The sequence below is a fragment of the Eschscholzia californica genome, unplaced genomic scaffold, assembly GCF_041429995.1.
Source record: "Eschscholzia californica isolate CP2 unplaced genomic scaffold, dmEscCali1.0.p SCAF_1, whole genome shotgun sequence".
Classification (NCBI taxonomy): domain Eukaryota; kingdom Viridiplantae; phylum Streptophyta; class Magnoliopsida; order Ranunculales; family Papaveraceae; genus Eschscholzia; species Eschscholzia californica.
This window is the reverse complement of record NW_028238198.1, coordinates 74,180,622-74,323,489: the sequence shown is the minus strand read 5'-3', so window position 1 is coordinate 74,323,489 and position 142,868 is coordinate 74,180,622. Positions and strand designations below refer to the sequence as shown.

Below are 142,868 nucleotides of genomic sequence, written 5' to 3'. Positions count from 1 at the left end.
GAAGAGAGATGTCCCTGAGAAGATATGTGTCTGTCGGTAGAAGAGATGCGGCTTTAGGCATAGAAGAGATGTTTCTCTGGGGCCCGGGTGATCTGAGTGGTTGAATCAGAAGGTTGGGATTAGCGCTGATGTGGGACGGAGGGCTGGATTTATCCAGGAGTTTGTCCCAGTCAGCACCCATCCACCTATTTTATTATATAGATTTAATCACTCAACATTCAAGTTTTAGTGGCCCCTAGTAATCCAGCCTAGGGGTGGGAATCGGGACGGGCGGGTCGGGTGCGGGCATAGAAAGAGTCGGGCCGGGCGGGTTCGGGCAACATAAGCTGATGACCACTTTATTTTTCGGGCGGGTCGGGCGGGCAAAATCACTCTCTTAGTCCGCCATTGCCCGCCCGTGCCCGATTAATTAAGCGGGCACATCGGGCAACGGGCGGGCTTAATTCGGGTAGCCCGATGAACCTTTAAAAATAAAAATCATTATTGTCGGGCCTCGGGCGGTTAACAGTGGAAAAGCCCAATTTGAGGAGTGAAACCAGCCCAAGGTTACAAGCCCAAGGCATCATAATGCTTTGAGGAGATTGAAAGTGGTTGAGGGTTTTTATAAGAGTTCATGCTTCTTTAGTTGCTCACAAACTACAATGTGGGACAATATCTTATGAGTTTTCTTTCTTTTGTTTAGTACCACATTGAAGGGTAACAAAATTGGAGAAGGTTTTGAGTGCTATATCTAAGCTTCTCATGAGTGTATCTTCCACCTTGGGTTAATTTTGGACCCCTGTTAGTAACATTATTTGTATTATATGGTTTGGACCAGTTGGATTCATTATATAAAGGAATTATATAAAGGAAATAATTTTAAGCTTTCACGATGTTGTATTACAATCTTCTTGTCACCTTCACGGATTTTATTTATCAGGTGGAGAAGGAAAATTTGTCAATCTATATACAAATCTCTATTTTCACAACAATACATTGGAAAGAAGGATCGTTCAAGTATGATATTGGAACCACAAGCCTCATATACACCAATATGACCTTTTGGGATGTCTATTAATGTTGTCCAATCCAAATGGAGACTTGGAGTTCATGCTTCTTTAGCTCCTTACAAGCCTATAGCAAGTTATGGTGCTTTTATGAGATTGAAAGTGGTTGAGGGTACTTGTAGGACTTCATGCTTCTTTAGTTCCTCACAATCTACAATGTGGGACAATATATTTTTGTAATTGTATGAGTTTTCCTTCTTTTGTTTAGTACCACATTGAAGAGTATAAAATTGGAGAGGGTTTTGAATGCTATATATAAGCTTCCCATGAGTGTATCTTCCTTAGAGCTGTAAGGTAAATCTCGCGGGCCCTAATTAAAGGTTTAAACGGGCCGGGCTCGGGCGGGTAACCGGCGCAAGGTTCCCACCCGTGCCCGCCCGTTGTCCTTAACTCGGGCGGGCGGGCTAAGCCCGATATCGGGCAACGGGCCCCGATATGCATAGCGGGTCTCGGTTACCCGCGGGCGGGTTCGGGCCTGCGGGTTTAATTCCCACCCCTAATCCAGCCCAAACCTAAAATCAACCCACACTTATTCAAAGCCCAACTAGAATTCTTTTTTTTTCCATCCCAAGTTAAATTTGTACCTTCTTAACAAAAAAAAAAAAAGTTAAATTTGTACCTAATTTGAATGGATTTACCTTCTCCTTTTAATTCTAGTTGCAAGTTTCTATTATTTCAAGTTGCAATTTTAACTTTCTTTCTATTCAACAAGTCTACATGAATCGTCTCCTTGAACTGCGAATTGAACCGTATGTGACGGAAATAAGGGGTTCTCTCTCCTTTCACATGTTAAGTCATGTGAAGAGAGAAACCCTTGTTTCTCTCGCACGCGTTTCAATTGACATGTTGAAGAGACGGTTTGAGTAAACTTTTTGTTTTCTATTCGTTAGTTACTATATTAATTCCAATTATAAAGAGAAATCAATTCGAGTCATCCATACTTTGAGCTCTCATTAACTAAAATCGATTGCCTCTCTTTTATCCATCTATCCCCCTCTCAATATCTCTAGCTCTCCCTCTCTATCTATCGTTCTCTCTCTATCTATCTCCTTCTCTGTATCTGTCTTTACCTCACCCCCTCTTTCTCTCTCCCTCTCTTTGTCTCTCTCGTTCTCTCCCCTCTGCGGCTACAAGTTAATTACACAATTTATATATATTTTTGTAAGTAAACATTTGGCTAATATAATAAATGTATTTTGAGTAGGATCAATTCAAACGGCTAGTGGGAGTAGTCGAATTACTAATGACGATCCAAAAGAGGCATCCAGAGCCTTTAAGTTATTAGTCTACCTATTGTTCGACCATCTCCAAACAAAAATTCTGGTTCCGTTCTTGCTCTTAAGTTTATCAGTTTTGAGATCGAGTTTCAGTGAAAGCAGTTTATCACCAAGATTTCTTTTAAATTAACTCAAGGTCTTGTATAGACTTAGCATTTCTCTTAGACTAATAACTTCAACCACATATACATGGCGTTAAACGTTGTCGGGGTGTTTTGTCTGGTAATTGTATATATACATTTTAACGAATTATATATGTAAAAAGTTTACCTCGATTATCCTCAGACACATTTAACAAACATATGAAGTTTATGATCGAAAAGATTTTTTATGGAAATACCCAAACTGGAAGAATGTCACCTTGGTGGCTTAATGGAGAATTTCCTCTCCAATTTCTGAAAGAGGTCTCAATATTTTTAGATTGGGTTAGGTTAATGAAGTTCTTCTGGGTAAACGGGTTTTGGCATTTGGATGGAGAGGACTATTTTTTCCAAAGAAGGTAAAATTGATTTATTTAAGCGCTAAGGTTGTAACTACATATACTAGTTGAATTCATTCTCATTATGGAAGGTGTCAAACCAGCTACCACGCCGATGTTGTCTGGGTCTCACTTAACACGTGAAGGTACTCCTTTCTCCGACCCCACACTATATGCAAGATTGTTGGCTCTTTACAATATCTCACATTGACTCGTCCAGATCTAGCTTTTGTTGTTAATGTTGCATGTCAGTTCATGCATTCTCCTACTACAGATCATTATCAAGCCGTTAAGCGTATTTTACGGTACATTAAGGGCACAATACATATGGGTCTTCAGTTTTATTCGGCTTCTCCTACAAATTCCTTGATTGCGTATTCTGATGTGGACTGGGCTGGTTGCCCCGATACACGACGTTCTACAACTGGTTTCTCCATTTTTCTTGGGTTGAATTTGATAACTTGGAGTGCTCGCAAGCAGCTAACGGTTTCTCGGTCTAGTACTGAAGCAGAGTACCGAGCTCTAGCAACTACTACTGCTGATATTACTTGGATTACCTATATTTTGCAAGAGCTTGGAGTTACTCTTACTTCACCTGTTCGAATTTGTTGTGATAACAAGTGCAATACTTATGACTGCTAATCCGGTATTTCATGGTCGGTCGAAGCATATTGCTCTTGATTATCACTTTGTGCGTGATCGGCTGTTTAGTTTGAGAAGGAAAGAATCTAAAGCTCCTGGAATCCCTGAGGTACACCCATGTCTGACCGAAACTAACCCGAGCTCTATCCGAGCCTTTCAGATTGAGCGGGCCACTGAAAGTTTCTGCTCCATGAAGTACCAGATCATCTGCCTAATACTATGCTGACTTGGTCAAATTGACTATACTCCTAACTTTGACTTGCTCCAATTTGATCTCCTGGACTCCGATTTGACCTCTGTTTCTGCCGTTGGACTCGTCTTGGGCTCTACTTTCATCCGAGCATCAAAAATTGATCACAACTCGCTGAAAATTAAAATGACCAAAATGCCCCTCTTTCATCTATTTTTCGTGCCCAATTCCGTAGAAGATACCTGAGAAAGAAAATCAAACAAATCATCAGAGTAACCGCTCGAATCGGACTAACTGACCCGAGTTAAGAGATTCAGATGGGACATTTTCATGTCTCATCACACATCTTCCAACTTTAAGAAAATCTCAGAGATTTGAAGAAAGAAAATGAGAAGATGCCTGAATTTCTCACCAAAGTGAAGAAAATTTCAGACTCATTGGCTGCAGCTGGAAGTCCAGCATCAAGTGTTGAATTAGTGGTAAGCATCTTGAGAGCTTTACCTTCTGAATATGATTCTTTTTCTGCTGCTGTTAGATTGAGGAAACCTCCTATTTCTGTAACTGAACTTCAAAATCTTCTCATAAGTGAAGAAATTTCACTTTTTGAAAAACAAAACGATTAGCAACCAATATAAATCAAGCTTTGTTTACCAACCCTCAATCCTCTTCGACTTTCAATCGATTTAACCAGTCTAAATCCAACAATTATAATCATAATCGAGCTAATTCAGGAAGAGGTCATGGCAATTCTTTCAATCCAAGAAATTATAACAGCTCATTGAATTTAGGAAGAGGCAATTCTAATTTTAATTCTCAGTCTAAGCCTTCCAATTATCAAGGTTCAAGAAACTCTAATGGAGATAGACCTACTTGTCAAATTTGTAATAAGGTTGGTCACACAGCAATGGAGTGTTATCATAGAATGAATTTCTCCTATCAAGGTCGCAATCTACCTAATAATTTGGCAGCCATGCTTGCTACTGCTAATATTCTAGGAGAAAACCCTTGGTATGCTGACACAAGTGCCTCTCATCACATCACACCAGATGCTTCTGCTATTACTCCTTCTTCTTCAATGGCTTATAAAGGAAAAAAAGTCATTTCTGCTGCTAATGGTCAAGGTATGGCTATAACTAGAACTGGCAATTCATATTTTCGAAACAAACATAATACTTTCTCTCTCAAAAATGTGTTAATTGTTCCTCAAGCCTCACACAATTTACTTTATGTTCACAAATTCACTTCAGATAATCATTGTTCTTTAACATTTAATCATTTTCATTAGAGGGAATGGATGAAAGGTCCAAAACCGGGCCCAAAATAAGAGCCCGGTCCAAACTCGGCCAAAAATGTAAACCCAGTCCAAAGTGTCAGCCACCCACGAGAAATTACCGTGACCCCCTCGATTTTCCATCAAATTTACGAAAGCTGCCATCCAGAAATTTACGGAATTGCCACTCTGAAAATCACGGGATTCTCCACTCCGCATTTTACTTTCTTTCTCTACTGTTTTACTTTCTCTCTCTAATTCTCTTTCCAGATTTATTTCTCTTTATTTATTTAACCAAATCCTAATTTCTCTCCTAATTTAACCAATTTCTAACTAATTTAGATTTTCTCTCTCTCTCTAATTCCTATTCTCTCTCCAATCTCAACAAATTCCTCTCTTTTCAAAATTTTCTCTTCAATCTAAACAAATATTTCCAGATTAGTTCAAAATTCTTACTTTTTTTTCTAGATTTGTTTCTTATCTCAAATTTCGATTTTTTCAAGATTGGTTCAAATTTCGAATTTTTCTCTCTAACTTTCCAGACTTACTAATTTAACCAATTCCTAATTTCTCTCAAATTTTAACCAATTTCTAACTAATTTCGAATTTCTTTCTAACTAATTTCTCTCAATTTTTTTCCAGATTGGTTCTTGTTTACGGAAATTGTTTAATTTACTGGGGATTTCTTGTGTACTAGACACTTTTGTGTTGAAAAATTTTCTGGTTTACCAAAAACTGTTTAATTTACTAGGGATTTTTTGTGTACTAGACACTTTAGTGCTAGGAAATTTTCTGGTTTACCGAAAACTGTTTAATTTACTGGGGATTTTCTTGTCTACTAGACACTTTTGTGTTGGGAAATTTTTTGGTTTACCGGAAACTGTTTTGTTTCCCGGAAATTGTTCTGTTTACTAGTCATTTTTGTACTGGAAATTTTCTTGTTTACTGGAAATTTTTCTGTGTACTAGCCATTTGGTTATATACTACACACTTTTCAAATTTATCTCTAGATTTTTCCTATTTTCCTCTAAATTTTATTCCTTTTTCATATTTTCTCTCCAGAATTTTCTCTCTCCATATTTCCTATTTTTATTCTTTTTATTTCTGTTTAAACATATTTTCTCTCTCCAATCTTACTACTTTCCTTTTCTTAAAAAGATAGAGATGGCAAGAATATAATCGATTTCGAAATATTTATATAGAGGGAAAAAATTTCCAGAAACTTTACATATCTTCTTCCTCTGTTTCTCTCCAAAATTTACAGAATTTTTTTAGAGAGAGATATTAGAAGTTTAGAGAGAGAGGGGAAGAATTTTCAGAAAATTTTTATAGAGAGGAAGATTACTTCAGAGAGATAGAGAGGAAAAAGATAATCGACGTCCATGGTATTCTGAAAGTTTTAGAGAGAGAGAAAAAAAATTTCCAGATTTCGAAATATTTATATGGAAAGGGGAAGAAGATAATCAACATCCATGATCTTCTGAAAGTTTTAGAGAGAGAAAGAAAACGAGAAGAGAGAGTTTGCTCGCGGGATTCCAGAATTTCGTTTGAAAATTTTGAATTTTCAAACCAGGGGCAAGAGGGGGAGAAAAAGAAATAAAAACCAGCCAAAAATGAGCTGTCCTGACATTTTGGACTGGAAGCTCATTTCTGGCCGAAAATGGTGTTCCCGCTCATTTTCCCCCCAAAATTTGGATCCCTCACTCATTTTTTGTTTTCATTACTATGTGAAGGATCTAACTTCGAACCAGACACTTTTCCAAGGGCCAGCTAAAGGAGGACTTTACCCTATTCAACTCAATAAAGATCCTTCATGTACAAAACCACAAATAAAGGCACTCACTGCTCGACCAACATCTGCTGAACTTTGGCACAAGAGGCTAGGTCATCCCTCTTTTCAAACTATGCAGAAGCTTAAACATTTGTTTTCATCTAGCTCAATTAAACCATTCTTCTGTTCAGACTGTCAATTAGGAAGAAGCACAAAACTTTCTTTTCAATCTTCTAGTACAGTAGCTTCTTCTCCTTTAGAATTGTTACATATTGACCTTTGGGGTCCAACACCTGTAGCTTCTATTAGTGGATTTCAATATTATGCTAATGTGATTGATGACTTTTCCAAATTTTGTTGGCTTATTCCTTTACAACACAAGTCTCACTTTGCATCTGCTTTTGCTACATTTATTACCTCTATTGAGAATCATTTAGGACATAAGACTAAATCTATTAGAACTGATGGTGGTGGAGAGTTTATTTCTACTTCTTTCAAGGTTTTCCTTCAAAATAAAGGAATTACACATCAGTTCACTTGTGCACACACACCTGAACAAAATGGGGTAGCTGAGTCTAAACATAGACACTTACTTAATCTCACCAGGACATTTCTTATTCAGTCCTCTCTCTCTAGTAATTATTGGCCTAAAGCTCTTAATTCTGCTAATTACATTGTGAATAGACTACCAACTAGAAGTTTGAACTCTGTCTCACCATCGGAAAAGCTTTTCTATTCCACTCCAGATTATGATTTTCTAAGAACTTTTGGATGTGCCTGCTATCCATGGCTGAGACCTTATGCCACTAATAAGCTTGAGCCTAGGAGTAAACAATGTGTATTCATTAGGTATGCTCAAAATAAAAAAGGTTACAAATGCTTAGACCCCACTACTGGTAGAGTCTATGTCTCTAGACATGTTACTTTCAATGAAGATCATTTTCCATTAAAATCTGCTCGTTTACCTATCCCTTCTGTCTCTTCCAAGACTTCTTACCCAGTACATATTACCCCTATTCAACCATCTTCTACTTTTTCCCATTCTTCTCCTATTTCAGACATTAGCACACCTGATCCTATTCTCACAAATATCACAGAACCCATCATTCCCATTATTCCTAATGCACCTTCTTCCATTGAGACCTTACCAACACCAATCTTTGACCAAATACCTATTTCTATACCTATTCCTCAACCCTTATCAACTCACCCTATGCAAACTAGAGCCAAGTCTGGCATTACCAAACCCAAGACCTACTTAGCTGCTACCAAACATCCTATTTCAGAGGCTTTAAGTGCTATCTCAATTCCTTCTACACCAACCTGCTTCACTCAAGCTAATAAAGATCTAAATTGGAAAACTGCTATGGCTACTGAGTTCAAAACTCTTGAAGATCTTCATACATGATCTCTAGTTCCAGCTTCTCCTGATCAAAATTTAGTTGGGTGTAAATGGATTTATAAGATCAAGCAGAAGTCAGATGGTAGTATTGAAAGATATAAAGCTCGATTAGTTGCAAAGGGATTACATCAAAGAGAGGGTATTGATTATGCAGAGACCTTTAGTCCTGTGGCTAAACCCACAACTATTAGAGTTCTCCTCAGTCTTGATGTTCACTTTGATTGAAACATCAAACAGCTAGATGTAAGTAATGCCTTCCTTCATGGTCATCTTAAAAAGGAAGTGTATATGGCTCAACCTCCTGGATTTCAAGACAAGTCCAGACCTACTCATGTGTGTAAGCTACATAAGTCTATTTATGGCTTGAAACAAGCTCCTAGAGCCTGGTATGAGGAACTAGTGGATTCTTTGCTTGTACTTGGTTTTCAAAAGTCATTATCTGACACTTCCTTATTTGTGTCTTCCCATGATGGAGTTCTTCTTTATGTGCTAGTATATGTACATGTGGATGACATTTTGGTCACTGATAATTCTTCTTCTGCCTGTGATGATCTTATCAAAAATTTAAGTTCTACATTTGCAATGAAAGATTTGGGCAATCTACACTATATCTTGGGTATGGAGGTTCATAGAGATACTTCTGGTTTATTTCTTTCTCAGACTAAGTACACATTGGATCTCCTTAATAAGGCACAAATGCTGGATGCCAAACCTTGTTCCTCCCCATTGGCTCATAGGTTTAAACTCACTCCCACAGAAGGCACTCCTCTTGAAGATCCAACCCACTACAGAAGTTTAGTTGGGGCACTTCAGTACTTAACCTGGACCAGGCCTGATATAAGCTATGCTGTGAATTTGGTGTGTCAATTTATGAGCAAACCCTCTACTTCACACCTTTTGGCTGTCAAAAGAATACTGAGATATCTAAAAGGAACAGTTGATTTTGGAATTCAGTTTACCAAATCTTCCTCTATAGCTCTTCATGGTTTTGCTGATGCTGATTGGGCTGGAAGAATCTCAGATAGCAGATCAACATCTGGTTATGTATTCTATTTAGGAGGGAATCCTATTTCATGGTCGGCTAAAAAGCAACCCACTGTTTCTAGGTCCTCCACAGAGGCAGAGTATAGATCTCTGGCACAATCTGCAGCTGAAACTATTTGGGTGTGTTCTCTTCTTCAAGACCTTCATTATTTTCTTCCTCAACCTCCTCAACTTTGGTGTGACAATGTCTCTGCTCTGGCTTTGGCATCAAACCCAGTGTTTCACTCTAAAATAGGATTCCCTCCAAGTTAAAGCTATATCCTATACCTTTCACTTGAGGGAGGGTAATAGAGTATAAGTATTATACTTGAGGTTGGACCACTCATTACTACGACAGATACACAGGAGTAGACCTCACATGGGTGGTTATGTTAGTTGGTGTCAGACAACTATTTATCCACTTCAAGAACACTGGATCCTAACTACTTTAGGTTGTTATATGTTAGTTGAGAGTTGTTGAGAGTTTGTTGAGTTTTATAAGTTTGTTATATTTTTGTTTCTAATCTCTCTATATAAAGAGATGTAATCCATTCATTTAGGGGTAATGAGAATGAATTCAACTAGTATATGTAGTTACAACCTTAGCGCTTAAATAAATCAATTTTACCTTCTTTGGAAAAAAATAGTCCTCTCCATCCAAATGCCAAAACCCGTTTACCCAGAAGAACTTCATTAACCTAACCCAATCTAAAAATATTGAGACCTCTTTCAGAAATTGGAGAGGAAATTCTCCATTAAGCCACCAAGGTGACATTCTTCCAGTTTGGGTATTTCCATAAAAAATCTTTTCGATCATAAACTTCATATGTTTGTTAAATGTGTCTGAGGATAATCGAGGTAAACTTTTTACATATATAATTCGTTAAAATGTATATATACAATTACCAGACAAAACACCCCGACAACGTTTAACGCCATGTATATGTGGTTGAAGTTATTAGTCTAAGAGAAATGCTAAGTCTATACAAGACCTTGAGTTAATTTAAAAGAAATCTTGGTGATAAACTGCTTTCACTGAAACTCGATCTCAAAACTGATAAACTTAAGAGCAAGAACGGAACCAGAATTTTTGTTTGGAGATGGTCGAACAATAGGTAGACTAATAACTTAAAGGCTCTGGATACCTCTTTTGGATCGTCATTAGTAATTCGACTACTCCCACTAGCCGTTTGAATTGATCCTACTCAAAATACATTTATTATATTAGCCAAATGTTTACTTACAAAAATATATATATATTGTGTAATTAACTTGTAGCCGTAGAGGGGAGAGAACGAGAGAGACAAAGAGAGGGAGAGAGAAAGAGGGGGTGAGGTAAAGACAGATACAGAGAAGGAGATAGATAGAGAGAGAACGATAGATAGAGAGGGAGAGCTAGAGATATTGAGAGGGGGATAGATGGATAAAAGAGAGGCAATCGATTTTAGTTAATGAGAGCTCAAAGTATGGATGACTCGAATTGATTTCTCTTTATAATTGGAATTAATATAGTAATTAACGAATAGAAAACAAAAAGTTTACTCAAACCGTCTCTTCAACCTGTCAATTGAAACGCGTGCGAGAGAAACAAGGGTTTCTCTCTTCACATGACTTAACATGTGAAAGGAGAGAGAACCCCTTATTTCCGTCACATACGGTTCAATTCGCAGTTCAAGGAGACGATTCATGTAGACTTGTTGAATAGAAAGAAAGTTAAAATTGCAACTTGAAATAATAGAAACTTGCAACTAGAATTAAAAGGAGAAGGTAAATCCATTCAAATTAGGTACAAATTTAACTTTTTTTTTTTTTGTTAAGAAGGTACAAATTTAACTTGGGATGGAAAAAAAAAGAATTCTAGTTGGGCTTTGAATAAGTGTGGGTTGATTTTAGGTTTGGGCTGGATTACTAGGGGCCACTAAAACTTGAATGTTGAGTGATTAAATAATTTTATAAAAACAGTGAAGGAAGGTGAAAGGACAGGAGGACCAGGGTTGCTCCGGACCCTTACACGCCTTTGTCCCTGCTTAAGAGGGATATCCTAGCGCTGCACCAGGTGGTGGACAGGACCCACCTATATTTTGTTGGTGTTTTGATGTATTAAATGGGCCTCACCATTAGTGTGTTGGTGTTCTTTGTGAGGACTCACCTATATTTAATTGCATTTTTAAATTATTTATCTATTTAGGATGTGTTAGGACGATGGAAAGTAATTAATATTAAGGGCACTCACTCGGACTTTATGGACTCGGCAACAGTCACACCCGGCCAAGCCAAATCTAGGATTTCATGTACAAGATTAGTTAGGATATTAGATAGAGTTTGTTTACATCATGTATATCTTTAATGTAACCCTAAATGTAATCTCTATATAAACACATATGAAATGAATACAAAACAAACCGAGTAATTCAAACTCTCTGACTCTATCTTCCTCACTCGAATCCGCTCGGTTTTCATACTAATACGAATTGGTTTACAATTCTACAATTAAGGACTTCTTTTAGAAGTAGAATTTGGTAGGAATCTCGACTTGTCCGTTTATTTGGCAACTTCAAATCTACGGATTCTAAATCCTATAGATTTGTGAATCTAAATTTTAACCTACCTCCTAAGATTTTACTAGGATCATCCGATTACGACCGTCAAATCCCAACATTCAGATTTAGATTTAATCTTGTAAGTCTGAATGACTTTGGTATGAAAAAATAAAGGCTCATACACTCCTAGCAACGATATGCACGTGTAAAATGCGCCACTAAAACACCGAATATGCCCACGCTACATGCTTGCACTTGTGCAGTTTGCTTGTTTCACCACACAATGCATTAGATCATTGTTTAATTCATGATGTAGTATGAGGGAGCAAGTTATTGTAATACCACTGTTGTTTATCACTAGAGATGACTTGCTGACTCATAACACTTTTGAATATTCACACTTCGACCACAAAACTAGGGGTCCATATGAGTCTTTTTTTGTTGAAAGCCCTATCACAGTTGTATATATTACGAATGAATACTCAATTGTACTTTTTTTCCTTAACAAAAAAAGAAATTGTGCTATTTTGATAATAATATACAAGAAGTCACATATTTATAAAAAAAAAATTATCATCTTTTATTCACTCTCTCAAATTGTCTCAGACTCTCTCTCTCTCTCTCTCTCATAGTCTCTCTCTCTCCCTCATAGTCTCTCTCTCCCTCATAGTCTCTCTCTCTCTCTCATAGTCTCTCTCTCTCTCTAATATCTTTTGTCTCAAGTACAAACTCCATCTCCTTCTCTGTCTGTATCTCTTACTCAGTTTCTGTCTCTCCCCTTGGTGGTTTCAAATTTTAACATAGTTATGATAGAAAGCAAAAAAAATAACAAGGAGAAGAGCAGATGCTCATTTTTCCAAAAAGAGCATAAAAAATAGCTAAAAACAAAGACTGCATTAAATGAAACACTATCATTACTGTTACCATTCCATTATAAGTAAGAGCAAACACAAACCCTAGAAGAACAGGTGCTCATCCTTTTCTCAAAAAGAGTAAACTATTAGCCGAAAGCAGATTACATGAAATGAAACACACTAGTAGTACTACAACCATTCCATAATAAGAAGAACAACAAACCCTAGTCCCTAGAATGAACACTAAGAAGGAAGACTCACACTTTAAATGGAAACCCTAAAAAATTAAGCACCAAAGACAGAGTCATATGATAAAATGGAAATCAAATCAGATAAATGAGGGGCTTCTGAATAAATAATACATAACAACACCTTACTACTATACTGTTGGTACTCCATTAGAAACAACTAACAAAGTGAAGTGAAATAAACATTGAGTATAATAGTTAGAAAATTAATTGACCATTTGTTCTTCAATAAATTAAATTCAACTCGGGATAGGATATTATTTTAGGCGTCCACTAGAATAAAAAAGATAATCGTCTTACCATACAAAAAAGTGGAAGTGGGGGTCCACCATGTTTCATCTATAAATTGGTTGCTTCAACCATGTAAAACTCACAGCCTCCTTTTTCTTTCTTTCACCTCCCTCTGTCCATCTCTCTCTCTCTCTCTCTAGATTTTTCTCTTGATTAGTTAGTTTGTTTTCTTAGTTTGCTCCAACAATGTTTAACTTTGTGGAGAAGATTTCATTTGTAGTTATGTTTTACTTGTGTGTGATAGATAGTGTGATAGAAGGCAGCCTTTCATGGGGAAACAATGTTGTCCTCCTCACATTTGTCACAATATACTTTGGATTCCAAGCAAAACGACTCATGGAAGTTCATTCTAAGTTCCAAAAAATTCTTCAAGATATTTCTAACCCATCCAATCCACTTGCAAACTTAAAATCATTTTTCTCTGATCAAAGTATCTATCTAGTCCGTTATGAGGAAATCGATTCACTACCGTGTTTAATCCAAACAACGGTTACAACAAACCCCAATGTTGTTACTAGTTGGATTGGTTTTGTTAGAAAAGCTTTTAACCCAACTAAGGTTGGTTTTAAATATTTTCCTTGTGATCCTAGAGGAGATTCCTATTGGATAGGATTTTATGTAACTTCTCACTGTCTTCTTTTCAAGTTAGGAGGACAAATACCGGATAGTTTACATCATTTTTGTTCTCTACAAAGTATTGAGTTCCTGTATTTAAAATGTGATGAGGGATCACCATCAACACATCCCATAAGGCTTAGACTTTCATCAAATTTAGAGTATGCTTACAATGATAAAGTTAGTGGTGATAAATGTTTTCAGAAAGGGGGTCTAGAATATCAGGCCACTGTCCTCTTTGGAATCTTGAAAGGTATCAACCGTACTTTGAAGTATGATTCTAACTGGTTTAGTGGCGATTTAACGGACCACCAAGTTATGGTAGCTACCACCACCTGCTTTATATCTTTGGATCTTGGATTGTGTCTTAAAGAGATGACTCCAGTTTAATGCTCTACATATATGAAGGAAGAGTTGGGCCTGTTCTTTTGTTTGGCAGAAGAAGATGGATGAAGTTGTTTCAATCTTTTTTAGTATATCGTTTAATGTGTATGTCTCTTTAGTCTTTAGTGTTCTTTCTAGCTAGGGTTTCTCTTATTTTAAGTGATCTTCTAGGGTACTTTGGGTCTTTGTTATTTCTTTTTGGAGTCTCTGTAGTGGTATTAACTACTTTTCAGCTTATATTAGTATGCTAAATGAATTTATATTAAATTAAAGTTAGTTGTTTCTAATGGAGTACCAACAGTATACTAGTAAGGTGTTGTTATGTATTATTTATTCAGAAGCCCCTCATTTATCTGATTTGATTTCCATTTTATCATATGACTCTGTCTTTGGTGCTTAATATTTTAGGGTTTCCATTTAAAGTGTGAGTCTTCCTTCTTACTGTTCATTCTAGGGACTACGGTTTGTTGTTCTTCTTATTATGGAATGGTTGTAGTACTACTAGTGTTTCAGTTCATGTAATCTGCTTTCGGCTAATAGTTTACTCTTTTTGAGAAAAGGATGAGCACCTGTTCTTCTAGGGTTTGTGTTAGCTCTTACTTATAATGGAATGGTAACAGTAATGCTAGTGTTTCATTTAATGCAGTCTTTGTTTTTAGCTATTCTTTTATGCTCTTTTTGGAAAAATGACCATCTGCTCTTCTCCTTCTTATTTTTTTTGCTTTCTATCATAACTATGTAACAATTTGAAACCACCAAGGAAGAGACAGAAACTGAGTAAGAGATACAGACAGAGAAGGAGATGGAGTTTGTACTTGACACAGAAGATATTGGAGAGAGAGAGAGAGAGACTATGAGAGAGAGAGACTATGAGAGAGAGAGAGAGAGAGAGAGAGAGAGAGAGAGAGAGTCTGAGACAATTTGAGAGAGTGAATAAAAGATGAACTCTTTTTTCTAAATATCTGACTTCTTGTTTATCATTATCAAAATAGTCAAAATAGTACAATTGCAATATTCACATGATAATACATACAATCCTTATAGGGTTTTCAACCAAAAAAAGGAAACCAAAAAAAATGAAACCTCTTAACAAAAAAAAAAGAAAACCAAAAAAAAAGAAAAGAAAACCCATAAGGTATACTAGCTAGTGTATTGGACATGGCCACATGGGATATTTTTTTGGTCTTCTTTTCATTTTAAAAAGACATACAAAAATATCCATGGTCTTATTTTCCACCTCAATAATGTTAGGAGTACACACCAGGAAAGTACCCAATCATTTTTCTAATACTTATTCAATATGACTAAGATTAAATATTTTAATAGTATTAGCATGTAAAAATAATATATTATTGTTCTGTTATAGTAACAATTATTGATTTAAAGTAAATAACTAGGATTGAACATCGGTTGGATAACCGACTTTTTTGAGTCAATCAAAGTCCAAACCGAAGAGTTCGGTTATTTCAAATCTCGATCAGAACCATTCCGTTCATGGTTTGGTTCGGTTACCGAACCACATGTGACATTTTACTATAAACAAACTTTCACATTTTTGAATTAAAAACCAGTCCCAATTGTACTTATGACATGCTGAAAATTAGTATTTATTCACAAACGATTAAGTCTACAAGTGCATAATTAATCCGACATAGGTTCTCAAACCTCAAGGAAAATAAAACTACGATAAACATAGGTTTTCAAATTGTTGTTTTTGATTTTCTGATTCTACTTAATATGGGACTACTGTGATGTTTTGATGGAACTAACTTAACTATTGAATCTCAGTCATCCATCATTCCCATCATATATATTTATACATATGATATATAAAAATAAGGATAGATGATTTGGTTCGGTTTTTTCGGTTACCCGTCAACCCAATCCATAAATCGATCCAAACCACTCGATTGTGCCCTTTTAGTATCCGAACCAATCCAGATCACCATCGGGTCGGTCCTCGAACCGCTCAAATCCGTTTGGATCGGATTGGATTGATCGGTTTCGGATACTAAATGTACATCTCTTGACTATATACAAATCCTAAATTTAATCAGAAAGGTCTCATCCGTTATAATCTTCACGTGCAACTCCATTTTAGACTTCCACTAGCTAGTTGTTTATTCCTAGTTATTAATAATTGACTCATATTCTGTTTTTGGAATAATAACGGTGTTAATCGGCCTGAAGGACTAATACGTTATATAATGAAGTCAGCGGATGAAAACAACAAACACACCCACGTCAGGGACCAAACCACAAGTTAGGTTCAAACAGAGGGACAGGAAATAGAATTCGCCACATTATGCGCTGAGATAGTGCTTGGCACGTGGGATATAGTTGATGGAGAAGATGTCCACTTGGGCCAACTGCTCCCAAATCTTCTCCGCAGTTGATTGAATTGTCCAGGGGGTGAAAGGGTTGCCGATGGATATGGTTAGTGGTGGGAAAAGACAGGAAGAAACGCTAACCGACCCGTTTGACCGAGACAAAAAGTATCTATAGACAACCGATGGTCATAACTGTTAGTGTCTGACCGATCCGAAAGAATTGACGGACGGCCACAGTAAAAAATTTGTGTCGACGGACCGACCGACCAATATGACCCGTCCAAATACCCGACCGGTACTAGTGATTGAATATATAGCTCGACCTCATTTTCAGAGGTTATAGACTATAAGATTTCATAAACTTTTGATGGTCGGATATAGAAGACAAAACCGACCCCAAAGCTTAAATACCCCCTAAGTAACTATAATTCTCTTTTCCCCTCTTTTCTTCCAAGGTACAAGTAAGTAACCATAAATACCTAACGTAAACAGTTCTCGTGTATAAATCTTCAGACTCTTCATTGTCTCTCTGATCATCTTCTTTCATTTCACTCTCCATTTATATCATTCTCTCTCTGAATCACTCAATCCATTCGAAATTTTACATCGGTCATCATACTACAAAGGTCTGTATAACTTTGTTTATGTTTTTCTTTGAATCTTTAGTGTTTACTGATTCGATTCATACTTATTTACTTATTGGTTTCATTCATACTTCTTGACTCGATTCATATTTGTTGTTTGAGGATTGCTTCACGCAGATTTGTTGTTCTACTAGCACATGTCTTAATTATATCTTGTCAAATGACGATCAAATTTTGTTTTTTATGATTATTTGTGTTTTTTTGGTTAATCTTTTCTATTTGTAACTTGTAAATTGTAATCTTGTTTGTGCGGTGTGAAAATAAAATTATAAGTTTTTATAAATTTTTATTGGAAAGCCCGAACCGAAACCATGCAGTGTCTGACTGACCCAATAAGATAAACGGTCTTTGGACTGTCAATGGACAAACAATTCTTGAAAGTGATCGTTCAAGACCGCCCTAGACCGATTCCCATCCCCATATATGGTTGACGACTTTACGTCAATAAATATGAATCCCTTTCTATATAAAGGCTTCTAAACCCTATAAGGGCAGCCGTTTCGCACCCTAATAACAGAGCTTGCACCTCTTAATCAAGGCTGAGTTAGGGTTTATGATCTTAAAGTCCTTTTATATTACTTCTCCACTTGCATCATTTTTAGAGTTTTTTTTTTTGGAAACAATTACTTCAAAACACCAAAAAATTTGGCGAAGATTCATTTTTAGTGTTTTTTGGAGTAACCGTTGGGATGCTCTTAGCAAAAAAAAGTTTTGAAATTTACTATCTTAACAAAAGCCACCATGAAAAGAAAATTTCCAATAACACACAGTATTAATCGAGCAAATGAATTAGATGTTTGGATTAATAATTGATCATGTGGGTTTGAACCTTTAGTTGCAGTGTCAAATTCATGGCCAAAACCAAAGAGGAGATAGCGATCTGCAGAGATATAAGGGAATGAGGAAGAGGACGAGATCACTTATTTTGGGGCTTTCTGTTGTTTTGTTGTTATAATTTGGACCGTTGAAAAGATCAACAATCCAGATCAGTTATTGGGAAGGATTCCAGTTGAAATATGGGATAACAAGGAACTGAAGTGTGAATATTCAAAGTGTTTTTCAGAATTCACGTGATTCTCTTTCTGTCGCCACGTGTCACTTTCTTACGGAGTCGCTTTTGGGTTGCTAGTCATCTCTCCTGCTAAACAACATAAGTGTTATAATAACTTGCTCCCTTGTACTACATTATGAATTAAAATACAATCCTATGCTTTGCGAGGTCAACCCACACAAACTGTACCCATGCACGCACGTAGCGTGGGTATATTCGGTGCTTCAGTGGCGCATTTTACACGTACATATCGTCGCTAGAAGCGTATGAATCTTTATTTTTGTCATACCGATGGCAATCAAACGTACAAGACTGAATCTAGATCCGAATGTTGAGATTTGACGGTCGTAATTAGATGATGTTTTGTCCTTTGTGATCAACAAAGATGATAACAATCCCCCGCACCAGATTAAACCGTTGGATTGGTACCTCCCTCTTCAAAAATTGTGATTGTTCCTTCCAAACGTGGCTTACTTGCTAACAATCACCTCTCACCTATAATAAATAGGTCATAAAATTAGGTTTAAAATTCACTTCAAATTAACAAAGTTTAAAACATTTTAGAGTTTCTTCAATATTTGAAAGATTTCAAACTGAAGTACCTCCGATCCGAAAAGGTAATTCTTTCTAAAACACATTGCCTATATTGTTGGTACAATAAACATGACGAGTTAATGTCTTAAAGAAATGATCACTCGTCTCGATTCAATCAAATTCTATTCTGGTCTCTACCTTTTAATTATTATTATTCGTATGTGAAATTTAATATGGAATACTCACAATTTAGTTTAAATAGAATATTTTGGATTATAGATACAACATACAAGGGGAGCTCTGGTTAAATTTAGGAAGCAACAACCAAATAGCGAAATCCTAAGGTCACCGTCTGCGAGGGTACACAAAAGAGGGAGATATTGACTTCGTGAGATTGCACAGTAGAAACCCACACAACAGAAAGTACATATGTTTTGGAGGGATATGACATGTCACAAGACCCCACCCACACATTAGAATTTATATGACTAAATAACTTTTTAAAAAAATAACTTTTGGAACTGGAAGGATATGATATGTCACCCGGCCCAACCACACATTAGAATTTATGGAACAAGTTTCTAGTTGATGCGTAACGGTCCGAGAGAGGAGGTGCAACGTCCCCAGACACCTCAAACAACAAGAGATAATCGAAGAATTGAGAATCCCTTAGCTAACTAACTTTTGTATAACTTTCAACAAAAAGAAAAATTGGTATAAGTTTGAAATTCTAAATTATTGGAAAATTTTAGTTTCAGCTTAGTTGATAAACGTCGGAGTAGGTCTGTTCAAGGAACAAACCGGGATCTGTTCAAGGTACTCCGGCGAAGGGTTTCCCTTCGCCAGAGTGTGTAGAAAGAGAGGAGAAATGATAAATTTTTGTATGTTTTTTTAGAGAGAGAGAGAGAGGAGAGAGAAAATAAATTATTATTTTTTTAAAATATTTGGAGGTCGTCGGTCGGAAAATTGGATGGTCGGTGACCTTGCCGGAGAAGACGATAAGGTGATGAGATGGAAGAGAGAGAAATGTTAATTGGTTAATGGTGTTATAACGGTAAGTGAAAAAGGGGGCCATCTGGTATTTTTGACAAAGTAGAGAGCTAGACAAGAAACCGAGCACAAAGTTGGGGACTATTTTGGGAAATAACTCTCATTTGAATTAGGATTATTAGGTTATAAGTAATGTACTTGGGCTTTAGGCCATTGTCTAGTTGGGTTATGGGCCTGGTCTTGTTTGAGTATGAGTGGGCAGTTATCGAGCTTATTACATCTATGATGTATCAATGTCAAATGTAACGACGGACGTAGATCGTAGTCGACTTCCCAAAAAAAAATAATACGTTTTAAGTTTATCTGAATATAAGAAAATTTGGTTTAGTCCAAATTAAACGTGGAAATTTCTGTGTAATACAATATGTATTAAAAAAAAAATTACATCTTATATTGTCGAAAGACTCAAATAAAATTTTGCCCGAGACACGGCTTTTTTAGCCATGCCACTTTTTTTTTTTTTTGTTGAAGTTAGCCATGCCACTTGCCACAGCTAAAACAACACCGGCATCCTAGCATATGTCAAACAAACTGGATGTCTTGTTTTAGGCAGAAGGAGATATCTTCACTTAAATGGTCTAATTATAAACCATCTCTAACAAGCCAGCTTATAAAACAGATGAGGTTTTTGTGTGTGTGTGTGTGTTCTTTTTTTTTTTTTTTTTTTTTTTGATGAAAATAGTCTTTGCCGAACTTTATTAAATCTCCAATCCAACAGGAGTTCTGTAGGCGCCTCATATTAGATGCCAGGTTTCCATATAAATTTGTCAAAAACTTTGCTTTCATTGGGGGCATATGGAGCTTCCCACATATTTTTTTGTTTAAAGATATGGAGCTTCCCACTTAGTATTTATATTTCTCTACTTTCTTTTCTTTATCGACCATTACTGAGATAAATCAAAATATAAGAGTATAATTACAATATGTATTGGAAATAAGTTTAGGGATGGGTTTCCAGAATTTTCTGCCTTGAGTTTTCCTAGTCCATTTGTCTGCTGAGGTGTTTTGAGTTCTTGCAATGTAAGAGAATCGCATACCATAGAATTTCGGAAGGAGGTCTTAGATTAGTTGTATGTGAGTTGCCGATTACCATTGAATTGAGCGCTTTGAAATTTTCAGATGTTGAATGAGACTTAAATTATCGCTTCTGACAATGACGTGCATGTAATTGTGTTCTATCGCCCAATGAATTCTTGTCAATATATTTCAACAAAAAAAAAAAGAATTCTTGTCAATATGACTTTCGCTTCACTTTCCTCGCTCGTACGAGCAAGCATATAGTTCTCGCTTTAGCTTCAATGAATTTAGCCAGTGAATCATGGATGATGAACTAATACGAATACAATTATGTATATCTACAAAGGAGACATCAACATTAATTTTTATGAATGGATATGTCGGCGGGTGTCATGTTTGTGGTGTTTTGTGAGTAGCATTTTTAATTAATCCTTTCATCCGGTGGGTCGATACAAACACATATTTGCCTATAAAGTGGGTTGCCTGGTGGACCATAGACTTAAGTCCTAATGAGGTATCTGATTGATTAATCATAACTATTAGTAGTTGGCTCGACGTGAAAGTCGATGCAAACACAGGTTTGTCAACGTGAAATTAGACTACCTGGTGGACCACAATGATTAACAACTAGTGGTTGGCTCGATGAAAAATTTGATGCAAACACGGGTTAACTAATACACAGTTAGGCAACCTAGTGGACTACAAAATTGGTTGTTATGAAATCATGATAAATCAGAACTTAGAATAGTTGGCTCGACATGTGGATCGATGCAAACACATGTTTGTTGATGTGATATCAGACAACCTAGTGGACCGTGATTCTGAGTTCTGACAATGGATTGAACTGAGGATGGTTGGCTCGACATGTGGGTCGATGCAAACACGAGTTTGTTGTCGTGATAGTGGACAAGCTCGTGGACCATGATCTCTAGTTCTACTAATAGATTGAACCAAGACTGGTTGGCTCGACACGTAGATCGATGCAAACACAGGTATGATGTGATATTAGACAACCTAGTGGACCATGATCTTGAGTTCTACTAATGGATTGAACTAAGACAGATTGACTCGACACGTGGATCGATACAAACACAGGTGTGTAGATGTGATATTAGACAACCTAGTGGACCATGATCTTGAGTTCTAATATGGATGAGGATATTCCATTGCGATTTGGTGGTTGGCTCGACATTGTGATCGATGCAAACACAAGTTCTTTCTTGTGGACCACATACTTCTAGTTTGAGAAGTAATTTACCAATCAGAAGTTGGCGCGCCTCCTGCTCATATGTGAAGTGTTCGTGTTGCATGGATTCCCTTTTGGGGAGGTCTCTTGTCTATTGAGAGGTTTAAGTCGATGCAAACACGAGGGCCAAATCAGGCCGACTAGTGGACTTCGGAAATCGGTTATGACGAGGATACTATATTGCGATTTGGTGGTTGGCTCGACATGCTGATCGATGCAAACACAAATTCATTCTTGTGGACCACATACTTCTAGTTTGAGAAGTTATTTACAACAAGAGGTTGGCTCGCCTCCTGCTCATATTGAAGTGCTCGTGTTGCACTGTGCTCGTATTGCACGGATTTCCCTTTTGGGAGGTATCCTTTGTCTATTGAGAGGTTTAAGTCGATGCAAACACGAGGGTCAAATCAGACCGACTAGTGGACTTCGAAATTGGTTGTAACTCATCGAAAGAGAAATCGAAATGTATGGATCTCTAGAATACCATAATAGATGTGTTTAGGAGACGTTGTTTTGGAAGCTTTGATGTCATATGAGTTTGTTATTGTGTCAAGATATTGTACATCGCTTGTGACTCGCTTGTATCGAGTCTGATCGTGTCTGACTTATGATTTGCTTAGTGAGCTTGTGTATATTGTTGGCTTAAAACTCCGGAGAGTACCTTATGTTGTGTTTTGTTTCTTGTGCTTGTAGCATTTGCTAGTTGATTGCATATTGTTTTGAATTGTGGTACGTTTGATTTCGAGGACGAAATCCTCTTTTAGGGTGGAATATTGTAACACCCCTATTTTTTTTAATATATCAAATTGGGTGGAAATAAGAAAAGTCTAGGTCAGTTTTGTTTAGATAAAATACTAGTGGATTTAAAACCCTATTTTTTTCTCCACTTTTGAAGAAAACTTATAGAAAAGAAAGAGGGTGCAGCCGCTTCTTAGTGAAGAGAGGAGCCATAAAGAAGAAAAGTGATGGAGATAGAGTTCTCTAGTGAGAGAAGAAGGCATGGTTGTGGCCTTAAAGTCATCTAAGGCGAAAAGAGGTAGATTTCCTATCTCCTAATTTTTTTTGTAGGCTCTCTCAATTTATTCCATAATAGGTTTAGAATTGTTAATCACACTAAAGAACGATTAAATGGTTTAGACATTAGTTTTATCTAGAATCCCATAAAACATGTATAGAGGACAGTATTTCGGTCTAGATTAAACTTAAATCTGGTATTGATACATGATGAATCTCGTTGTGATACTTCTATGGTTGGAAAGGTTTGTTCGTCTACTTTCTAGTAGTTCAAACGGTTTATTAATCCGACTTTCGAGTGAGGAGTTATGACTGTTTTCGTACAAGGTGCCAGAACAGTCTCTAGTGTACGTAGGTCTATATTAAAATTGAACCTGGTATTGATATATGATGAATCTCGAAGTGATTCTTATATGGTTGGAAAGATGTATTTGTCTAATTTCTAGTAGTTCAAACGGTTTATTAATCCGAGTTTCGAGTGAGGAGTTATGACTGTTTTCGTACAAGGTGTCAGAACAGTCTCTACTGTACGTAGGTCTATATTAAAATTGAATCTGGTATTGATATATGATGAATCTCATCGTGATTCTTATTTGTTTGGAAAGGTGCCTTTGTCAAATTTCTATTAATTCAAAGGGTTTATTAATCCGATTTTCGAGTGAGGAGTTATGACTGTTTTCGTACAAGGTGTTAGAACAGTCTCTACTGTACGTAGGTCTATATTAAAATCGAATCTGGTGTTGATATATGATGAATCTCGTCGTGATTCTTATATAGTTGGGAAGGTATATTTGTCTACTTTCTAGTAGTTCAAACAGTGCATTAATCAGAGTTCGAAATGGAGAGTTATGATAATTTTGTGTAAGGTGTCAAGACAGTCTTCAATGGACGAATTTATTGAGATAATTCACATGGTTTCTGTTCTTTAGGTAATGTATCTTTTAGGTAGATACCTTCTAGTGGCGAGTCTATGATTTTTAACTATTATTGTTATTTGCTTGTTTGAGGTTGCGATCCACGTGAGGATCTACTATGCGCATCATCCCTTCTAACTTGTCATGTGTTGTTGGCTTCAATTGTTTGGTGAACTTGTTTGTCATTCTTGATAAGGGTTAATGTTTGTTGTGTATTTTTCTGAGATACCTGAACAAGGGCTTGATGATTGTGTCTTTTGACATAATATGTTTGTCGATGTATATGTCAAGTTTGGTGCTATAAAGGTTTACCTTAGTTAAAAGCATGATATTTTATATCTGCTGGAAAAAGGAGGAAAGATTATTGCATTATCAAGGTTAGTATTAGATTAAAATACGAGAACCTGAAAACCTAATAATTAATCAAATGACAGAAATTATTAGTTTCGAGGGAGATTGGATAAATCTGATATATTATGTTAGTATTCGCCGTTAAATTTCAGATAATGCCAATAATGAATATGAATGCAATGCTTCCTTGATTGGGGATTGAGCTTGCCTAAGACTTAGGTTTGAGGAAATCTACTGCAGTTGGGTTTTAACTCAACTATTTTGTTTTTCAGGTATTGATTGTGCAGTCATGATAGGTGTTGCTCGTGGATCCAGTTTGAAGGTCTCAAATCTTCGATTTCAAGGCGGTTAGCTTGAGATTTAGGATTTGGGACGCTACAACTCTTTACATATGTAATCCTTTTACAGGAGAATACACTTTTCTACCACAAATATCAAAAAATAAGTTGGTGTTTGGATTTGGTTATAGTCGTCCGACTAACGAATATAAGATTCTTCGGATCTTATACCGTAAACAGGATAGCTGGTTATGAAATGTTCAATATCTTACCATCACCTCCTTGTTTAAGCCAGGTTAAGGTCTTTAACCGTTGGACACTTCTTGGGTTTGAAGATGGCTTGTGTTTTGTTCATCACAAGGTATACGAATTTCTTCATATATGGTCGTTGAAGAAGAAGAAGAAAAAGGATTACCAATCTTGGAGTTGGAATAAAGACGAGTACGGTTTTGAAAACGAGCGAAGAAGTTTAGATTGTCAAGTAGTAATTATGACAAAAACCAAAGAGTTTTTACTACGCAAGGGATATTTCTATCGTTATGATCCCCAAAACTGCAACTTTGAAAGAACATCCTATGGAGAAGTCAAATGACCACTTTGAATCAATCCAGCAGAGAAACAGTTTTGTGGCAATCCCTCACAGAAACAGTTTTGTGTCATTAAAAGCTCTAGGAGAAAAATGTGAGGTAGCAACAACCACCACATATCAATTAGTCAAAAGAAAACTAACTTCCTCAATATTGTCACCAACATTGTGGCAACAGTTAACCGAAACATCCTTTCAACAAAAAATAAGTTAACCGAAACATCAACTGGTCACATGAAATACGTATAAATACTTTTACCTTTGTCTTTCTTCTTCTTATCTTATTCTTCTCTTTGTCTTTGAACATAACAGTGGTTTCGCAGAGGACCATAAATCCAGAATCGCATCCTCTCTGAAAATGCTCAACGACAAATTTTTGTGGGTCACCACCAACCAAAGCATCAAATTCATAGATCCAAGACGCCCAATTTCGGGCGAGACATCCGGGGTGTTGCTTAAAATCAAATCACATCCATATATCAAAATTAGGTCAACTATCAAAAGGGTGTTGCTTAAGAACAAATTAATATGTCTGAATCTGTTGGTTCCTAATATTGATTCTCTTATTGATGCTACTGTTCCTAAATCTATTCGAATTGATTCAATGAAATTTTCAAAACTTGAAGAGGGTTTAACAGAGAGCCAAATGATTGCTCATATGAAGAACTTAGCTTCTAAAAATCAAAGTTTTGAAGTCATTTATTGGGATGGGTTATTATAATACTTCTGTTCCAGCTGTGATTTTGAAAAATGTAATGAAAGAGGGAAAGATTAAATGAAGTTACTCAAAGAAAAAAAATTAGAGAGAGAGAGAGAGAGTTGTTTGATTGATTTTAGAGAGAGAAACAATTTCGAGAAGATGAAGAAGAGAGAAATAATTTGGGGAAGATGAAAAAGAGAGAGAAACAATTTGATTGATATGAACTAATTAAAATGAGGGTATTTCTAGGAAATCCAAGAAGAAGTTAACAGTCAAATGGACGGTAACAGTCAAAAGAGGTCATCTGGATATTTTTGATAAAGTAGGGGGCTACGCGAGAAGTTGGTCATAAAGTAGGGGGGCCATTTGAGAAATTACCCATATTTTTTTGAAATTTTGAACGTATAGACTAAAAAACGGACCCTAATAACAGTTTTAATCCTCTCTAATCCCATAAAGGGTTTAAAAACCAAAATATTAATTTAAATGGATATCTAGTCTGTTTGTATACATCTAGAGAGAAAATACAAATCCCTAGAATACATAATAAATCTTAATACCTAAACTAACCTTCCATATATATAAAAACAGATTTACCTTCAAAAATCCTAAATATCTATTTCCATTTTTATCTCCCACCTTCTCTCTCCAATCACGTTTCTAATCAAAGTAACCTATATCTTCATTATCTTCAGTAACCGAAACCTGTTTATTTTCTCTCTCTCTAAATCTGAATCATTTGATAATCCTCCATTAAACTCAGAAAGCTTGTTTCATCTTTCATTAGAGCAGCTGTAAACACCTTCATCGTTTATCAGGTTTTACACATCTCGGAAGTCTTTGTTCGTACCATTGAAACAGATTCTGAATCAGATTTAATATTGCTTTTCGGGGTATTGAATCAGATTCTCTCTCTCTAAAGTTAAACATATATGATTTTGATTATGATCTCAAAGATTTGTTTACTATTTCATTAACTTTGAATGTTTGTTGTCTATTTTCTCTCTCTAAGATTTTCATCATTGTTTTTTATCTTAATGTTTAATAGATATTTACTGATTAGTTCAAATCGAGTATGTTTTGTTTTCATCCGATTATCATATCATTTTTCATTAGATTTAGGTTTAAGCTTCTTGATTTTCTGATATTTCTTCACCTGAAATCTGTGATTTCGTACAATTTTATGAACCAGGTGTTATTCCGTACGTTTATCATAACAGAATATACAATATAGGTAATTTACAGTAAATTTTGATACTTTCTAGTAAATTACGCAAACATCTTTTGTACGATGTTTTTGTAAGAGAATGTAAAATACGCGTAATTTGTTATACATTATATATAATTTTCAATAAATTCTAAAACATCGTATAAGTGCACATAAATTATGTATTATTTATTTACCATTACGCGTACTTTTCACCCAAAACAGTAGCCTTGTTAAGCTGGTCAAACTACTCAAAACCTTCAAATATTGTCAAAATTTAACAAACATTATACATAATTTACGGAACTATACATGTAGTTTATAATACAATATATGATTTTTTGTTTAATTTATGTGTGTAGATTTGATATAACAGATGAAATTTCAAACAGAATCATCAAATCAAAGTAAGTCAACGAAACTAAAATCTGATGACTGGGATAAAATATTTACTGAAGTTGGTCAGTTGTATCCTGGTGGTGCAAAAGCATTTGGATATGCTCTTTAACAATATAGTGTAACTGTTGTTTGTCCTACTCAAGACTGCAAATAGAGAGTACATGGATGGGCACCATATCTGAACCAGATAAGATTTTGTACTTTTTTTTTTTGTAACAGAATGTAAACGATGTGTAATTTAATAGAAATCATGTGTAATTTATTGAACATTACGCATATACATTTGATAAATTACGTTGTATACATGACAAATGATGGTTGCTTCGTCATAAATAACACATAATTTACAAACTTGTTTCATAATTTTGTATTCGATGTGTGGTTATGTATGAGTAAAAACGAAAACAAATGCTGCTGTAATGTTCCAAGAAAAATATACTTTTTCCAAATCTGAAAGTTAAGTGAGAGAAAGTGATACATACGTTTTGTATATCAACCCCTAAATCACGCTTAATTGATCCCAGAAAATATTCTCTTTCCAAATCTGAAAGTTAAGTGAGAGAAAATTGATTTGGTTTCCAAATCTGTAAATAGAGACTGGTTTTCAAATCTGTAAAAGGAGAGAACATTGATTTGGTTAGGGTTTTTGTTTTGAATCGATTTGGGAATAGATTTGCTTTCTAAAATGGTTTAGAAGAGAGAGAAAAATCAATTTTGGGTTTATACCGTTAGCTGGTTTAAAACCCTCAAATCACGCCCACATTAGAAACTTTCCAGATTCACCCCGGAAAATTAAAAATCCCGCAATTTTTGTAGGAGGGACGTGAACGGTAGTTATTTCGTAAAGAATGGGTTATTATGTCCATAATGCAAAAAAGACTAAATATTCATATTTTGAGAAGATTGGATCATAAACCTTTTTTTAATATTATTTTGGTCTTTATACCCATGGACCCTATTTTTTTTTAGATTTGGCATACGTGTCCTAAACTCTCCAAACTATTATGTTGAATTTTTTGAGAAATCAGTATACAATCACAAACAATGAAAAAGCTAGAAAATTTAATAATTCTTGTAGAAAGTATATATCACAAGAAGAAGTCATTATTGCTTTTCTTTGAAAATTAATAGAGATTAAACACATATTATGAGGGAATGAGCGTTGGCCCAAAACTGGGCCCAAAATATAAACCCAGTCCATGACCGGGTTTATATGTAAACCCAGTCTTAAGTGTCAGCCACCCACGAGAAATTACCGTGACCCCCTCGATTTTCCATCAAATTTACGGGAGCTGCCATCCAGAAATTTACGGAATTTCCACTCTGAAAAATCACGGGATTCTCCACTCCGCATTTTACTTTCTCTCTCTACTGTTTTACTTTCTCTCTCTAATTCTCTTTCCAAATTTATTTCTCTTTATTTATTTAACCAAATCCTAATTTCTCTCATAATTTAACCAATTTCTAACTAATTTAGATTTTCTCTCTCTCTAATTCCTATTCTCTCTCCAATCTCAACAAATTCCTCTCTTTTCAAAATTTTCTCTTCAATCTAAAAAAATATTTCCAAATTGGTTCAAATTTCTTTCTTTTTTTTTTTCTAGATTTGTTTCTTATCTCAAATTTCGAATTTTTCAAGATTGGTTCAAATTTCGAATTTTTCTCTCTAACTTTTCAGATTTATTAATTTAACCAATTCCTAATTTCTCTCAAATTTTAACCAATTTCTAACTAATTTCGAATTTCTTTCTAACTAATTTCTCTCAATTTTTTTCCCAAATTGGTTCTTGTTTACGGAAATTGTTTAATTTACTGGGGATTTCTTGTGTACTAGACACTTTTGTGTTGGGAAATTTTCTGGTTTACCAGAAACTGTTTAATTTACTGAGGATTTCTTGTGTACTAGACACTTTAGTGTTGGGAAATTTTCTGGTTTACTGGAAACTATTTAATTTACTGGGGATTTCTTGTGTACTAGACACTTTTGTGTTGAGAAATTTTTTGGTTTACCGGAAACTGTTTAATTTACGGAAAATTTTCTTGTGTACTAGACACTTTTGTATTGGAAAGTTTCATGTTTACCGAGAATTGTTTTATTTACTGAGAATTTTCTTGTGTACTAGACACTTTTGTACTCGAAATTGACTTGTTCACCGGGAATTGTTTTATTTACTAGGAATTTTGTTGGGTTATGTAATAGACACCGAATTTCTCTCTAGATTTTTCCTATTTTCCCTCTCTCTAAATTTTATTCCCTTTTCTTATTTTCTCTCCAGATTTTTCTCTTCCCATATTTCTTATTTTTATTCTTTTTATTTCTGTTTAAACATGTTTTCTCTCTCCAATCTTACTACTTTCCTTTTTCTCAAAAAGATAGAGATGATGGCAAGAATATAATCGATTTCGAAATATTTATATATAGATAGAAAATTTACATATCTTCTTCTTCTGTTTCTCTAAAAAATTTAGAGAGAGAAAGAAAAAAAAATATTCCAGATTTCAAAAATCTATCCAAAATCTGGGCGGGGGGCTTAATTACTTTAGATGGAATCTTTCAAGAATCTGGGCGGGGGTTTTAATTTTCGCCAAAACTTAATCCCAAATTTTCAAAATTTGAACGAAATAAGAAAGAATCAGCGTTTTTGAGAAGGTTTTAGAGAGAGAAACCAAAAAAATAGAGTATTTATCGGGATTTAGATATATTTAGAGAGAAAGATGTTGTTTTGCGATAATCTAGAGAGAGAAAGAGTCAGCTAAGAGAAGTTTCGAGATATTTAGGTGAGATTTTGTGGGATTTAGAGAGATGGAATGAGTGTTTAACGTCAAAATCATGTGGGGGTAAAAGAGGAATAAAAAAAAGAACAGAAAATTGTGAGTTGGCCTGACATTTTGGACTGGAAATGTATATTTGGTCGTTTTTGGTCCTCACGCTGGTTTCCCCCCCTTTTTTGGACCTAACGCTCGTTTTTTGTATTATTAGAGCCAAATAAACACATTCATTCACAAAGAAGATTAAGACAACTTCCTGATTTCTTGCATATTAGATCAATAGTACTCCCTCTGTCCCAATTTAAGAGTCCCGTATTCCTTTTTCGTCTGTCCCAAATTAAGAGTCCCATTCCTCTTTTATCAAATAAAATCCATAAATTTTCCAATTATACCCGTGTTGACAATATATAATGTATTTATTACTTAATTAAAACAATTCGTATTTTGGTAAGCTTTTAGCAAGAGATAAGAATAATTTGTGTTTATGGAAACTAATCTTATATATATAGTGCTAAATCTTTTGAATTCCAAAAAACATGTTAAAAATTAATATGGGTAAAAACAGAAAAGTAAAAGTTGTGAAAAAAAGTTACGTTTTTAAAATGGGACTCTTAATTTGGGACGGAGGGAGTACAAAAAACAACAAAAAGAAACTAAACTGAAGTAATATATCTACTTAGTAAGAACACTGTTATTAGTCCATGTGTGTGTCAATTTTGGGGTGAGGGGGGGGGGTGTGTGTGTCTGTCCTACATTTAGTGTTGTTATAAAGGCCAAGCCAGGCCAGCCCGGGTTGGGCCCGGGACTGGCCCGTACGGAAAACGGGCCTAGCCAACCCGGGTTATATTCCGGGTCGGGCTGGGCCTATGGTTTTGGCCGACGGGCCCGGCCCGGCCCGTCAAAACCTGTTTTTTTTTTTTTCATGCCTTATTTTAAAAAGGTCGCGGCTTTGGGGAATAAATAATAATCTCTAGGGAATCCATGTTTTTTTGTACGTTCTCGGGGGAATTTTATTTTTTAATCCAAAAATTAACTTGATCAAACATTGGTCCCTAACTTTCATCTTCTCTATCACCTTCTCCACCACAACTACCACCACCATTTTCATCGTAATCTTCTTCCTCTCTCTCTCTCTCTTCTTTTCACTCTCTAAAAACTAATCTCTTCATGTTAAGAAGACAAAAAAAAATTAATTTGCCCCACAAAGAATCCAAACTACCAGGATATTGAAGTTGAAGAAGAGTTAATAGAGGTTACTAGACGGGTGTAGGTTAGCAGTTTCAGGGTCATTGCTAATGAATTGGTAAGTGCACTTTCACCTCTCTACATTCTCTCTCAACATTTCCTCTCCTTAACTAGCCATTTTGTGTTTAGAAGGTGGAAACAAATTGACTACTAGGTTAAACCTTAGTACCAATTCGTTCTTCAATTTTACCCTAGATTAAACCCTAGTACCATTTCCTTTTTTCATTTCACGCTAGGTTAAACCCTAAAACCAACTACTTCGTCACTTTAATGAAACCGGAGACCGCAGCTTCCAAGTGGAGTCGAATCCAAAGTATACTTCTTCACAGTGGATGTACTGGTCTCCCCTTCTTCACAGAAGATCAGTTTTTAGAGAGAGAAAGAGAGGGAAAAGAAGAGAAACATGGGAGAGAAGTAGTTGAAAATGACGGTCGTGAGGGTGGTCGGAAGTTGTCACGGTGGCTGGAAGTTGTGATGGTCTTAAATTGAGAGGTTGAGGTAAGGTGAATATGGAAATGAAGATTAAGGGTCAATAATCAACTTCATAAATTATTGGGCAAAATCATAAATATGGTCTTTTTAAGTCAATTTCGATTGGCAAAGTCTTTATGCCCCGGAGATTTTTTATTATTCCCCAAAGCCGCGACCTTTTAAAAATTGCATAGAGAATTTGAAAACATTCCTTTTCGAAAAGATTAATCCAACAAAATCGTTCCTAAAAGATTCATTTCCATAAAATATTTTTGAAAAATCTTTCCTAACTTGTTAATTTATCTATTTAAATCATCCTCTATATTATTTCCAAAACGTAATTTCTAAAATCACTTTCACGAAATCTTTTCAAAAATCTTTCTTAAACTTGTTAACCTATTTATGTAAATCATCTTCTATTTATATAAATCATCCTCTACTAATTAGTTTCAAAATATAATTTCTAAAATCATTTCCCAAAAATCTTTTCATAGAATCTTTCCTAAACTTATTAATTTATTTATGTAAGTCACCCTCTATTAATTATTTCCAAAAAGTAATTTCTAAAATCAATTCAAAAAACTCTTTCTAAAAATCTTTTCTATACTTATTTATGAAAATTATATCCTATTAACTAATAACTATTCCTAAAATCTTTCCAAAAGTCATTTCTAAATCATGTCATTATTTATAGAAAATTCTTTCTAAAGTTTTAATTTTTTATATTCAAAATAAACAATAGATTTGTATTTTTTTTAATTTAAATTTTGGTTTTTCAAATTAAAAAAAGATATATATATTATAGAAAATCCGGGTTGGCCCGGCCCGGCCTGGATTCAACCCGGCCCGGCCAGGCCTGGGTCTATACCCAGTCCCGGGCTGGGCCCTTGTATAGCCAACCCGGGTTGAGCCCGGCCCGAGAAACTTTCAACCCGGGTTGGCTAGGCCCGACCCGGTTATTAGCCCGGCCTGGACAGGCCCGGGCCGACCCGACCTTTTAAGCATCACTACCTACATTATATGAGAGGAAACATTTAAGTGTGGCATTCATAACTTGTTCATTTGATAGAACAGTTAAGTCCCAGTTAGAATCAAACCCAACAACAAAAGGAAGTCGGGGAAAATCACCAATCCAACGAGCAGCCATGTACTCTAATGAAGAACCGTACCGAAAGTTTACTTGGACGTTAGATTTGAGCCACGTGTATCTGGACGTTCTGTGCTTTATTTTAGTCAACTGATCTTGACTCAACTTTGACTCGAACTAACTTTCTCATCTGGGTTCTGATTTCACTTCTGTTTTCGCCCACGGGCTCGTCTTGGAGTCTAATTTTATCCGAGCATCAACATTGGCCAACTCACCAGACTACCGTAATCTCAAAATGACCAAAATTCCCTCAGGTGTGTCTTTCTCCCGATTTTGTCCATTTTCGGCTCAACTCTTTGGAAGACACCTGCGTAAGAGAAACAAGCATATCATAGAAATAACACCTCAAAAGAGACTAACTTTCCAAAGTTCAACAAATCAGATGGGACATTTTCATGTCTCATGGACGAACGTAATCCATAGAATCCTGACGTATGCCCGAAAGTGTCTCGGTGATTAAAAACAATGGACTGGTAGGATTATTTCATTTCAATGTGGTCTAACCATCAAACCCAATGTTTAATTTTTGCTTAAACAACCCTCAACTTAATCCCATATTTTTTTTAGTCCCTAGAATTTTAACCAACTTCATAAGAAAACTTCAAACTTGAATATCTTATAATTCGGAATCGGATTTGAATGATTCTTGGATTAAAATTTAAAAGCTCGACGAGACAAGCACAATGACACACTCAGTTTGTTTCACGAGTTGTTCTGAGCCAAAATTGTCTTCGATCTGAACATAATTTTGATCAAACCCATATAAAAAAAACTTAATGAGAAATAATGATAAGAAATTTTGAAATAATTTAACTATAAAAAAAATATTAAAACGTTGATACAAGGCTGACCTTGATTTTTTGGTGGTATGAATCAGACATGGCTCCATCACACACAAGTACATACGGAGGCGGACCCACTTGTGGGCTGGGTTGGTGCTGCTACAATTTGATTCTACAAACTTATATTTTTGTAAAATTTACGCCTTTTATACAACGCTTTTTTCTTGTAGAAGTATTATGTATATGTCAAGGGTTTTGAATCTCATTCTCATAAAAAAAAAGGGTTTTGAATCTCTTTCCCACACTTTTAAATTTTCTCTTCGGATGATTATCTCTTCCAAATGATGACTTTATTACACCTTACTACAACTCTACAAGTAATATCAATTATGTGAAACAATGAGCTAATTTAAATTTAAGCAAAAACGATAGATATAGCCCCAATTGTACAACAATTACAAGGTAAGGACATTCATATTTAAATTACCGCCTTGTAATTTTATGGCTTTCCCCTAATATGCAACTACACCCAAATCATTGTAGTTGTCTGATTCAATCATCGGATGTGTTGGTATGGTTATCTAAGGCGGGTAGTTTTCAACTTTCGGGTTCAGACTATCTGGGGTTGGGCAAGGGCAACTCAGACTTAGGCAACAAAACATATAAATTTGAAGGCACAACTCATTTAAGTGGCCCAAATTGTCGCCCATATGCTGCATAATTTTCCTATGGTGAAATAAGATAAATTTTTGGTCGGTGCTTTGGAGAAATAAATGAATTTTCTAAGGTACAAAATTTCGGGTGGAAACAAATTTTTTTTTTTTCCCTCCAAACACTTATATTTTCAACTACTTCCCGCTTCTTCATCTCCCACCATGAACTCCGACGACCTCACTATAAATTCTGGTGACACTTTCACCATCTCTGGAAATACTTCTGCCTCTCTTCTCTCTATCTCTCTATCTCTCTCTATCTCTCTCCCCCCTCTCTATCTTTGTCTCTCTCTCTCCTCCCTCTCTTCTCTATCTCTCTCTCCTCCCTCTCTCTCCTCCCTCTCTTCTCTCTTCTCTCTTCTCTCTTCCCTCTTTTTATATCTTCGACGAAGGGGTTCCTCCCCTTCGCCAGAGTTAGAGAGAGGAAGATAAGATAGCAAGAAGAAAGAGAGAAGAGAGAAACAAGAGAGAGAGAAGAGACAAGGAGTCGTCGACCGTTGCCGGACAACTCCGACCGGCGACATTTTACCGGCGACTTTAAGGGTGTGTTTGTTTCATGTTTTTTTTGGATTTCCACCTTTTTGTCCAGAAATTATTCTTGTTTCCCCAAATCATCGACTTAAATTTTTGGGTGGAAACAAAATACTTTGGAGATTTTTATTTCTCGCAAACAGTTCTTGCCCAATTTTTTTGAGTTTTTCTTCCACCATCAACTCCGGCGACCTACACCATCAATTCCGACGACTTCCACTATCAACTCTTACGGCATCTTCTTCCTTTACTCTTCTCTCTCTCTAGGGGGGCAATTTGGTCTGAACCGGCGGATTTTCGCCCAAACCCACCGCTAACGGGACGGATTTTACCGACCCTTTTATTTAACGGTTTGGGGTTTGGTATGAAGTTTAAAAAAATCGCCTTCGGGGTGAGTTTGGCATTAGATAGTAAACCCCGACCCGCCCCTAGTATTATGGTTTATATTAAATATATGTCACATTTAAAGTTATGTTTTTAAAACTTTAATCTTATCTTATCAGTTTATTTTTATAATATTTGAGTAGTTATAGTGTTTATGATTGAGGAACTCAAATTCTTATAAAATTTTGTTAACAATAATGTATTACTTCAAACTAAAACATTTTTTTTAAACAAAATAAAAAAAATTGGTTTGGACCCAACCCGACTCCTTTCTTCTTAAACGGAGCAAAGCGGGGTGGAGCGGTAATGATTTAGCAATTTTTAATCGCGGGGGTATGGTAATTGAATAACCACCTAGTTAATTATTGAGACGGTTATGGTAAAATCCGTTTACTAACGAGAAGGAATTGGGAAGGGGATGAACCATCCCAAACCCGCTCCGTTGACATCTCTATCTCTCTCTTCTTCGTTCCATCTTCCTTCGTTGTTCTCTCTCTGCCTCTCTTTCTTCTCGCTATCTAAGTCCCGGCGAAGGGAGAGCCCCTTTGGCGGGACTTTTTCTGGTTCAGACGTGAGACATAGAAGATGAAGGGAGAAGAGAGAAAACACTACCCAATTGCAAGTGTGCTCGAATTTGGTCTTCAAAATTTAAAGCCCTGATGTAGGGCGTATGAAAATCGGAAATCACCCGCCCCCCGAATTAAGGATTCCTCCTTTTAGAGGAATAGCATTTCTCATCGAAACAGGGGCGGAACTAGGGGTGGCCGGGGAGGGCAGTGGCCCTCCCTGGAATTTGACTTCTAATAGTAATTTTGACTCCCACAGAATTTTTATGTATGATCTCTTCTTTTAGATTTCATCTTTGCCCTCCCTCACACTATTTTCTGGTTCCGCCCCTGCATCGAAATGTGATGCCTCCGGATACATTCTTCCATACCAAACAGTATCATGGAATGCAATTCATGATAATTGCATTTCATTCCCTCACATTAAGCATGGCCCGGATGTTTTCTATCGTAAACATAACTTATATGACCTAAGTAACTATAGGTAACAATGTAACATTTGGCAGAGGTAGGAAATTATTAATATATATCGGGAAAGGGTTTTGAGGAAGCCATTACCCGCTCTAGTAGATCCACAACTTCAAACAACTTTATCTCCGTTCATATGTTAATTTCGCTTAAAGCTAGTTTTACAATATCACTGTGTATTCAACAACACCTTGTTTTCTTCATCTTCTTCGTCTTGTTGATAATGAGGGTGGATTAAAAAACTGTTGGAGGTAAGAGAAGTGAAGGAGTGTTTATCATAAATAACGCCTCCAGCAATTTTTGCGATGGGCGCTTCTAGAAATGATCATTTTAGCAGGGAGGGGTGTGCTGTGAGTAAGTAACAATTAGTTTCTGGGGCTCCAATGGTGGGGGCCCAATACAAAACGAGAAGTTTATTGGAACCCCTTCTTATTACAAGAACCCTCCTGGTGTGCCCTTGTGCAAATGAGGTTTTTCATAACAAAAGAAGGGGGCACCGATAATTAAAACTCAGCACCGACGAAGTGTAAGAGAAGTGTAAGTTTTGTGTGATATTCTAGTCTGACCTTGACCAGAGAAGTCGTACATCATTTCCCCTCCTCTCTGAATCTCTTTTAATTCCATCTAACAAACCAACTTTCTCCTCCCCAACCATTTCATTTATTTCAATAATACTATTGTCAAACCAATACCCCTCCTCCTTTCCCCTCTCAAACTACAGCTTTGCCCCTCACATACCCAAACAGGAATATAGGTTTTCTCTAGCATATATCTCAACAAATGGCAAAGTGGTAATTCACTTCAATAACAAGGGTAATCTCACAACTTCCTATTTATATTTGAACCCCCTCGATTATTACTTATCCATCCCACCCCACCTCACCTCACCTCACCTCACCTCACCCACGTAGTTAAATCACGATCAATACTCAACATCAAATTTAGAGAGAGAGAGAGAGAGAGAGAGAGAGAGAGAGAAAGAGAGAGAGTTGTAGAGAGAGAAAGAGAGAGAGAGATGGCTCAAATGATAGAAGAGATGAAATCCAAGGCAGTGATGTACTATGGAGATGAGATAGGGCAAGAAAAATGCAAGTTCTTGTTGACAGAAGTTGGTTTACCAAATGGGTTGCTACCATTAAAGGATATAATAGAGTGTGGTCATGTTGAAGAAACAGGGTTTGTATGGTTGAAACAGAAGAAGAAATGTGAACATAAGTTTGAGTCAATTGGGAGTTTAGTTTCTTATGCACCAATTGTTACTGCCGTTGTTGAGAAGAATAAGATCAGAAAACTGACTGGTGTCAAAGCAAGAGAACTCATGATTTGGGTCACTTTAACTGAAATTTACGTCGACGATCCACCTACCGGAAAAATTACCTTCAAGAGTTTTGCTGGTATTTCAAAATCCCACCCTGTCTCAGCTTTTCAGATTAATTAAGAAAGGACCCTAACAAATGAAAAATCCTAGTTAGTAGTATCTAGTCTGGTCTTGTACTGGAACCCCTTCTAATAAAGAACTTCTTTTTAATGGTTAGTGTATTTTATTTTCGTTTGCTTTTGTTCTGCTTTTGAAGGTTGTAACTCCATCTGATTATCAGTTTTTAGATTGTTCCAAATAAATTTTATAGTATAGTGTAATAAAGTTGGAATTAGCAAAAAAAAAAAAAAAAATCATTTGGACAAGGATGTAAGCGTCACATAATACTATCATCCGTCCCTACACACAAACATTTCTGTCAAATTTTGAAATTGAAAAAAGAAATCACATAATTGAATTTAGATGAAATTTTCTATAAATAAAAAGAGGGATGTTCCAAATAGTCTTATACTCTTATGACAAGATGGGTGATGTTCCCCGTATCCATCCATCTCGGACCTTGGGCTATTTGGAACGCTAGGAATGAGGGAGTGTTCAGAGATAAATCAAGGTCGGCAGAGCATATCTTCTTCGCGGCTAAATGTCTTATTTACCAATGGAGTAGATCATACAAGTGGGCCAAATCGTACACCTTCAATAGTATGGTGGAATCATGGGATGGGTTTTTGGAATTGTTGTAATATGGGCATCCTAGTGACCATCTCTTAGCCAACTCGGGAGTTGGGGTGGATTCTTAGCGACCATGGTGGCCTAGGTTCACCCCACACTTCATCTGTAATGTTCTGTTTCTTTTAATATTAAATCATATTATTCAAAAAAAAAAAAAAAGATGGGTCATGTTCAAATTCACCGGGTTGGTGTGAAGTGTTATGCATTTCAAAGGAACCCTAACCACTTACACATTTTGGTATTAAAACTAGATGTTTTTGAGTTGCTTGACTTTTAAGGGGGGGGTAGTGGATAGGGATTTAGGAGGACATTCGTGGACAAAATGTCTCGTAGACATTTCGAGACATTTTAAGACATTTCGAGACATTTGTCTGTAGACAAAAGGTCTTTATAGACATTTTAAGACATTTGATTCATGGACAAAAAGTCTTTATGGACATTTCAAGACATTTGGTTTATAGACAAAATGTTTTGGAGACATTTCAACATATTGAATCCATGGACAAAATGTGTAGTGGATATTATTATTATTATTATTATTAATATTATTATTATTATTAATATTATTAATATTATTATTATTATTATTATTATTATTATTATTATTATTATTATTATTATTATTATTATTATTATCTCATCATGGATGACAATTGGTAGGCATTTATTATTTTAGTATTATCATTATTGTCTAACCATACAAAATAATATATTTGTACTCATATTTTAAAAATATATTTTTCGAGTTTTGTGGACGTCTGTGGATATCTGAGGACATTTATGGACAATTAGTGGACATTTATTTATTTAATTTTATCATTATCGTTTAATCATATGAAATAAAAATAATTGTACCATTATTTCGAAAATATATTTTTCGACTTTGGTAGCCATCCGTAGATATCTGTGAACATTGATGGACAATTGGTAAATATGTATTATTTTATATAATATACTAATATATATATATATATAATATAATAATAATATAATATAGTAATATGATAATAATATCATTATTACTATAATATAATATAATAATATAATAATATAATAATACAATAATATAGTAACATATAATAAGATAATAATAATATAACATAGTAATATAATAAGATAATATTATAAAATATAATAATAATAATAATAATACAATAATATAATAATAATAATACAATAATATAGTAATATAAGAAATAAAGTATTGTTACTATAATAAAGTATTATAAAATACAATAATATAATAAGATAATATTATAAAATATAATAATAATAATAATAATACAATAAGATAATAATAATATAGTATAATAATATAATAATAAGATAATAATATAATAATAGTATAATATAGTAATGGCAATAATATCATTATTACTATAATAAAGTATTATAATAATTAATATTTTTATATATTATTTATTATAAATTATTTAATCTAATTTGATAATAATAATTATTTTTATATTTCTTAATGAAATGTCCGCAAGTGTCTTCCATATTTTGAAAGACATTTTCTCTCCAAAAGCTCTCTAAATTTACACTAAAATGTCCTCACATGTCTCCAAAACCAATTTGTCTTGAAATGTCCGTAATTTCGTGTCTCTAACGAATACCACAGACATTTCAGGACATTTGAAATGTCTCAAACGAATAACACGGACATTTTGAGACATTTTAAATGTCCCCAACCAATAACACAGACATTTGGGGACATTTAAAATGTCCCCAACCAATAACAAAGGATTTGGAGGGACATGGCAATGTCCCTCCAAATCCCCAACCACTACCCCCCTCTAAGTTTCTATTCTTAACTTGGTTTACTTATTAAACAAGTATGGACTTGTATCTTTTATGGTTCATGTATTATATTCATCTCATAAAGTCTACCTATCAAATCAGCCAACTGTCCCATTTATGTGGTGTCTTTATTTCTTTCATTGTCATTTGAATTATAGATCTGGATTTCAAAATTTTGAAGCATTTAATGGACTTTCCTTCTTTTGTTAGAATATGGTTGTTCTACTATTTAGAGACCAGCGCAACCTCAATATAGATTTGACATCCTAATTCATCTGAAACATGTGGGGAACTAACTTCATTTCTCCCTTATTGAAAATGTTTTCATTCCATCCAGCGATCCAGATTCCAGAGTTGAATCCCTAGTAAGCTGTAAGCCCAAGGGGCTTAATCGGATTTGACATAGGATCGGGACCATGGAAAGGGTTTGAAAACTTGGGGTTGAGGGTTTGAAAACTTGGGGTTGAGGGTTTGAGCACATTTTTTTTAACCCGGACTGAAATTAGGTAGGGACTCCGAAGAATTCTTCATTAGAGACCTTGAGAACAATCGGGGTGAGTGCCTTTGGTCTTTCAAACCCGAACTTCGGTAGGGTTCAGCGCAACCCGTATGGGTTGCATGCTTGCACCTCCTAACTTTGAGTACTCATATAGTAGCTACTCCATGAAGATCAAGTAATCAACATTATAGCTGTACTGTAACTAACTACAGTACTATTAACAAAGATATTTACAACAACCAGTATCACAAAGACGTAAACAAAACCTTCAGGCGTTTTATTTATTCGCTAATACTATAAAAGGTACCTTAACAACTGGTATTTTTTCACTAAATCTCGCCAAAGACTGGACGAAATGCACTATATGATCCATCCAACACAGACGTTAGGTTGACGAATTCTATTAGAGCTAATCCCATCACATAACCTGGAGGTAATAACAATCAAAAAGTTAGTTGTTAGCTAAACAAAAGTATCTTCTATGAACAAAAGGAACAGAATCTTAAGAATCACAAAGGTTAATGATCTTGTTGAAGTTAGTCCCACATTGATTCTGGTGGTGGTCAGTGGTTACTTCACAAGTGTGAGGTAATACTGCCTTACCTCTTGAGCTAACTATTGGGGTGAGAGAAGCCCAAGATCATTTGGGGGTGGGGGGGCAAGAAAGGCCCAAAACCACACTCATGGATCTTTCATAAAGTGCAAATCGGGACAATGACTACGAATTTCTAGTACTGTCTAGAGCCACTTCTAAAGCAATAGGCCCAAGAATATAAAAATTGCACCGTGATAAGAGAAAGTCTGTTCGTACTACCAAGGTTTATAACGGTTTAATGTTAGCTGTTCTAGAATGCACCAACCCAAGCTACCAGCGAGGTCACCAATCTCAACATACTTAACCTGGCGGACACAATTAGGTTGTGTATTTACAACTTTTCAGTCCTAATAATTCACAGACAAACCTTTAACTAGTTGACGGTAATTTATACGATTAAACTTGAAAAATTAAGAACTTTGAAATATCATATCACGATAGAAAGTTTAAATGTAATGCAACATTAAGATATCATAATACCTTAGAAGCTATGACCCATTTGCCATCAACCCAATCCTGATGAGGCCTTAACTGAGAATGGTCATACTCCGCTTCTTCTTTGTTATCCTTGAAGTAGACAACGTATCTTGGACCTCGAAGAACTTTCGATATCACACCACACCACCATCCGTCATTGTATTGAGCATCAACTTCTTGAAGCCGAGTATAACAATCAACTTGGCGAATATCAGGAGGAAATGGCCTGATGTGCTTAATGTTCGCTTCTTCTCTTAAGGGTGCTTCACCATCTTCTGTTCTCAGGTGCTGATACTCTATTATGTATGTTTCGTCATTAAGCTTTTCGCCAACGGTTGCAGCAAACCAAGAACCAGCGAAACCTTCTTCATCGCTAGTAACCTCTACCAGCGTTCCCTCGCTTAACCAATTCGGAAGCAATTCTGATTTACATGATATACTCTGCCCAAGAGTTTAGAAACAAAGTAAGCATTGGAATTTTTCAAGTTTAGTTTGAGAAAAGAAAGAAATGTTTCTAAACAAATACCCAATTGCAAGAAACCAAATAAGAGTTCTAATCATCATCTTCATAGCTAAAGTAACCATTGAAGAACAAAGATAATTAACAAAATTGAAGAAATTGAAAATGGTGTTTAATCTATCTAAATCTAATTTTTTTCTAGTTGAATTGCGTTTAGGTTTAAGTCCTAGATATAAAACCTAATTTATTAAAGACCCAATTCAAGAAACCCTAAAACAATCAATGTACCTTCTGGTTATTATCATCTTCTAAGGGAGGAGGAACCCAAGACCCATCAATCCATTCTTGGTGGCGCCGAAGTTCTGATCCTGAATACTCAATCTGCTCTTTTGAATCTCTGAAATACACAGAATACCTACCATTATCAAGAACATCTGTAATTACCCCTTCCCACCAAGCATCTTTATGAAACGCATCCACCATATCACTCAAATTGAAGCTCCGATCGATATTTTCTTGAGGAGGAGGAGGTCGTACATTGACAATATCGACGAATTCCCTCAATTTCTTAGATGATTTTTCATCTGCTAACAAGTTATGGTACTCGATGAAGATCTTTTTCTTCTTGTTAATGGGTTTTAGAACTGTACCAGAGAACCATGCACCCTTAAAACCCTCTTCTTCTGTGCAAACTTCAACTTCTGATCCTTTCGTGAAGTGGGAGTCCGCCATTTTTCTTCTGTTCCAGAAACTATTTTGACAAGAATTTGACTCTCTTTACTTTCCAACCCTGCCAAACCCAACGAGAGAGAGAGAGAGAGAGACTGATAGAGTCGGTACGAAACAGTCTGTGGGAAAGGGATGCTTTTTCTTTTTTCTGGTTGAAATGAAAACCATGCTAGTATGCGGCATGTTTTTTTTTTTTTTTTTTTTTATGGAAGAGGACTACGATCTACGCACGTCGTGATATTTGACATTTGATACATCATAGATGTGATAAGCTCGATAACTGGCCACTCAAACACATTTTTCTCAACTATCTAGAAAAGAAATATCATAAATGACTCGCTATACAAAATTGGAGCTGACCACAAGGCCTAACGTTGATGTATTTGGTTCTAATTGGTCAAGTCCTCGGAAGAGAGAAATGACATGCCCAATTGGAGCCGACCACAATACCGTTCCCTCAGTAGTTAAGTTTAATTTTGGGTCATTTAACATGACTCTTAGAAAACGTATTTCAGTCTTATTTTATAAGTAATCTTTGATTAATTACTACTAAGTGGTTTGGATGATTCTGAACCATAGAACTGTGAATCATGACAGGCCAAATATGATTTTGTCTAGAATTGTCCTTTTTATTGTTCCACAACATTACTCCCTGAATGATTGGGTGTACTTGACATCATAGATGTCTTGCATCGTCACAACCACCGTCACATTCATTTTTAGTATTATCATTTATTTATTTTTTTTTATTATTTTTTTGTGTTGAACTATTGTTTTGTTAACTATAAATAAAAAAAAACTATACCTTATGCTGATGTGAAAATAAAAAGTTCAAATACCTAGAAATGTGCTAGTAAAAAATAGAGTTAATTCCTACATGGCCCCCTACTTTGTGACCAGCTTCTTTTATGGCCCATTTTTTTCGTAAATTCAAATATGACCCCTTTTTTGAGGTAAATGTCCTGATTACCCTTCTTATTAATATTTTTTCAACATAAAAAAAAAAAAAAACTTGAATTCCACCTCGCTTCCTACTCCCCCACACATATCTCTCCACATCATCTCTCTCTCTACATCTCACCTCTCTCTCCAACTCACCTCTTTCTCTCTCTCCAACTCATCTCTCTCTCTAACTCACCTCTCTCTCTCTCCAAGTCACTCCTTCTTCTCCGACGAAGGTCGCCGGCCGGAAAATTTTCCGGTCGGCGACCTTAAAAAAAAAAAAAAATTTACCCTCATCTCTCTCTCTCTTTAGAAACTCCGGCGAAGGGGTTTCCCCTTCGCCGGAGAACAGATCTGGTCTGTTCTTGAACAGATCTGGTCTGTTCTTGAACAGATCTGGTCTGTTCTTGAACAGACCTTCGCCGGAGTTTCTAGAGAGAGAGAGAATATTAATAAGAAGGGTAATCAGGACATTTACCTCAAAAAAGGGAGCCATATTTGAATTTACGAAAAAAAAAGGGCCATAAAGGAAGCTGGTCACAAAGTAGGGGGCCATATAGGAATTAACTCTAAAAAATAATAAAGCTAGAGAGACCCATTCGACTTTTTAAATCATTATGTCGTCGTATTTATCGTGTTGGTATGGAAAACTGTAGGATGCTTCTAAAGGCACCTGGCCAAAAGGCTGTTAGCATCCAGAAATTGTATTGACTCGGGTCAATGGTCATTGACCCGATTTCTCTATAAGCACCTGTTTTTAATGTGGGTGACGGTCACTTTCGTTTGCTTCTTCCATGTTCTCTCTCGCTTTACCTTTCCATTTCCACTATTTTTAACAGAAACAATCAATGGCGGAACTCAAACTCTCTGAGACTCGAGACTTAACTCGAATAGAACGTATTGGCACTCACTCTCACATCCGAGGACTCGACTTAGATTCAGCCCTAGAACCTCGAGATGATACCATTTAAAACACAAGAAACAAAATAGGATAACAAACTCAAGTTTAAACCAGAAACTTCACAAATACTCCATTTTACAGTCTCTTCTAAAACTCCCCAATAACATAAGAAATACTAATAACACTCAAAACTAGACCAGACCACTTTTATTACATACCTGATGACACCAAACAACCCTAACAAGACTCTACACACAACTATTTTCCACATTTCTTCTATTTTTAACCAGAGATGTCAAAGGATTTGACTTGAGGTTTCTTCTCTTCCACTTTAGGAACAGTCACAGTGAGTACCCCATTCTCCATTGAAGCTTTCACTTCTTCCACTTTTGCATTTTCCAGCAACCTGAACTTACGGAGAAACTTCCCACAGTTGTGTTCAACACGATGTCATTTATCGTTCTTCTCTTCTTTCTCTCTGTTTCTCTCACCACTAATATAAAGAACTCTACCTTCTTCAACTTCAACCTTCAGTTCTTCTTTGTTAACACCCGGAATATAACACTGGTGTTTCTTTCAATCGAATCCGGTATTAGCCAATTGAGATGTGTCTTTTGAAATCTCAGGAACAGAGAGGGTGTTAGAAAAGGGGAAGTGTATGTTACCATAAAATGTCCAACAATAAACAGATGGATGACTTGCAACAAAGAAAAAACACATGGCCGAACAAAAAAAATACAATAAAGTCTGGGGCCATTGTTCAAATTATAAGGAAGGCCCTAATTAAATAAACAAAGCTGTTTTTATGAATGTAAACTGAAACTCCCTCCAACTTTTTTTCCTCCCATAGTCCAATGAGCATATCCTCAAGCCTTTTCCCCCCAAATTGCCAAAGTCATGTTCGTTTTACTTCACTCCTCCACACCATTACAACCTTTCTACCCAAAAAATCAACCACCCCCCAAGCCTTTATCCACCATCAACCACTTAATCTAAATCACCCCATTTTATCTAAACTAGAAAAATGCAAAAACATTTTTCAGTTCAATCAAATTCATGGGTCAATAGTCACTGTGGGTTTATCACGAAATGTATTCGCGATGAGCCGGCTTATTTTCGTAAGTTCTTTTTCATTGAATCCTCCAAACATTCCCTTAGCATGTCAAATATTTTCACAAATTCAAGAGCCAGATGTTTACACTTACAACATTATAATAAAAGCTTATTCAAAAGATCCTAACTCACTTAATTCCTTTACTTTCTACCAAAAAATGCTTCTTCAAGGCCTTCAACCAAATGAATATACATTTTGCTTTCTATTTACCTCATCTGCTAATCTTTTAGCTCTTAAAATGGGTAAACAGATTCATCCTCATTTCATCAAATGTGGGTTCAACAATGGTGTCTTTGGTACTACCTCTCTTTTACATATGTATAGTGAATGTGGTGATCTTAGTAGTGCAATTCAGATGTTCGGAGAAATGCATCAAAGAACTAATGTGTCATGGGGAGCGATGATTGACGCGTATATAAGTCATGGGTATTCGATTAATGGTATAAGATTATTCCTTGAAATGAGGAAAATCAATGTTGAAGCTAGTAATGCCACTTTAGTGAAGGTTTTGTGTGCTTGTGGTAAAGAACAAATTTTAGTTTTAGGTAGGACTATTCATAGTTATATTGTGATTCAAGGATTCGAACTAAATGTAACGCTTGGAACTAGTCTTGTTGATATGTACTCAAAATGTGGGTCAATAGATATAGCAATGTGTGTCTTCTCTAGGATGCTTGTGAAAAGCGTTGAATCATGGAACTGTATGATAAATGGGTTGGCGGTGAATGGGCGAGCCGAAGAAGCCATTAAGTTGTTTGAAGAAATGGTATCTTTAGATGAATCCCCAAATGGTGCAACATTTCTTGGGCTACTGCAATCTTGTACCCATAGAGGACTAGTTAGAGAAGGGCTCAAGTACTTCTCCAAAATGAGTGAAGTATACGGAATCATAGCAAATGTTAAGCATTATGGTTGTGTCGTGGATCTATATGGGCGAGCCGGATTGATCGAGGAAGCCTTAGAAGTGATCCGAAAAATGCATGTTAAGCCCGATATCGTTATATGGGGAGCATTGCTTTGTGCTTGTAAAATGCATGGGTATTCAAGACTAGGAGAGGTTGTGGTTGGACAAGTGATAAAACTAGTGGAACCTGATAGAATTACAATAAGTGGTTTATCAGATATGTATGCCATGTCTGAAAGATGGGAAGATGTTGTTGAGGTAAGGAAGAGAATGAGGGAGAAGTTTAGTTTACAAAGGCTTGGATTTAGCTACATATCTAGTTAACTTCCTACCTTCACAATAAAAGAAATGTTCGTAAAACGATCTATTCATTTATATTGATTTAAAAAGTATCTCCCCAATTTATCTTAATCTTTACTCTTGTATGCGAGTATCCTTTGGCGTCCTCTATTTAGAAAAAGATGAGGAAGAACAAAGTGAGGTTAAGAGGCAAAATTGAAAAAAGATAGGGGTGTTTTTTTAAGTGTGGGTGACTGGGTACCCAATGTTGAGGTTACAATTTTGGACGCGCGGAATATCAAGCAATGTTGAATAAAAAAGTAAAAGAATATGTCTGAGCCCGGGTTCGAACCGGGGACCTCTAGTGTGTGAGACTAGCGTGATAACCGACTACACTACCCAGACTTGATGAAACTTATTCTCAACATAACTATAAGATCAAATTTCTAATAATGCTCCTATATTGAATCAAAACATTGAGCACAATTATATGGTGTATATAGATTGTTTAAACTTAAATAGTAGTTCTGAAGTACTCTCCTTCTTCCCTTAGATTTACTTTATCAAGATAGCTATTTCTAGTTGGGTAGTTTTAATTGTTGAAATGCTAGTTTTAATGTATTTTAGTATATAACAATCTCTTCGAATATTCTTTTTCATCTTTTTGGGGCTTGAGTTATAAGAAATTCTAATGCAACTAAATTATCTAGCTAGGTTTATTGAGATATAGAAGATATATTGGATATGGTGACTACTAATATACAAGATATAGAAGATATTGGAAGATACAAAGTATATGAGACGGATCGAGATGAAGAGATCCGACGATAAAAGAAGAGACCAAGATATATGAAGATCAGAAGATATATTCATATATTCAAGATATCTCTTAATTATATTGTATTCTTTCCTAAGTTTAGTTAGGAAACTTAGGAAACTAGATAACCCGAATCACTCTATAAATATGAGTTGGGTTACAGAGTTTAAATTATCGAGTTATCGAGTTATGTCTGACCAATGTAACCGATCAAACCCACATACAGTTGTATGTGGTGATTATCAATAAACAAGTTATTCTCCGTGGATGTAGGTCATGAGTATTCGACCGGACCACGTTAAATTATCGTGTCTTTTACATTATGTTCATATCTCCGATTACTATACAATCGTGATTTTAACAAGGTTATTAGAGAGAAAAGGGTAGGAACTTAGGCTAGCTAAGAAAATAAAAGGGAAAAACATAAATCATGTATAGATAAGGGTTCACCTCCTTTTGTTGAAAAGATGGATCATGGATTATGTATCTCCACCACCACCACCACCAATATGAAACCAACAATGGAGGACAGCTCTTTCTCAAACTCTCTCATCACCTAACCCAATACTCCTACTATTATGTACTACACTATTATTCATCAACTTATTGAATAGTTCAATTAATCGGTGTCCTCAAATTTGGACCCCACCCTCCACTAAAACATGGATCCCCTCTCTAGTCCTAGTTTTCATTTCTTTTGTTGTATACTTCATCTAATTTCTTTTATTTTACTTGTCTACTTTTCACTGCACAACACTTCCACCGTGTACGTATCAACTACCATTGTCACGGTTCGAGACACACGCTGAACAATTAAAAAAAAATAAATAAAAAATAAACTACCACTACCACCAAAATTAGGAAAAAAAAACTAGCCTAACTAAAATTAAATCAAATAAAATGTGTGCACATATATGTAAAAATTATGTATTTTCAACTATAAAATCATAATCAAGAAGTCAGGAAAAATAAAATCAAATTTTGAAGTTGAGAATTTTCGCGTTGCCAAACTAGCTGTTTTATTATTTCTCTTAAATAAAGACACTTTTTTTTGTCAAACACTAACATTTTGCAAAAAGAAAATTAGTTTTTATTAGATGTGCATAATAAAATAAGATAACAAATAAATGTTCTTTTTGAAAATATATCTATTTCCAGTCTGGAGCCAAGGTTTGAAGCAGAATATTAGTGGGTTCAAACAAACACCTAAAATCTTCCAAAACTTATGCCTTGAAATCATTTCCCCTTTCTGACTTCTTACCTAGCTATATAGTCCAACAAGCAACAACCAGACACTATTAAGTGCTCAAAACCCCCACCCTACAAAAAAAAATCAGAAAGATTGGACCCAACATGCAACTAGAAAGAATATGGGGTCTAGACAAATTACTAACAGACAACAAGAAATGGATCGTTAGGGTTAAATGGTTAATTATGAAATGTTCAAATTTATAGGATACTAATATGTAGATAACTGAGGGGAGATTTCATAAAATTTATCCCTAGCTCACTTTATATTTGTTGCCAGTATATATGAGAGCAAGGTTCAAATTATGATCTTGTAAGATATAAATAAAAAGTGTGACAACTATGCATTTCAAATCTCATTAGGAGATTGATGGTGAATTAATTATTAGATAGCTACTTTAGAAAAAAAAAAAAAAAAAAAAAACTTTTTAAGTTAATTAATTTGACTCAAGGTTTCTTCTCGAGTCAGATTTTTGCTCGTACGTTGTGAGTCCATTTGAATTTGACCATTCAAGCTCTAACGGAACATATTAAGACGATGATCAAAAAGTAAAAAAATATCACCAAGTACAAAATACTTAGTGGAAAGTTATGTGTTAGAGTAATAGAGTGTGATCCGAATCTTAGTTATATATATCTTGTTAGTGCATTTTATCGATTACATATAATTAATTGTAGGCAAGAAATATGATACGCGCGAGTATCTTTTTTAATATAGAAAACTCATTTAGTTATCTCTAAAGAAGAAGATATGCTCAATTAAATGCAAGAAATAATAAAGCACCAAGAATATGGTAGGTTATTTTAGTGAATATATATTTTTTAAATACAAAAAAGGTGTCCTTTTACATATCTCATTCAATATTCAAAACTTCAATACCACCTCCCCCTCCCACACTCACAAACCACAATAAATTGTAGAATTGCCTCTAAGCTAGTCATTGACATATTTTCATGGCTCCTCATAGTTCTATATACCTTTCTCTTTCCTTTCTTCTTTTTCTCTCAATCATCCTCCCTTTCGGCTGTAGTCTCTCATCGAACTCAGAGAGAGAAAGTGATTATCAGAAATGGGTATCGTGGAACGTCGAAAACCATAGGAGAAAGACTACATGGGGAGGAGAAGCCATGGCTGCTCCAGGGCAACCAGTACTGGACCCAAAGTTGAAGAAAGCTGAGTTACATAAAATGATAATCACAGTGAGCCAAGATGGAAGTGGTGATTTTAAATCCATAAGAGAAGCCATTGATAGTATCCCTGTACACAATAAAAGAAGAGTGGTTTTGGATATCAAACCAGGTCTTTATAGGTATGCTAAATACTTAAACTCATAGAACTATAAGTGTATGACAAGTTACTCTATTGGAATGTCATTTTTAGCAACATATTTTAACTTTTTAGTAACACCTTAACAAAAGTGTTGCCTTTTACGAACAAAACTGTCGCTAAAAGTTTCTTTCCCGTTTGCGGTTAGATGTTAAAAATTTTTAGTTATATTAAGAATGAATACTAATTTCATTATATATGTCATACTTAGGGAGAAGATTGTTATCCCTAAGCCAATGCATTTTATCACACTAATAGGGGATTCTCAAAACCCACCAAGGATAACGGGAAGCGACACTGCCTCTGCAGTAGGAATGGATGGCAAGACGCTGAATACGTTTCATAGTGCAACCGTTGCTGTCAACAGTGATTACTTTGTGGCCACCAACATGATATTTGAGGTACATTTTGCGAGTTGCTAAAGTTTATATTTTTGATACATGTTAAATCATACATGCTTCGGCCCTACGAGGGTTTAATGTAAGATTTGGTGGTCGTGTTCAAATGACGTAGAGGAAAAAAGAATTTAGCTTTTAGAACTAATAACATGTCCAACCACTGTCAACACTTAGTTGCCCCACTGGATAACACTGTTGACATTAGGTCCAAAATTTTAGAGGTTCCACGTTCGATTCACAGAAGAAGTGGAATCCATAGTTTATTGAATTTGGTTATTAAAAGTATATTGTTTAGTTGGCATTTAGGCCCTGTCCTGTAAGAGTTTAAAATTCATCACATATTTGGTGTATCAATGCCTTGTGACGACTTCGATAATCAATTTCTCCAACCACTAATTGTAGGCTAATGCCTCACTTTTTTTTTTGAGTATGAACTACGACTTACGTTAGTCATTACATGGCATTGATATATCATCGAGATGTGATAAGTACGATAACCGCCTATAAGTGAAACTATGTCTATGAATGAAAGAGGTCTAAAACCCAACGACATATTAAAGAGACCTAAAGCCCGACAAATTTATTATTTATACCTTTTAATAACCTAAATTCAATAACTATGGATTCCACTTCCTCTGGGAATCGAACTTAGGCCCTCAAAGATTTAGGAGTTTATGTCAACACTTTCAACCACTTTGACTAACATGTGTTGAGGGCCGAGCCCACATCGTGGCACATACTCCCATGACCCAAATGTGGAGTTCCCTTTAAGAGTGCGTTTAAAATCAATACAAGTGAGAATTCGTTATTAATTCATTTATAACCACTTTCTTCACCTTTTAACCCCCAAATCCTATTTCATCAAAAAAAAAAAAAAAACAAATCCATTATCAATTTACTTAAAACCTAGAATAGAAGCACAAAACTTAAAACAAAAAATCATTATAATCACATACGAAGTTTTATAAGAGTTTTTTTCGTCGCATATTATTTCTTGACTATAAATTTCGTAATAACATTCAAATTTGATAAGGAGTTTTTAGTTTATTTCCTCTTCCAACTCTAGTCCATTTGAAAAGAGTTACATTTCTATCTTTGTTATTCGAATGTAAGTTTGCTCTCTCACTGTAATTCATTTGTTGTAATCCAAATAATGTATGCTCGTAAAATTGAGAAACATTACTTTCTAATTTTTCCTTTTTTAATTTAGTATTTGCAAGTAACTTTTGGAATGTCTTTAAAGTTTCTTTATCTATCAAAAATACGTTGAAAATTGCTCATTTAATTAATCAATGATCAAATAAAGTGCACAATATATTAGAACTTACACTAGAATAAATTTATTAAGTAATTGTACTTTATAATACATATTAGATTTTCAAAATTCATAGAGATGTTAAGCAAAATAAAATACGATCAAATCGTAGATGCAATTTGAGAAACCCAACCACCACGGCCATTTTTATTTGGGAAATGCTAAAGCCATAAAAAAAATTTGACAAAAGTTGTTACCGAGCTGATGTGGCGGTTGTTGTTTGAAAGTTTGACTAAATCTAGGCCATTGAGAGGTAAATATCACAACCGCCACATCAGCTGGGTAACTTCTTTTGTCAAAATCTTTTGTGATTCTAGCACTTCCCTTTTTATTTACTAAAATGTGCCCCCCCCCCCCCCCCTGTCATGAAAATTTTCTGGCCTCCTGCCTCGCACTACATGTGTTGATCTCACTTTTTCTATTGAGTGATTACAAGTAATGTATCCATTCTTATTATGTAAACCCCTCACTTTTTTCAAAGGATGGTGAGAAGAAAATTCCCAAAATGAGTTTTTGGGCAACCAAACCAATTGCAACACCCAACACAGCCCCAAACAAGCTTGTATTATTTTATTCTTATGATGATCAACCTCTCTTTTATAAATGTATAAAAAGGTAGATGAGACTTGAGAGGAAGGCGCGTTTATAATGCGAATTTATTCATTAATCACAAGTTATGAATGGCCATTAGACTCCGTTAATCTGTTCACTCGACCATGGGCTAAAAGAAACAAGTGTAATTTGTTTGAGCACTGATGATACAGAACACAGCTGAAGGAGAGCAAGCTGTAGCTCTTCGAATATCGGGCACGAAAGCTGCATTCTACAATTGCAGATTCTATGGAAGTCAAGACACTCTTTATGATCACAGGGGACTTCACTACTTCAAGAATTGCTTCATTCAAGGCTCTGTTGATTTTATTTTTGGCTATGGTAGATCCTTATACGAGGTTAGTAAGTAGTTCATGACTTACTGGGCCTGTCCTTGGGCTTTTGACAACTTTTGTTGCTTGTCATTTATGGGCTAGTTCGATTACTTTTCTGACAGATTCTTATGTTGTATTATTGTAGAATTGCTATTTAAACTCGATAGCGAAAAAGGTAGCATCAGTGACAGCACAAAAGCGAACGAATTCGACAATGTCAAGTGGGTTCTCCTTCAAAGACAGTGTAGTTACTGGGAGCGGGCTCCTATATCTAGGAAGGGCGTGGGGTGATTGTTCTAGGGTTGTTTTCTCCTTCACCTATATGGACAAAGTGGTTGCTTCTCAAGGGTGGAGTGATTGGGGGGACCAAAAGAGAGAAACGTAAGTACATAGTTAACATATCCATGCGAGTTACAAAACAACCGTGCTAACAAATAAAATTTCAGCAATCGGAGAGGAACTAAATTACTACATGCATTAAACACATCGATGCTAACTCTGACGAGTTATCTCTTTCTTTTGTAGGAGTGTATACTATGGAGAGTACAGATGCAGTGGGCCAGGAGCTAACTCGACTGGAAGAGTGACTTGGGCACGACTTCTGAGCGACGAAGAGGCAAAACCCTTCATTGGAACATACTACATAGACGGAGAGACTTGGCTCCCGAATCCCTAATAATATCATATTTAGTTTCTATGTAATCCATTCAAATAACCTCAGAGAGGCAAATAAGTCCCTTTCCTAATAGTTATTTTAAGTACTAAGTTCTATTGCTCAAAGCACATTGATGCCAGATTAGGTGCGAATGTTCATTGGTAATAAGTATTATGAATTTATATAGACGTAAAGAACTCTAGTAAAACTCAATGGATATATTATATGATATTTTTCTAGGATTGAAATTTTTTGCATTGACAAAAAAGCTCATAAATCGTAGTATATTTAAAGCTAACTAAACAGCGTTCTATAGTAATATTGAAATTATATAACAGTTGTTTGTGAAGTGTAGAGCCATTTGTATTTTGCTATTTAAGTTTCATTTGGTGATTGCTTGAGAAAGATAATTGATGAGTATTGAAAGAAACATTTGTATTGCTCTCCATAATACCTTAACTTGGCCTAAGATTTGCAAAAGGTCATAGCTATAAATTTGAATTGTAGTTCTAATTTTCTCTCATGACTGTGACTTGTTTGGAAGCTACGATATGATTTGCTCGTGGAAGGATGAAAAGTGAAATAAAACACACGTGGCGTCTTCTAAGTGGTCAATAAATGAGGCCAAATCAAATAGGCAAGTGGATGAGAGAGAGAGGTTTAACACGTCAATGATCCAACCCAATTGCCGAGTACCACTTCTTATCCATTTTTCTCACTTTTCACATGCGAGCTCACGTGCAATTAAATCCTTTCATTCATCTTGGATAAGTAACCTCTATTCCTAATCCACGTAAATTGCTACTTTTAGGCATTTTTGTTTGATTTTCTTTCTATAAAATCATCTTACTCTACCAATCACACTTATCTTAGATCAAACTAACATCTAAATCTTTTCCTCATCTTCATGTGTGAATCTTCATTTTTAGAGAGGAGAAATTTCCAAGTTAATATTGAATCCTATACATAAAAAACCTGCTTGAACTATCTTTATCTTATAAGTATTTATGTTACTACTAGATAAGAACATTCTCTTTGTGAACCGGAAATGTTCTAGAGTAAATGTGCAACAATTAATTTTCAAAGTAATCTGATGCACAACTGAGTTAAATTTTTATACGTATAATTCTTGTAGTTAAAATTTTATTTTCGTGTTACTCTGATGTTATTGAGTGTATAGTTCGCATCACACAAATCACATGACATAACATTTCGTTCTAATGATTTTTTTGTCGAACCATTTTGTTCTAATGATAGATTCCATGTTTACCATATTCTTAGAACTTTGGTTTAATTTGGTATAGATAATATGTTAGTTCTTCATTGTAGGCATCATTGTTTCAATTTTGGTCACAGGGATATTTATTTAAAACCACTAGATCGTCTCAAGGTTTCTTTTCTCACCCTAATATTTTTTTTTGTAATGCATTTTAGCCACATGTACATGACTAGTTTTTTATCTGTTCCTAACTTTTTTTTGTTTGATCATTTTGACGGTTGAGTTTTTGTTTTCTTTTCTACCTCTTTTTTCAGAGTAATTTCGCTTATATCCTTTTTTCTTCTTTTTCATCCTATCTAAGAAAAATCTATTTTTCTCGCATATGTGTGGGTTTGTTGGCAGATGACCGAGGTTTGGTGGCATATGACCGATACCCCTTCTCCTGTAATATAGCAATCGCATATTTTAATTTCGACTGAGTCATTCTCTTCTAAATTAGAATTACTTTCGTATATTAGAAAACAATGTAATCCTCTCGTGTTACAAGTATATTTTGTACTTTGATACACCTAAAAAATTATTTTTATAATTTGGTACGATATTGCATATCACTTTTAAAATTTCGGATAGAAAATTAAGATATACTTGAGATTCAATTACATGTTTAAATGGGGCTAGGTTTCAAAAAAAAAAAAACTTAAATGGCTTCAAGAGAATAAATTATAGTGTTCATCAAAAAAAAAAGAGAATAAATTATAGACTAAACAGCTAAACTCCTCCACCATATACAAATATACAATACTACATGTTTTATCGGCAGGACCCAATGATGTTGGACTGTTACTTTGTCAAAAAAGTCTTCCAACATCCCTCGATTACCGTGCAGTTATTCTTAACTGACCATCCACCGACCGTTTTTAAGGGTTTTCAGGGGTTACTAATTTACTACCATTTGTTAGCCACATTACCGGTACTGCCCTTACTGCCGCCCACCGACCGTTTCCAGGGATCACTACCAAATTTCAACAAACTAAAAAAAGGTCAGCGCTTTCGGGAAAGCTAAATAGTTTCCGGGGTGTGAAATTTTAAAGGGAATATGTAGAATTTTAGAGATTTTCTGGGGAAATAAATTTTAAGGGGAAATAAAAAGAACACTCCACCTCACCTCAATCTATCTCCACCTCACCTCACTCTCTCTCCACCTCACCTCACTTTATCTCCACCTCACCTCACCTCTTTGTCTTCTCCGATTTGGTCGCCGGCCGGAAAATTTTCCGGCCGGCGACCATGAAGAAAAAAAAAATTCACTCTCTCTCTCTCTAGAAACTCCGGCGAAGGGAAACCTCTTCGCCGGAGTTTCTAGAGAGAGAGTGTGTGAAATTTTTTTTTTTTAATGGTTGCCGGTCGGAAAATTTTCCGGCCGGCGACTTAATCGGAGAAGATAGAGGTAAGGTGGAGAGAGAGTGAGGTGAGGTGGAGAAGTATTTTGCTTTCCTCCTAAATAAAATTGTCAAACAAAATTGACCAATTTTTTTACCAAGTCTTCACATCCCGAAAATTATTTAGCTTTCCCCAAAGCGCTGGCCCTAAAAAAAAATAGGAAAAGGGATTACTACCGAGAGTACTCAATCGTAGAAATCCCTTTTCAATATGACCAACATAATTTTTTCAAGAAAAAGAAATAAACTAAATACATAATTTTAGACAAAAAAATGAGTGTTGTGTTTGGTTTTTATTTTTCTCAACATGATCTAGGTGAATTTAAATTGATTGAGTTGTTCTAGAAGTGAGAATGTTAGTTTTTTAATTAAAATTAAAGGGTGGTGAAGGTTGATTTTGAATCTTATACCATTTCACTTATAAGCGAGTGATCTCATATTTTTCTATTAGACCCTACTTTCCACAAACCAACGACAAAAGATCATTGCTTTCGTTTCTTATTCTTCCTCCATCGTAGTTCTCACTGGTGAAATCTGACGAGTTCGGACAGTTTTGATGGAGCTAAGATTTTGATGCTAGGAAAGTGTTTGCCTTCTAGGTTCACACCCTTTATGTAAGTGTTTGTATCTAAATTCTAGGATTTATGCTAGAGATTTTTGCTGAGAGAACGACATTATTCAGATGTATACCTACTAAAGTTCTACTATTCCCAATCATCATGCAGAGAGACACCAATTGTTCTTCCTTTTCTTTCTTTTTTCTATTTGGTTCCACCAACATCGCCATCTGACAGAGCCTTGTGCTTCAGACAGAAGATTCTAAGAGTCATGACATGCATTACATTACATTGATTGATACATTTAAAAAAAACAACATTGACTGAATAATCACATTAACCGCTATAACTGTTGATATTAAAATTCGACCTTTATTTAGTGTCTACTGAGACTGACATCATCTAAAAACTCAAAATGTATTTTTCATTGGAGAAAACTTTTACAAAAAATCCAAAAAAATTTGAGAGAATTTTTCAGTTTGAATCTTGAATTGGAGATACTCTTAGGGCTCAAGATGTCTTTTAGATGACATATTTTTTTTTTTTTGAAATGCGCTCAGATAGTCATTACATGACATGACTTTGATATATCATTAAACACCAACTAAAGAGTCTAAAGGCAACATACCAAAACCCTAAAATCCAACTAACTTATTTTATTTATACTTTTAATAACTCAAATTTAATAACTATATATTCCACCTCTTCTCATAATCGAATATAAGACCTCCAAGATTTTAAAGTAAGATGACAGTTATTGAGATTATTCAATTAATGACGTAATATATTCGGGATGTATGGTTTGTAATTTAAAGAAAAAAAGAAGGTGTAATGATGTGTATATAAAAAACGGAAGTGCTAGAATCACAAAAGATTTTGACAAAAGAAATTACCCAGCTGATGTGGCGGTTGTGATATTCATCTTTCAACCGCCTAGATTTAGTCAAAATTTCAAACCACAACCGCCACATCAGCTGGATAATTTCTTTTTGTCAATTTTTTTTTGTGGTTTTAGCATTTCTCAACAAATAAAAATAAAAAAAATAGATCAAGGGTAGTTCAGTCACTTCTACATCTTTATCTATACGATTTTGAGGTGAATTTTGTTTCACGGAAACTTCCACATCGTCCAACTTAACTATAAGAACTCCCTCCCTCTAAATCTGGTTGTTATTACTTATCAAATCAAATTTACGCCACCAAAGACTTTTATACGTTCTCTTTCTGAACTTTCCTTCCGTAGAACAGATCAAGATATTTTTTTCAGGAATGCTACTTTCACGGAGAAGATTGACGAAATGGGATTCCGAAATGACGTGGCAATCTAGTTTTGAAAAGTTGACCGAATCTGGGCCGTTCATAGATAAACGGCCCAGATTTAGGTCTCTCTACATACCGCCGTCATCTTCTCGAATTTTGAGAGAGTACGGGAAACCATTGTCTGTTAACAGTCATGCGATTGAAACTAGCTTGACCTTCAACCTTCTTAAGAGCAAGTCCAGCCCCAGCCGGCTGAGGCTATAATTTTGAAATTATGGCCTCAGCCACCCGCTCCAAGCCCAGCCGCTTGGAGCGGAGGCTGGGGCTCTTCCTTCAGTCTCCCCTAATGTTAGGGGCGACTGAAGGGGTCCCCATGTGACCGTTGGGGATAGATCTGGCCGTTGGTTTATCCAACGGCCAGATCTGTTTGTTTTTTTATTTTTATTTTTAAAAATATTAAACAATTAAAAAATTATAAATAACTTAAAAATCAAAATACATTTTTTGTAATTCTAATTAGTTTTAATTTTTTTTTAAAATTCTAGAAAAACATAAATATTAGTAATTAAAATACATCCCACCAAATGTCGGTCTCCGAATATATTTTTCTTCGAAAAATAGTTCAAACACGTATTTTATATATACATAAAATCACACACGTTTTTCGCACACCAACTAAAAGTGCACACACGCGTTTCCCACATGAACAAATCTTCGGCCTCAAGAGAGGCTGGGGCTGGAGCTGAATTTTAGAGGCTGAGCTGAGGCCATTAATTTTATGTGAAAAAGTGGTTTTTTAGGCCTAAGACAGGCTGGGATTGTACTTGCTGTAAGGGGTTGGATAAGCTCACGGACAAACCCTTCCTTGTCACATATGATTTCTTATTCTTGACCAAATACTTGTCAAAAAACCAACTGTAGATCAAAATGTATAGGGTTTTGTTAGGTGTTGACTGAATCATCCCAGAGCTTTTGCATAGTTGCTGGGTAAGTAAAGTGACCTAAAGAGAACCATTTGAAAAATGATAGGTTTGGCCTGTGCAAAGGGTAATTTGATCATAGGTTCAAGAGAGATTGGGCAAATGAGAGATCCCAATCCGATCAAATGAAGAAGAAGAGGAAAAAGGTAAGGGAGAAAATTTACTTTATTTCTCCACTTTTAGATCGAATAAAGAAATAACTAATGAGAAGAAGGTTTAACGCATTCTACTTCTGATCCACGAACTTTTTTCTCCCGCCGGTACTTTCTCTCTCTTTCTCGAAGAAGTGGGGTGGGGATGATGACGGTGGTGTGTAAAGAGATTTGAATCTGGGCCGTTTATCTATTAACGGCCCAGATTTAGTCAACTTTTCAAAACTAGATTGCCAAGTCATTTCGGGATCCTAGTTCGTCAATCTTCTCCGTGAACCTAGCATTCCCGATTTTTTTTTTCTCTATAAAATTATTAGATACTTTCAATTTTTCGTACTAGATTTTTCATTCAACCATCTTTCTTTCATCAAAAAAAAAAAAAGAAACCATCTTTCTTCATTGTTTCTATAATTTTATCATTAGATTAGATATTTCTCTCTGTTTTCAGTTTTTAATATCAAAACAGAGAGTTATAGTAGTACTTAATTAAACACCCAAAATAGATGATTTTGATTTCTCAAAATAAATCTGCAATTAACAGTAATTTGTTATGAATTCGGTTGTTTCTATGGGAATTTCAACTATGAAACCTTGTTGTAGAATCCTAATGAGTTCTCAAACTTCATCTTTCTTTGGATTTTCAATTCCAAGATGTTGCCAACATTTGGGTATTCAAAATTCATCTGTTTCTCGTCGATTCAACCTTTATCGAGGTCAGATTTTATGTTCAATTAAACCAAATCAGAAACCTTTATGTTTAGGTAATTTGAACTGGGGACAATCTAGGGTTTTCTCAGGTTGTTGTAATGTTGGTAGTAGGTATAGGGGTTTTTCCGTGATTTCTAATGTTGCTTCTGATATTCGGCATCAATCAACTTCAGTTGAAGGTCATGTCAATGAGAAGGGTTTTGAGAGGATTTATATTCAGGGTGGGATTAATGTGAAGCCTTTGGTGGTTGATACGATTGAAGAAGGTGTTGATTTGAGGGAGACGATACAAGAAGCAGAAAAAGTAAAAGAAAAAAGAAACCCTAGTTTAGAAGTTCATAGTTCAAGTGTAAATATTGAAAGCCCTAAGGTTTTGAATGAAACTGAGGAAAATGTTTATTCATCAATTGAGAAAGAGGCATGGAGGTTGCTAAGTGATTCAGTTGTTACTTATTGTGGAAGTCCAGTGGGGACTGTTGCGGCAAACGATCCTGGTGATAAACAACCGCTTAATTACGATCAAGTCTTCATTCGTGATTTCGTACCATCAGCCCTAGCTTTCTTGCTCAAGGGGGAAGGGGAGATTGTGAGGAATTTTCTCCTTCATACTTTGCAATTGCAGGTGATTTACCACATTCAAATAATTTTGATTACTATTCAATTTCATGATATATGCTTTAGATATGTTTATGAATTTATTATTTTCTCTTTCATTTTTATGTTGTCAACCAAAAAACACTTGGGAAAGTGACTGGAAAAGTAGTATTATGATGGTTTTATCATATGGTTTTTGACTTTGAGAATTTGAAGGCTACTTGATGGTGTGTGCCGTATCAAAAACCGTACACACCGTGAGACTCGGAACTGTCTATTTTCCTGCGGCATATTTACAAGACATGGTAAAGGGGTTCATGGAGTCCGTATTCATACGTAGAATATGTTGTTGTTTATTGTATTAGCTAATTTCGAAATATGCTCAATTGAGGTCTGGGTGGGTGGTCATGGTCCGAATGAACTGTGATGAGGATTATTTTTGGCTTTTGATTCCTTGTCGCTTCTTATAATGGAGAAACTTTGCATGTTATCATTCTTGAACGTTGTTATGTTTATTGCTCAGAGTTGGGAGAAAACAGTGGATTGCTACAGCCCTGGGCAAGGGTTGATGCCAGCAAGTTTTAAAGTTAGAACGGTTCCTCTTGATGGAAGTAACGGGGCATTTGAGGAGGTTTTAGATCCAGATTTCGGCGAATCTGCTATCGGGCGTGTTGCTCCTGTTGATTCTGGTTAGTAAAATAAAGTACTTGACAGAATAATAAGAAACGTAAGAAGCTATTTGGGATTTACAGTTCCGCTCACTAATAATTGCGCAGGGAATAGTAGATTTATGAATACTTATTAGTTTATTTATCTTAACCGAGGGTACAATTTAAACCCGTTAAATAAATAACGATACTGACATTATGTATTTTGACTAATTCGGCAGGATTGTGGTGGATTATTCTATTGAGAGCTTATGGAAAGATTACTGGTGACTACTCATTGCAAGAAAGGGTGGACATTCAGACTGGCATAAAGCTTATCCTAAATTTGTGTCTAGCTGATGGGTTCGACATGTTTCCTACTCTCTTAGTTACTGATGGTTCGTGCATGATAGACAGGAGAATGGGAATCCATGGCCATCCTCTTGAGATCCAAGTAAGTTTATATATGCTGCTGCTCCCATATTGGAGCTCATTCCATATTGCTTAATCTTATGATGTGAACTTTGAAGCAATGTTATTTTGCTTTAAATATGGCGATGCCCGATGATATAAAATGATCTCCACAGTCCACATATAGGGGGTTCATTGGTTTTATTGATGTTGTAGATTAATAGATTGAGCTATTCTGAATGAGAGTTGTGTTAGGGTGGTACTAGTAAGATGCAAGCCCTTAGGCAATATAGTTGGATACTTAGATCTAGAAGTTGAGGTAAAAATTTATTTTGGCAACCCTGGAAAGGCATGCTGCATGTCCGTCTCGGTAGTGGTGAGTATGCTTTTCCCAAGCTTGCAAAATGATTAGAAAAAGAAATATATGGTGGTCTTAAGAAATTAGAAACGATCATAAGTTTTGTAAGAATAAAAAAACTTTAGGAACATTTTTGTCTAATTTTGACGTGTTGTTTATGAACTTACTAAGGTACTGGAAGGAAAGGTAACATGAAGTGATCGATTTATAGCTAACTAGAAAACTGTGTTATAGCTTTCGCGAGCCAGATAGACTCTCTTAACAATAAGAACCTGAAAACCAATTCCTTTGATCGGTAATAGAATAAGATTTCTTTTCTTGAAAACAAATCATTCTCCACCATAAGCCTGAAAACCATTAACTCGCTTGATAGGATGGGAACAAAGAAGCTACTAAAAGCATTTGCCTTTTTCTGCTCATTTGAGATGCTTATACCTTTGTTCAATTTACAGAAATTTCTAACTCAAATTTGGCATTGGAATTGATGGTTCTAGTTTGTCTCTTTCGTGCTATGATCTTGTATCCCCTTTTTGTTGTAGTTATCTTCTAATTACTTGAGTATGATTTCCCAGGCATTATTCTATTCAGCGCTAAGGAGTTCCCGCGAGATGCTTACTGCTGATGATGGCTCCAAGAATCTAATAAGGGCCGTCAACAACAGACTCAGTGCATTGTCCTTCCATATCAGGGAGTACTATTGGGTGGACCTGAAGAAGATTAATGAGATATATCGCTATAAGACTGAGGAATACTCCACTGATGCAATCAATAAGTTCAATATCTATCCCGATCAGATTCCTAGTTGGCTTGTTGATTGGGTCCCAGATAAAGGTGGGTATCTAATTGGCAATCTTCAGCCAGCTCACATGGATTTTAGGTTCTTCACGTTGGGTAACCTCTGGTCGATTGTTTCATCTCTGGGTACTCCACGACAGAACCAAGGTATTCTGAATCTGATTGAAGCCAAATGGGATGATCTTGTGGGCCATATGCCTCTCAAGATATGTTACCCTGCTTTGGAATATGATGAGTGGCGTATAATCACTGGGAGTGACCCGAAAAATACGTGAGTGTTTTCTTTAACGTGTAGATATAGTTTCTGCTACATCTTCCTCCTCTTTTGGCTTCCAAAGAGCTTAAGCATGACTAAATTTCTTTCTTTTTTGAATATTGCAGCCCTTGGTCATATCATAATGGTGGATCTTGGCCGACACTCTCGTGGCAGGTATGGTGAATTTTTTTTTTCCAGTAAAAGTTTGCTGTATATTGTTTGTGCTTTTGTCTTGTTATGATGAGGGCAGTGGTATGTTATTTTTGTCCCCTAACTTCCTATTTTTCTTTCGTTCTTCAGTTCACATTAGCTTGTATTAAGATGGGTAGGCCACAGTTAGCTGAAAAGGCGATCGCTTTAGCTGAAAAGAGGCTCTCGGAAGATGGATGGCCTGAATATTATGACACTCGAAATGGCAGGTTCATCGGTAAGCAATCTAGGCTCTACCAAACATGGACAGTCGCTGGGTATTTGACCTCCAAGATGCTCTTAAAGAATCCAGAAATGGCATCCTTGCTCTCCTGGGACGAAGATCTAGAGCTTCTTGAGACCTGTATCTGTGCGCTGAGCAAAACCCCGAGGAAGAAGTGTTCTCGTCGCGCTGCTAAATCACAGATTCTAGTTTGATAACATTACTCATCCGGTAATCTTCTACTACACTGTATATAGTTCACAAGATAATGGAGATCCAAAATAACCAGATAGGAAACATTCCAAGCTTGGAAATGCAGAGACGAAGGGGTTTCATTTTAATACCCTCTAGTATCTTACGATTGAAAAATATTATTTACTCTGTATCTTTCATCTATGTCGTTTTATAGAAACAGGATGGTAGATACAGAAAGATGATCTGATGCCTAAATTTTAATGGGGCATCCATGAAGTACTTGCCTGTTGTTTATTGTACTTTAGACCTAAACCTTTTCAATGTATGATTGGTAACAGATCATTTAAATTTATTAGCATAAATATGCAGATTATTCATCTTTTTATACCTTACTCGTATTTCTAGCTTTGTTGGTGCATTGTGGAAGTACATGTATTATTTTTCCTACTTTTACATGATCTAAATGTTTATTATTTAGGTTCTTTATTTTCTTCCCGAAAATCCAGTTTATGCGCGCCAACTGAATTCCGGGGCCATGACAAAGACATGGATAACCAATACTGACAGGATACCATTAGGGGTGTTCGTTGGTTCAATATCCGCTTCGAGCCATCCACTAACTAATTCAGGGTGGTTTGGTTTGTGATTTCGTAAAGCATAGCAAATCTTTCGTGGTTTGGTTGTCATTCAACCCACCAATAAGCAGTTTGGATACCACTGAATACCGAACCAATCAAGATAACAATTGCTCTCCACTAAAAGCAACGCGTCGATCTATTTCTTTTTATATAATCAACTTTGTTATCCTTGATAACCTGTAGCATGTTCAAAACTGGATTAAAAGTGGATGTCGTGAGACAGAACAAAGATAAATGAAGAAAATGAGAGTAGTGTTTGGTGCAATGATGCGGGTTGAAAAACAGATTTTGGTGTTCACGACTTTAGTTCCAGTGGATTGGCTTGGTCTATTTTTGCACATATCATCTTGTTATGCGTCGTACTCTCTGCTCCCGTCAGGCCGTCCCGTGAAAGATCATCTTTCCTAAGGTTATAAAATTGATAATTTCGAGTGAAATAAAAGGGAAATGGGTCAAAGGAACCTTGGCTACAATTAAATGACTTCATGGGTTCACCTTATAAGGATTATAAAATTGATAATATTTCATGGGTCATGACTTGTTTTTATGGTTCACCTTGTAAGGATACTGACTTCCAATCTTGGCTACCATTAAATGGACTTCATGGGTTCTTAATCCTTATATGATAATCTGCGTTATCTGCCCTTGTTCACTATTGGAGATTTTGACATGGTCTTTCATCAACATGAAAAGATTGGTGGTCTCTCTAATTACAACATTTTCTTTTGTTGAAAGATCTAATTACAACATGGTTATACCCATATGAAACATAACTTGTATTTGGGTATACAAGAAATATTTGATAGTGATATACAAGTAAGGCTACTGAGATTGCCTTCGACATCAGCAATAGAACCACTATGTTGGTAAAATTAGAAAACTTTTGCAATGTAAACGAAAAATATCAGTGAGCAAAATCTAAAGAGCAATCTATATCATTGGGTATCTTAACAAAAAAAAAAATCTATATCATTGGGTGACCATAACACAAACTTTTTTTCAAGGGTTAATTCTATTTGGGAAGTTTTATAAGGCCTCCCCAATTTTGTTAAAAGGCCTCCCCATGAACCATTTTACTTGCTAAATTATCACTGAGGGGAGGCCTTTTAACAAAAATGAGGGGGCCCTATAAAATTTCCCATTCTATTTTGGCCCCTTAAAGATGACCAACTCGCCAAAAGAGCCCCCAAAAGATGACCAACTTTCAAAAAAACCCCCTAAATCACTTTTCTGTCTACTTTACTGTCAGATATTAATTTTTGTTTTTCTCATTACCAATTCTACCATGGTGACTTTACTTCTACAATATTTATGGCCCCACGAACATTGATTATTAAGTTTAATCAATTTATTACTAAAGTTCTTAGAACTATTAAAAACAACCACTTATTAATTCCAAACCAGTTTCTTTTTCTCTCCCTATTATCTTCAACATCTCTTACTTAGATCTTCATCCTCAACATTTACTCATCAAGCTACTAAACTCTTTTTCAAAATCAAACCGTTCCATTAAAACCAACAGTCAAAAGTAAATGGGTACTTCAAAAACCCCTAATGTAGAGAGAGAAAGTATAGTGAATTAAAAAAAATCAACTAATCGACAAATTGAAATAAGGAATGAAGCTAATAATTTCTATAATAGCAAACCTAGGATCAATAAAAATCAATAGCTGAACCATTATCTTCCTCATTGTTATGCCCAATCGGGGTTAATATGAACAATACGAGTAATCCAAGACAAGCAATAGGAATAGTAAAGAACAATCAAGAACAGAACACAGAGATTTACGTGGTTCGGTTGGTGAGACCTACTCCACGGTGACAACGGCGCGATGATTTTCACTATGATTAGCAAACAAGTTTACACAAAAGATTCGTGAGATTGTGCTACTGATATCTCCTTAGGGTTTAGTTTATATAGTCACTAAACCCTAATCCCACCGCCTCACCGACTCTCTACAACCGACTCTCTCTTTACGACCGACTCTCTCTCTACAACCGACATTATACACAGATAACACTAATCACCGACATAAGCTTAGCTTCAGCATCACAGCTCTGTCTTGGAGTCCAGCTCTGCCTCACACCCCTGCTTCGCATACCAGCTCTGTCTCAGTAATCAGCTCTGCTAACGGGTCCAAAATTCACTTGTAGGCGGGTTGGCGGGTCGTAAACCAGGTTCGATACCAATCCATGTTCGAGTCACTTCTAACACTCATCTTTAAAGGGTAATTAGATGGAAATTTGTAGTGATATAATGTACCCCCAATGATTTCCACAACAACTAACCATTCCCATCATAGCAAACCCTTTTAAAACACATTAACAAAATGTAGAATGATGATGATGGTGGTGATGATGATGATGATGATGATGAAGGTGACGGAGAAAAGAGATTATGAAGATGATGATGATGATGACGATGATGATGATGATGATAATAATAAAAGGAGATTTTTAAGATAATGAAGATAAAAATAAATTTTTAAGATGATGATGGTGATGAAGGTGGAATTGAGAAGATGTAAAGATAACAGAGGAGATGAAAAAATTAATTAGGGAAAAAAAATCAATTGTTGAGAGAAAATAAGAATTTATTGATGAATGACATGACTAGTTGATTAATGATCTTGAAACTATAAATATTGGGAGCAATGTCAGAAGAGTAAAATCGGTAAGAAAAAAGAAAAACTTAATATTTAACGGTAATTAAACGGAAAAGTGATTTAAGGGGTCATTTTGCGAGTTGGTCATCTTTAGAGGGTCATTTTGGTGGGTTGGTCATCAATAGGGGGTCAAATTAGAATTAACCGTTTTTTTAATACCTTAGATTAAGTCAAAATAGGGAAACCAATATAAAATCTCTCAAATCTCTTATAACTGATCAATATAATGCCTTGCTTACCGAAATTCCCATCATCAGTGTGGTGGCAGAGGATTTGGAAGTCCAGTGTAAAATTTTAATCGAGGTCCTTTATATCGCAATAGGCAAAAATAAAGGCATACATTCCAAACAATTATTCGAGATAAATATTCAAAATAAATATGACATATTTATCGTAAATAATGAATATAAAAATATCACAATTTCATAATACGAACTATTATAGTATCCCAGGGGCGTGTTTGAGGGGGTGCGATCGGTGCCGTCGCACCGGGCCCCCCTCAAACGACATAATTTTCTTATAGAGATAGGGGCCCCTAAATTCCGATTAGTTATATTAATTTAGCAGTACACAATGAAACAAGATGGTGATGTAGCTGAATTGGTAAACCTCTTGAGTGTTAACAAAGAGGTCTCAAGTTCAATCCACCCAACAGTCACTTTTTTGTTTATTTTATGAACTCGTTATTATCTCCAACTGTTTCTAACAACAACTATTTTCTTCACAAAAAAATAACAACTATTAGTTATGGTATTAAGTTATGGATAAAGTGATAAACTATTAGTTTAGTTTGTATGTTTATGAAGTCGAATACTTATTGTTCTATCTTTTCGTGGAAGGAGTGTTGTCAAATGTGTATGGTTTTTGCATAGAAGTATTTGGGATGAAAAAAATACACAACTTAGAATAAGTATTCAACTTCACGGAAGGAGTTAAACTTTTTTTCTTATCGAACTTAGTTTCTTAAGAGATAATTACTAAACGTATAATGTGTGAAAAGAGTTTACGTTTTGATATCAGTGGAGAAAGGGCCCCAAATATTTTTTTCGCACCAGACCCCCAAATTCTCGGCCACGCCACTGTAGTATCCACACAACAAACTACACATATTACAGAATCTATAACAACAAATATTAATTATTTTAGCTTAAAAATCAATTGAAAAATAGAAAAAAAATACTAATTTGATTAAGAAAAGAAAATCAAACCTATAAATTTTTTTTTTCAAGATTATCAAACCCATTAAATTAAAAAAGTGAAATAGAAAGAGAAAGAAAGATAAGAGAATAGACCGTACGAAAAATTGAAACGTCAAATGCTTAATTTTGTTATTTTTATATTTGACTTTGTATTGGCATCTAACTCTTTCAAATAAACTTGTATACTGATTTTTTTTTGAAATATTCTTTAATGGACTTATGAAATAAAAATAACAGCTCATCGAGTGTCATGGTGGAAATAACATCTGACCATCAACAATTTAACCTAAGTCATGGTGGAAAAAACATTGGACCTTCAACAATTTAGCCTAAATCAGGTCCGTCCACAAAAAAAACAAACATTGGGCTTAAACTATTATAGCCCAAATCCGGTCTCCAGCACCAAAAAAACCAAAAGTATAAAAATTGGACGTATAGGGTTTGATCCTGCGTGGTTTGAGATCCTGAGTCAGATAGCACTCCAGCGGAGCTACCTTCTACGTAAGTTTTAGTGTGGGTTTCTAGTTATAAGTATAATGCTTTGTATACATTTTTCAGAGAAGAGGCCCTTTGGGAGAGGGAGGCCCGGTACAATCGCACCGCTCGCACCCCTTCACCCACGCTCCTACCCATCAATGAAAAAAATTAAGTCAGTTGTTATGCACTCGAGGACGGAAAAGTCACCAAGACCGTTTTCAGTCACTTTCTCTCAAAACACTTAGGATATAGTTGTTTGGTTTTCCTCCTAGTGGGGAAACCTAGTTGGGTTTGGATTAGGAAACCAAATCCGGGCCCAAGTCGAGCTTCTTTTGGTCGGTGACTTAGGTCGGTTACTTAGGTCGATGAATTAGGGTTAAGGGAAGTCTATAAATACTTCCTTAGTCTTAATTAGAAGCAAGTTGCACAATTAGAAATACACAAGAGAAGGAGAGAGAAGAAGGTTGTTGAGAAGAGCGGGGCTGATCTATTTCAACACGCACAGCCTTCGTCGTTCGGAAAATCCGACGGTGAGTTCTTCTCCGATTAAGCTGAAATTTGGGAGAAGTGTTCTTAACCTGTTCATCTAGTATTTGTACGGTGGGATCGTTGATTGGTGACTGGAATCCTAGTGAATTTAGGGTCGTTTTAGACTGAATATTTATGGACTGTTTTGTTCTTGCTTGTGAGGTTTTCTTCGTGTTTGAGATTGATTCTTTTGGCAAGGGTCTGAGTCTCTGGTGGACGCAGTCTGTAACTACTTTGCTTATTATAGTTGATTTGGTTGGAGAACGAGTCCCGTGGTTTTTACTTCTCACATTGGGGAGGTTTTCCACGTTAAAAATCGTTGTCTTATTTACTTTCAAATTTTGTTTATTTCTCCTACATATTCTTCATATTATCCTCCTAACTAACAAAAAGGGAAAAAAATTCTTGTTTCCGTTGCGCCTAAGTGCCCGTTTCTCCCAACAATAGTAGCCTCTGATATTATTGTCATGGTCCACCATTTTTTTTTAGAAATGGGTCCATGCTCTCTTGCATAATCAAATAATTTACAAGACCAAACCACTCCAGATGACTTCTCAATCCAGACCCATTAGTCTGTGCAATACCTCTTATGATATTGTCTCTAAAATTGATCTAATAGATCGATTACCATTGCTTGATGCTTTTATATCCCTTGTCAACTTGTTTTTGTGCGAAGGAGGCAAATTACAGACAATGTGATTTTAGTCCATGAAATTGTTCAAGGAATTAAAGAAATAAATGCTTTTATATCTCGTCGCATCAATAAAGATATTGGGGGGGGGGGGGGGGGGGGGGGGGGGGGCTACTTCTACTTCAAAAAAGTTGTACCTAAAAGCCAACTCCAGTTTAACAAATCCAAGGCCAAGGGAGGATTGATGTCGAGAAATACAGTGACTTATAATAATGGCTTGTTAGGTAAATTGGTCTAGAGGGCTAATCAAATGCTTCCCGCCCAAGATCACATTCTCTCAAATTTAAAAATCGTCGTGATAGATAGTTTCTAAAATCTTATTTTAAGTTAAACCTGAATTTTCATTCATACGTAGGAATTTAATCCTATACATTACGTGATTTTGAGAATTTTGACTCTTTTGAGTACAACGTGGATTTATTAAAGTAAATTACAACATGAAACCTACAAAAGTAAAGACAACATGAAGTGAAAGGAGTATAATATTGCAAATATAAAATAAAAAGACCCTAAAGGTCACAAATGAAACTTACAAAAGTAAAGACAACATGAAGTGAAAGGAGTACAATATTGCAAATATAAAATAAAAGACCCTAAAGGTCACAAATAAAAAGATCTTAAAGATCACGAATGAGAAACCCCTAAACATCGTGAAGTTATTATACTTAATGAAGAAGGAACGAATGACGGTTGCATCAAGAACACCGCCAAGTTTCTCGGAGGAGAATTATGAATGTCACGGGAGACATTGACATTTGACTTTAAAGATGAAGATTGAGTTATTTCATAACTTTAAATTCTTGAGCGAAGATAAATCAGTCTTTTCTTTTCCTTTCATCTTCTCGATGTCTGTCGTGACGTCAGGTCCTTAATACGCAATATGAATGATGTCCTTTCTCCACACCACCACCACTGAAAACACCACCCACCCGACCACCACCACCACATAACCACCACCTGACCCGACCACCACCACCACATAACCACCACCAGATCCAACCACCATCACCACAAAACACACCACCACCACCACTGAAATCACCACCACAGAACACATCATCTCCGCTGAAAACACCACCAGACCCGACCACCACCACCACTTAAAGCACCACCGCCTTTAAAAAACCACCTGAGAACACACCACCATCACTGAAAACTCTACCAGACCCGACCACCACTGAAAACACCACCAGACCCGACCACCACCACCACAAACAAAAATTAGATCGCGCCACCAAAAACCAGATCGCATCACCACAAACGAAACCCTCTAACAAATCGCACCGCCACAAACGAATCTTCGCTTAAAAATCAAATCAAAGTTGTTGTATGATGCCCATCTATCTTTCATTTCTGTAAGACATCTTCAATTTGGTAAAATGGAAGAAGAAGAACCCCATGAGGATCGAAGAACCGCCATTATACCAACTTCATCTTTTCTCTCATTCATCACTAAAAGACGAAGAAAGATATAAAAAACAAAAGAAAAACTAAAATAGGAGAACTCTCCTTCAATTGTGTAAGAGATTCCGGCGAAGGGACCCCTCTGCTGAAAATCGATGATCTCGTTTGGTACTCTTTGCAAAAATAGTTTTTAGAGAGAGCTCTGAGAAGTACTGTGTTTGATATTCCATGATAAAGAGTTAAACCAAGGACTCCATGGGTCTTGAATTTTTTACATCAAGAGAATCCTGTTTATCGACCCTCTAACAAAATGGTAAGTAGGAAGTGGGATTAAGATTAATGTTTGGTTGCATAAATGAATTCGTGGAAAGCCTCTTTCTTTAGTGGTACAGGGAAATCAAAACGGTTAAAAACTTGTCATTTGATAAACGTTAATAATAGTTGGAATACTGATTTGATTACCTAATTGTTTGATCGGGCCGTTGGAGCTAAATCCGACACCCCAAAAAGCAAAATGAATTTAAAAAAAATAAATTTAAAAAAAAAACTAAAAGAGTCACGTGTTTCACACAGACACAAGATCACATACGTTTTTCTCACACCCACAAAAACTCCACACGTGTTTCACACATGCACAAAGTTTAAGCCTAAGCCCCTCTTGAGTTGAAGTAGTGGCCCTTGATTTAATTATAATAAAGAAAAAGTGGTTTTTACGTCTAAGCCCCTCTTAGATTGAAGTTGCTCTAAGTATTTGAGTAACTTGTTGTAGGATGTTATGTTGTTCATATCCTGAAGAGATTGAGACAATAATCCTTGAGATGTAGGCCAGTTTGATACGTGTGAAATATTTGGTGTGATAACCACTTTTTTCCTGATAGAAAAAAAACTAAATTTTTCTTATAAAGAAAAAGTGGTTTTTACGTCTAAGCCCCTCTTGGATTGGAGTTGCTCTAAGTATCTAAGTAACTTGTTGTAGGACGTTATGTTGTTCATATTCCGAAGAGAATGAGACAATAATCATTGAGATGTAGGCTAGTTTGATAAGTGTGAAGGGAAATGATAAAGTTACAAAAGATTTTGACAAAAAAAGGTTCCCAGCTGATGTGGCGAGTGTGGTTTCAAACTTTGACCAAATCTAGGCCGTTGAGAGATGAAAATCACAACCGCCACATCAGCTGGGAACTTTTTTTTGTCAAAATCTTTTGTGATTCTAGCATCTCTCTAAGTGTGAAATATTTGGTGTGATAACCACTTTTTTCCTGATAGAAAAAAAAACTAAAATTTTCTTACAAAAATTTACTTTTTTGTGTCAGTTAGACTAAAAAAATATTTGAGAGAAATTTTTAAGGGCGCCGGAAGTTAAATGTTGGGCCCTATTTTAGGCGAAATGGGTGTTATTTGCAAGAAGGGGCGCCTTCATACGTTCCCAATTCTATCTTTGCTTCACTGATCGGCAACAACCTTAATTCAACCTCAACCCTAATCGATTCCCATGAAGAATCACAACAAAAAAGACAATCGATCGATAGGGACAAACATTTATACGTATGTCTCTGATATATTCAAAATAGAGACCATTTTCTAATATCTGTCCCTGCTAAGATTACAACTGGGACAAATAAATTGTTATAAGGACCCTGATAAACTCGGCGCGAAAAATGGGCAAAATTCGGCAAAAAAAATGGCGCAAACAGATACTCTCGTTTCCTTTTTTTTTTCTCTCCTATTTTTCCCAAGAATAAATAACATCAACCTTAATTCCCATGAAGAAATCCGCCGAAACCCTAATTGCTTCCCTTATAAGTAATCAACATCAAGCCTATTTGATTCCCATGAAGAAATCAATAGAAATCCTAATTGTTCTCAAGAAGAAATCAACATATCCAATAATTGATTCCCATAAAGAAATCGACAGAAACCTAATTCATTCTCTGAAGAAAATAACAGAAACCAATAATCAACATCAACCCTAATAGAGTCCCATGAAGAAATCAACAAAAACTCTAATCATTTTCCATGAAAAAGTCAACAGAAACCCTAATTGTTTCACATGAAGAAATCAACAACAACCCTAATTGATTCTCATGAAGAAATTAACTTCCAGAAATCAACAACAACGCTTTCCATGAAGAAATCTACAACAACCTTAAACTGAGAGAGATGATAAATCGAGAGTGAGGAGAGATGAGGTTTTGCTTGAATTGATGAGAGAGAGTTCAAGACGGAGAGATGTTGTGAGAGTGAGAGTCATAGCTCAAGATAAAAAAAAAGGAAAATTTGGCTAAAACTCCCTGAAAAATTTGGACCTTGGTTAAACAAGATCAGACATTTTTTTTTAGTCTTCAGCTCCCTGAGTAATTTTTTAAGTTGCAACACCTTGCGACAGTTTTGCAACGCCTTGCGACATCTTTGCAACGCTTTGCGACAGTTTTGCAACATCTTTACAACGCCTTGCGATAGCTTTGCAACACCTTGCGACAACTTTACAATTGCTTTGCAACAGTTTTGGAGCGCCTTGCAACTGCTTTGCAACGCCTTGCTACACCTTACAACAGCTTTGCAACACCTTACAACAGTTCTGCAGTGCCTTGCAACACCTTTGTAAAAAAAAAATTTGGTTTTTAACCAAATGGGTACAAATATTTGGGGTTTAAAAAAAATATACAAAATTTGGGTTTTTTAGCAAAAAAATATATAACTTGTCATTTTACCAAAAAGAAGTTTAAAATTGGGTCTTCCGCCCAATTTCCTGAAAAGAAAATAAGAGGTTGGAAAACCAATTTCCCATGTTTTTGGTGGTAAAATTTATTAGAATTTTTTCCCACGAGAAATCGACTTTCACATTGTGAAAAATTGTTTTTCATACGAAAATCAAATTCCCAGCCTACTTTCCAGTGTATCAAACGAACCCTAAGTAATTTTCATGTATTCTGATGCAGAGAGATTGTAAGAAATTTTTTAACGATACTTATAGTTATATAATCAATTTTTTCGGGAAACTTGCTAGACTGGGTAGATTAATCATTCTATATGAAGAGATATCTTTACAATTTAGACTGTTCGTTTATCAATAAAATTGTAGTAGTTTTCTCTTTTTATGAGCTCTTGATTTTTGTAAAATTTGGACATAAATATAAACATTTCCGGAGTTTTCCGAGTTTTCAATATTTGGAAAAAAAAAAAATCAGATATCATGGTGTTCAATCCGTTTGATAAGACGTAAGTCTGAAAACGAAACCGTCTGCTTTATATGAGTTATAAAAGGCATACTCATAACTAAAGAAAAAAAAAATAATACACACAACCAAACAAACCTCACATTCTAGATGTAAAAAATTACTCATATATGCTAGTAAAAAAGAATTCAACTAACAACTAAGACTTTATTTTGCATAGATAAGGAATCTTACATGTTTGGAAAAGAATTCTATATATTTGTGCAATCCTGCAATATATATATGAAAAACTACTCATATATGCTAGTAAAAGAGAATTCAATAAGGTAAATGCATAACAACTAAGACGTTACTTAGAGTCTTTTTGTGCATTGATAAGGAATCAGCTTTTACATGTTTGGAAAAGAATTTTATATATTTGTGCAACCTACAATATATTTTCCTCTTATATAAAATCTTCATATATACAAATTTGCTCGGTTAAAAGTGGGATTCCTTTTTAAAGATAACATATATACCATTTTGCATAAATGAAATATATATATAGAGAGGAAGTAATTGTGCAAAATAATCGATAAATATGTGATTATATGGGTTATAGAGGAAGACAAAGAATGAAATTGGTCTACTTAAAGAGATAGACAGTGAAAACAAAAGTGGATTTATCAAGATAATGGGTGCAAGTAGACATAGGAATGGCCCAACTTTTGGGTTGATAATCGCTTATTTGATGGCATTTGCAATACTAGCGAAAGAGTGTTCAACGCAGAATATATGGGTCCCCGCCCGTGTATCTATTTTGAACGAAATGAGGTATGCAGAGTTAATTATCCATTGCAAATCTAAAGACGATGATTTTGGAGAAAAACGACTTGCTTATAATGTCTATTCTGAGTGGAAGTTCAGGACAAGCTTTTTTGGGGGGACGCTGTATTGGTGCTCAATGAATTGGTATAATATCAAAACAAAAAAATGGGTCACGGCGTCACACGAAGTGTTCAACCAAAACACCTACTCTAATATTTGTGACGATTGTCAATGGTATGTCCGTGAAGATGGTATTTATCGGTTAAATTCAAATAGTAATGTCACTGAGTTTATTTATAATTGGGATTAAGAGATAGATGGCCTGTGGCCCTATCCAATTGACTACCTTTATTTAAGTAAAGTAATATATTTTAATAGCACTCCTTTTTGGGACAACAAATTTTTCATTTTAGCAATTTTGATCTCTGTTATTTCTAGCTCCTACCATAAGAAATTTTATTTGCTTTGTGGTTAAATTCTATTTTGTTCCTAATTTGTGACCAATAATTGGTTGTATGCGTCACTACAAAAATGAAGAGTATTTCCACGGTGCGAAATCGTTGAGAAAAAACAAATTTATCCGAAAAGCCTTTTCCGATGGTACAAAAATCGACAAGAATGCATTTATCTCGGTCGGACTACTTTATTGTTTATGCCGTCGGAACTATCCCCACTAGGAAAATTTTCAATTCTGGAATCTAATTTCTGGCCGTTGAAAATAAGGTTTTTTTTCCTACTGATTTCAATGCTGTCGGAAATAAATATTTCTTGGGAACACATAATTAACCACTTTCTCGGCAACTCAAGGAGGAGGCGCTACTACATAATAATTTTCGACGGAATGTGAGAATTCCGTCGAAAATAGTGCTTTTCCCGACGACATTCATGTATGCCGTCGAAAATATTCTGTCACAAAAAGTCTGCGCTTTAGTATACACACTTTGAGCGGGCTTTCAATTTTTGTCAACTTTTTTTATTTTTATGTGTGGCATTTTTGTGTAATTATAACTTTTTTATTTGTCCACTTTATATCTCTTTCGTTCTTCCTCTTCACTTTCTGGCTCCTCAACTTTATTTTTCCCTCACTTTCACTATATCTTTTTCAAACTCAGAAGGTTATCGACAAAAGATCGTTAACCAACGACTATCTGCAGATTATTCTGAAATTTAGAATTTTTTAAGTGTTATTTTATTTCTTTCACCGCCAATGCCTTTTTTCAATCTATTCCAGCAAAAGGGATGACCCCCCTCCCCCGGCAGATTAGACACAGGGTGGGAGAGAAAGAGTGAGAGAGAGAGTAGGGTTGATGTCGAAGGTGGTGGTGGAAGAAAAAGGAAAACGAAGAGTTTTGAAAAATATCTAAATTTCTAGGTCTTAGCAGAAAGTCGCTGCCTGACGACCTTCTTAGGTTCGAGAAGAACAAGAAGATGGTTTTGAACTAGATCAATCAACAAAACCTACTTTATCTTTGGCTCTTAAAACCATTCATGGTTCGGGACCATGAAGCATAGTTGTCTCTAGTCTCTAGAAAGGAGAGGAGCGAATTGTTGGTGAACTCGAAAGATGAACATCGAAGGAAGGAGAAGTTTGCGTAGACAAGGTGGGAGTTGTTTCAGAAGAGATATCAACGGGTTGAAAGGCCCCACCCTTTACAAAGAATCACTCAGACTAATGTAAAACTAAAGAATAAAAAACAATAAATGGAACAAGGACACAACTTAAACACATACTATCATGATGAACAATTATGTCGTACTCTAACAAAACCCTGTTTGTCCTCTCTAACTATTTTTTCTAGTTCAACCGACAAAGTATTGGGCAGCAGTTTCACAAATCCCGCCATCGGTTTCATTTTTGAAAGAAAATCGGCTGCTTGGTTATTTTCACATTAGACATGTATGATAGAACATTCATCCAGACTTCTCCATAGTGCACATATTTCTTTGACCAAACCAGTAATATGCAAAGGGGGGTTCCTCTCGCTTTCTGTTAAAAATAGGGTTATTTCCCTAATAACCCCCAACTTTGTGACCAGCTTCCCGCCTAGCCCCCTAAATTAGCAAAAATACCCATATGACCCCCTATTTCAGTTATCTTTAACTTCCGTTACTCTCTCTCCTCCATCTCTTTTTCTCTCTCTGCCAAGTCACGCCACATCATCTATCACGCCACATCATCATCTTCTCCGGCATAAGTCGCCGGCCGGCCAAATTTCCGGCCGACGCCCTTAAATTTTTTTTTATTCTCTCTCTCAAAAAAAAAAAAAAATTTTTTCTCTCACTTCTCTCTCTCTCTAAACTCCGGCGAAGGGGTTTCCCTTCGCCGGAGTTTAGAGAGAGAGAGATGTAAGAGAAAAAAAGTTTATTTTTTTTTGGAGAGAGAATAAAAAAAAAAAAAAATATTTAAGGTCGCCGGCCGAAAATTTGGCCGGCCGGCGACTTATGCCGGAGAAGATGATGATGTGGCGTGATAGATGATGTGGCGTGACTTGGCAGAGAGAGAAAAATAGATGGAGGAGAGAGAGTAACGGAAGTTAAAGATAACTGAAATAGGGGGTCATATGGGTATTTTTGCTAATTTAGGGGGCTAGGCGGGAAGCTGGTCACAAAGTTGGGGGCTATTAGGGAAATAACCCTTAAAAATAAGACTGCGAGGGAGGAATTAGTCATGATCTTAACTCGTCTATTGCTAAATTTAATAGCTAGTTGTAGACCCAGCCTAATATCCTGCATTTCATGTGCAATCATTGAGATCCTCGTTTCTCGTGTTGCTGCTGCAACTATAGTGTCACCGTGACCGTTCCTTAAAATCGCACCAAACCCGACTAAATTGTCATCAAACGCCTCGTCCGTATTTATATTTGGTTTGCTCACTGCAATGCTTTTCATGGAAGAAATTAAAGTAAGAAATCTCTTTTCTCTTTTTATATTTTTTTTGAGGTCGTAAAATTAGACTTTAGGGCAAGGTGGTGTTTGTTTTTGTCATGTGTCTGAATCTAAATTGGTTGAATTTGGAAATCTGATTTATTTTAGGGTTATTTCCCTAATGGCCCCCTACTTTGTGACCAGCTTCCTGCCTAGCCCCCTACTTTACAAGAAATGCCCATATGACCCCCTCCCGTTATAACACCGTTACTCTCTCTCTTCCATTTCTTTTCTCTCTCCTCCAACATGTTTTCTCTCTCTGCCACCTCGTTAAAACCTGCCAACTCATCATCTTCTCCGGGAAGGTCGCCGGCCGACCAATTTCCGGCCGGCGACCTTTAAACCTAAAAAAAAAAAAAAATTTTTTTTTTTTTTCATCTCTCCTCTCTCTCTCTCTCTAAAAAAAAAAAAAAAAAAAATTTTTTTTTCACCTCCCTCTCTCTCTCTAAACTCCGGCGAAGGGGGTTACCCTTCGGCGGAGGACCTTTAAGGTCTGCCCGAGCAGACCTTCCAGATCTGCCGGAACAGACCTTCATGGTCTGTTCCGGCAGACCTTAAAGGTCCTCCGGCGAAGGGTAACCCCCTTCGCCGGAGTTTAGAGAGAGAGAGGGAGGTGAAATTTTTTTTTTTTTTTTTTTAAGGTTTAAAGGTCGCCGGCCGGAAATTGGTCGGCCGGCGACCTTCCCGGAGAAGATGATGAGTTGGCAGGTTTTAACGAGGTGGCAGAGAGAGAAAACATGTTGGAGGAGAGAGAAAAGAAATGGAAGAGAGAGAGAGTAACGGTGTTATAACGGGAGGGGGCCATATGGGCATTTCTTGTAAAGTAGGGGGCTAGGCAGGAAGCTGGTCACAAAGTAGGGGGCCATTAGGGAAATAACCCTTTATTTTACAAGGTTAGATGTTTGTTTTCTACTTAGTTGAAAACACATTATAGTGGAGAAGAAAACTTGTTTCAAGATTTAACTCAATTAGTGGTGTAATAGCATGTGAAACATCTTATTAGCACATAAATTTTGTTCAATTCCAATTCAAATAGGTCAAAAACAGGTACATAGTTACTTTGCTATCAATCTTATAGTCATTAGTTAAATATAGTTCGATTTCGAAAAGTTTATGCTTCTTCCTATAATCAACTTAGGGTTGTTAGTAGATTAAATGCAAAATTCTTGATGACGAAGACATTCTTGATGCAAAATGCTTCCTATAATATTCACCACCTCTGTCTGATCTGATGATTTTCACCTTTTTATCTAATTGTCTTTCAACCTCAGTGATAAAAATCTCAACTTACTGCCTGAGATTTATCATGTAACAAATAGATATAACCATAACGTGAAAAATCATCTATAAATGTGATGACTGTATGCCGTCTGGTGGATTATGACCCAAAATTCCACCCCTGGGCCAGCGGAAAAGGTTGTGTACTTTCTAAATAGGGGGTGCCTATAGAATCATGCTTAAGTTTTGTTGTACTGAAACATTTCTTTGGACTATGAAGTTGCAAGTTCTGTACGCCCCCTTTATTGTTGTTTTTTTTTTAGAAATCGACTACGATCTACGTTAGTCGTTACAAAGCATTGATATATCATTAAGATGTGGTGCGAAAGCCTCGTACTCTTATCTCAAAATTCTCCAAAATATTTGGCACTTGCCTAAATTGAAAAGCAGGTGCTAGTAAAATAACGAGTTTTACATAGGGGACACACCACTTTTCTTTCTTTTGGGAGTCTTTCCCTCATTGTACCCCCAACCCCTCCCAAAGTAAAAATATAGTGTCTATAGAACTTTGAAATTGTGCATCACCTGGCAAGACTCACTCAAACATGGTTGGCTTTTTTTTTCGCCAGATTAAATTTTTGTTGCCCTAATTTATTTTGTATGGCAACTAAGTTTTCATCTATATCACTATTTTATGTGTCAACTTCGATGACTTTATGGCAACTAAGTTCTCATCTATATATCTATTTTATGTCAAGTTCGATGAATTGAACTTTTCCTCACGGATAATAATGATCGAGCCAAAGCTACAAATAACTTACTAAATTTCAGTATGTTTAACACCATCTATTTCTAGGATAACTTTGAACACTGTTTTTGTAAACTCTAAAGTAATATATTATTGTAGATATACCGGAATGTAGCAACAACAACTTCATTTCTATGTAAATATGGGTTTATTGATAATTTTTCGTGTCAATAAGAAAAGTTAAAAAGAGTTAGGCGTGTAGATGTCTTTGATACTGTTCAATACGTCCCGGTTTTAAATATAGATAATTTTATTGGTTAATATAACTTAGATAAAGCAAACACTACGTCCCCATTTCAACTGAATACAATTTCTTTTTTTGTTTTATGCAGCACAACATCACATACATAGAGAGGGAAAGGAAGAGGTTATCCAGGTGCATGCATATTGGTATCAAAATTCCCAAATTATTAACAATATCACATAATGCCATTGACTTCTGTTGATTTATATTTTATTCATAAATATAAATTACCAATCCCCACACCATTCCTACTTGCTTCTTGAGAATCATACTCATTTAACAACTTATGTGTGCTACAATTAACAAAAAAAAAAAAAAAAAAAAATCATGTGTTGTATATTTGAATAAATGAAATTTGAGGTTTACTTTTTACTATGTTCGAAATAGTAATCTTTTAGACTTTGGTCTATCAAGCCAGTTTTTTTTTTTGAGACAAAGTAACATCTATTGAAGTTGAGTTAAACCATAGTTATAGATATTACAGTAGAAGATGAGCAAGAAGGAAAGCAAGTCAAGATACAAGTCTTACTCTTCCTTGAGTTTACAGCTAAGTTACGAGCTAAGCTGTTAAACTGTCTATTAACAAACAAAAAACAAACATGACCAAAAGAAGAAGCTATGCTCTTAGCTTCTTTCAAAACATGCCGAGAAGTCAAGTGAATTGAGCTTTTTCGACCATTCAAAAAGTTAGTGACATTCATCGAATCTCCTTCCAGAATAACTCGTTTAATATTATGATTTTTTGCCCATTTAATTCCATAAAGGCATGCCTTACTTCATACTATCATCCGACTAAAGTGTTGATCACAAGCCAAAAGTTCTTTACTACAAAACAATGTTTTTCATCTTTTATGTTATATTAAGAAAACTAAAGGATTACAGGGAAACATATGTAATTATAATATTAGTCATGTTGAGTAAAAGTTAAAGTCTTTTATGAGTAAGAGAAAAACATGGTCTACAAAGTTTGACTAACTAGTCGTCTTTTCGTGTCCTACATCGGTCTAATTAGACACAACATTTGGTCTGGTCGTCCAAGTGGTCATTATTGTTAACATAAACTCTAAAATTCTTGAAGTCCCATGTTCGAATCTCAGAAGAATCACTTCATGATTTATTGAACTTGAATTATTAAAAATAAAAATATGTAGTTAGTCTGTTAGGTTTTATGTTAATTTGTTTCAAGATTTAATTCGGCCACAGTAATCACTTTGGTAGTCACATTGTGAAGAGAAAAATGCTAAATACTATATATATATATAAGACAGCTAGTTATTATGGACTCACAGTAAACACCCGTATTGCTTCTCTCCCTCTTTCAAATACCTATACCTTCTTTAACAAAAAAAAAATACCTATACCTTAAGAAAGCCAGAAAAAAAACCCATTATTCTCTTGTTTTCATCTAACTTGAGCTGGTATCTTGTGTTCTTGAGATTCACTTGTTTGAATCCAATGGTTCTATTTTTCTTTCCTTCCCATTTTGTTTTTTGAAGTATTTGTTCTGTATAAAGCTTTGACAGTGAAGTCCTGATTCCTTTTTTACACACAATGGTTCTCTGAATCAAATCTTTCTACCCTCTCATCATTTTCACTCCCTTTTGGAGCCCTATATATTTGGAGCTACCTCAATTACTTCCTATTGTCTTTCTCTCTTTCTCTCTAACATTCTTTCTGTCTCATAACAATGTCTGTTGAAAGTGCTCCAAATTGCAAGTAAAAAATCTTGGCTTTGTATTTTGTTTTGAGTCAGCAGCATAAATCTTCAACTTGGTTTCATATTATTACTTGTGAACTTTCATGTTTTGTTGTGATTTTGAGGGAAAATCCTATTTTTGTAGTCTGGGTATCTCCCCTTCTTTTGAATCTTCTTGATTTAGATAGAGACCTTTGATTTTGTTTCATTGGGTTTCTTTAAAATTCAAACAATCATGTAAATCATCTGAATATCTAAAATTTTCATTTCTTTCATTTCAAACACCTAGAATTAAATCAGAATACCCATTTGTCTAATTATACCCAAAAAAAAACCCCATGGAGGAGACTTTTGTACCTTTTCAAGGAATCAAGAATGACATTAGAGGAAGGCTCAAGTGCTATAAGCAGGATTGGACTAGTGGTTTCAGTTCAGGTTTAAGGTCTGTAATTTTATCTCTTTAACATAAAGACTTCATATTAAAAACACCACATTATCTTACCCTTTTCCACTTGCCAATCTCTGCTGATAAAAAATTTGGATTACTTTGATTTATGCATCTCTTTGTTAATCAATTTTCTTATCCTTAATTGTTTCCAGGATTTTGGCTCCTACCACATACATATTTTTTGCTTCAGCCATACCAGTTATCTCCTTTGGTGAACAATTGGACAGGAGTACTGGTAAATTTAGATCACATTATGATGACTTTTATTTAGAGTAACTTTTTAAGTTTTGGTTGCTCTCTTTCTTTGCGAATAACGCTCCATTTTGTATGTTTAGTTTGACGGAAGGAACATATAGACGTGGAATTGGTAACGTTTAGCCTGTTATAAATTATGAATGCTATGACGAAAATACCTTCTTACCTTGACTACTGACAGATGGTGTTCTAACCGCTGTTCAAACGTTAGCATCTACTGCACTTTGTGGGATCATACATTCAATAATAGGGGGTCAGCCATTGTTGGTTCTTGGAGTTGCAGAGCCCACTGTAATTATGTACACTTTCATGTTTAACTTTGTCAAAGATAAACCTGAATTGGGACCAAAGCTGTTTCTTGCTTGGTGTGGATGGTAAGCTTCTATTTCCTCTTGTTTTTGGATTTTATGTTTATAGATTTATCGTCTACTATATTTTGCTAGTTTAAGTGCCTCATAGAAGTGATATCTTTTTCGACAATTTCGTTTTGTTAAACTCGGGTAGTTCTTTGAATGGCCAGGGTATGTATGTGGACTGCAGCTTTGTTGTTCCTACTGGCTATATTGGGTGCTTGCTCGATTATCAATAGGTTTACTCGAGTAGCAGGAGAACTGTTTGGTTTGCTCATTGCAATGCTTTTCATGCAGGAAGCAATTAAAGTAAGAAATCTCTTTTCTCAAAGGTCTTTGTAATCCTACAAGTTTTTAGTGAATCCCGCTTAAAACATTTCTCTTATTATACCAACTCTTCTACAGTACAATACAAAAAAAACTCTTCCACAGTAATCTTACATGATAGTGTTTCGACCCTGGAGAGGACTTTGGTGAAGTGGGTCCAAATAATTCGATAACTTGATTTATTCTTTACTTGTGACAGATGAATTTGGTTTTGTAGGGACTTGTGGATGAATTTCGTATTCCCAGAAGAGAAAATCCAAAGCTAACAGAGTTTATACCTTCATGGAGGTTTGCAAATGGGATGTTTGCATTGGTTTTGTCGTTTGGTCTTCTTCTCACTGCACTAAGAAGTCGGAAAGCACGATCTTGGAGATATGGATCTGGTAGTTATTAGAACATTAACTCAGACTCTTGATTATTAGAGAGACTAAGAAACACTATATATACATATGCTCGAGTTTAGATCTGAACTTGGGTATTCTCACAGGATGGGTTCGAGGCATCATTGCCGACTACGGTGTGCCTTTGATGGTTCTTGTGTGGACAGCTATTTCCTATATACCATCCAGTAACGTTCCTCATGGTATCCCCAGGCACCTCTTCAGCCCAAATCCTTGGTCACCTGGTGCCTACGCAAACTGGACAGTAGTTAAGGTATATATGCTACTGATTTCAATTTACTCTTTCCAAAAGTTCAAGAATGCATTAATCACGTTTTCTGTTACTTCTGCTTGTTTTTGTGCATGTTTGATCATTTTGTTTAGTATTCAAGAATCAGAGTTGATGAATTTTTCCTTCAATTGACAGGACATGCTAAATGTACCTATCCTTTATATATTCGGAGCTTTTATCCCAGCAACGATGATTGCTGTGCTTTACTATTTTGATCACAGTGTGGCATCTCAACTTGCACAACAGAAGGAGTTTAATTTGAGAAAACCAGCTTCGTTTCATTATGATTTGCTCCTTTTAGGGTTCTTGGTATATTTCTTCTTTACTATTTCTTGCATAACAACTCAATCTTTTTTGCATCTCTCAATTGGAAGTTGATTTGCAACTAATTTAATAAAACTATTTGGTTTTCTAGACGATATTATGTGGTCTTCTTGGAATCCCTCCGTCAAACGGTGTTATTCCTCAATCTCCTATGCATACAAAAAGTCTAGCTACTCTCAAACATCAGGTAATTAATTCAAATCTCCCTTGTGATTCCATACAACATTAAGAAATAGTTATTCATTTAGCTCTCTCTAGGGGTGGGATAACGATCTGAAAGCTTGAACCAAAGCCTGAAGTCCTAAACCACCTAGTGTAGAGGTGGCCCATGGGTTCTTGAAGCCTAAAATGGGCGTAAGAGCTCCGCTCCTGGGTTCTCAGTGGAAGATCCGATTAGATTTGACATCTAATATTATCCATGAGCTAAACAGGGCTAAACAGGGTGATATTGTGATTTATATGCTTCGTGATTAAACTTTCTAATCAGATCTCAAGTGAATGACTTCCCTCAAGTCTTACTTACTGTAATTCTGCTCGAAATACAGTTGCTTCGTGACAGGCTTGTCGACACGGCAAAGGAAAGTATGGGGAAGAATGCAAGCTTAGGGGAAGTGTATGGAGATATGCAAGAAGTTTATCAACAAATGCAGACCCCATTAATCTACCAAGAGCCATCAGCCAGAGTAAACATCCTGGTTTTCATTTCCATTAAAATACCTTGCCTAATTGAACTTCTAAATGTTCATTTCCGGGTCGGGAGTCTCAATCTTGCTTTAAAATGTGGTTTTCTTGAGCAGGGACTAAAAGAACTAAAAGAGTCAACTATTCAATTGGCTTCAAGCATGGGAAATATTGATGCTCCCGTTGATGAGACAGTGTTTGATGTCGAGAAAGAGATCGATGATTTGTTACCTGTTGAGGTCAAAGAGCAGAGGGTTAGTAATTTGCTTCAATCAACAATGGTGGGAAGTTGTGTTGCAGCTATGCCTGTCCTTAAAATGATTCCAACCTCTGTACTCTGGGGATACTTCGCTTTTATGGCCATAGAAAGCTTACCGGGAAACCAGTTCTGGGAGAGGATCTTGTTACTCTTCACAGCTCCAAGTCGAAGATACAAGTAAAGTTTCTTAAACCGTTTTCTTCATCTTCTCCATGGATGCTCATTTTTAACTTGTGTCTTGATTTCTAACAGAAAAAAATTATTTTATTGTCACAGGGTGCTCGAGGAGTACCATGCCACTTTTGTAGAAACAGTTCCATTCAAAACAATTTTGACTTTTACATTATTTCAGACATTCTATTTACTTATTTGTTTCGGTATAACATGGATTCCGGTAGCGGGACTTTTGTTCCCTTTGATGATTATGCTATTAGTTCCTGTAAGACAATACCTTCTGCCGAAAATTTTCAAAGGTACACACCTTCAAGATCTCGATGCAGCAGAGTATGAAGAAGCACCCTCTTTACCGTTCAACCTTTCATGTGTAAGATTCATAGCCGACTCTCTTCGCGTTTTTCCTATTTCCTTCTATTACTGAAAATACATTTGCACTGAAAATTGAATGAATGTGTTAATAACAGGACAGAGAAAACGGTTCTAGAGCTTCTCTTGCGGAAGGTGCAGAGATTCTGGACGAGATAATTACTCGGAGCCGTGGTGAGTTTCGTCGGACAACTAGTTCTAAGGTAACAAGTTCCACCACAACCCCAGCAAGAGACACGAAAAACCTTCAAAGCCCAAGCTTTTCCGTCGGAAACCCAGGTAGTCCTCGCATAACTGAATTAAGAGGAGTGAGTCCTCGACTTGGTGGACGAGGACCATTTAGTCCAAGAAGTGGAGACATTAAACCATCAAAATTGGGACAAACTACTCAGAGCCCAGCTGGGAAGTAGCATGAATTGATTTTCACCAAGTTATTCAGTATGCTAGTATGGTTGGTCGTATTGTCACCTTGTAAGAGTTTCTTCCTTGTATGGTTTTGTGTTGTTAGGGCTTCTCTGCCATTGTTGTAAAATATTCCACTTTTCCTCTTCTAAGAAGAGAAGATTGTAAACCATATAAATTATTGTAATGAAATGTGTTTGTTGTCCAACAAGTTGTGTTTTTTGCTTTCCTTCTGCTGTTCTCATTATTAGCATCATAGGGAAGGTAACTTTTAAGCTGTTAAGTGATTAAAGAGCTTAGTCGACTATGGCCTAGTAAATCTTGAGTCTTGATCACTCATAAGATTTTGAAGTACACCCCAATAATTTACAACATATTCTACCTCAACAAAGTCCATTGAGACACTCTCGTGGACCCGAGCCACGGGCAAAGTCTCCCCACGTCCCAAGGTCTTTCTTTTATTACCTTGCCCTGCTGACAAATGACACATGTCCAAACATGATCCCCCGCTTGACTCCACATTTCGCCAGATAATGTGTTTTCTAACAATTGCCAAGTGCAATAGGTATCTGGTATACATGTATATAGTAGTCCTCGGAATGATACGATATCAAAACTTCTACGGAATCAAATAGTTTAGAAACGTAATGTTGTTGTAATGTGTATTGTCGTAATATGTAATAGTTGGTATTAGAGTATACTTATGATAGTATGAGTTTATCTTGATGGTATTTTCATCATCTGGTCAGCATTTTAGAGCATTATTGCTAGTAATCATGTGATCTAATAAGAAAAGAAAAAAAAAAGGCAAAACCCAATGATTTCTTGAAACCATTGGAGGAGAAGTCCTTCATCTTTTTAGACTTTCAGGCTAGTTATAGATTACCTTTAATGAGATAATTGAGAATCTTGTTAGTGATGATGATCCACTAACCGGAACCGACGAAATCGCCGACAGTCAAGGATATGATGTTTGAAGTGAAAATTTACATCAAAACAAAGTATAGATAGCATTTTGAATGAGTTGAAAAGAATGTTGTTTTATGGAAGAAAGTTATGGGTGTGGTTTATGATGAGAGTGTGAGAAGACATTGAAAAGTGGCCAAATATTCTCAATTACAGAAAATTCTAGGGTTGGTATTGTTGTTTTCATAGCCATTGACCTGTTTGAGTTGATCTCTTCTTTTTATTGACAGAACTTCACAGCCATGGAAACTTATGAAGGAATAGGTAAACGAACATCACTTCACTATATGTAGAGACTAAATTTTGATTGATAAGATTTGAGATAAAAGCATTATACTTTTTGTAATGCTCAAAAGTAAAATCCCTCTTTATTAATCCTGTGGTGAATAAACAGAACTCCGAGAAAAGAGGAAAAAACAGTAAATAGAAGTGCAAGAAAGCGTATTGTATCAAGCGCTGCTGCTGAATTTGCGTCCGGACATCTTCTCCGACTCCAAAAGCATATGGTTTATAAGTCCTCTTGCAGCGCTGCAAAAAGAAAACAACATAATCAGATAAAAGTTTCTTCTTTAACAAAAAATTTGAAATAGTAAACAAGGTTAATTGGAACTGACTCTTCCTTCATCTTATGAATCTTTTCTGGATCTTTTTCGTGCATGTTTTTCTTGAACTGCTGTCTCACCATATCGACCACAAGCTCAGTATTATTTTGCTGCAAAATGTTTGAGAAGATTTAAGTCATTATATATGTTTGCATATCTTTCTAAATCGACAAAAAAATAAATAAATACTTGTGAATAACCGAGTTAAACTATTAAAGGTACCTTCTAAGGTACACGAAGAATTAAACAAGTTTGTTAGGTTGTCGGTTTGAGTCACCCAAGATGTAAAAGCTAGTGCTTCTCTAACGAGTAAAAATGTGTTCGCACAATCACATAGATATTGCTTTGGGTTGTTTAAATAAATAAAATACGAAATATTTCATTTCGAGTCATTACAAAGTAAAACAAGTTTCATTTGAACTTTTGTAATTCAACCAACATTTTGAACTCCAAGATTAGGAGAGGGTAGAGGACCTTACCTCTCATCGACAAACTACCACCAACTTCCTCACATTAAGTTTGTGAAAATCCAACTCACCGACAATTGGCAATGAATGTCAAGAAATTATATTCTTACTCTGAGAGTACCCTAATTTAGGATATTCTCACACGCCTCACGTGTGGCTTTTTTTGAGCCTACTGAAAACCAGAAGTTCTCCCTTGATTTGTATCTTAATCTGGAAGTACCCTAATGTGAGATAGTCTTATACGCCTCATGTGTGGCGCGCTCTTTAAGCTTACTGAAAACAGAGAGCTCTCTCTTCATTTGTTTCTTCAAGGGAGTCGTATATTGATTTTAGTTTTAATCGGATTTACATTGAGTATGACTATAGAAGATACCTTGGGATATGATATGATAGTCATCAGAAATCCGAAAATACAACTATTCAAAGTTGATTTTACGTAGACTTGGTCATCAATTGAAGATGTTCATCTCTATTACCTAAAACATGTTTTTTGTTGAGAGACGCACGTGTGCCCGTCAGGTCTATCATGAGCAGGACTAAATCTGATACCATATTAAGTTTGTATACATCCAACACAAAACCAATTGGAAATGAGCAGAAAACTCTACATATCACATTATTAGTTATGAGAGTGCACTATGTCCATCTAGGACTATTCTAACACCTGGTGGATAGAGAATCCCAAAAATAAACATAATAAAACTGAAATAGAGTGAGTAATTAACATATTCATATGGCATCCACAACTTGCATATAGAGAAGCTAGGCAGTTCGATTCTACTTCAATTAAAAACAGCAATATAGTTCCTAATTATGTGCTTTTGCCCCTAAATAGTAAGTAATCAACCCTATAAATGAAGAAGATAGTATACAGAGAGGAAAAACAGGTCGATCAAACATCTTTATATTCCAACAACATTACATTTGAGCTTTCAGTCCATCTCCTTAGTCGAAAAACAAATAACTTCATGGTAACAACTAACAAATAATCGACATACAGAAAATAAATCAAGTAATAAAATAAGATCAAGTGATTAGAATAGAAATGCTTACGCGATGACCTATAAACCGAGCTCTTCTTAGGCATTCACGATAAAGCTGAAACAAACAAGTACGAGTAAATTTAAGAAAATTGTTTAGAGGTTTACATGATACTCTTAATTGAAAAAGAAAACTTGTTGAAAGAGAAAGAGTTACTAACTCTTAGGGCATTGTTAGCAAGTTCAGGTGGCAAAGCAGTTTGTAGAGCAGGCATTTCTTTTCTTTCTCTTTGAATTCAAACTGCACATAAACTACCACAAATCAACTTACCCATCAGGCCATCAAACCAAATCATAGAAATTTTATTCAATAATTATATATAAGTATGGATATAAGAAACCCAAAATCTAATCAGAGATTATTGTCTCAAGGAAGAAAGAACAAACCATCAATACAAAATTGGGAGCCTTACCCAGGTTAGATTTTCAAGTCATACACTGTTTTAAGTTCTCAAATTACAAAAATTCAAGACCCCTTGACATTAGAGAAGATGAAAAGAACTTAGAGTTTTATTGCTCATTACAATAATATTCAAGCCCTAAAAGTTACAGCTATAGTTATCATGATATGAAAAATAAAAGACCTAGGAAATTCGACAATTAGATGCAAATGAGATTATTGAAACGTGACTGACTGGCGGAACCAGGATTTTAGGTCCGGGAGGGCAGACCCCTTAAGGAGCCCTAGAAACTAGTTTAACTTGCCACACCAAGCCTAGCTTGCCACTGCAATCTTCAAACCCAAGTGAAGCATCACTATTGAAGCTTATACAACAGAGACAACAAAATTTAAGTTTGTATCAAGTAGTCATTCAAATCATATATATATATATATATATATATATTCATTAATTATATTGCATCTTCAGAATGAATTAGAAAGTAACCAACATTCCCAAATCAACCTACACTCTCTAATCAAAACTTTAAAGTATGGCAACAGGTATGTTGATGATAATCTCATTAAAAGGAAGAGACAATTTTGCTGGATGATTATAATGTTAAAGATTATAACCTAATTTCTTAATAACAGACAATCCAGTAGAAAAGTTGCTATGAACTTAAAACCTGTTGAAAAACAAACTATGGTTTAGATCAATGAAAACTAGGTTTTATTTACAACAAAATCACTAACCTTGAATTGGATTGATCCTTGAAGGGTAAGAGTAGAGAAATCGGTTGTTCCTAGTTAGGGTTTCCTTGAATTTCTTCCTTGGTTCGTGCGATTCCTCCTCTCCTTCGGTCGTCCAATTCTCTCAGACCTAAAACTACCAGAGAAACCCTCACTCACCCCTACAAAATTTTATGACAAGGAATTACACATTTGCCGTTGCATTTGTTCAGAAATTACGAGATCCAGACCGGGCACAACCATTTTTCACAAATGGCACACTACCCCACCTTGACTTGGTCCAAACCTTTGGACCAAACTTTGCTTAAGCCCACACCAAACCGGTGAACATTCACCGGAGGGAAAGGGAGATCCGATACTGTTCCCTTTCTCTGGCTAACTGCAGGGCCGTGTGGTGGGGGGTGCGGGCAGGGCGCCCGCACTGGCCCCCCCACCACCAAAGGACCCACTTTTAAAAAGTCTCTAGCCAAATTATATTATATTATATTAATAGACAACTCTCTTAGCACAAAACGTCTATCAGCTTAGTTGGTAAGTTCAGTGAGGGCCCACTTTTTCGTAACTATTGTATTATCTAATGTGATTTTAAGCAATAAAAATCTTAAATTTTAAAAAAATTCCAGCCATAGGTAAATATAAATATATATGTTATGATCCAACATTTTATAAAAATTTATCAATTTTATTGTATTAAATGTAGTTATAAGTATAATTTCTGATAGAATAAAAAGTATCTTTCGTTCCCAAATCTCTTATAAAAATGATATCAAAAGATAGATTTTTTTTTTTTCTTACTACTATTTTCTTCAAAATTCAATTGGATTCATCAACAGTTTTTATCTATTTATTGGTATACGTTCTATAATGAAATTTGGATTCATCTATAGTTTTCTTCAAAAAATTATCTTGCATTTTGTTTGATTTTTATTTGTACTTTTTTGTTGTTCGAAAGGCCTAAAATCAAATTTCGCACGGGGCCCCGAAATTCTCAGGCACGGCCCTGGCTAACTGTATCTCTCTCTTTTGTTTTCTAACAATTTACCCATGTGGGGGTTTTGGTCGGCGATGAGCCGATGAAGATTCCACTAACAGCTGCTTGATAGCACCGGTATAACACTTATAGACAAAAGCAACACTACCTACAGACAAGTAGTTATCGTCCCCACTACAAGTGTCAACATATGATTACGTACTGACAAGTAATCATTGTCCCCACTACAAGTATCAATATACTAGATATAACCCGTGCCTTCGGCACGGAGAAATTCATTCAATGAGTTATGCTAGTGATGAACTAATAAAAGAAATGAATATGAGTGAACCATATAAATTTCTATCAAAACAATAATATACAACAAAAGTAATTCTAGAGCCATATAAATCTACAAAAAAAAAACCCTAATTAGACATGATATATGATTACAAAAAAAAATAACTCCACCAAATGAATTTTCGAGCCATATCAATCTACAAAAGTAAAATCAAACATGAACCAGAGAATTGAGACTAAATAAACTAAAATAAGAAAGTTGGAAAGAAAGAAATACAGAAAGGGGAGTTGCACAACTTAGTGCCTATTAGTGAAAAGTGAAATAATGGGACAAAGCCGTTAAGAGAGAATGCTGAGGGCTTGATACACAATAGTTAGTTATTCTTGGAAAGCTTGTTTACCTAAGAATTAGTGGAAAAGGACACAGTAACTGTAGATACAAAAGTTGTGAGGGAGAGAAAGTTGGGGAAGTAAATTGTAAGTTCATAATGAATTCTCAATTTCGTGTTTATGTAGCTTTGGTACGATAGAGGTTGAATGATAAACTAAACCTAAAGTGATTTTAAATTGTCTTAAAACCTAGTGAGAGCAAACAAAACCTACCATGAACAGCAAATGCCCAATGGCCCATGAGACAAAAATAGAAGACCAGGATTTCATCAACAATTATTTTTTTGTAATTAACTAAAAATATGTGTTGTTCATCGAAATAATAATAATTTAGTTACATTTACAGAATAGAGATGGAAGTATATGTTACAAACTCGACCGCTGCAACTAACCTAAACCTTTGTGATTGTAAAATCTTTTGTGCTTATTCTCGAATTTGAATAATTAAATGGTAATTGAAAATTACAAAATTGAGTGATCTTAGAGAAGTACCAAAGCTGAGGGCGACATGAAGTTGTTGAGATGTTAGCTTTATATAAGCCCCTTCGGCCTACAAACTCTTTGGCATTGATGAGACCAATTTGCTTGCCTGCAATCCAGAACAACTAACAATACAAAAGCTCGTCCAAGTGGAAGAAAACGACAAATTCATCACCACTGCTAGAACAGAAAATTCACATTGTACCCAACTCTCGTTCTATTTAGAAAAATAACGTAGTATGTAGAAAAAGTTTCAGATATCTTCTCTTTAAGAAATCATTCACAAGAGTAGCAAGAAATTCAAAACCGAAAAATGTAATGTAAAACCATAGCGACCTCCTAACTATTATGCTCAAAATCTCGTCCAATGCAGAAGCACTTGTATTTTCAAATCGGAAAGAAATATTGTTCCTAGACAAATATATACAAGGCGAGAAAGCAGACTCATCAGGTTGTGTAGCATTTAATCTGTAGATGATGAAGAATGAAATTGAGTGCACTGATGAACACAAGATTTAACATAATATCAACTCATATAAGTGCTCAACTAACTAACAGGCCTTACAGTAGATCTTCATCATCTAGGATATTCTTAGAAGGGGAGATACATACAAATAATTGTAATGAAAAATACTTAATTACAGAAAAATCGAAGGAATTGAACCCGATGAAGAGAATGGTCGAAGTTCAGAGTTAGTTAAAGAATATTTGCTTCAAGGAATGAAGACCCTAAGTATCTTTATCTTGAAAAACTTTGTCGCCTCCTCGAATGCTGGAAAGGCCCTCTTTGAACCACTCGAAGTTGTCGAAAAGCAAAATCTGCTAACGGAAGAGGATATTTCAATGCGATTAAAATTTTTGCTGTAAAGATCACTGTTATATATTGTTTGATCTATATCAATGAGATTGTGCATTCAATAGTATACCAATGTCTGTTTCTTAATTGCATTCTGGAAAATAATTCGAGCAAATTCCTTAATAAACTGAGTAACTAACAGAAGTTTGTCGAGCAATACAAACTTTAATATTTCAAGCTCGGTGAAAATTTACACTTTCCAATAAACCAAAACCAAGAAGAGCATAACCAATTATTCAAATAGGTGGCAACCAAAAATAAAAGAAAATCAAAATATTAATCAACTATAGGGTTGGAGGGTTGAATATTAGATGATATATAATGAGGGTTGAAGAGATTGGATCTAGGCTTCAAGTAATAATCAAGAGAATGAAATATTTGGAAAAATTATTACCAACATAAAGCAAATGAGATTTTTTTTTTTTTTGATAATCAAATGTTAAAAATAAGTAAAGAACACTGAGTTGTATTTATTGCAAATCATCTGTCTCTATTCCTATGTGCAACTTAATTCATAATACACCTCTATTCCCGAAACCAAATCGAGGAGTCGGAATTACGGCAAACAAAAATAATAAACCCATCGCCGGCAAACAAAAAATAAACCCATCGCCGGCAAACAAAAAATAAACCTCCGTTGAAATTGCTCACCAGAAATCCGATGAACTAAACCTTTCTTACCAAATACATAGGCACATCGATTTATATGGAGGTCAAAACAAACTTATTACACATCAACTTTAGTATTCAACACTGTTCGACGAGATAAACCAAACATAAGTTGTTCATGTTTACAGGTTTCTTTAGTTACGTGTAAGGCTTAGTGAAGAAAAACACCGTAAAAGTAACTGATGGGGGTCTAAGCAAACAACAATTTCCATTCGAAGGATATTACCATATAAATTTTTCTTTTTATTTCAGTTTCAAACAAACCATAAATTCTTCTTTCCTTACCTATAACTGGGAAATTATACCAAAGTTGCCGCAAATGATGAATTGTGCTTTAAACTCATGAGAAAGTAGAGATAAATAAAGAAAAAAGTGAAAGTGGAAATAAATAAAGAAAATAGTAACTTAATGAAATTACCCATTCAGAAGAATCTCTTAAAAAGTGGTCCAAGGGATATCTTCTTTAATTTCTTTCTCATGATACCTTAGTGTTCAACATTTGCATACTGCAAACATGAACCACCAGAAAAAAAAAGATTAATTAAAATCTAATTCATGCCTAAAGCAGACGATTATATAATCAAAGTTAAAATGATTCAGAAATGCTTAGGGATGAGTAAATAACCTCACCTAGGTCTATGTATATGTAATGTATTAGTATAGTCCTGACAAAGGGCGTGCAGACACCTATTTTAATGTACATATGAGTTGCATCCTACGTACATGAATATCAGATATACCTTTAAAATATAAAAATGAAATTGCTTCAATGAACAACGCCAGTAGTAGCTCTCCTTTCGAGTTTTTAGTAGATTAGTAGCCTACCATACATTTAATTTGAATGAAACTGATGTCGACCACAAAAAGATGGAGCAACATACTCGTAACATGATGTCAACTCATACGTTACAAGCACTCAGACATAACCAAGCAGCATAAAATGCTAGATTGCTTTACGCTTCTTCAACCCACACATTCTACAGCAATAAAAAAATATCTAAGTAGTAATTCGTACCAAAAAATTTCAAGTCATTTTCTTCAATCTAATGAACACAATTTTGAGTTTATCAATACTAATATGATTGGGAAAGAGAAAAATTATAATACAAGCATGTATGCCACAATCCCATTTTGAATGGAAAAGAATAAAGAACACCCAAACCTGAACACAATTCTAACATGTAAATATGAATCAGATTACATCAAGTCTTTGCAAATTAGAGAACAAAAGGGAAGAGTTGAGAGATTGAAGAAGTTGATTAGTTGAACCTACCAAAGCTTAGCCACCAAAAGATCTAACAAACAAAATCGTAAATTCGTAATTGTGATGAAATAACATATCAACGCCGTAATGAGTTCATTTAGGAGATTTGTCGAACACTTAGTGTGTGTCAATGGTAAACATTGTAGGTCTCAATTTATCTAAGCACAATTAAAAAGAGAACAAAGAAGAAAAATCTAAATCATATTAGAGTTATCAGTCAGCAATATCAAAGTTCTCCTCCATGAATCAGAATAAATAAACCTTAAAAAATTTACATAGAAAGAGAGAGTGTGTATACTTGTACAGAATGAAACAGTAAAACACTTAGAGATAAAAGATAATTAGAGAGATGAAAAGGTCTTACCATATTCCAGGAACATCCAGTGAATCTATTCTTAATCGGGAAAAATCTTATAGACCTGTAAAGATTGAAACAAAGAAATACGGAGTATGATACTGTAAAGATTGAAACAATAAAACCATAATCTAAAGAAAGAGAGAGAGAGATGGAGAGAAAAAATGAAATCTAAGTAATATCAGAAAGGGAAGATAGACCTAGTGAGCAACTGTTGGAACATGGATTTGGGAGGTTTGTTTTGTTCGATCTGGGGAGATGGTAAGTTCGTAACGGAAGGACATTAATTTATGAAGAAGACTGAAATTCTGCAAAGAAGGGAAATTGTAACGCGCCAAAGGATGCAACGCGCGAATGGAGTTGACGGTGGAGATGATGACATCGGACATACCAGATTTAGGTGTTTATTTACTTTCCCTTATTTAGTGGGTGATTAAACTTCTAAAAATTAGAGTGGGTAATAGATCAAAGGGTGTGCATGCAATCGAAAATACAACGGACGACCGGATTTGTCTTTCGACTTGTCCCAGTTAGCACAAAACATTGTGTTTTGTTATATAGATGATTAGGTATTGACAAGTAGTCATCTCCGACCAAAACCCCCATACATGTAGACGATTAGAGAGAAAAGGTGATGGCCAACAAGATTTTAGGAAAGAAGACGATGTATGAATGTTATGTGTACAAAATATCTTGACTTAACGACTCAAAAGGGTAAAAGAATGGTCTAGATCGTAGTCAAACTTTAAATTTATTTGTTTTTTAGTGAAAGTGAGTCATTAAATTACAAATTAAGTCAAAACTTTTTACCATTGTAGCACTCCGCGTACTGCTATCTACGTGCCTTCTGTAAGTTAGTGATTTTGGTGTGCACAATGTAGACAATTATAGGTTTGTGTGTCATTAGTAAAAATGGATGCTCCTAACACTTCCCAATTTCAAATGGAAAGTTTTGAAGGCGCCTCCCGTACTTGTGATTGGGGGCACCTGGTTATTGGCACTGCCAGATCCTAGAAGATGATTAAATTTTTTTTTTTTTTGAATCCAAGCGAAACATTTCATTTCATAAGTGATAAAAATCACAATTTACAAGGATGATAATTCTTATTTGTCTCCTCTGAAAACTTCATGAGAGTTACATACCTTTAAATGCAAAGTACCTCATGAAGAGAAAGAAATTGGACTAGACACCGACTCGATAAAAAGACCCTAAAGGTCGAGAATGAAAAGACCCTAAAAGTCGTGAATGAGAAGACCCTAAAGGTCGCGAATTAAAAGATCCTAAAGGTCAACAAAATGTTTAATAATACAAAATACATAAAATAATACTCCCTCAGTCCCAAAAAGAATGACCTAATTTCTATTTTGGATTGTCCCATTTTAGTGTCCTATTTCTAAAAATAAAGAATGAAACTTTTCGCTCTTTCCAACAATACCCACTACTATAAATTTAATGACAACTTTATTTAAAGGTAAGTTCAACTTTTTCATTGTAAATTATAATAGTTAACGAGGATACAACTGGAAAAACCATGTTATTTTTGAAAGTCAAACACCAATTAATGATGTTCCCTTAATAAGTTGGGTTTTCAAAATAGGTCATTCTTTTTGGGACGGAGGGAGTAATTTAAATCCCCGTCGCTTCCGTCGGAAAACCGTCATTGTCGCCGGAAAACCGCCGTCATCACCGGAAAACCGCCACCACCATAGAAGAAACCGCCATCACCACCACCATGAATCACTCCCCTCTTCTCCACCACCACACCACCACCACCATCATCATAAGCACATCCATCTTCTTCATAACTCCACGGCAGCGCCACCAAACAACCACTCAATCACAGAACCTATCTTCACCACCACCCCGCCGCCGCCACCACCACTTACCCCCCCCCCCCCCCCCCCACTTGATTCGATCACCAACATCTTCCCTGTACCACCACCAGATCCGAACCCCTAACTACCATTAATAACATCTTCACTACTAGATTCAAGCTTTTCTGATTTAGAATTATTAGGATAACTCAACAAAAAGTCAAACTTTACTGGTCATTCTCGAAATCAATCCACACAGTTTTTGATTTCCACTCTTGAGATCAACTATTTGTGATTGAAGATCTACAATTCGAATAGAACTTAGATTATCAATATCTAAACCAACATGATTATCATTCGGAACATGAAATTGCGAATCCAAATGGGTATCGAATCTCTCCACCACCAGAACCGTACTCTACCACCACCACTAAAACCACCGCCACGACCAGATGGATCACCACCAACATCACATACACCACCACAAACTAATCCACTTAAACAGAAAGAGAAGGAGAGAAGGAGAAAGAAACATTGGAACAAGAAATAGGGAAAGAGGAGCCCTCGCCAGATCCGGCGAGGGTTCCATACTACTTCTCAGAACTGAAACCGCGAAAGAGATAATGGATCTGTAAAGAGGGGAGAGAGAGAGGAGAAAGAACAAAAACTTCCCCGAAAATAAAAAACCACCGCCCAAAGTGGTGGCGCCGGCGAGAAACTAACTTTTCACCGCTGCAAACAAGTTTGTTAGGCGGTTTAACTCTACAAAAGAAGTATTGAAAGCTACAAAAGAAGTATTTGAAAGCTGATGATTAAATTTAAAAACACGTTCTTTCAAAATATGTAGTCCCACTAATATTTTTTTAAGTTCAATCGGTAGAGTCGAGCCGAGTTAGTTACAAAATTGGCTCACACCGATTTCAAAGACCTCGAGAACTATTGAATAAAACTCAAACCGGCAGACTCAGACCAAAAATATGTTACAAATTTCACAACTCCAAATTCAAGTTAAAAACATTGATGTTCAGTTCTGTACACGTTGAGAAAAATTTCATAACAAAACTCAGTCTGAGTCCACCGATTTCAACTCAAAACATGAGTTATGTTCAGTAGATATCGAACTCAATTTTGTAACAAAATTAACCCGAAACTACTGGTTTGGAGGCCCGTAAAACGAAATACAATCAAACTAGATTTACCAATTCAAATGAGGTGTGGGGATGCCACTTATGGGTGGCCCCTTCTAAACTTCCTATTTCAAATAGATGGCTTTTTATTGTCAAGCTCTTTAAAGGCACGACCAGTATTGCTAAATCCAACCACCAACAAAAATTAGCTGGTAAATTCTATTAGCATCCTAACCTACCAAATAAATAAAAAACTAGTATCACTTGAAAAAAAACTAATTTCATTAATCTTTTTTGTACAAGTTCATTACTCAAAATATTTACTCATGAAGACAACCACCAACAAAAATTAGCTGGTAAATTCTATTAGCATCCTAACCTACCAAATAAAAAAAAACTAGTATCACTTGAAAAAAAATTAATTTCATTAATCTTTTTTGTACAAGTTCATTACTCAAAATATTTACTCATGAAGACATCAACTTTGATCAACTCTGTGCTGTGGTTCCAGTATTCCTCATAACACTATTTCAGTAAAGGGTGGTGAGTTCAATTCAAAGTAAAACTAAGGTGGGTTAGACTTCTCAAAAACAAAAAAGAGAAAAACTAAGGTGGGTTGAACTAGGAAGAATCAAATTTCTAGACCTAGAGCTCTTATTCATTAACTCCATACTGTCTTTTTTTTTTAAGTCATAAATTAATACATAAAAGAGCTACTACAATATTTATGACTAATTACGGAAGGAATAACAGTCCAAATAGAATTACTAATATAAATCCTTGTCCATTTCGCGAGAATTCCTTTGTGAGGGATACGAGAGAAAATGATTCTTTGAAATTATGGAAGAAGTTTCTTTATCGATGTAGCGTGGACCTTAGATTGCATGTTTATCGATTTGCTCGAGTGGTTGAGATGATTAATGATCGCAATATTATCACTTTCCACATGGAAGAATTTGATTTTTAGGTTAGCGGTCCAACTGATTCCCAAGAGAATAGATATGATTTCACATTCTTCAGCATTCCTACGGTGATCGTAGAAGTCTTTGCATTTATAAATTGGACTCTATGATACACTAATTCCTGCAAGTTTGTTGATATTTATAAACGAAGCATCAGTATTAATTTTTACATACGGATTCGTAGGCAGACCAACTGATACTTGATATCTTTCAAGATAGATCGTCAGGGTATACTAATGTTTTAAAATGTGGGAAGGGTACGATTTGATTAATCACTTGAAAAAACGTTAATAATTGTTGCTGAAAACATCGGTCACACTAGAATTAGAGGGTTCCACTTTTGGGCAATTTCCATGGACCTCACCATTCCCAATTTCTCATATCTCAATCACGTTTTTCTTTCGCTAATTACAAGCCACCACAAGTTTGATGGGTATATGACCTACGGTGGCGCATCAGATGGTTCTAGGGAGACCTACCACTCAATCTCATTTTCAACATCTTCGGGATGAAAAAATGAATGTAGATATCTCACCAATTAGAAAATAATTACATTCTTTTTAAATAAAATAATCAAACTAAAACTAGGGTCTACATAGTACACATCTTCGGTCAAATGTGGCTTGGATCCGGACAATGAGAAAAACAAACAGTATTTAACTCATGATACAGAAATTGTTTAAGAAAGATAAAGAAAAAAAACTGCAGTAGTTAATCATTTTATATCGAATGTAGTGTTTAATTTCTTCAAAAATTGAGTTTTAATCTGAATTTTGTTTATGTGTGCTTTAGTTGCAAATTTGAAAATTTATATGCATCTAAATTTAGTGAAAATCAATCTTATGACATCTGAATTTTTTGAAATGAGTATCTAGTTAATGCGCCGAGAAATAGTAGACGCTACTGAAATGCTTTTGATGTTTACAAAATCCAAAGAATAGAAAGAAACCAGATGTTGATTTATTTTCAAACATACCCTCGTGAGTCATACCTACTGCCTTTAAGAGGAGAATTCTCGTCTAGCTTTCTAAATAACATGTAATTCACTTTGTAATTATGTCAGCACTACGGTGATTAACACATAATGAAGAAACTTAACAGGGACACAACAAGTCTAATTTTGTACCGCCATCAACTGATAGGTCAGTTGGTAAGACATGTGCTCCTGGATCCTAGAGATCTCTAAGTTTGATTCCAACCATATCAATGTTTTTGTAATGACTTAATTTTGAATTCAATAAAGAACAATTAAAATCTGAGAAACATTAATTAATTAGGCTTTAAAGGGTAAGCTTCAAATTTAAGCTAATATCTTCTTCTTCATTATCATCATCCTGTTTCTTCTTGGATCCTTCCTCAGAGTTAGAAATACCAGATAGTATTAATGATGATGAAAATTGAAGAGGAGGATGGGGAGGATTTTGGAATTCAATCTTTACATTAAAATCCTCAGGAGTAAATGAAGGGATCCAGAGGGGCCTCTCATGAATTTCTTCTTTTTTCGCGTGATATTGTTTCATCTTCTTTGCTATCTGTCCACCCTTTACTTCTTCTTGCTGCTGCTTCCGATGAGGCCGATGATCGGAATTGCCCATTCTTCCACGACAACCATTAACACCAGTACCATAACTATCACGAAAACTTTTAATCAATTCATAGAATTTCTTAATCTTTGCATCTTCATCTTCTTCTTCTTCTTCTTCTTGGTTTTGTTTTTCAATTTCTACTTGTTTACCAGAAACTGGTATTATCTCTTGTGATTCAATCTCTTTCTTCATCTTAAATTCTTTCTTGCTCTTTCTTCAAGACTATTTTGAAATCCTTACGTTTTCTGGACATTCATCTGCTATTGGGGTAATTATATAAAGTTTTAGTCGTATACAAATAGTATATTGTGAAAATGACAAACTTATCCTCCACAAAATGCTGATAAAGTATTTTGACATCACTCTGATGACGTCATTCAAATATCTTAAAAAAGTAGTAGACAATAAAGTACTCCCTCCGTCCCAAATTAAGAGTCCCATATTGGTAATCCAACTTATTTTCATATTTTTTCTTTTTCCAGATTTACCCTTATTTATTTGTAGCTGGTGAGTCAATCAGATTTGACCATAATAAGTAAAAGTAACTAGATTAATAAAAAAGAATGGATTTGTTTATTGGAAAACCCAGTTTTTGTATTGGAAAGTGTCAAATGTCTTAATTAGTTAAATTTATACACTACATATTACAATATTTAAGTAAGGGTATTCATGGAAAATTAAAGGATTTTATATGATATATTAGGAATGAGACTCTTAATTTGGGACATCTAAAAAAGGAATAGTGGACTCTTAATTTGGGACGGAGGGAGTATTTTATTAGGCCAAAAACGGCTTGGCTAGTGACCAGTTAGTTGGTCATACATTTTCTGTAAGATTATTTCTCAAATAACCCCCAATTTTGTAACCAGTTTCCTACCTAGCCCCTTATTTTATCAAAAATATTCAGATGATTCTCTTTTTTGAGTTACTGTTGTAACACCGTTAAACAGTCATCACCTCTCTCTTCTCCATCTCATCACCTCTCTCTGCCACTTCATCTTCTTGCCACATCATCGTCTTTTCACCGCGCGACCGCCAATATTTTTTTTTTTCGACCGCCAGCCTTCAAATTTCAAATTTTTTTTTCTCTCTCCTATCTCTCTCTAAAAAAAATATATTTTTTTGACTTCTTTCCTCTCTCTCTAAACACATCGGCGAAGGGGTTTCCTTTGCCCGAGGTTCAAGGTCTGTTCTTGAACAGACCTAACCCCGGCGAAGGGGTTTCCTTTGCCCGAGGTTCAAGATCTGTTCTTGAACAGACCTAATCCCGACGAAGGGAAAGAACAGACCCGATATGTTCTTGAACAAACCTAACTCCGGCGAAGGGTTTCCCTTCGCCAGAGTTTTTAAAAAGAGAGAGAAAAAAAAATTGAAGTTTGGTGGTCGCCGACCAGAAATTTGACCGGTCGGCGACCTTCGCCGGTGAAGACGGTGATGAGGTGGCAAAGAGAAGTGATGAGATGAAGGAGAGAGAGGTGATGACTGGTTAAGGTGTTATAACGGTAACTGAAAAAGGGAACCATCTGAGTATTTTTGATAAAGTAGGGAACTAGGCAGGAAGCTGGCCACAAAGTTGGGAGCTATTTGACAAATAACCCTTTTCTGTATCATCTAGAGACTTCTGGTAAAGGTTGTAAATAAAGTAAGGTGCTGTTTGTTTTTTTACTTTTTCAGATCTGAAATCTGAATTGGAGTCCAATTCAGATTTCAGATGTTTGTTTTCAAATTTAAGGAAATCTGAAAATTAGGCTGAATTTGGCTGAGGTCTGAAATGGCTGAAAAAGAGTCCACATTTTTCAGACTTGAAAACAAGTCTGAAAACTAAGTTCAATTGCTGAAATTCGATAAATGACGTTTATGCCCTTGTATTTTAGATTTTTTTGTTGAAATCCTTGTATTTTAGAAATTAATGTCCCAACAGTAAGCACCACCATCGCCGACAAAACCGTCACCACCACCACCACCGGCAAAACCATCACCACCACCACCGGCAAAACCGTCACCACCACCATCGGCAAAACTGTCCCCACCACCGCCGGAAAAACCGTCACAACCCACACCACGATGGTACACTGCGGCTATCACCACCACACCACACATAGGAAATAACCCTAATTACCAAACACATACCTGAACCTCAAATCTCTACAGGAGAGAGAGAGAGAGAGAGAGGGTAAATAGGAGGAGGCTCAGATCTTCTTTCTATAACATGAATGAACCTCTTCATGTAATGGCTGCAACAACAGTTGCCTGTGTGAAGTGGGTACAAAAATGTAAACCTTTCTCACAGACCCTCAGAGTCACCCCGCCATCATTAATGGAGATTGGTTCATCCTTCATCAATTTGTCTGAAACCCTAGAAATTCTTGAGAGATCATCATTGCCCTCGTTAGAAATGGCATAGATTTTTTTTTTTGTTGAAAGAAGAGAAGGCATATATTGATGGATAGATAGATAACTTGAGAAAGAGAGAGGGTTGTTTAGATTATGGGTATCGAGCTTGGAAGAGATATTTCCGGCGACAGGTTCCATCGATAGATTAGAGAGAGAGGAGGCTGATACCACTTTTTGAGAGGAGAAAGATAGGGGAAAGATATAAAGGTTAGGGTTTCTAACATTTTATTTTAGACCAGGGTAGGGTCTGTTTGGTGAAATATATGAATAGGGGTATTACAGTCAAAATAGTAATTCAGATTTAATCATTCAGATTTAAAAAACAAACACCTCACTTTTAGATTAAGTCAGATTTTTCAGATTCAGCTAATTCAGTTCAGACATTTCAAATTCAGCTAATTCAGATTCAGATGTTTACTAAAAAACAAACACAACCTAAGTGTAAGAACGTTATTCAGATGGTGTTAAAGATCTCTATATGATTTTAGGGTCTACAATTTCTTCGGGTGATGATAGGCACCGGACTTATTCAATTTATATATTTATTTCATTCATCATGTAAACTGCATCAAATTATTTTATATAAATAAAGTAGTATTGGTGTTAGTTCAACAAAAGAGAAAGTAGAACTGATGTTAACTTTTTGCCACACAAAACGTGAAGCTATACCCTACCCAACCCAACCTCAAATAAGTTTTTTTTTTTGTTATGTAGCCCCAAATAAGTTATTTCTTTTTATGAGATTAACCCCAAATAAGTTGATGGACATAATTTAAAAATGAAAAGTAACAGAATCTTTTTTCTTTTGATGGAGGTGAAGTATTTTTCTTGTACGAGTTTCACGTGGCTGGAATTATATCTTAAAATAAATAACTTATTAGTAGGTATCATTGGTGTTAGTCATCCATTTTTTGTGTATTTCTTTTTTTGGGATAATAATTAACTTTACAAGACTAAGAGCATTAACAACAAATAAAGTACTACCAATGAATAATTTTGTTTTTAATGTAAAATTAGTTAATAGACTTACGAATTACTTATGTCAAAGTCATTACAAAAGGCATTGACGACATCAATGATATGTGATGAACACGATAATCGTCAAATTTAAATTCTTACCGGAACGGGCTTACAGTCCAATTAACTTACAGCCTAAAGCCAACTGAAATACGAGCCTATAATGGAACTAAACTAGATTCTACCTCTTCCAGGAATCGAACCTGAGACTTCAAAAGTTTCGGAGTTTATGTCAACACTATTGATAACATTATTTCACGTGATACTATTTAACAAGAAATAACAAATTGTGAACGTCTTGCGTTACATTCACAGTTTGTAAAAATTGAATATCTTGTAGTGACAAACAGTTAGTTACGCCGTTTGTAACATAATATGTAAATTTCACATTGAACAAAAGATGTTTCCATCTTAAGTGACAGCAAAAATAAAAATTCATATCCAACATGCACAAATTGAAAAATAATGAATTATTTTGTTTAGTCAGCTTAACCTGAGTTAGGTTGAAAATTTAGAGCATCTAAAGTGACGTACTAATGTTTCAACAGAAAGAAGTGACATACAAATGAAAAACACTAATCAATTAGTTTGAGAAAAGTAAAAAAGAGGAGTTGGGAGTCCACAAAAGGAAAATGTTGTTTAAGAAGGATGTAGTCAAGCATGTGTTACCAACCAAAAGTTCTATTCAATGACGCATTGCCTGTGACGTACTCCCATCCTGCCTAGTGATGATATGGACAAGTACACCATAAGAGTGCCTAGAGCCCTATCCTTCTGCTCTCAGCTCACCCTTATCCTACCACTCTTTGTGGGTGTCAGAATGATGGGGAAGTCCGTCTGAATTCGTATTGTTCAAGTCCATTACAGATTAGGCCAGTCCCGCTGGACTGCCTCAACCACGGGCAACAATAAGACCGAGGGAAGTCCAAGTGTAAAAGATGGACATCTATAGTTGTACCGACAAAAGAATAAAAAAAACAATTTGACATGTTGTGTTGGAGCTGATACCCCTATTTGTTTTTATTTTTGACATTAAATACAACACATTGAGACATTACGAAGAGATAACAGAAAGATATATCAACATTAATGAATTGTATAAGCATTATAACAACCTGATTTAAGACATGGTGAAATTTTAAAAGTCATTAATCAACTTTTAAAGACCCATCCTTATAGGTCTAAGTCTATCTACTCTACCTTTTATACAAACCCAAGTTCAATAAATCTTAAAATTTTAATTTCATTGCATCGAAACTGGAGCCTCCGTTGCCTGAGTAGGTGTCAACCACTGGACCAGGAGGCGGTTGACATAAACACTACTTATTAGCTATTTCTACCATTATGTAGCCATCAAATAAATTATAGAATTTTACTCAAATGCCTCATTTTTCATACCACAAGTTTTTATGGTCTATGTACTTAAATTGAAGAAATGATGTAAGATCAAAATGTAACTAGTTTCGTCAAAATATTGAGTACAATAATGAGTCAAATCAACTTAGACCCTTAATTTTAAGCCATCAGGAATTTTAAAATACAACTGACAAATATATATAGTCAAGAAAATGCCACAACAACCGTAGGGTCAAACTCTGAGTAGGATTCGACATTTGCAATGAATGTCACAAACGTGAATATTTTCTTTTTAAGAAGGAAAAAGTACGCGGTCCGAACTTTCAGTGATATTGCTCGACACATGAATAAAACATAAGACCAAAGGCCGTTTGTGTATATAGTCTTGTACCCCCTTACATTATTTATCGATCTTAAAAAGAAACAAGTACATCGGTTACAAGTATACAACACTTGCAACTCCATACTTGTGCATATACACAAGAGAATGAGAGGCCTGAAGAGGACTAACCTAGTCTCGTTCTCTTTATGAACCATATCTACAAAACATACATACAGGACTTAGGGCTGAGGGTTACAGGGATGATAGTTATTTTACCTTAGATTCACGGATTTGATTGTTATCAAACAGTGGAAAGTCGGCCGAGCTAGTCATCGGCCCATCGGACCCCGTGTTTTGCTGCAAGATAGTAGGCTCCAACAGGGCCTCTGCCCCCAAACTCATAGAGCTCAGGGGCGATCCTTTTTGCGTCTATCTCGTTTAAGACTAGAGTAAGAATATCCCATGCAGCTGCCAGTGCATCGCTTCTCATAAACAAATGGTGATCTCCATCAATAACATCCAGAAGAAGATGCTCATATGAATCTGGAACTTCAACATTATACCTGTAATGCCAACAAAATTTGAACGTTATCGTAAGAGTGGTCATCCATCATGACTTACAAAGAAAAACTCATAAAGGTAAACGTCGTTTATCGTTAAGTACTTACTTGTCCTTGTAGAGCAAATTCAATTCTGAAGCGTCTAATTGTAACCCTAAACCGGGTATTTTGTTGTTGATTTTCACAAGAATTGCTTCATCAGGTACGCCTCGGAGAATCAGTTCATTAGTGGCAAGGTCAATGCTTTGACCTATACGTTCACGGTAGAGGTTGCCAGGAACATTATGGAACTGTATACGTATCTCCATTCTGCATATGAGCCAGTATCATTAGATGATTGTAATATCCTACAAATAAATCATGGAATGATGCCACATTGGTTGCAGAAGGTGTAGGTTTTCACTCTGGCACGTCAATTCTTATATACATTATTGGGCTGAGACTTGTTATTTCCTAGGCGTAAATACCAGTTTTGGTTGATCTTGGGCCTCTATCACCCAAAAGCTAGAGTAAGAGGTGTGGCTTCCCTATTTATGACCTGACCACCTGACGCTTTCGGGGATTATCCCAACAGCAAATATAAAAGAATAAAACCAACATATGCATGAGTTGTCACGTAAAAAACAACAATCAATCATATAATTACAGTTGATAGCGCAGAGACTTGCCTGTGTTTAATGAGCCCTGTACCAGCTTTGATCAGAAAGGGCACACCATCCCAACGTGCATTATCGATATATAAAGCAGCAGCGAAAAATGTTGGTGTCAACGTGTCCAAATAAATGTCGACCTTATCTTCTGAGCTAGATTTATATTGGCCAAGAATTATATCACTAAGCTCCAACTTCCGTATTGATCTCAGAACTTTGACCTGAATAGTGAATACAAGACTTCAACTTATAATGGTATTTGGAATATTATAATGGCGAATTAAGCAGTTCTTAGAAAAATTACATACCTTTTCATTTCGAACATCTTCATCATCGAGAGTAATGGGGGGTTCCATAGCAAACAGCGCAATAGTTTGAAGTATATGACTGTGGACTATGTCTTGGATGATCCCGTAATCATTAACATCCCTGTAAGCACAAGCTATTCATCAATACATTTTTTTCTATAGAGGGGGAACTTTTTTGGACACAAACAAGCCAGACTACCTTCCACTTGTGCCCGTATCCCCGTCTTCTGATATAATGATCTACAATTCAACAATGTATTAAAGATTTTGAGATATTTTACAAAGCTCCACCTTCAGCAAATTCAAGATTAAGAAGTCAACCTGAACATTGCGTATATAAGCTCGGCTCCACAGTGGTTCAAAGACCAGATTTGAGAATCTTAGTACAGTAAGATTTTCAATCAGGTTTCTTCCTAGACGGTGATCTATCCTGAAAGAAAAAATTGATAACATGAGAGGTTGATATATAATTTTTTTAAGTTCTAACTGAACATAATACTATATTGGATACCATAAGAAGAAGAATACCGAAGAACCACCCAAAGTAGTACATATGAAACCTCAAAGCATGAAAGCAAGTAACTCGAAGCGTCTCCTACCAACAAGAATAGTAGCGCAAAGAGAGGATTTCCTTGTCTAAAGCCTCTAGAGCACCAGAGTATCGCGGTCGATGACATATTAATGCCTTCTGAAGTAACGGATCCAAACCATCCATTTATAATCCAACCCCAAGGTACAAAAGCTTCTTGGCATGACGCAATGATACAATTAATTACTTGTGCTAATTTTGTTGCTAGAACTTTAGAAGGATCTTATATACGACTCTAAGAAGACTAATTGGATTTTAGTCCTTGCTTTTATGTATTTAGATTATAAGAATCAGAGTAAATAAAGGTTGACTTAAAGTTTTTACTCTTCGAACTTCAAGATGCATCAACTTATTAGCAAAATGAAAAATTAAATCAAGAATACATCAATCTAAGTAGGCAAAGAGATGATGAAAATTTATGCTAACCTGTAAAGTTGTTTCTCTTCGAATTTCATGAGTAAAGACCGTGTCAATTGATTTGAAGACGTTGCATCATAACCAAATGGCTTCTCAATTATTATTCTGTTCCATCCTCTCTTGCTTTGGGCATTCGCAGCGACAGAGGATGCAACATCAAGAAGTGCTTCTTGTGGCACCGAAAGGTAAAATATCCTGTTTGCTTCAGATCCATCCTAAGTAAATCGCCACAGAATGATTTAATACAGCAGCTAGCGAAAAATAAACCTCACAAGGATACTTAATCAGAACTCTATTGAGTTTCATTAACTATACCTCACTCTCTTCCATTTTAGCATTTAGCTTTGCCATCCCTTCTCTGTTGTCATATCCTCCATTGATGTAGTACGTTCTACTTAGAAAAGCATCCATTTTCTTTTCGCAGTTTTGTCTGTAGTGTAAACACTTGTTTTGGTTATCTGACTCTTGCATGTTCGATAGGATATCAACAGGAAATACATAGATTTTAGCTTAACCAGCTATAGATTTTGATTGAAATAAAATTGAAAAGTTTCTGTGGAAGAATATATTCTAGTTGTGGAAAAACGTAGTTATTGTATCTGGCATGTAAGAAACCGTACTGATGATCAATGCGGCAAGTCAATGTCGAGGCAATCTTAGCTCTCAAATCTTCATCATTTATATTCTTCCTCGAGTACCCAAAGATTCCAACATTCTGCAATAATGATAGCACATTAGATACGATAAAATCTAAAATACTTAAGTTAAGCACTGAAAATGGATAATTTTGTCAACATGTCTAAGCACAACTACGATTGAGGCTTGTCCACTTCCGAGTTCGCAAAATTTCTCTTACAAAAAGATATAGAATCACCATGTTGCCAAAGTAACTTATCATACTTCCACCAACAAACCGAAGAATATGTATGTCAAGTTGGATGACCAAATGTGGAAGGGAAAGCCCAAAGGAATATAGTCTCCATTAGGAAGTGACGCAGTAGGATTTCTCATGCCAAGTATGTAAGAAGTTTACAACATGACCAATCTTTGGTAAGAGAAGATAACAATCAAATCTGAACACCAAATCAGACTAGAGTACTAAACTTCTACACAATGAAGTGGTTATACTCTACTTATTTCAGTGGCAATAGAATTTTTTGACGGAGATGCTCCTTAAAGCATCGAAAAAATGCAAACAGAAAATGGTTCAAATTGATATATACTGGATGAATTGACAAAGAGCTATAGTTAAAAACATGAAGGTCGTTAACATTGAGCAATCAAACTAAATATGAGGTCAAGATAAAATCGCAATTAAGTACATGAAAGTAATTATAGGTGAATGAAAAGACACATTTCAAGCCCTATGATCAGGAGATAAGATAAAGCCAGTGACCTCAGGTAGAAATCCACTGTAATATAGAGCAAACAATGCTGGAAAAATCTTTGTTCTTGCTAACTCTCCAGTAGCCCCTATGACAGCAATCGAAAGCGAAGGTTCTCCGGGACTCTGACTATCAAAACCATAAGACTTTGCTATCACAGACAAAGGAGATCGAGTTGCAACAGTGGAAACAATTGGTTGACGATTAACAAAAGAGCTTCCGTGAAACCGACTAATTGGGGACTTTGTTTGTTCAACTGATTCTGCATATTCAATTGGTTCAAAATGCAGATAAGAATATATAAATCCAAAACACAAGAAAAAAATAACTTCTCAATAATCAAACACCCAATATGGTAGGTTCTCACTTCTTACTATCTAAGAACTTTGATCTTAAACAGAAATGGAGCTCTGATCTTTACCTTGAACTTTAACCCTCTTGGAACTGGAATCTCTTCCCAGCTCACAATTCCCATTTGGGTTTTCAAGATCGAGCTTATCCAATACCCAATACTTAAACCCACAAAATTTCTGACTGAAATTGGCAAAACCACCATAAAGCATAATAGGATAGCCAAATGGTGAAGGAAAACATTTCCTTCCAACCTACAAAAATCATGGCAAAGAAAACTATAACCTTGAGAAAACAAAAGAAAAAAATTGTGAAGAAATTTGAGGATTGATCAGTATAAATAAATGGAAGAATTCACAAATTAGAAACTTACAGAAAAATTATATGAAGAAGTAGATAGATGGAAGCTGTTCCGATCATTTGAAGAAAGAAAAAACCTATTCTGTATTGAATTGTCTTGTAAAGATTTGGCGAGAGCAGAGTAAGATAGAGCCATTTCTTTGAAATTCTAGGAGTAATTGATAAATTCCATTTTCTAGGGTTTTGAGCTTCTGGGTATTATCCCAAGTAGAGAGAGAGAGAGAGAGAGAGAGAGAGACAAAAAGAGAGAGAGGTTATCGTTGCTGTGGCAAGCTCCTGTTGTCGCGTCGAAAGTTGCAGGTTTCAATAGGAAGATTTCCGCGGGATGAATATTGTGCATAACTTCTAAAGGCGCGTTTCGTCTTACTATAAGCGCTCCTCCTCAAATAAGTTCGGGTTACTTGTCCATTAGGAGAGGGGCGCTTACAGAATTTCCATTGGTTCAAAATGTTGTACACATTTACCAATTCTACCTAGGACTCTCACATCTCCTTTGATTTTAACAAAAAATACCTCACATGTGAGTGTATATGACAAAAATGGTGAGTGCATTTAAAATTTTCCTAGTTCAATTCTTACTATAAGGTGAAAATTCTATAAACACCTTCATATCATGTATGATGACCATAACTCTACTACTATGATAACTTTTGTACTTTGAGATGTGAAATTTGTAATCATTCAATTCAAAATTTGTTGGTTGTTGAAATAACACATGATATTATTGGTTATGAAATATTTCTTTTTTCATGTGGGGTTACTCTCAGTTTGGCTTAGTTTTTTTTTTTTTTTTTTTGAAGTAGTAGATATCATTAACTTAAACCAAAAAGTTATTACAATAATTATCAGCAAGCATAAAAGGAACGGTATTCCACACTTTACAAGAATTCTTCTTTCGCGCCCATTTAGCTAGGGTGTCAGCACTGGAGTTGAGCTTCCTCTTCGTGTAATGAAATGTCACCTCTTCAAAGTCACTACTTAACTTCTTGATTCTTCTGACATGAATGAGAGATTGCCAGTGTATCGAGTGTCTTTTATTCTTGAGATGTTTAACGAGATTTATGTTGTCGCTTTCAAGGATTATCTTCTTGTGGTTGTTAGCTTTAGCCCATTCCAAACCAAATAAAATTGCCATAGCTTCTCCTTCTTCACTGTTTCTAGCCCTGGTTGATTTGACATTAGCTGCTATGAATCTCGAGTCTGCATTGTGTGCGATGAAACTGATACCCGCATTGGATGATAGACTAATAAATGATGCATCAACATTCATTTAGTACATGCCAGTGGTCTGCATGGTCTAATCTATCCAACTTGTCTGAATGACCTTCTCGTCCCAATTTTGAGTCTATATATTTAAGAATTTGTTATTTGAAATGTCTTTAAATCAATACGGTATCCCATGACAGATATAAGCTAGTTTCAGACGAGTCATGTCTACATGAGAAAAATTAAGTTAAAAAACAAAGACAACCTTAGCTACGATTAATTTTGGCTCGTGATCTATGCCTTCATACATATTTGGTTAAAAACGAGAGGTTTTCATCACATAAGTCAAAATAATATTGAAAATAAGTAGAAAAACACAAATCATTTGATAAAATTATTCAGGTTAAAAAACATACAAAGTCTAAAATAACCTTTTGTTATTTTGTATAACTAATTTTTTTATTTATTTTTTCTTTGAACTTTAAATTTATATAATTTTTTTTTGAGATGTCAGATTTTTATGAAACTTATATATTTATAAATAGTTTTTCAATAGCTTTCAAACAAGATCCATATTCAATACTATGAAACTTATATATTTATAAAGGATTGTTCATAGAGTTTATTGATGTAGGTGTAAAAATTACTGCTAGGTCTCACTCTCACTGTCCACAAACAACTCGTTTGTAAAAAAAGTATAAGAAATTTCAAGTTTACAGCGTTACTGATATGACATCTTCGAAGGCGACAAAAAGTCAAAAGTGTAATTGTGGAATCAAATATTTAGGTGTTGGTACTACAAATTTCACTATGAATTTGATCAGACGATGAATTGAAAACTGAAATTTCCAAAACAGATTCACCAGATTCAAGGTCTTTTATAGCTGAGAGCAAAAACTTGTTTGATATCGAGAATTCCAGGAGGTTCTTCTAGCTTAGTAATCCCTTTTTTCGATCAAACAAAATGACTTCCTGCTCGAATCTTCACATAGGGACCTCCATTGACAGAAATTCTTTGAGTTTAAACGATTCGAATAAAGGGAAACTGCACCTGGATCCATGAAATCGAAAATCGTTCATGGTTAAATCGACTGAGATTAACATTCAACGAGTAATTCTCACCCTACTTTTCCCGAAACCCTGATTGTTTCACTAGTTCTTCTCGGTTAATCATTTACTATACAATTACTTTTTCATTTCTTTCATGGTTTCTTTCGAACAAGGTGAAACAAAAGAAGATTTGAGATTGAGAAGACAACGAAATAGAAGATTAAAGAAGAAGAGGAAGAAAAATTGAGAAGAAGAAGAAAAAACCCTAAAACTTTCTTGAGATTTTTGAGAGAGAGAATGATTTCTAATATGCAAGGGTATTTTGGGAACCAAACAATTATAAAATGACATGAATAATTATTATACATATTATTTTAAACTTGACCAATTATAACCCATAATATTTTAGTAACTTCTACTTAATACAAAAGTATTTAGGTCTTTTTGGTTATTATGATAATTTTTTTGTCCCCAACAACTATTTTCTCTAAAAGCTACGCCCGCTCCACAGTATCTTAAAAAGAGTTCCATCATCCACTGTAAAAAAAAAAAAAAAGCTGACTGAGTAAAACATAACCACATTCAACTACCACCCTAAGATTACAGTTATTAAATAATAAGTATTAAACAATAAAGAATAATAATCAAAGGTGATTTCATTGGTAGAATTGAGTACATATTTATAGAGTGTACAATAGGGTTGGTAGAGAAATTGTAAATAAGGAAACTATACAAAGAGGAAACAATAAATTACAATTGCTATATTTTGTATTTCTTTCTATCTTGGGGAGATATCTTCTGGATATCTTCCTTGTCTTCAATACCCCCCCACCGCAAGTTGGAGCAGGGGAAGGAATCTGAATCAAGCCCAACTTGGAGAGTAGCCGATGAAATGGATCAGAACCAAGTGGGTTCGTAAAGATGTCAGCTATCTAATCGGTGGAGCGAAGGTGAGTCGTCTTAATAAGACCAGATTCAATTTTCCCACGAACGAAATGACAATCAATTTCGATATGCATGGTTCGTTTGTGGAAGACAGGATTGGCGGCAATATGCATAGCCGCCATATTGTCACAGAAGACCTGAAAGGGTTCTGGAATCGGGACACAGAGGTCTTGAAACAAATATTGCAGTTTCGCAGTGAGTGTAGCAAGAGCTCGATATTCTGCCTCAGTCGAGCATCGGGAAATAGTCGGTTGTTTCTAGGACTTCCAAGACAACAGGCTCGAACCAAGCATGGTGAAGTAACCGATGGTCGAGCGACGGGTGATAGGGCAACTGGCCCAATCAGAATCGATAAAGCCGAAAATGGTCAGAGTGCTGGACGAAGAAAGAAGGAGGCCATGATTCTTGGTGCCTTTCAAATAGAGAAGAACCCGAGAAGCCGCACCCATATGGTTGAAGTGGGGATTCTGCATGAATTGACTAAAGTAATTCACGAAAAAGGAAATGTCAGGACGAGTCACTGTGACATAGAAAAGGCGACCAATAAGACGTCGCGTATAATGGTGTACCATCAATAAGTAATAACTTTAAATGTTGTTCCATAGGAAAAAGACTTGGTTTAGCTCCGAGGAGACCCAAGTCGCGAAGAATGTCCAACGTATATTTGCGTTGACAAAGAAAAATGCCTTTCGAGGAACGAGATACCTCGATTCCAAGAAAGTATTGAAGTCGTCCAAGGTTTTTAAGAGAAAAACGTTTCTCAAGACGTAGTTGAAGAGATGAAATTTCCGAGGCATTATTGCCGGTGATGATGATGTCATCCACATAGACTAAGACGTAAATGGCAGTCGGACCATCAAAAAAACAAAACAAGGAATGATCAAAAGATGACTGTTTAAAACCTTCAGCCTGTAAGCCGGTAGAAAATTTAGCAAACCACTGTTGAGAAGCTTGTTTTAATTCGTAAAGGGATTTGTGCAGATGACATACTTTGTGGTCACCAGTCCTGGAAAAACCAGGCGGACTAGTCATGTAGACTTCCTCATCCAAGTCACCTTGGAGAAAAGCATTATTCACATCCAACTGATGGAGGGGCCAAGCAGCAACAGAAAAAAGTGCACGAATGGTGACCAATTTGGCGACTGGGGCGAAAGTATCATGATAATCAACGCCTTCAACTTGGGGTATAACCCTCAGCAACGAGTCGCGCTTTATGACGTTCAATTGATCCGTCTGAGCGGTATTTGATTTTGTACACCCATTTACAACCAATTGGTTTCTTACCTGGGGTAAGGGGGTTAATGACCAAGTACGATTTTGTTCAAGAGCTTGAATTTCCTTATCCATTGTAGCACGCCATTCTGAAAAAACTTTGGCGGTGGAATAAGATGTGGGTTCTTCCGTGTTGACAACAGAAGTAAGAAATGCCCGATGGAAAGGTGTAAATTATCAAAACTGACATAGTCAGTTAAGGGATATTTGGTGGAAGTCGTGGGTGCAATAGTACAAGAACAAAGATAGTCAGCCAGATGGGCAGGACGTCTCGTTGTACGGACCGGTTGAGAAGAGGGTAAAAGTTCTTCGGGAGAAGTAACTGAAATCGGGGTGGTGTCAGAGTTCGAAAGTGAAGGGTCCTTCAGAGGAGAATCATCTTGCAGAGGAAAAATACCATGCAAGGGAATAACAGTGTCAGAAGGAAGCTCGTGAGATTCCTTCGATGGAGAAGCAGCGGAAGATGAAGTGTCTAGCACAATAGGTGGGAGGGTCGTCGCGTCAGTAGAAGAGTGAGAATGTTCATCGACCAAAGACGGGAGAGTATTCAAGTTCGGATGAGGCGAGTGAGTATCGTCGATTGGACTGAAGTAATAGGCGTCCAATGTAAGCAGAGTGAACGAGGTAGGTTCAGAGAATGTCGATTGACGTTTAGTGAAAGGAAACTTGTCCTAAAAAAACGCACATTCCGGGAATCATAGAGACCGTGCGTCTCTAAGTCGTAAATGGTGTATCCTTTCTTCCCAGGCGGATAACCAACAAATATTCCAGGTTTAGCTTGATGATCAAACTTATTTAGGATGTTTGTATTAGTTGCGAAACATAAACAACCGAAAATTCGGAGAGCTAAGTAGTCCAGTGGAGAATCGTATAACACTTCATAAGGAGATTTGTATGAAAGTATTGGGGTTGGCATTCTATTGATTAAATAGGTTACCGTTTTTAAACATTCCCCCCAAAATTTTAAAGGGAGATGTGCTTGAAAACGCAAGGTGCGAGCAACGCCGAGTAAATGACGATGTTTGCGTTCGACTACACCATTTTGTTCGGGTGTGGAGACGCAACTTAGATGATGAATAATTCTATGAGAATGGAACCAAGTTTGGAGATCATTGGATAAGAACTCGGCTCCATTATCAGAACGGAAAGTCTCAATCGGGTTTGAAAAAGTATTTTCAAGACTTGAGGATATAGATTTAATCTTCTTATGATATTGTTTAGACATAAACTGAAAAAAGAAGTTTAAATGTGTCTTAGTCTCATACTTGGTTTGCATAAGAAATGTCCAAGTAAATCTGGAGAAGTCATCAACAAGTGTCAGGAAATAACACTTGTTGGTTAAAGATAGAACCGGAAAGGGTCCCCAAATATCAGCATGAATAAGTTGAAAAGCAAAAGTACTAGAACTACTACTTTTATTAAAAACCAACTTAGATTGTTTTGTCATAGGGCATACAACGCACTCATGCGACTTATTAAAGGAAATAAATGGGAAATGTTGTGCTAAAGAACGTAAGCGGCCTAAATTAGGATGTCCAAATCGACGGTGCCAAACGTTGAGTGACTTATTCAAAGCAAGTGCAGTAAAAGTCCTACGGAGAATGTAGAGTCCATCAATAGCATCATCATGACCAATCTCCTGATGATTTGAGATCGTCTGAAAAAGACAATGAGTGGAATCAAAATAAACACCAGATTTCAAAGATTTACAAGTTTGATTCACAGACACAAAATTAAATTTGAAATTAGGGATGTAATAAACTTTGTCAATAGAGAGAGAGTCGGAAAAAACGGCTCTGCCAATGTATTTAACTAAGTAAGTCGTGCCATCAAGAATTTGAACATAAGAAGATGGTGGTGCTAAAGCATAAGAGCTAAAAGCATCTAGGAAAAACAAACATGGTTTGAAGCACCACTATCAACAATCCAAACATAAGGATGAGAAAGGGAAATACCTGACATTATAGCAGAACTGGAAGGAGTCTATGCATTGATAATTGCCATAATGCGGTTATAGTCTCCTCTGGTAAGGATCAGAGCTGGAGAAGAGTTGGAACCCTGGAAACTGCTACGGGCACCACCTTGACGAGGGGGCGACCATGTAGGATATAACATCGACCAACAGAATGACCGAGACATTTGCAATGAGTGCACATGACATCTTTGTTACAAGTGTCAACAGAGTGTCCATGAAGGTTGCACTTGGTACAATAAGGTTGAAATCACTTATTTTTTGGTCAAGGTAAATTACTTTCTTTCAACTTGTTAGCCGCCGTGATCTTGGCGTTGAAAGCGTGAAAGTCAAATGGAACATTGACCTTATTTGTCTGCTCTTCTTGAATGACCAAATTATATACCTTGGCCAGTGAAGGTAGTGGTTCCATGAGAAGGATGTTATTGCTTGTGGCAGAATAACGCTCAAGAAGACCCATGAGAAACTCAGTCGTACGCGAGGTAAGATGATATTCGATGGTTGTTTTGCCAACACGGAAAGCACATGAAGTGGGTGGAATGATAGCATCTAATTGTCCCAATAAGACTTCAGTTGAGAGTAATAAACAGAAATTGTCAGGTGCTCCTGAGTAAGGGCAGAGATCTTTTTCTTCAGTTGATAAATGTAGGCAACGTTAGACGTAGCAAAACGCTCCTTCAAATTCTTCCAAAGATCAAAAGCAAAAGCCGAACGTCTCGTGCTACGTCAGATTTCCTCGCTGAAAGAATTGGATATCCAAGCAGCCACCATGGTGTCACAACGGGTCCATGCATGAAGTTGCGCAGGATACGTTGGTTTAGGGAGCGACCCATTGATAAAACCTTGCTTATTTTTTATGATAAGAGCATCTTGCATGCCGAGAGCCCAATCAGCATAGTCTGGCCCGGTATGAATATGTTAACACCAACAGAAGTTGCATTGTCCGAAGGATGCACATAATAAGCCTCACATATTGGTTGGATAGGAGGAGAAATGTCTGTCATCGGTGGAGTGTCCTCGGAATCCGAGTTCAGATCACTCACGTTGGCAGATTGTCTAGAATTCATAATATTCTGTAAAAATAGAAGAAATTAATCTAATTTTGTAAAAAAAAAACAGCGTCACAAAACATATAAGTGACGGTCTAGAAGTCACAACTAATAGAAGAGTTGGGAAAAAGTAGGGACAGTAGATACTGTTGCGAAAGAATATTCTTGACAGTGGTGAACTATGGTTAAACAGAAAGTCGACACAAATGTGGGATGTCACAAACGAGTATAGTGTGGTGCTGTCACAAAAAGAGGACGTGGTCAAAGTCAGAAGACTTGGTCAAGGTCAGAGCAGTTGGTCAAAGTCAAAGGCCTGGTCAAAGTCAAAGGACTTGGTCAAAGTCGTCAAAGCAACAGGAATGGAGTCAATCTAAGTTGACTCAGTTACCTGTTGTGGGAGGGTAGCCGCCGGCCAGTTGGCGAGCAGATTAGGGTTTCTTTGAAACCAATAGTTTTGGTGTAATCAACCTAGGGAAAAACAAATCGTAGACACAGGGTTCTAATCGAGCTATTTCGGTCAAGAACAAAAGTTGAATATTAGTGGATTTTTAGAGAGAGAAAAACCTTAAAGAGCAATCGAACCCTAAAAAACAACCAAAGCAACAATCGATAATGTAAGAAGAGTTTAGTATTGGTCAAAACTAACCAGAGTAGGTCTGTTCGGCCGAAAAACCAGTCGATCCGGCGAGAAATTTGAACCCTAGAGGTTCAGTCGCGGGAGAAGGTGACGGAAAAATCGGGAACCAAAAACGAAAATTTGGTTCCGAGTCTGTGACGGGTTGAGTGTGAGTCAATTCCGGTCAAGTTTGTGTCGGTTCTAGTCTAAGCTGTTCCGGTCTTTGTCTGTTCTAGGCTATTCTATTCCAATTTAGTTAGTTCCTGTGGGACAGATTACCGGATTATGTTTATTGTGGTTCGTGAATTAGAACCAGAACGAAACAGTATTGGTGACTAACCTAAAAAATTAGAAAAAAATCGAAAAATTTGGAAAAAAAATCAGAAAAAATTAATTGATAACTGACATTTGAAGATGGATACGTTATTGTAATACGAATATAAGAATCTAAGTTACGAAAAGCGAAATAAATTGATAATGAAGACCAAAATAATCGATAATGAAGATGAAAATAATCCTTAAGCTCGTGATACCATTTTAAATAGTAATAAGTGTTGAACAATAAAGAATAATAATCAAAGGTGATTCCATTCGTAGAATTGAATGCATATTTATAGAGTGTACAATACGGTTTGTAGAGAAATTGTAAATAAGGAAACAATACAAAGTGGAAACAATAAATTACAATCACTATATTTTATATTCGTTTCTATCTTGAGAAAAATCTTCTGGATATCTTCTTTGTTTTCAATATTACTTCAATAACAGTTTCATCTGTTAGCATGAGAAAGCAATTCATGGGATCAAACAAAAGAATCACCAATTACTCTTTCTTTTTTAAAGGTAAATCCCTTTTTTTGGTACCAACACTGATTTCTAAACTTTTGTGATCCAATTTTGATTCCCTTCCTCACTTCGTTTTTCCTACTTCAATAATTTATAAAGTTTCAATAACTTTTTGCCTTGTTTCTCTCTCTCTCTCAAATTCATCCTTTTCTTTCATATTATGTCAGTATAGAAACTTTTCTACTGGTTGAGAATCTCTTTTTATGGATATTCTTTTGTTTGGTGGCTTTGTGCAACCTTTAAAATACCCAACTTCACCCAGACATTCCTCTATTTTTGTGCCAGTAGGAAGTTATTCAAACCTCTCCTTTATAAAGTTCACACAAAAGCACAACCTAACAAAAACTCCCTCCTTGTTTTATATAAAAAAGAATATGACAACTCCCTTTCTTCTTTCTATTATAAACTAAATATCATCATAAAAATGTAAATAGTGGAGTACAAACTATAGACTTTAGTATCCACAAAAATTTGTATTCGAATCAATTGATGAGATATCTAAGGTTATTTATTTTGCAGTTCTCCTACGGACATTATACTATTGTATGTAATTGCTAGAAGTTCTTTTTCTAATCGCCACATATAGACAGGAAAAAGAAAAAAAACGTATGATTTTGCTTCAATATTAGTTAAAAAAATATAGTATTATTTTAGAATTACAATTTACATGTCTGATGAGCTGACCTATTTCTGACCTTAAGACTCTTGCCGCACTACTATTCCTTCGGAATGTGTACCAACAAAATAATAATTGCTACCTACATGGTTTTGGACCTTGAAGCATAGGACCCAAATATAATAGAATAGTTGATTTGTTAAAGTTTCCAAAGGTGAATAGCTCTCCCACACTCTTACTAGGGTCAATCAAAGACTAATTTGATCTTCCAAAATAAGCCAAAATAAGTACAGAATAAGAAATCGCTTCTTTCAAAAGAAAAGAAACAGCTCCAAGGACAATAATAGTGTTAAATGAATAAGACGAATAGACCCAAAAGCAAAACAGTAGCAAGAGCAAAAAGCATAAACTCATTTTGAATGACATTATTTATTACTAAGAGAAAATAATAGGTTAAACTAATAAACTATTAAATAAATTAATTATTAATATGCTCTAATTTTAGGATAAGCAATATCCAACATTATTGATCTTTCGACTAACTATGCAACTCAATACAGTGATCTGATTTTCTTACTCGCTGTTTATTGAATTTAAATTTTACAATGCATCTATTACCTTAGTAGATAGAGTACATGAATCGATTCAAACGGGTAAATTATGTTAGTCTTAGCTGCTAGTTACACCAGGTAACAAAAACAAATTGTCAAACTAAAAATTTAGTTTATATTAATCCACCAAGTTATTTCAACAAAAAACAAAAAAAAAAACTTAAACCCAAACCCTAAGAGGGATACTTTGATTTTTTTTTTTCTGACACTTATATGTAAGTGATAATGACTTAGTTAGTCGGTAAGTTATAGAATCTAGAATAAGCCATTCACAAGAATCCTGGCGCTGGGCCAAGAGGGAGAGAGAAGGTGAGTTTGGGTGTTGGAGTTTAGTCGAGTCTACCCGCTTATAAATCTCTTCCAAAGCACGTAAGTTAAGCCTACTACTCTCTATGTTCCATAATTGAGCAGGTAGCCGATTTTGCGCATGCGTGGTTCAACCAAAAAAACAGAGAGATAGAGATGTAGATAGCGAGAGAAAGAGAAAGTTAGAGAGAGAGAGTAGGATCATATTAAGCATGAAAAGCTAACTGATTAACCAAACCGACTACCAACTTCTTTCATTCCGGTCAACAATTGGTTGGCCAATTGGTTGATAGTGCTGACATATATTTCAGAATTCTGGAAGTCTTAAGTTCGTTTTTCACAGGAAGTACATGATTATTGAATTTGGGTAATAAAAAGTATAAATAATGTGATAACTTTGTCGGTCTTTAGGTTTCTTTCATGTTATTGAACTTTAAACATCTTTCATTATTGGTTTAACTTACGCAGTTATCATGGATATCATGTTTTCATGATATATCAATGTCTTGTAACGATTAACGTAGATCATTGTTGATTTCTCAAAAAAAAAAAAAAAAAAAAATTCTTTCATCCCACTCACTGCTATAATTACTTTATGTATCTATATTACTTATCATACACCACTACCATAAAAACATGTCAATGTAATAAAATACCCTACTGTATAGTGGGTATGTAGATGTAGGGTTATCAATAGTCTAAGCCAAGAGGTCACATTCCTCCTTAGAGCACGAGAATTCCGAATATATTCCATAATTCCCAATGGGTCCTACCACCTTTCCCTCCTTTAGACTTTACACCTAATATTTTATGAAGATTATTAATTAAGCCCTAAAAAGGAATTCTCCTTCTAGTTTGAAGTTTTTGAGCCACCACCTTTTATGTTAAGTCTTGATTAAGACATTAATTTGATGTTTAAGATTTCATTGTTTGTAGTCTTTTGCTAAAAACAATTATACATCATACAAACTAGAGAGAGAAGGAACATGACATTTGGAACATTTTACCCATGTTAACATACATAGAAGGGTAACTAGAGTGTAATAATAAAGTAGGGTGATACTATCAAACATAAAGGAAACATAATTTAATGTGAAGGAATATATATATCACAAATATACTATCATATATTTTTATATCTTACAAACCACTCTAGAATTTCTCACTTATTCATCAACTTCTAAAACTACACACAAGAGGCATTCTTTTTTTTTTGATGAAAACAAGAGATATTCTTAAAATCTATATAAAATGTTCATTTACATACATTTTAGCAATCTAAATCTACTTAGCTTTTCATTAACTAACAGAGATCGAAATCGTTTTCTTCTATTGATCTAGGTACACCTTCCATTAAGCAAGAAAGTGGTGGAATTGTAAGTGTTTGTGAAGCTCCATAAGCATTCCAACAAAATGGGTCTTCTAAGATGTAACCTTGTGCAGGAAGAAGTTCAATATCAGATAATGTAAGATTAGTACAAGGAACCGAATCACTACAACCGAAACGCATTGGTGGGGTTCGTGAATCATATGTTCCTTTTATATTTGTATACGTTATATCGGAGACGAAAACTGCTGATGTTTGATTCATACAAGCACTGGAGAGGCAGTAGTATTGGTCAATCAGTATCGGGTTTCTAACCGTGTCCATATGAACGTTTTCAAAAGTTACTTGTGATACTGAGCCTGATCCACCTTGCCATGTCTTGATTCTTACTCCATTATCTGAGTATTTGATTACTGAATCTCTTACTGTGATATTCGATACACAAGATCGAGAATTATGGTAGCCTAGACTTCCAATGCTGATCAAAACAATCAATTTAAACACAAAATGAAGTATACCCAAGTTAGAATTTTTAGTTTAAATGATCTAAAGTTCTTTAAAAACACAAAATATACTCAAGAGTACTAGTAGTACCTGATTCCATGACTGGGTCCACATGTAACATTCTTTATGTCAACATTATAAGAACCTGATCCAATTGATACACAATCATCTCCTGCAGTAAAGACCACACATCATATACTCTTTGTCAATGTGGGACTATTCTCTCACACGCATATAGACACTCGCTCGCACAAATACATATACACACATACACATAAATAAATATATAAGAGGATGATGCACCATTAATGGGAGATTAGATCAAAAAGAGAGAAGCCAAACAAAAATTTTGAGCTTACTTACCATTTGAAATGAGAGTGTTATATATGCCGACGTTTTGGGTGTTCTCTACATGAATCCCATCTGTGTTTGGACTATTACTAGGTGCTCTTATCTTTAGAGATTCAACATGAACATCGCGACAATTATCGAATCTAAAGTTGAACTTGGGACTGTTTTCAATTTTAAGTTCTTTTACTGTCAAATTTGAGCTCATGAAGAATCTTAAAGCCTGCAAGAAAACATGTAACCAATTAAAACAATAACTTCCAAAAATGGAATTACAGAAGTTTTAGTCAGGTTCTTTTGAAGCTTACTGTAGGACTATCACAAGGTCCCGACAATGTCGTTCCGTTTATTCCCTGTTCAATTTGTACAAGTAGTAAGCATCAATGAACACAAAAATAAGGATCAAAACTTTAACAAATTTAGTGATTTAATTTCCTTCATGAATTTGGTATTACCTTGTGAGGTTTGCAAGGAAGGTCCCACCATTTTTCGCCTCGTCCATCGATTAGACCGCCTCCTTGAAACTTAAACCCATTAAGTCTATAAAAGACTAACCATTGAAGCTTACTGTTACTTTCCAACCAGGCTTCAGGCCCATCAGGTGCTATAATTGTACCATCAACCTACAATGCACAAATTCAAATTTCATTAGCTCCAATGGCATTTTACGGGTTTGTTTTATCGTAAAAACACGACTAAAAAGAAAATTGATTTTTTTTTTTGATAAAGTGCATTACCTGAAACACAACAATGTTTTTACAAGGACCAGTGAAAATAGTAGATTGAATCATGAAAGTATAACCTCTAGGAACCAAAAGGGTAGATGAAGGTTGTGATCGAAATCCACAAACTGTATCCCAAGTTGACTTGAAAGCAAGTGTTTCGTCCGCTAAACCGTCCCCAATAGCCCCAAAAGAACGAACATCGAAAACATTATTGGGTGAAGGTGAAGATGAAGTTGAAGGTGGAGATGAAGGTGAAGGAGAAGGAGGTGTTGAAATATGGGTTTTTATGGGATGATGAATGTGGGTATGTTTTGTATGGTTATGAAGTCTACTTTGGACAGATACTAAGAAAAGACTGGCAAAAATGAAGAAAGTTAGAAAGAACAACTTGAGGATATTCATAGTTTTTAGTGCTTGTTAAATGAGTATAGATAGAGAAGCAAAGCAAATTTTAGATACTTATATAGAACCAAAAAAACAACTTTTTTCACTATTCCTATACCTATTATAGATAGCTAGATGAGGGTTTCTCTCTATGGGTATTGAGTCAAGATCAAGTTTCAAAATTCAAACAAATCAACTAGGATTTTGACAGGTTTTGCACTCACTCTTAGTAAACTTGTGTGAGAGAGAGAGAATAAAGGAACACCCAAGTTTGGGGAAGTCTGATATTAAACATAGACTTCTAGCTCTTAAAGTGACCACCCACAATGAGCACTACTACTAGTACTACCACCACCAAAGAGGCCAAGTTGCAAGAGAAGAATGAAGAAGCAAAGAGAATTAGTCAGTCAGTCAGTTTAGAAAGAGATTCCATTGAAGTTGCAAGAGGGGTTGAAGTGAGTTTTATACTAGGAATTTGGTGTTAGTGGGGTGCTCTACTTTTTCGGGTTCAACTTCTTTTTAGATCTTTTTTATGTGTATAATTGAAGGGAACCGACCAATTCCATTAGGGCAAATGTCTTTTTTGGAGACTGGTGGAGTTTGCATTTGACATTTCATGGAAAAAAAAAGTATAGCAAGGAGGAGCAATGATACACCAATCCAAAATCCCTACATATTTGGGAAGAAACCCAAATTAACGGTTGAGATTTTCTCGCAATTTGAGAGATAAAGCCAGAGAATTGACCCATCAATCTGGACTGTTGATTTGGATATCTCTCTCATGTAGGCATTGACTTTTTAGTTGCTAGTTCACTTTGGAATAGGAAGCATAAGGGATGAGAGATAAATATATGATATGTAGTTGGGTGATAGTAGTAATAGTTGTTGTAGCTCTAGATGTGGGCCGTGGGGCGGGGGGATCATGAACTCCACCACCACCACCACCCATGTTCTTCCCCATAACTAAAAAACTTTATCCTTTTTGGTCCCAAAGTATAGATTTCACCATGCAGTTTTAATTGACTCTAAAACAAACACTATCTAATTTAGAGAGAACAATTGTTATTAGAATGATCGCTTTTCAGATTCAGATTGATTCTTACCTTTTTCTAGGTGAATTCACTATTGCAATTGAATGACAAAACATGACATAAGAATCATACCCTACTTATGTGAAACTAACGTATTTATATTTATTTAATTAAAATCAAATCATCTAACAATGCTAATTAAGTAGTACAAATTAGACAACAATCATCCATATTTTTGTTCTCTCATGCCCTATTTTAATGTTTTTGTATCCTCATTTTTCGATAAAATTCATTCAATTTTCCAATCAAAGAAATGAGACATTGACTTCATTACATACTCCGAAGCCTTTCTAACATCTTGAAAAACAAAAAGGAAAACTTCTAACTCGTCTTAAAGAAAAAGCTATTAGACTGTCTTGCCTTCTTCTAGTGATCGATACTTCGATTGATTGATTGATCCGTTGTGTCAAAATATTCTTTGGCTGCCTTCTTATGGGTGTAATTAAGGTGACTTATGTCTTAAATAAAACGCTAATAGACTGTCTTGCCTTCCTCTAGTGACCGATACTTCGATTGATTGATTGATCCCTTGTGTCAAAATATTCTTTGGCGCCCTATCTTATGGGTGTAATTAAGGTGTCATAAGTCATGTGAGCGGGGTCTTCTAAGTTTTTATTATATAACCAACTCATCACCAACCCACTTCGAGATTCTCCTAGACAGATATGTTTAAATCGGCAATAACGTCAAGGGTATATTTTCGTTGACTTAGAAAAATTCCTTGAGAGGAGAGTGAAACTTCAATACCCACTAAAAAAAATTGCCTATTAGGGACAGCTCAAAACCGTTCCAAAAAAATCTAAAAACCGTCCATGTTAAGTATTACTGACAGTTTAGGGTGTGTCACAGCTACTGCGTCACAAATATTATCAGGGACGAATTGAGGGACGGTTTCCGTACGTCACAGTTATTTACTGGGACAGTGTTTATCCGTCCCCATTAGTGATTAGGGACAACAAGTAGTCTCAGCTAACACTGTCAATAATTGTATTTGTGGATAGAACTCAACAGTCCCTGTAAGTAATCTGAGACGTTTCTAGGGACGACATACAAACCGTCGCTAATTACATTTTTTAAATTTGAAAATTTATTTTGCATTTTTTATTGATCAGCCAGATGCCTATTGATATTCCCTGCCAGATATATTTCATCTATTTCACACAATTCCAAAAGCAATATAAAATCTGCATTTTACTGAAATGAAACTTAATGAGACAATCAACAATGTTTGAACTAAAACTTAACTTGATATATGAACTAAAACTTAACTTGATATATATAAATCCTATATAATAAAACAACTCAGTAGTTATTCATGGTATAGTCTGGTCGTTCATTCTTTGTGTAGTTTTTGTATCCGGCGGACGAAGATATCCCAAAATCTACACGGTTTAAATCTTTGAGTAATTAGAAACCGTAATATAGGTTATTTTAGTCATTTACCAACCAGTATGTTTTTTTCCTCCCACGTTCTCCCTTTCTTCCTCCCTGGCTCTAAGCTCTAATCGATCATCTACTTCCTTTCTCTCCCTAAAAAAATCATCTCTCTCAAATTTCAGTTTCCTACTTTTTGGTTCAGTTTTTATTTCCCCCCTCTCTCTATCTCTTTCTTTCTCTCTGTTACCAAGAGTGAAGCTACTGTGTTTGATTTTCAAACCTTCACTGTGAAATGTCTCCAGGTTAGTCATTCTATCCATAGATAGATTTTCAAATATTCACTTTTACAATTTGTTTAGTTTTAAATTTTGTAGTTTCAACGTATGCAAATAAGGTGTTCAACGAAATGTCTGTGAGGGAAATTTTGTTTTGTTAGACTAATTTGTTTAATTTCTCTATGGATTCAGGTAAATTTTGTTTAACTTCTCTTTGGTTTATCAAAAATTTATCAAGTATTGAGGTTTACATCTCTTTTATGTTTTAGGAGTTAGTTACTTTGAATGGTGTTTTGCCTGACAGTGCAGAAGAAGGTTGATAATCTATACAAATACTTGAATTCAGATTTCAAAAAAGGGGATGGTCACCAGAAGAAGATATGCTTTTATGTGAGGTAATTGATTCTATAAGAACTTTTGCATGTGGCATGAACTATTCAATATGGTTTTCATTTTGTAAGAACTTTTGGGTCTAACAACATATATTTGTGCAGACTCAAAAGTTATTCGGCAATCCATGGACTGAAATTGCTAAGGTCTGAACTTGGTGAATCTTCTAATGCAGAATGGATTCATCACAGACACGGCTACTGAATCAATTATGAATGAAAACTAACATGATTATGATTATTCAAACTGTAACTAATCGCGACGTAGGACCCATATCTCGGATGTCTTAGAAAAGTGCAACCAAAATGATAGATTATTTACAGAATGCGGAACGAGACGGCAACCCCACCAGAATGTCTTTTAATGATGGTAAAGCACCTCTTCCATGTGATTACGATTGAACAAGAAAACTAATAACATAAGAGATGACATCCTCTTTCTTACCCTAATCAACGTCGGAAGTGGATTTCTGAGCAGACCAATGCTCAGAAACATCGTCGTGCTGATGATGTCGCAAGAGGGGTGAAATCTCTCTTTCTCTCTCTCCCTTTTTCTCCTTTCATTGCCTTTTTCTTTACTAACTCATGTTCATTTCTCTTCAGTTTGCTCAAGAGCAAACTTTATTAAGACAGACAACTCTCATATCCAAAAAAGAGAAGGAGAAGGTAACACAAAGAACAATAGAGGTCTTTACTTTTACACACTTCAATGGTTCAATTCTACTTTGACGCAAATCGTTTTAAATTGTATCGAAGCCAATTGATGTATTACGCGTGATTGTATATTATAATCATGTTGTTTAGAAAAAAAAAAAGTGTGCTTTGATATTTTGTAGGTGGAGACAATGAAAGCCATAAGCTTTATGTACGCTTGGCTACCGGGTTATAATCCGGAGAGTGCCAAAGGTCTGAGCATGAGGATGAGAGGAAAAGGCTTGGACTGAACAATCCTCCTGTGGATTCCAGTGCAATGTATTGTGCCCTTTCTATTACTAAAATTTCAATTTGTTCTTATTTTAGTCCTTTAATTTTGTAAGATTTCATAGTGGTTATTTTGTTTGTTGCATCTTAGTAATTGTTGATGACATTTCGTTCAGTTTTAGGCCATGAGAACCATCTATGTCGGGTGAGGGGAATTTTGTTTTGTTAGTTTTAACTAATGTTGTTAGTTTCAAACTAATTTTGTTTAATTTCTCTTTGGGTTCAGGTAAATTTTGTTTAATTTCTCTCTGGATTCCAGGTAAATTTGTCTAACCATCTATTTTCCAATTTTTTTCTGTTAACTTCTACTTTTCTTAATGATTTCTGCATCTTATTTTTAATTAAACCAAATTTGGTTGTGATTTAATCCTTCTTAAAAGTAATTTAATCCTTTTTGTTGTATAATATTGGGGACTAACATTCACAAAAGTCCTTATTGTTGGTTATTAGGGACCAACGAAACAAATGAGTGTCCCTAATAAGCCTATTTTTTGTAGTCCTAAAAATATTGTAGGCTACCTAGATATTTGAGATAGACTGTCTTATGAAGAAAAGACTTTAATCTGGAAATAGCTGAATCATCAGTACCGGTGATGACTATGTCGTCAATATACACAAGAATATAGAGAGGCATATTTGTAGATGTATAGGTGAATAAAGAATAATCGGCAAGGGGTACTGGATGAATCCATGTTATATTAGTGTGGAAGAAAATTTCGTGAACCACTGAGGGAGGCTTGCTTTAGACCATAAAGGGATTTGCTTAACCAACAAACAAGTTGCTCCCCCTTTCGCGAAAATCCCGGAGGAGGTTTCTTAAAAACATCCAATTGATGAAGAGACCATCCCTTAATGTAGGCAAGAGAGAGAAGAACACAGACAGTAACCAATTTTTCGACCAGAGCAAATGTGTCATGATAATCAAGTCCCTCGATCCGTCTGGCAACGAGGCAGACTTTATAACGTTCGACAGATCCGTCTGAACGATACTTAATCTTATACACCCATTTGGAGTCAATGGCGCGTTTGCCTTATGGTAAGGGAACAAGAGACCAGATATTATTTGATTCCAGAGCCTTGATTCCAGCTGCCATGGCGTCACACTAATTGGGAGATTCTATAGCCTCGGCGAAGGAGGAGGGTTCAGTATGAGAAAGAACTGAACCAATGAAAGACCTATGAGTCGGAGAGAGACGATCTAGAGAAATGTAATCACAGAGGGGAACCAGATTGTGGACTCAGTCGAAGAGGTGCAAATATAATCCGAAAGGTGTTTCGGAGGAAGGCGAATTTCGGGTTGGGCAACCACAGATGGATGTTGTGAAGAAGCGGGGCTGGCCGTAGAAGATCCTGAACAAGTGGTGTTGTTGGGCTCATTAGGGGCACCTACGGACGAATGTTGGGGCTGGGAAGAGCAACATCGGCGAGGGAAGTCAACTGATCAGTCGTGTTGGCGGAAGGAGGGGACTCTCCCGGCGGGACAACGTTGGCGGGACGGTGAACGACGACATCGTCAGGACGCCAGAAGGTGAAAGAGCCGTCATCCGAGATTGAAACAAATGGAGAAGGAGTACGAATGGTTGGTGAAGAAGAAGGAATATCGTCCATTAGAAAAGTGTCCTCCTTGAAAACAACATCACGAGAAGTGATGATACGATTGGTGGAAAGGTTAAGAACCGGAGTAGGAAGTTTATTGATAAGATAAACGGCGGTGAGGATACATTCTCTCCAAAAAGAGAGAGGAAGATGTGTTTGAAGGCGAAGAGAACGAGCCACTTCAAGAATGTGACGATGTTTCCTCTCAACAACACCATTTTGTTGAGGGGTATGGGTACAACTTCTTTGATGAAGGATCCCATTATTAGAAAAAAGTAGTGAATTTGAAGTTGAGAAACTCCGTACCATTGTCAGAACGAAAAATCTGAATGGAAGTCCGAAATTGTGTTTTAACCTAGTTAAGAAATTTTGAAACAAAAGAGAATACATCAGATTTGGCTGACATTAGAAACAACCATCTACACCGACTAAAGTCGTCAACCAAAGTGAGAAAATAACGACTTCCAAGAGGGGAAAAGGTCCCCATAAGTCAGCGTGAACTAATTCAAAAGGTTGAGAAGTAGTTGAACTACTAATCGGAAAAGGTAAACGAGAAGCTTTAGAAAGCGGACAAATAGTGCACGGAACTTTATTAATATTATTAATAAAAAAAATTCATACAAGGTAAACGACTAGCAAAATACTTAAAACGGGAAGGAGATGGGTGGCCTAGACGCCAATGCCATATACTAAAAAAAGAAAAATTATCAAAAGGTAACGAAGACGCCAAAATACGAGGTTATGTGCGTAAAAAATATAATCTATCGTATTGATCACCAAATCGAATCGTCCTTGTCGTTTGCTTGGTCCTGAAAGACACAAGACATAGAATCAAAATTAACATTACAAAAATAAGAGATGGAGACCGGTTTATAGAAAGCGGTTGAGACCAGTTGGTGAACTCCCTCATGGTCGGTGCATGGAAGTGGACGTGTGCGTGGCCGGACCCTAACGAGTCGGGTCCAATACGTCTATAGAGCGCTTTGTTGGTCTGGTTGTGAGTTTTGTGAATAATCGAGTAGTGGGTTGAGAATCAAATTAATTGATTGTTGTTTAATATAGCCCTCCATTCAATGGTGTTGTTGGTAAAATCATGTAGCTTCATCATTCTATGTTGATGACGTTCTCTCTTTCATTTTCTTTACTTTCTTTCTCTTTTCATCTTTTTTCTTTTCTCTATCTAGAATATGATATTTCATGATTAGATGCATTCTAGGTCTATGCTATCCTTGTCCTCACTAGTAACTTTGATAATAATACCTATAACCTTATTAAATCCATCCCCATCGATGAAACGGGGGTGGATCAAAGAATTTGGACGCTTACTAAATCGGGTAAGTTTACAGTTAAATCCATGTATAACTACCTTTGCACTAGTATGAATTCTCCCCCTCCACTTAACCCTAACTGGAAATTTATTTGGTCTCTCCCTACTATACCCAGAATACAAAATTTCATTTGGAAAATATGTACTAAATCCCTTCCAGTGAGGAAAAGAATTGGTAAATATATTAACAATAACCTGGTTTGCCCTAACTGTAATGAAATTGAATCTATTGAGCATGCGCTCCTTCACTGTCCTCTTGCTAGAAATATCTGGTTCTATTTCAATATCATATCAGAGAATATTATGAATGTTATAGAATGGATTTTTTCATGGGAGCACACACCTCCTTTCAATGAACCTTCATACCAGAATCTGTTAGCCACTATCCTGTGGATCATTTGGAAAATCAGATGTGATCACTGTTTTCAATATGAAATTAATTCTCTATCTCAGATTATTAATATGATTCAGGCTTTTCCAAAAAATATTATCACTCTTCCTAGCACGAATACACAATTGCAAGGAAAATGGAACCCTCCAGAACCAAATTGGCTGAAAATTAATGTTGATGCTTCTTTTATCAATGTGCATGAAATTACAGGAATTAGCCTAATTATCCATGATTCAGAATCTAAATTCATAGAAGCTCATACGAGTATTACAAGAGGCAGAAATAGTGAAGAAGGAGAGGCAATTGCAATTCTCGAGGGCCTGGTATGGGCGGTAGAACATGACTATAATAATATTATTATTGAAAGTGATAATATAAATATCATACATAACATTCAGAATACTAAGCATGAAGTTCAATGGCAGTCTAGAATCCATCTTCGTAAAATTCAGGAGGTAAAACGCAAGATTCAGATGGTGAAATTCAGTTACACTAATCATAGATTCAACTCTCCGGCGGACAAGCTTGCTAAATGGGCCAGAAAGAATAATAAATCGCAGACTTGGAGCAGAATTCCTTATTTTATGATTTCTTTCTATTGTAATGACACTTTATTAGCTTAATAATATTTATATCCCTTAACAAAAAAAAAAAAAATCTCTTGATCTTGCTTTTCCCATCTTTGGGATTGGGAGTAATCTAATTACATGAATTTTAGAGAGAGAAAGGAAGAAAGACAGAGAGAGTGAAAAGTAAAGGTAGGACTTACAAAAACCTCTTGAAAATTAAGGGTGTGTTGGATATCTCCTATTTCTATAGAAATAAAAAAATTTAAATGGAATTGGGTATTTCCATCGTTTGATACGAATTATAATTCCATGGCTTTAATCCTTAAGGAATCTATTTCCAAGAAATAACCTACTTTTAATTCCTTCCTCCACCCTAGGAATTGGTTTCCGTGGAAAGTCAAAAATCAAAATAAAAATATTTTAATATATTCGGATACTTGAAACCTAATATTTATCTTCATATAAGTTCTAAATGACATTTTTCCCGTATAGCAAAATAAACTTTTACTTATCCATTGGGCAAATGACATTTTTGCCCTTCTTACCAAATGACGTGTTTACAACGTTGTTAAAATGACATTTTGGCTTTTGTTTTATATAACAAAAACTACATTTTTACCCTTTTATAATATCAAATTGACATCGTACCCTTATGTTGTCAAAATGACATTTTTACCGTCGTATAAATCAAACTATTAAAGTGACATTTTTACCCTTATGCTGTCTGAATGACATTCTTACCTTTATCTTGTAAAAATGACATGTCTACACTTTTACATTGAAATGACACAAGGTTAAATAATTTTACAATATAAGAGTAAAAATATAATTTTGAAAACATAATGGTAAAAATGTAATTTTAACTATATAAGGACGAAAATGAAATTTTAGTAACATAAAAGAAAAATGTTATTTTGACTACATAAGGAGTAAATAAAAACTCTTATTAATTGAATATTATATTCGTGGAAGTTAGTTGTCAACCAAATAACAGAGTTCGTAATTCCACGGAATAATAAAAGACTATCAAACGAAAGAACTCTTATTTCCACGGAATAAATCCGTGGAAGACTTTCCATGGAACTTTTTTATTTCCATGAAATTATTTTCCTGATATCAAACGCAACCTAAGGTTAATTAATAATACCAAAAGAATAGGAAAATTGTTATAGGATGGTGCGGACCAGCCTTCCGGGCTGCTAGTGATACTGTCTGCTTTGGCACACTTGGGCCTCACGGTCTTAAAAGGCCTCACGGTCTTAAAAGGCCTCACTAGGGAAAGGTGCTTAACCTCTTAGGAGGAGCACCACACTCCTGTCTCCCACCAATGTGAGATAGCTTTAAAACACACCCTCCCAAGACCACATCACAGTAGAGCGAATCGTACTGATAACGTGTTATATAGGATGGTGCGGACCATCCTTCCAGGCTGCTAGTGATACTGTCCGCTTTGGCACACCAGGACCTCACGGTTTTAAAAGGTCTCACTAGGGAAGGGTGCTTAACCTCTTAAGAGGAGCACCACACTCCTGTCTCCACCAATGTGTGATTGCTTTACAACAAATATGAGTCATTGTGGTATTTAATTTGAAGGGGTTGATATGAGTGACATGACAACCTTGAAAATGAGGATTTTTAATGGAATTAGGGAGCTTATAAAAAGGGGGTTAATTTAGAATTTAGAAAAAATATGTACTAAAAAAGGAAACTGGTCACGAATTAAGGGGCCAAAAAGAAAAAGCTCAAGTCTTTATTAATAATTAGGTGGATTAAATCTACTCTTCTGGGTCATTTTTTTGGACTACAAACCTAAAATTAAATTTTTTAAATTTTTCTGGAAAATTAAAAGCTTTTGTGTGAAAAACGAGAAAAAGAGTTCTTGTTATAGTCCATAATACTAATATTTCAACCTGTTGTAGTTGCTAAATCGAATAATCAAATTCACCCCTAATTGTATAATAAGTTCAATGATAAGTTGATTTGATCTTCACTTTCTATTTTAATATTTAGAAGCTTTGAAGGGCTTATAAAATGTGGGTCAAAGATGAATTGATTTGATTCTCATTTTCTGTTTTAATATTTTGAGTCTTTGAAGGGAGGTATAAAATTTGGGCTTATGGATCTATCGAAAAAGAGAAATTTAGATCTCGTCGTGCGTTCATCTTGTTCTTGATCATAAATATGAATTTTAGTGTTGATGGTACACAAAGAAGCCGAAAAAAACGAGAAAACGGAGAGAAATACCGTGAGGCCGAGGGAAAGAACGATAGATATAACTGGTAATCTAGTAATTAAGAAAATATTTGTATCTTGGTTTAACTTACTCCTTAAATCAGAGAGGACCTATTTGTTAAATTAAATTATGGTGTGATCTTGCAAAATATGAATGAAACTATTAACGTTAGAGGGTTTAGGATGGATAAATAAAAAATGAAGCCATTTGCCTATTATTATACACATTCTACCAATTTCGTTTTTTTGTTGGAAGTCATTCTACCTATGTTAATATACATACAAGGAAAGAGTCCACCACCCTTTGGTGTAACGGATGGACACCCCTCTTAAGACCATGAGGTCGTGGGATCGAGTCTCGGTGGAAGCAGTTGCCATCAAGATTTATCCTATGTAATTTAGGCTATGAATAATGTAATAATTTGTCGGGCTTTAGGCCTCTTCGTTGTCGGGCTTTAGGCCTCTTTCATTCTCAGTTTAAAGTAGGCGGTTATCGTGCTCATTACATCTCCATGATGCATCAATGCCTTGTAACGACTAACGTACACCGTAGTCGAATTCTCAAAAAAAAAAAAAAAAAAAAAAAAATACATACAAGGATAACTAGAGTGTGTTGGAATCGGAGCCGATTTTGGCTCGACCCGACTCGTCAAACTTAGAAAGGGAACGCACCATTGCGTTCGCCTCGTCGGGCTCTTCAATTTAGAGTCAAGAATCACTCAAATCCGATTCCGGATGAATGAGAAATTCAAGGTTAAAGTTTGGACGAAGATCGGTTGAAATATGGACTAAATCGTCAAAGAGGGCAAGTCAGATTGGGGACAGTTTGAGCGAAGCACGCACGTCCAAATCTGGACGGCTGGCCTTCGGTCCGCGAGAATTCGCGAGATCTGACGGCCACGCGTTATGAGTAGCGGGACCGTGTCGGGATCACGCTAGGCGTGTTGGATCAGCGAGATCCAACGGTCTGCGCTTACTCCGTGTTGGGACAGAGTCGGGATTTCGCAAGATCCTTCATCTGACGGCCATCTAGCTTGCGCAGTGGGCACATTTCGGGATTGATCCAACGAATCATGTTCTGGCCGAGTTTTGTAGCTAAATCTGATGGCCCAGAACTCAGCCGAAAATTCCAGTTAATTAAGCAACTTATTTCTAAGAGTTGTGTCCCAAAAACTAAGGGATTTGTCCTCAAACATCAAGAGATGTGTCCCAAAATTAAGTGCCTACTCGATTCCTAAATAAACCTCCTAAACCCACTTCATTTCACACATCAAATTCATTCTCTTCCTCCCTTCTCTTCTAACAATTAAAGGTTCTGGTTTGCCTAGAATATCTGATTGAAAAGTAATTCTAGAGGTTCTGGTTTGCGTAGAATATCTAGAAGAAAAAGGAAGAAAGAAGTGTCGAGTGAATTTTTAAAGCGTCTAGAAGATCAATCGCATAAGTCCAAGAGCTCATAATACTTACGAAGGTTCGTCCACTTTCAGAATATAGAAGTACCATCTTAAAATTCTGAAAGGAAAGTCGTTGTATCCTGAAGGCAAACACCCTAACGTTTGGTACTGTTACGGGGGTGTAAAATGTCTGAAGGAAAGAGAATTTATTCTCGCCTCGACTACATTAACGTTTGTCTAACTTGGTTAATCCGAAAGAAGGAATACTGATAAATCATTATTCTCTTACAGTCTATCTCTCTACAAATTAGAGAAATGAAACTTTGTCTTAACCAAGACAAGACAGAGATAAATCAACTTATCAACTGATAACCAGAGGAACAACTGAGTGTAATAATAAAGTAGGGTGATACTATCAAACATAAGGGAAACATAATGACATATATCACAATATACTATCATATATATTTGCATCTTACAAACCTCTCCTGACTTTCTATTATAATCTACTAGGTCCCCACCGCGCCCTACGGGCGCGGTAGATCCCTTTTGGCTAACGCCGTCGAGATAGAATGTGGTGAGACAATTTATTTATCGAGTCGACTACATCTAAGCGGTGCACGTATATCGGGTCAATGCATATACCAAAATGTCCATACATCACAAAATTTATTTTCACGCCATATACCATCATACAGAGACCTTTAATTCGCATATTCTATGCAAATTACAGGTCTCTTTGTGATCCTAGATGTCCTAAAAATGAATTTTATGATGTATGGACATTTTGGTATATGCATTGACCCGATATACGTGCACCGCTTAGATGTAGTCGACTCGATAAATAAATTGTCTCACCACATTCTATCTCGACGGCGTTAGCCAAAAGGGATCTACCGCGCCCGTAGGGCGCGGGGGAACCTAGTTAATTATACATTGGTGTCGTCAGTTTGATTTGGTTTGTGTTAATCTGACCAATACGACGGGGTTTTACTTTTTTACATTCTAAATGCAAGGGAATTGTTTTTAGGTTTGTCTAAAATTTGAAAGATTGATGAGAAACTGGAAAAAAAAAACACCTAAAGAGAGAAAGAAAAAATTATAAACCATGGAACTTTTTTTTTTGAAAGAACCATAGAACTTAATATGATTAAACTCTTCAACATTAACACACACAAATACATTATTGCCATAGAAAAAACAAATACATTATTGCCATAGAAAAAATAAATACATTAAACTCATAACATTTATGCAGAAAAGAATTAGTAACTACTAAACAGAAAGAAAAAGTACAATAAACCACCGTACTTCATATGATTAAACTCTTCAACATATAACACAAACAATATTTTTTTTTGCCATAAAAAAACAAATACATTAAACTCATCAACATCATTTTATATATTAGTAAACCAAAACGTGCTTTTACAACCTCAAGATTTACAACCACAAATTTTCTTTTACAATCAAAGACGTCTATCTTTTCTCCCTCGTTCCTTCTTATCTTTCTCACTACCAATTTCAGTGTTTCTCCTGTCCACTTTTTCAAAAAAAAAAAATCAAATTAATATTCTTCAATCTGGAATTTGTTTAAAGGAATCAATTTAAATTTGAGGTAGACACTAATCAAATCTACAAAGATAAGTAAGATAAGAAAATAAAAAAACAACAGGGACAATACAAATCAACATGGACACATCTGCTATAAGTAAAATGAAAATGTACTTACATCCATATGGTTGATGAAAACCTGCAAACAAATAAAAGAAAAAAAAAATTATAGTTAATTCTTCAAAGATAATCAACTTTTGAAGAGAAAAACTTAAACTTATCATGTCAAATGAGACTTTTGGGGTAAAAAAAAGGTAAAAAACTTAAACTTACCAATAGAAAAATAGAACTTAAAATCAGAAATTAGAAACAGAAAAGGTAAAGAAGTTGACATTAGGAATCACATTTTGCAAGAACACAAACTTCAAACAATAGAAAATTAGGAATCACATTAAGTTTGCCACAACACAAATTTCAAACAATAAAAAAAATTACATAACTAAGATCTTGAGTTGGTGGAGACTTTTGGATATTATTGTGTTTACTTGAGAGTGAAAGAGGAGTTGAGAAGACTAATTTATGAGGAAAAGTACGTGGGTGTAATGGGGATGCTAGTGGGAGGAGAGATAGAGAGATTTTAGTGGGTAGTTTTTAACTAACAATCAAGGAACACAACCATCCCACGATTTCCTCACATAACAATCGAGGAATTACATAACAATTGTAAATCGTGGAAGAAATGAGAGATGATGGGAGATAAAATAGGAGTAGTTCGGTAAATGACTAAATTAACCTCTAATAGGGTTCTTAATTACTCAAACATTTAAACCGTATATATTTCGGGATATCTTCGTCCGTCAGATGCAAAAACCACGCAAAGAATGAACGGTCAGACTTATCTCCTGAGTAACTAACTGAGCTGTTTTAATATAATAGATATGTAAATGTTACACTTTAGCAATCTAAATCTACTTAACTTTTGTGAAGAGGGATGAACCTCTTGATAGGAGAGAGAGAGAGCGAGAGAATAATTAATTTCTCTCTAATTGTAAAGTGCATAGGTTTCTATATACAGGGATACATAGGTGAATCAGGGACGGGTCCACTCGGTTGGCCGAGTGGTGTTGGGCCGGTGGATCTTAATAACTTTTCATTAACTAGCCGAGCTTGATATCATTTTCTTGTTTTGAACTTCGGTAGGCCTTCCATTAAGCAAGAAATTGGTGGAACTGTAAGTGTTTGTGAAGCTCCATAAGCATTCCAACAAAGAGGGTCTGCTAAGTTATGACCTTGGGCAGGAAGAAGCTCAATATCTGATAATGTAAGATTTGTACAAGGAACCGAATCACTACAAGCGAAATGCACCGGTGGTCTTCTAGAGTCATATGTTCCTTTTATATTTGTATATGTTATGTCGGAAACAAAAACTGCTGATGTTTGATTCACACAAGCATTAGAAAGGCAGTAATATTGGTCTATTAGTATCGGGTTTCTAACCGTCTCCATAAGAATGTTTTCGAAAATTACGCGTGATACAAAGCCTGACCCACCTTGCCATGTCTTGATTCTTACTCCATTATCTGAGTATTTGATTACTGAATCTCTTACTGTGATATTCGAAACAGAAGATCGAGAATTTCGGCAGCCTAGACTTCCAATACTGATCAAAACAATCAATTTAAACACAAAATGAAGAACACCCAAGTTAAATATTTAGTATAAATGATCTGAAGTTCTTTTAATTAAACCACAAAAATAAGAACAAAATGTACTTTAGATTAGAACCTGATTCCATGACTGGGTCCACATGTAATATTCTTTATGTCAACATTATAAGAACCTGATCCAATTGATACACAATCATCTCCTGCAGTAAAGACCACACATCTTTGTCAATGTGGGACTATTCTCTCACACCCATACAGACACTCGCTCGCACAAATACACACACACACACACACACACACACACACACACACACACACATATATATATATATATATGCGGAGGGGTGATGGACCAGTGGGAGATTAGATCGAAAAGAGAGACGAGAAAACAAGAACTTTGACTTTGAGCTTACTAACCAATTGAAATGACCGAGTTATATATGCCGACATTTTGGGTGTTTTGTACATGAATTCCGTCTGTATTTGGACTGTTACTAGGTGCTTTAATCTTAAGAGATTCAACATGAACATCACGACATTTATCGAATCTACAGGTGAACTTGGGACTGTTTTGAATTTTAAGTCCTTGTACTGTCAAATTGGAGCTCCTCAAGAATCTTAAAGCCTGCAAGAAAACATGCAACCAATTAGAACAAATACCCTTAAAAAATGGAATGAGGGAAATGTTAGTCAAGTTCTTTTGAAGCTTACTGCAGGACTATCACAAGGTCCCGGCAGTGTCGTTCCGTTTATTCCCTATTCGATTTGTACATGCCAGTAAACACAAAAATAAGAATCAAAAGTTCAAGAAATTAAGTGATTTTTTTCATGACTTTAGTATTACCTTGTGAGGTTTGCAGGGAAGGTCCCACCATTTTTGGCCTCGTCCATCGATTAGGCCACCTCCTTGAAACTTAAACCCATTAAGTCTATAAAAGACTAACCATTTACGCTTACTGTTACTATTCAACCAGGCTTCAGGCCCATCAGGTGCTATAATTGTACCATCAACCTACAATGTTAAATCAAAATACACCACAAATTCAAATTCCCAGCGACACTTTATAGGGTTTATGTATCGTAAAAACACGACTACCTGAAAGACAACAATGCTTTTACAAGGACCAGTGAATATGGTAGATTGAATCATGAAAGTATAACCTCGAGGAACCAAAAGTATAGATGAAAGTTGTGATTCAAATCCACAAACTGTATCCCAAGTTGACTTGAAAGCAAGTGTTTCGTCGGTTAAACCATCACCAACAGCCCCAAAAGTACGGACATCAAATACGTTACTGGGTGAAGGTGAAGATGAAGTTGAAGGTGAAGGTGGAGATGAAGGAGAAGGAGGTATTGAAATGTGGGATAATATGGGCTGATGAATGTTGGTATGATTTGTATGGTTATTAAGTCTACTTTGGATAGATACTAAGACAATACTGGCAAAAATGAAGAAAGTTAGAAAGCACAACTTGGAGATATTCATAGTTTTTAGTGCTTGTTAAATGAGTATAGAAAAGCAAAGCAAAATTTAGATACTCATATAGAGCCAAAAAAACAATTTTTCCACTAGTCCTAGACCTACTATAGGTAGTTAGATGATTGGTTTCTCTCTGTGGGTATTAAGTCAACGTTTCACAATTAGAACAAATCAACTAGGAGTTTTGACAGGTTCTATGCTCACTCTTAGCACTAGAAGTTTTCATAAATATATATTTAAAAATATTTATTTTTTAAATATTTTTGTTTTGAAATTAGGAAGGGTAGTTATGACATTTACTTGAAAATAGAGGGTCAAATTTGAATTTATGAAAAATAGGGGACCAAGAAGGAAGTTGGTCACAAAATAGGGGGCCAAAAAAGAAATAACTCTAATTTTTACATAAAATACCAAGAGAGAAACTATTTTAAATTTTTCATCTTTATCTTGCATCCATCTATATCTCCCTCTCGGTTTCTCATCTGTTTCTCTCGGCTAATACTCTATTATCAAGAGGGTTACACTTCTTCTCATGGTAGCATAGCCAATTGACATTTTTTCTCCATAATGACTTCTACTAATATTTCATTTGAATCCAATGCACCTATCTTGCTAATTCCGCTAGTCCTTTCGATGTGCATTATTACGGTTCATCCGGTACTACTTTAGTCGCACTTCTTCTCATCAGTGGCGTTATTCATCGTGGTCCCTAAGAATGACAAAAGCTCTTCGAGCTAAAGACAAACACGACTTCATTGATGGGACAATCTCAAAACCCACCAATACCAAAGAGTTGCATTTGCGAGGATGATGTAATGATTTAGTATCCAGTTGGTACTTGGCTTATCAACTCTATTGACCCATATCTCCGTTCTTCCATTCTCTATGATGAAAATGCATTTGATATTTGGGAAAATCTCTACGATCGGTTTTATCAAACCAATGCTCCTAAGGTTTTTCAAGTTAAGAGATCTACATTTTCCCTAAAACAAGAGGGTTCTGATGTTTTTATATATTTCACTATTCTCAAATACCTTCAGGATGGAGTTTCTTCAAGGTCGTTTTTCGGCCATACGAAGTCAAATCCTATTAATGGATCCTCTCCAATCAATTTTGCACATTCCTTCTCTCGTAAAACAGGAAGAGGTTCAGCAAAACATATTTTCCTCCACCAATGTTGGCGTCGAAGCTGCCACTCTTGTCGTCGGTTCCCATGATCGAGGTTATTCACAGTTTGATCGGTCTGACAAACCCATGCCGAAACGGGTCAGACCCTACTGGGACCATTGCAAAACTCATGGTCACCTCATGTGTACTTTTGATCAGCTACAGGGTTACCTGCCTCTGTCTGGCCCACGAACCCGCAACAGAAACCGCACCAACCCCGTAACTGCTTCGGTCACAAGTGACCCTACCCTTTCCACGGTGCTTATAGCTACCTCTCTTACTCCGGATGAACACCAATTTCTTCTCACCCTCTTGGATCAACAAAAGCA

At 35.7% G+C, this 142,868-nt stretch overlaps 11 protein-coding genes, 1 long non-coding RNA gene, 1 other non-coding gene and 1 pseudogene across 26 annotated transcripts in view; 5 read left to right on the top strand and 9 right to left on the bottom strand.

Annotated features, from left to right (window-relative positions):
- Positions 1-35, bottom strand: part of LOC147569080 (uncharacterized) — a 3,751-nt gene extending 3,716 nt beyond the window's left edge. For all 8 annotated transcript variants that reach the window (XR_015231173.1, XR_015231174.1, XR_015231176.1 and 5 more), the window contains exon 1: positions 1-35. This exon is cut by the window's left edge and continues 85 nt beyond it. The gene's annotated coding sequence lies outside the window, so the exon portion shown is untranslated.
- Positions 36-37,300: 37,265 nt separating this feature from the next.
- On the top strand, positions 37,301-38,048 carry LOC147569079 (uncharacterized). Its single transcript, XM_086655538.1, has one exon. The coding sequence runs from the start codon at positions 37,444-37,446 to the stop codon at positions 37,864-37,866; it is 423 nt and encodes a 140-aa protein (XP_086511664.1). The 5' UTR covers positions 37,301-37,443; the 3' UTR covers positions 37,867-38,048.
- Positions 38,049-40,939: 2,891 nt separating this feature from the next.
- Positions 40,940-43,228, bottom strand: LOC147569078 (protein AGENET DOMAIN (AGD)-CONTAINING P1-like). Its single transcript, XM_086655537.1, has 3 exons — positions 42,595-43,228; positions 41,850-42,287; positions 40,940-41,201 (listed from the first exon to the last, which is right to left on the bottom strand). The coding sequence occupies exons 1-3, from the start codon at positions 43,036-43,038 to the stop codon at positions 41,193-41,195; spliced, it is 891 nt and encodes a 296-aa protein (XP_086511663.1). The 5' UTR covers positions 43,039-43,228; the 3' UTR covers positions 40,940-41,192.
- A 3,002-nt stretch (positions 43,229-46,230) lies between these two features.
- Positions 46,231-47,220, top strand: LOC147569077 (pentatricopeptide repeat-containing protein At1g50270 pseudogene; annotated as a pseudogene).
- Positions 47,221-47,506: 286 nt separating this feature from the next.
- On the bottom strand, positions 47,507-47,580 carry TRNAV-CAC (transfer RNA valine (anticodon CAC)). Its single transcript has one exon. It is a non-coding gene; the product is annotated as a tRNA-Val (tRNA).
- Positions 47,581-50,089: 2,509 nt separating this feature from the next.
- Positions 50,090-54,291, top strand: LOC147569075 (putative pectinesterase 53). Of its 2 annotated transcripts, XR_015231171.1 has the most exons (6): positions 50,090-50,550; positions 50,779-50,968; positions 53,045-53,230; positions 53,352-53,587; positions 53,732-53,986; positions 54,168-54,291. XR_015231171.1 is itself a non-coding variant. In XM_086655536.1 (5 exons), the coding sequence occupies exons 1-5, from the start codon at positions 50,195-50,197 to the stop codon at positions 53,880-53,882; spliced, it is 1,119 nt and encodes a 372-aa protein (XP_086511662.1). In that variant the 5' UTR covers positions 50,090-50,194; the 3' UTR covers positions 53,883-54,109. The 2 variants fall into 2 exon arrangements, 1 of the variants encoding a protein (XP_086511662.1); XM_086655536.1 differs by lacking the exon at positions 54,168-54,291 and having other exon boundaries at positions 53,732-54,109.
- Positions 54,292-58,466: 4,175 nt separating this feature from the next.
- LOC147569074 (alkaline/neutral invertase A, mitochondrial-like) lies at positions 58,467-64,229 on the top strand. Its single transcript, XM_086655534.1, has 7 exons — positions 58,467-58,568; positions 59,171-60,798; positions 61,294-61,459; positions 61,660-61,871; positions 62,759-63,252; positions 63,363-63,411; positions 63,538-64,229. The coding sequence occupies exons 2-7, from the start codon at positions 60,019-60,021 to the stop codon at positions 63,862-63,864; spliced, it is 2,028 nt and encodes a 675-aa protein (XP_086511660.1). The 5' UTR covers positions 58,467-58,568; positions 59,171-60,018; the 3' UTR covers positions 63,865-64,229.
- Positions 64,230-81,873: 17,644 nt separating this feature from the next.
- LOC147569073 (boron transporter 1-like) lies at positions 81,874-86,790 on the top strand. Of its 2 annotated transcripts, none has more exons than XM_086655530.1 (12): positions 81,874-82,763; positions 82,922-83,004; positions 83,206-83,398; positions 83,545-83,683; positions 83,919-84,084; positions 84,189-84,355; positions 84,509-84,682; positions 84,789-84,884; positions 85,243-85,380; positions 85,495-85,814; positions 85,914-86,181; positions 86,279-86,790. In XM_086655530.1, the coding sequence occupies exons 1-12, from the start codon at positions 82,660-82,662 to the stop codon at positions 86,588-86,590; spliced, it is 2,160 nt and encodes a 719-aa protein (XP_086511656.1). In that variant the 5' UTR covers positions 81,874-82,659; the 3' UTR covers positions 86,591-86,790. The 2 variants fall into 2 exon arrangements, with proteins under 2 accessions (XP_086511656.1, XP_086511655.1); XM_086655529.1 differs by having other exon boundaries at positions 81,875-82,763; positions 85,243-85,392.
- A 1,046-nt stretch (positions 86,791-87,836) lies between these two features.
- On the bottom strand, positions 87,837-91,967 carry LOC147569072 (uncharacterized). Of its 3 annotated transcripts, none has more exons than XM_086655533.1 (6): positions 91,786-91,967; positions 90,793-91,160; positions 89,819-89,909; positions 89,671-89,715; positions 88,163-88,260; positions 87,837-88,076 (listed from the first exon to the last, which is right to left on the bottom strand). In XM_086655533.1, the coding sequence occupies exons 3-6, from the start codon at positions 89,870-89,872 to the stop codon at positions 87,998-88,000; spliced, it is 276 nt and encodes a 91-aa protein (XP_086511659.1). In that variant the 5' UTR covers positions 89,873-89,909; positions 90,793-91,160; positions 91,786-91,967; the 3' UTR covers positions 87,837-87,997. The 3 variants fall into 3 exon arrangements, with proteins under 3 accessions (XP_086511659.1, XP_086511658.1, XP_086511657.1); XM_086655532.1 differs by having other exon boundaries at positions 89,819-89,898; positions 91,786-91,893; XM_086655531.1 differs by lacking the exon at positions 91,786-91,967 and having other exon boundaries at positions 89,819-89,898; positions 90,793-91,174.
- Positions 91,968-93,381: 1,414 nt separating this feature from the next.
- Positions 93,382-96,450, bottom strand: LOC147569071 (uncharacterized). 3 transcript variants are annotated; one of them, XR_015231168.1, is made up of 5 exons: positions 96,274-96,438; positions 96,083-96,137; positions 95,195-95,275; positions 94,873-94,960; positions 93,609-93,748 (listed from the first exon to the last, which is right to left on the bottom strand). It is a non-coding gene; the product is annotated as an uncharacterized LOC147569071 (long non-coding RNA). The 3 variants fall into 3 exon arrangements; XR_015231169.1 differs by lacking the exon at positions 95,195-95,275 and having other exon boundaries at positions 93,382-93,748; positions 96,274-96,442; XR_015231170.1 differs by lacking the exons at positions 93,609-93,748; positions 94,873-94,960; positions 95,195-95,275 and adding an exon at positions 95,285-95,431 and having other exon boundaries at positions 96,274-96,450.
- A 10,192-nt stretch (positions 96,451-106,642) lies between these two features.
- G6PD4 (glucose-6-phosphate dehydrogenase 4) lies at positions 106,643-111,679 on the bottom strand. Its single transcript, XM_086655528.1, has 12 exons — positions 111,286-111,679; positions 110,983-111,166; positions 110,573-110,823; positions 109,797-109,891; positions 109,492-109,606; positions 109,186-109,391; positions 108,492-108,600; positions 108,370-108,410; positions 108,171-108,291; positions 107,881-108,083; positions 107,321-107,521; positions 106,643-107,215 (listed from the first exon to the last, which is right to left on the bottom strand). The coding sequence occupies exons 1-12, from the start codon at positions 111,406-111,408 to the stop codon at positions 106,978-106,980; spliced, it is 1,887 nt and encodes a 628-aa protein (XP_086511654.1). The 5' UTR covers positions 111,409-111,679; the 3' UTR covers positions 106,643-106,977.
- A 410-nt stretch (positions 111,680-112,089) lies between these two features.
- LOC147569069 (uncharacterized) lies at positions 112,090-112,542 on the bottom strand. Its single transcript, XM_086661721.1, has one exon. It carries the CDS (start codon positions 112,540-112,542, stop codon positions 112,090-112,092), a length of 453 nt encoding a protein of 150 aa, XP_086517847.1.
- Positions 112,543-122,852: 10,310 nt separating this feature from the next.
- Positions 122,853-125,540, bottom strand: LOC147569068 (polygalacturonase At1g48100-like). Its single transcript, XM_086655527.1, has 6 exons — positions 124,678-125,540; positions 124,396-124,563; positions 124,249-124,293; positions 123,956-124,163; positions 123,683-123,764; positions 122,853-123,566 (listed from the first exon to the last, which is right to left on the bottom strand). Exons 1-6 carry the CDS (start codon positions 125,065-125,067, stop codon positions 123,065-123,067), a joined length of 1,395 nt encoding a protein of 464 aa, XP_086511653.1. The 5' UTR covers positions 125,068-125,540; the 3' UTR covers positions 122,853-123,064.
- Positions 125,541-139,398: 13,858 nt separating this feature from the next.
- On the bottom strand, positions 139,399-141,378 carry LOC147569067 (polygalacturonase At1g48100-like). The gene is made up of 6 exons (XM_086661707.1): positions 140,989-141,378; positions 140,737-140,904; positions 140,604-140,648; positions 140,310-140,517; positions 140,011-140,092; positions 139,399-139,885 (listed from the first exon to the last, which is right to left on the bottom strand). Exons 1-6 carry the CDS (start codon positions 141,376-141,378, stop codon positions 139,399-139,401), a joined length of 1,380 nt encoding a protein of 459 aa, XP_086517833.1.
- Between the last annotated feature and the right edge of the window lie 1,490 nt (positions 141,379-142,868).

Excerpts from the sequence above, each read along its gene's own strand:
- LOC147569078 (XM_086655537.1), bottom strand. The coding sequence starts at position 43,038 with ATGGCGGACTCCCACTTCACGAAAGGATCAGAAGTTGAAGTTTGCACA. Across the intron at positions 42,288-42,594 it reads AAGATGATAATAACCAGAAG|AGTATATCATGTAAATCAGA; the intron begins GTACATTGATTG and ends ACTCTTGGGCAG.
- LOC147569067 (XM_086661707.1), bottom strand. The coding sequence starts at position 141,378 with ATGAATATCTCCAAGTTGTGCTTTCTAACTTTCTTCATTTTTGCCAGT. Across the intron at positions 140,905-140,988 it reads AAAGCATTGTTGTCTTTCAG|GTTGATGGTACAATTATAGC; the intron begins GTAGTCGTGTTT and ends TTAACATTGTAG. Across the intron at positions 139,886-140,010 it reads GGACCCAGTCATGGAATCAG|TATTGGAAGTCTAGGCTGCC; the intron begins GTTCTAATCTAA and ends TGTTTTGATCAG.
- LOC147569072 (XM_086655533.1), bottom strand. The coding sequence starts at position 89,872 with ATGCCTGCTCTACAAACTGCTTTGCCACCTGAACTTGCTAACAATGCC. Across the intron at positions 89,716-89,818 it reads TTGCTAACAATGCCCTAAGA|CTTTATCGTGAATGCCTAAG; the intron begins GTTAGTAACTCT and ends TGTTTGTTTCAG. Across the intron at positions 88,077-88,162 it reads ATTCATAAGATGAAGGAAGA|CGCTGCAAGAGGACTTATAA; the intron begins GTCAGTTCCAAT and ends TTCTTTTTGCAG.
- LOC147569069 (XM_086661721.1), bottom strand. The coding sequence starts at position 112,542 with ATGAATGTTGATGCATCATTTATTAGTCTATCATCCAATGCGGGTATC.
- LOC147569075 (XM_086655536.1), top strand. The coding sequence starts at position 50,195 with ATGGCTCCTCATAGTTCTATATACCTTTCTCTTTCCTTTCTTCTTTTT. Across the intron at positions 50,969-53,044 it reads CCACCAACATGATATTTGAG|AACACAGCTGAAGGAGAGCA; the intron begins GTACATTTTGCG and ends CTGATGATACAG. Across the intron at positions 53,588-53,731 it reads GGGGACCAAAAGAGAGAAAC|GAGTGTATACTATGGAGAGT; the intron begins GTAAGTACATAG and ends TTTCTTTTGTAG.
- LOC147569073 (XM_086655529.1), top strand. The coding sequence starts at position 82,660 with ATGGAGGAGACTTTTGTACCTTTTCAAGGAATCAAGAATGACATTAGA. Across the intron at positions 82,764-82,921 it reads GGTTTCAGTTCAGGTTTAAG|GATTTTGGCTCCTACCACAT; the intron begins GTCTGTAATTTT and ends AATTGTTTCCAG. Across the intron at positions 83,684-83,918 it reads TCATGCAGGAAGCAATTAAA|GGACTTGTGGATGAATTTCG; the intron begins GTAAGAAATCTC and ends TTGGTTTTGTAG.
- LOC147569068 (XM_086655527.1), bottom strand. The coding sequence starts at position 125,067 with ATGAATATCCTCAAGTTGTTCTTTCTAACTTTCTTCATTTTTGCCAGT. Across the intron at positions 124,564-124,677 it reads AAAACATTGTTGTGTTTCAG|GTTGATGGTACAATTATAGC; the intron begins GTAATGCACTTT and ends TGTGCATTGTAG. Across the intron at positions 124,164-124,248 it reads GACCTTGTGATAGTCCTACA|GCTTTAAGATTCTTCATGAG; the intron begins GTAAGCTTCAAA and ends GTTTTCTTGCAG.
- G6PD4 (XM_086655528.1), bottom strand. The coding sequence starts at position 111,408 with ATGGCTCTATCTTACTCTGCTCTCGCCAAATCTTTACAAGACAATTCA. Across the intron at positions 108,601-109,185 it reads GAAGAGAAACAACTTTACAG|GATAGATCACCGTCTAGGAA; the intron begins GTTAGCATAAAT and ends TTTTTCTTTCAG. Across the intron at positions 108,411-108,491 it reads CTTATATACGCAATGTTCAG|ATCATTATATCAGAAGACGG; the intron begins GTTGACTTCTTA and ends GTTGAATTGTAG.
- LOC147569079 (XM_086655538.1), top strand. The coding sequence starts at position 37,444 with ATGGCTCAAATGATAGAAGAGATGAAATCCAAGGCAGTGATGTACTAT.
- LOC147569074 (XM_086655534.1), top strand. The coding sequence starts at position 60,019 with ATGAATTCGGTTGTTTCTATGGGAATTTCAACTATGAAACCTTGTTGT. Across the intron at positions 60,799-61,293 it reads TTCATACTTTGCAATTGCAG|AGTTGGGAGAAAACAGTGGA; the intron begins GTGATTTACCAC and ends TTTATTGCTCAG. Across the intron at positions 61,460-61,659 it reads TGTTGCTCCTGTTGATTCTG|GATTGTGGTGGATTATTCTA; the intron begins GTTAGTAAAATA and ends CTAATTCGGCAG.